Source organism: Mya arenaria, chromosome 16, assembly GCF_026914265.1.
Source record: "Mya arenaria isolate MELC-2E11 chromosome 16, ASM2691426v1".
Lineage (NCBI taxonomy): Eukaryota > Metazoa > Mollusca > Bivalvia > Myida > Myidae > Mya > Mya arenaria.
In genome coordinates this window covers 45103120-45209889 of record NC_069137.1, presented here as the reverse complement: position 1 = coordinate 45209889, position 106770 = coordinate 45103120, and the positions used below count along the sequence as shown (strand labels likewise).

At 36.3% G+C, this 106770-nt stretch overlaps 3 protein-coding genes and 5 long non-coding RNA genes across 10 annotated transcripts; 6 read left to right on the top strand and 2 right to left on the bottom strand.

Annotated features, from left to right (window-relative positions):
- Window positions 1–809: 809 nt before the first annotated feature.
- Window positions 810–5263, top strand: LOC128221703 (uncharacterized). The gene is made up of 8 exons (XM_052930303.1): window positions 810–876; window positions 993–1107; window positions 2560–2711; window positions 3113–3220; window positions 3619–3730; window positions 4063–4211; window positions 4466–4580; window positions 5038–5263. Exons 1-8 carry the CDS (start codon window positions 858–860, stop codon window positions 5261–5263), a joined length of 996 nt encoding a protein of 331 aa, XP_052786263.1. The 5' UTR covers window positions 810–857.
- Window positions 5264–8549: 3286 nt separating this feature from the next.
- On the top strand, window positions 8550–13024 carry LOC128221296 (uncharacterized). The gene is made up of 3 exons (XR_008258949.1): window positions 8550–8571; window positions 9176–9277; window positions 12996–13024. It is a non-coding gene; the product is annotated as an uncharacterized LOC128221296 (long non-coding RNA).
- Window positions 13025–13026: 2 nt separating this feature from the next.
- Window positions 13027–13966, top strand: LOC128221293 (uncharacterized). The gene is made up of 3 exons (XR_008258946.1): window positions 13027–13121; window positions 13346–13456; window positions 13853–13966. It is a non-coding gene; the product is annotated as an uncharacterized LOC128221293 (long non-coding RNA).
- Window positions 13967–24250: 10284 nt separating this feature from the next.
- LOC128221702 (collagen alpha-1(XII) chain-like) lies at window positions 24251–58913 on the top strand. Its single transcript, XM_052930302.1, is given in 17 exon segments — window positions 24251–24398; window positions 25735–25969; window positions 28401–28587; window positions 31813–31954; window positions 52155–52314; window positions 52316–52377; window positions 53109–53340; window positions 53741–53859; window positions 54058–54270; window positions 54838–55151; window positions 55153–55189; window positions 55936–56193; window positions 56407–56629; window positions 57029–57113; window positions 57592–57735; window positions 58114–58261; window positions 58774–58913. Coding segments are annotated over 17 exon segments (2847 nt in total).
- On the top strand, window positions 32748–34618 carry LOC128221292 (uncharacterized). The gene is made up of 3 exons (XR_008258945.1): window positions 32748–32863; window positions 33284–33477; window positions 34559–34618. It is a non-coding gene; the product is annotated as an uncharacterized LOC128221292 (long non-coding RNA).
- On the top strand, window positions 36796–41276 carry LOC128221295 (uncharacterized). The gene is made up of 3 exons (XR_008258948.1): window positions 36796–36817; window positions 37422–37523; window positions 41248–41276. It is a non-coding gene; the product is annotated as an uncharacterized LOC128221295 (long non-coding RNA).
- A 3920-nt stretch (window positions 58914–62833) lies between the features above and the next one.
- LOC128221286 (uncharacterized) lies at window positions 62834–72890 on the bottom strand. Of its 2 annotated transcripts, XR_008258938.1 has the most exons (7): window positions 72113–72890; window positions 71236–71772; window positions 70351–70494; window positions 68105–68215; window positions 67010–67087; window positions 65906–66008; window positions 62834–65107 (listed from the first exon to the last, which is right to left on the bottom strand). It is a non-coding gene; the product is annotated as an uncharacterized LOC128221286 (long non-coding RNA). The 2 variants fall into 2 exon arrangements; XR_008258937.1 differs by having other exon boundaries at window positions 62837–65107; window positions 71236–72889.
- Window positions 72891–81382: 8492 nt separating this feature from the next.
- LOC128221271 (angiopoietin-1-like) lies at window positions 81383–103881 on the bottom strand. 2 transcript variants are annotated; one of them, XM_052929823.1, is made up of 9 exons: window positions 103786–103874; window positions 99480–99580; window positions 96073–96199; window positions 89496–90228; window positions 88436–88606; window positions 87763–87890; window positions 85845–85941; window positions 83362–83526; window positions 81383–82008 (listed from the first exon to the last, which is right to left on the bottom strand). In XM_052929823.1, the coding sequence occupies exons 3-9, from the start codon at window positions 96196–96198 to the stop codon at window positions 81758–81760; spliced, it is 1671 nt and encodes a 556-aa protein (XP_052785783.1). In that variant the 5' UTR covers window position 96199; window positions 99480–99580; window positions 103786–103874; the 3' UTR covers window positions 81383–81757. The 2 variants fall into 2 exon arrangements, with proteins under 2 accessions (XP_052785783.1, XP_052785784.1); XM_052929824.1 differs by lacking the exon at window positions 99480–99580 and having other exon boundaries at window positions 103786–103881.
- Between the last annotated feature and the right edge of the window lie 2889 nt (window positions 103882–106770).

Below are 106770 nucleotides of genomic sequence, written 5' to 3'. Positions count from 1 at the left end.
GAATAAAAGTTATAAAAATATCATTAGTAACAGTTCCCAAATCATTATTGATAAGCCTGGGATTTTTTATAAAAAATAGGGGGAGGGGCGTATTCAAAGGGTTGTGTCAAAGCAGCGCACCCTGCCCCTGTGAAAACGCCGGCATATCTATATGGTTATTTATACATTTCACCATTTTCAAGTGAGAAGTAATTTCAATTGCAACTTTCATGCCAAAAATGACATGGAATTAAATATTACCATTCAAACGTTTATTGTACTTACGGTTGACGTCTCGCTGTATTTTCTGTACAGACGTGTGCATATACAACGGCGTGGCCTACTACCAAGGCCAGCGATGGGACGACGGATGTGAACTGGAATGTGTATGCGATAACGCCGCCTATGGATTCTACAGATGTCAGAAAAAGTAAGATTATTTGACCATTGCTAGGGTATGCAACTGAGGACAAATTTACGAAGCATGCTTACTTGTTGTATGAAAATATTTTATTTACCTTTAGTTAAATGCTGTTTGCACTCCTACGCACAGGGTACAGACGGTCGAAAAATCGCTCAAAAACCTCTCTATATGCTTATTAAATATTGTTCTCCTTAAACCAATTTTCGGACCACTTTGCGCATGATTGTTGCAGAACTGAAGGTTAAACACCACTCTTGCTGTTCATCTCAGGTGCGCGGATGTCGTCAATCTTCCCCTGGGATGCTCGCTGGTGAAGAACACCGGCGACTGTTGCTCCACGATCCAGTGCACGGGTAACACCGGCACGTTCACGAGCTCCCAGACCATCACCGGAACCATCGGTGGCAACCCGGCCCCGCAGCCAGGAGGCACGGCAACCGGAAACCCAGGAAGCATGATAACTGGAGCGCTCAGTAAGAATTTTCATTGGATTTTGTTGCATTTAAATTATGTTTCATACATATACCAATGACTAGCAGTGAATATTTAACACCAAACAGGTGAAATAATCATCTATACTTTTTATCAGGCGGTTGTCTGTACAAGGGAGCGTTGTACCAGGTTGGTCGTCGCTGGGACGACGGATGCTCTTACACGTGTGTGTGCGCGGATGGATCTACCGGGCAGTATAAATGTTCACCCAAGTAGGTAAATCCGTTTTAGATAATCATATTGATATATTATGCTATACACATTTTAGAATGGGGGTTGCTTGTACATGTATCGTGAGTTTGAAAAGACAATAGTAAAGAATAAAACAAGGTACCCGAAGTGATGTTAAATCACAATTGCTTGATTGATATGAATGATAGCTAGTTGAATACGGTAGTGGCCTATTACGCATTATATTTTTTTCGATAAAAATGGCCGAGGGGTTCCGAATGATATTTTCACTCAAACCGGGGTTAATGGTTACACACTACTATTTCCCTATACATTTCAGTGTTAACGGGCAAAACTTCAGATCGGATAAAAATGCTATGTGTAGGGTTTCACGTATATGACAACCATGCATTTTCTTAAAATTCAGTTCAAAGTCAAATTATTTAAACAATACAAAAAGGTTTGTGACATTTCTCCTAAGAAAATTCGCTTACTTTGAAGTAAGGCACCGCTAATTTTCGAAGGCGGGATTTTTTCCATGTTCTTTTCCAGCCAAAAATATATTCTCTAAGATATTCATGATTTTTTTCTTTATCTGATTGCAGATAAAGGAATGAATTCAAAGTATAACATTTATTAATTCTGTGCATTAAATACTCACGATTTTACAAAACCTCAGTGTGAAGTTACATTCACAATCTATATATTATATAGACGTATACATATATGCACGCTTCGGTCGCGGACAACATCCGGGGACTTGGGATTTATTTATAACGTTCCGCTACGTCAAGTTGATTTAACCATATTTCATTGTATAAATTATACCGTTATGCACAAGTCAATTGTAACCATGGCCTCCCCAGGTCCGGGGGTATACCGGGGATAGCTGGGGACATGGGCCGTGTTTTTACCTTCCAGATGGCCCCGCAGAGTGACGGGTTAATGCGGTGGTTTTGTCTTCGCGTCAAATATAGCGGGGAATGGGCCTTACCTAGGGTCCCTGGAGTTCGGGGGCATTCGGTGGGGGATTTTACCAATAGTTCGTTCCCGCAGGGCAGATATTTTACCCTGGCCGTGTTTTTACTTTCCAGGTGGCCCCGCAGGGCCGGGTGACCGCAGTGGTTTTGTCATAGCGCCAAATTAAGCGGAGATTGGGCCTTACCTAGGGTCCCTGGAGTTCGGGGGCATTCGGTGGGGGATTTTACCAATAGTTCGTTCCCGCAGGGCAGATATTTTACCCGGGCTTGGCTGAACCGGAAGTCAAAGTCCCCGCTATTCCCCGGAGCTGGGAGGGGGGGGGGCGTGGTTACAATTGACTGGTGTATTACTCGTTCATATCACACATGGGTCAGGACACAAGTAATTACAACATAAGCAAAAGGTTACGTCATATTCGGTTACCTACAACTCGAAATATAAATTCAAATTCACTGAGATCTTTGGTGACAGGTGTGATACTAGTATACTATGATCGCCGGTATTTTCCGCAGGTGCCCTACATTCGGCACACTTCCCACGGGATGCTCGCTTCGGTCTAACCCGAATGACCCGTGCTGTCAGCAGCCCGTCTGTCCCGTCGGAACTGTCACCTCCAATGGTCAGCCCGTGGTCATCGTGCCTACCTATGGCAATGCATTCACAGGTAGGACTGGGGCGGCATTCACAGGTAGGACTGGGGCGGCATTCACAGGTAGGACTGGGGCGGCATTCACAGGTAGGACTGGGGCGGCATTCACAGGTAGGACTGGGGCGGCATTCACAGGTAGGACTGGGGCGGTATTCATAAAACTCCTTAAGTCATTTCCTAACTTTATCAAATTTCTTAATTTTTTCATTGTCAAATGAACAGAAATGTATAAGTGTTTTTAACATAAAAGTATGTTTTTGCAAAACCGTCAATAGGAAAAATGTATTTTGGAAATCCTTTACTTTTTATTTCATATGAAAACAGATAATAAAATAGGAACTTATATCTGAACTTAAAATTTTCAAGTTTTATTGTGTGAAAAATAATAATACACTGCCGTAATGTTAGATATGGAGGATATGGTCAGCCGGTGATGCCCCAAGCCGGCACCCAGACTTCCGGTATGAACACTACCCCCTCCCCAGGTAGCGGCGGCACAGGCACCGTCATTACCGGAAGTGGTCGTAAGTATCTAATGACACATAAACCCGAGGACATGAAGTCATTTTGGCTGATTTCTGCCATTTCGGGCGATTTTATGGTCTTATATGAACCATACTTCGGCATTGGTATGCATACATACGGTGACCATTCGTCATTGGGCGTATGCTCGCCTTTCGTTGCGAAAATGCGAAAACATGAAATGGCATAAATCAGTCACCATAGAAGTCGTTCCATCTGAAAAAAGTGGCATGGGATAAGATCTGAAGATCTCTGAAGATTAATGAATGCATCAGCAGCTAGTTAACCCGTCTCTGTTTTGTTTTGAAGATTTTAATAAATCTTATTTTTGCCATGATTACTTCATTTAAGACACATACGCTCTAAAAACGAGTTCTACCAATTTTCTTTAAATATCCAGGCGGATGTGTGTACAAGAGTAACAAGTGGCGCCTTGCCACCTGGGACGATGGCTGTCAGTATCGATGTGAGTGTCTTGACCCTACCGCCGGACAGTACAGGTGTACCGAAAGGTGAGAAACACATAGGCTATTCTGCAATTTTATTTCTTCCATTTACAAGAACTGTAAATTGATGAGTTGCATTTATGTTGACATTAAAACTATATTAACTTTAAGGCGGCATTTGCGCAGTTTTTCCCCACATTAAATAACAATGGAGGTAGCGTTTTTAACCTTGGTAAAGTCGTCGTCCTGGGTAGCGGCTACATTTGTGACGTACACACATTGAAGATTGGCCATAATTTTGTAAACATGACATTGTTTTGAAATGGAAATTTTATATTTTATGTAGTATAATGTGTTTAGAATGAGACTTTCATAAACTAGTTTGTACTCCTGCGCAGGTGCCCGGCGTACGTGAACCTGCCTCCCCAGTGCAGCCTACAGACGGATCCACACGACCACTGCTGCAAGACAGTCCACTGTGACTACAATATGGTCGTCACCACGCCCGCCCCCATCTTCGCCGTCACCACACCGCCCACTGGAGATGGTAACATTCTGCATTTTAGACATGTTACTTTTATTTTATGTTTCCATCTTGCAACGATCTGGAAAAGGCTGCATTTTTTTCCGACGGATTTTCTTTTATTTATCATAATGAACCTGAAGTAGTATACATTGTGATGCTTGCCTCCATTGCTGCCTTGTACTTCAATGTATTGAACGTGTGACTAGGTCTGAAAGTATGATTTTATTACATTATTATCATGCTTTAATATTACGTTGTTTAAATAACTGTTTCAGCCCTGTGTCACTACAAGGGCCTGTATTACCGACAGGGCGAGTCCTGGTATGACGGATGTGGACTCCAGTGCCGCTGTGAGGACGCCCTGAACCACTACTACCAGTGCACGGACAGGTAAACATGGACACCCAACCATGATGGCAATGATTGTTTAACCATCGTAAAATATCTATTAAGTAGTAAACGGGATGATATTCGGAAAAACATGTAGACATCGTTTGAACTTCAGTCGAACCCCGTTTAGGTCGAACTCGCTTAGCTCGAATTCCTCGTTGGCTCGAACTGGATGTAAAGGACCGATTTCATTAAACTGAATGTAAGCAATACCGCTTGGCTCGAATTTCGTGGTATTTTTGCCGGTTCCTGTGAGTTCGAGCCAACCGGGATCTATTGTAGTCGTATATTACGATGGACACGACCATGACCTTACAAGTAACTTTATTTGTTTTCATTTGGATTCCCTTATTCTTTTTCCCTGCCCTATTCGTTGTAACCCTATTATGGAGTTTTTAGTCTTTAGATTGATTTGTGTCCAAAAATCAGATTCACTTCTAAATATAACCCTCTACAGGTGCCCCAAGTACACCAACGTGCCTTCCACGTGCACATTCGTCGCCGACCCCAAGGACCCACAGTGTTGCCGGGTACCACAGTGTCAGAACGCCGGCGGAAATGTAGGAACAACGGGATTTGTTGGCGCCTTCACCGGATATGGCCACCCAACCAGCATCACATCTGGGATGATCAGCCATACCAGTTACAACAGTAAGAACGGAGTTCTTTTTATCGCTGTGTAAGGTGATCAACCAATCATTAATTCAAACACAGATGTGGTATAGTTTTAAGTTACAAAATGTTAAATTTGAATATTGTAAATGTTTTAACCGAGTGCTGTTTTATATAGATAGTGTGCTATTTAAGAAATAAATTAACACAATTGCTTTATAATCATAGTGATATTATATTTCATTACTTCTCTTATATATTTATGTATCATAATCGTAGCATCATTCTGGTGTTACTCAAAAATGAAGTTCATGCAAAAAATGATATGATGGTTTTCAATATACCTTAACACCTGCCTCAGTTAACACCTTAAGGGTGGGGGGAGCTAAAAACGTCCATCGTCCGGGTTTTTTATGGCAAAAATGAATAAAATATGCCCAAATGCACCATTTCGGACTCGTAATTGTTGAGCTATTTTTGGGTGAGAACTCCCCATGCCAACACGTTATACCTAACCAATTTCGGTTCTGAGGGAAGGGCGCAGGTCAAAAGGTTACGCCCCTAAGTTACACCCCCTCTAACGTCATATATGGATGCGCCCCTGCTTAAGCACCAACACATATTTGCATCCTATTTATGAAGCCAAACTCTCTGTGACTTCGGCCAGTGTATGTGTATATAGGCATGGCTAATGAATAATAAGTTTCATAAGCCCCCTTTCAAACTTTCAAATTGAATAACGAAAAGTGCCGACAAAAAACAGCTCCTCTTTAAAATATGTTTATTTAAGCAATCGTAACAACTCGGCCATCTCCGGCAAGCTTCGAGCCAATTCCTAAATCGATACTGGCCGAGGTGTTCCGATTGTCATTTAAGCGGTTAAAAAATAATATCGGCATTCGAATGTTGACTGTTCACACATTCCATGTTATTATGGATTGTGTTTATCTTGTTACATAACACTAGACACATATCAATATCGCAGTAGTATGGCATAAAGGACCTCGATCTGGTCTGCAATTCCCAGTTCACGGCATCGAATACTGCTGCCTTTAATTACATTTTGAGTTCAAGGGGATCTAAATTGCTCAGTCCTGTATATATGTTTTTTATCCTTCAGGCAAATGTCTGTACAAGGGTCAGGTGTACGCCCAGGGCGCCACGTGGCAGGACGGCTGCGCCTACGACTGTGAATGTGTGGACGCCAGCAAGGGAATGTACAGGTGTAATGAGAGGTGAGTGACGTCATTTCCAGTGTAAGGGGATCCATTTCCTCACGCAGTGAGATAGTAAGTGCAATACCTCACGCAGGAAAGATTTTGACATATGTAGTTATAAAATGAAAATACTGAAAGAACGCTTCATGAAAATATGAAATTAGAACAACTCCATTGTTTATAACGAAAGCTTTTAATCGCTATTGCCTTTGGAACTATGAAATTACTTGGAACTATTTCATGTACGCCGTTCGACTCAATACGTTTCCTTTTACGCAGATGCGCAAGAATCGCGTCCGTACCAACTGGCTGTTCTTTCGGCCAGGACCCGCGCGACGCGTGTTGCCAGGTACTGAAGTGTGACGCGGCCCAGACGTTCGGCACGTGCCAGGACAAGGTCAACTGCCAATCGTACGGCAATTACGTATGTGGACAGCAGTATGAAGTATGGGCGAGGGAGAACTGCGGAAAATTCTGTGGCTACTGCGGTGGCGGTACGGGCTGCCTTGTTTGTTTTTTAAATTGGTTATTCATGAGGCTATAGATAGATTTGCGGCTGCTAATTTCCGAATTTTAAACACGTTGTCGCGTATGGTGTATTAATGGAGGTTTTGTATTTCTTCTATACTATTCAACTTTATTGTTGGATGTAATAGTGGTTTCCAAGCGCTAGATTGTGACCGTCAACTTTCTTTTGTTTATTTTTACGTATAGGTACCAACCCGTACTTGGCGACGGCGCCACCTAGCGGCGCATGCGTGGACGCGATCCCGAACTGTGCCCAATACGATGTCAGTGTGTGCACGGACGCCCAGTACCGTCCATGGGCCGTCGCCAATTGCCCAAAACACTGCAACATGTGTGGAGGTATGTGGAAACAATTTAAGCAATGGAATGCATACTTGTTTTTTGCTAGCGCCAAGAAAATATGATTAATGCATAAAATGAAAAATATATCAATGTTCATTCAATTCCACGTCAATTTTTGACACCTTTTTCTAGTCACAGGCAAACGGTCTATGTTTACCTGGGGTCGTATTCAATAAGCATCTTAGTGAATATTTTCAACTTAGTTAGATTTTCGTAATTTTTCAGGCCATTTTTTTAAATATCCGCTACTTTTGATCAGATCTATTCATGTGCATATATTGTTCAGAACGTTTTCTTGCTTATTTTCATGGTTTTGGTGTACAAAGATTGTTCTTTTTCTTATAATTCAAATAAGAAAATAGCAAGTTTTCTCTAAGTTGAAAAGTGTTTCTAAGATGCTTATTGAAATCCACCCCCTTGCAAGCATTTTAAGTCAAGAATACTAGTACAAGTACGAACAAGTTATATATAGGTTTTCCCATAAGACAATGATATGTTTTATTTTGTTAAGATATGTATTCCCATTATTTACTATTAAACATTTATTCGAGTTTGACATATTTTAGATAAATAAGTTGTATTCATCGTTCATTGTATTTTTCACCTTTTAACACCAGTAAGTTTAAATTGATTGTCAGTGAAGTGTATTATTGAAAACATAATTAAGATTCCCAAGAGTTAAGTCAGAAAGTTTAACTGCTAGATAAAATTACTACGCGATCTACTTGCAGCGGACATTAACGTACCACTTTTTGAGTATGTAAACCGCCCAAATACATCCGAGGTTGTTTTCGATAAAAATGGCCGAGGAGTTCCGAATGATACAGAGAGTATATTCAGGATAAGGTTTTAGTCAGATTTGTAGGTTAAAGTAAACTTTTTTTTTTTAATTTTAAAAGTTAAAACTAATGATATGAATAATCAATTCCGATGACAGGGACAGGGTGCGTTGTTTTGACACAAACCTATGACCACGCACCCCACTGTTCTGAATTAATCCCAAGCTTATTGATAATGATGGGAGATCTGTTACATTTTTTTTTTAATTTTATTCTATAATCTTTGATTTGTAATTGATCATTAGTAACAATTCTCCCAGCATTACCTATAAGCCTTGGATTGTTTCAAAACAATGGGGGCATGGTCATAGGGGGTTGTCAAAACATCGCACCTTGCCCCTATGATTCCGAATTGAAAACAGTTGTAAACCAAAGTAATGCATAATCGTTTTGAAAGTTAATAACGAGGATGAACATTGATGTCCATAGGAGCAGGGACGGGGATAATCACTGGTAAGCATGTTCATAGTTTGCAAGGCTTTTATTATTGATATGTGCGTTTGCTTATCTTAGGTTTAGATCGGGCTTTGCCTTAAATCTTTCATTCGGAACTCCTCGGCCATTTTTTCAAAAACAACCTCGGATGTATGCCGGTACATCTGCTGAAGTAGTCCGTATTTTTTTTAATAAAAGCATTAATTAAATGTAGTGTTTAAGAGTTGTATTCATTGCTCTCAGTTTAAATTGATTGCCAGTGAAGTGTATTATTGCAAACATAATTACGATTCCCAAGAGTTAAGCCATAAATTTTAACTACTAAATAAGATTACTACGCGATCTATTTGCAGCGGACTTAAACGTACCACTTTTTAAGTATGTAAACCGTCCATATACATCCGAGGTTGTTTTTGAAAAAAATGGCCGAGGAGTTCCGAATGTAAATCTTTAAGCCGAGGACGACCAGCTTGCTTATGGATAAAGGCCGGGATTGATGATTTATTCAGAATTATCTGTATGTATGTTTGACTATATACCAAAACGCTGTCGTTCCACATATTTTGTTGTTAAAAAGGATATAATGAATATATAGACTATACTTATTTGATTTTTGGAACAGGCACTGGTACTGGTACGGGAACTGGCACTGGTACTGGTACGGGAACTAGCACTGGTACAGGTACGGGAACTGGTACCGGTACAGGAACTGGCACTATCACAGGTAATGATACAAGGGATTTGGAGCGTACCAAATGGTTGTTGGGACATTTTACACGATAGTTCCTTGGAATTATCAATAAAACATTGTCGAATTCCGCGCTCTGCTATTTCTATGACTCTGCAGAGTATTGTATCCAATGGAGTTGTATTAGATTATAAGGGAAACTTGTTTTGCTTCCCACCAAGGGCAATTTTGTAGAACATGATTTTATGAAAGTGTATCATCATATAAACATTTTAAGACATGTTTACGCCTTGGCCGTTGGGGCGTCTGGAAACTAAAGCACCATGTTAAAAAATCGTTACTAAATAATTATCAGCTTTTGAACATAATGTTTACTTGTAAAAAAATATAAAAGAAAAAGTATAGAAAACTGTTTTAATTTAATTATACATGACGTAATAAAACATCATAATTTTTTTTCAGCGAATTTTTTTCATGTCTGAAAAAACTGTTATTTACGTTACTTCCAAACTTGCAATTTTTTATGATGAACAAAAAACTACAAAATAATCTGCATCGATTTTTCGGAGAAGACTAATTCAACATTAAGACATAAACTCAAGTATGGTTTCACTGTAATAAATTTACGTGTAATACGTCACATCATAAGAAAAGAAAACTACCTGTTTATACATATTTTACAAATAAGGCCTGCAGTGAGCATTTGATGTCACTTTGCAATGCTATCTATACAATGCTCCTTGTTCATGGCATAAAAGCAAAGTGCACAAATAATAAAGAAAACCAATCACATATTGTGATAAATGTGCATGTAGAATACATTACTTTGTAAAAAAAAAAAACTTTACAAACAACTTTAATGTTAACAGGACAAAATTTATTGACTTAACACTTTTCTTATCATGTTATATTATATTATGCAAGTTTTAGTTGCAAAAAATGAGCGACTCTAAAATTTAAAGACATACGACAAAAAACACCAATTTTCATATTAAATACGTTACTTCAAATTTCTTTCACATCACTTGACATGCTGACTAGATAACACAACACTCCTAAATGTTTTATGTTAATGGAATAGAAATATCACAATTACATATTAAACGGATATAACATTGCATCTGTAAATTGTAGTAATAAATATGGACGCTGTATTGAGTATGAATAAAATATATCTCTTTTATATGCCATTTTACAATTTCTGTTGAACAAATACATATATTTTATGTAATTGTGTTTTTACATTTAATAGTTTGCTATTCTATTTGATCTAACCCGTTTTTTACATAATTTTTAACATTCAACACTTTTGTTTTAGTAACAAAATCATGGTTACGTAAGTTATACTAGTGGTTTAAATTAGGAATAAAACAGTGTATAACTACAGTGTTTAATTTGTAAAAAGTATTAGTGCTTTATCAGGATGAATCGTTGTTGTGCAAAATACAATTGTAAGCTACGTAGATAACACACGCATTATCTGTGCAATCATAAGGAAGTTTAAGGAAATTTTGATGAAATTGTGTAATACGTATTTTGAATATGACATACCTTTTTATCAAGCGAAATGACATAACTTTATTTGTTTAAGCACTCTGTGTAACCTATCATTTTTGTAAAAACGTTGTTTTTATATTACATTTAAAAAGTCACGAAATATACACCAATTCGTGCAGTCTGAATTATTTAAAAACCCTTCATAGAACTTAAGATGGATCATTTACCAACTTATTTTATCTCATTGAAAACCATCATTATACATGGAAGAAAAAGTGGTGATAAAATTATAAAAAAAACGTAGGGTAACGTAGTTTAAATGTCCGTTGCTCACTTATGCCCCCTCCCTCAGAGCGTAAACATATCTCATTTTGTGGCGTTTTGCTTAAGCTTTGGGAAAATTATATCCTTCATAATTGCCCCCGGGGCTGGGGAGCAGGGTCAACTGGCAGCTTAAGGTCTATCTATTATGGATGGATCGGGTACCGAGGATGCAGAGGACTAGAAATTGTAAAGTGAAGGGACACATGTAAAGGAAATTAAAGATGCAGCAGACAAAGTATGAATGTATAAAAATGCATTTAATAAGAACATGCTTGGTGAAAATCCTTTACTTCATACTATTATTTAGAAGGTTTCAGCGCAAAACAGAAATTGTACTGTGCTTTTATTGATTATGAAAATGCTTTTGACACTGTTATACACGATGCTTTGCGGATTAAATTAGTTCCGTCTGGTACAAGTAGTTAAATGATAACCATGCTTATGTCCCTATATGCAAATGTTGAGGCGTGTGTTAAACATATGTTATATTCAGAACTGTTCGATATATTTATTGGAGTGAAACAAGGGGAACCTCTTTCTCCTCTTTTATTTATTTTGTTTATTAATGACATTCGGGAGTATTTAGATTTTGAAAATCTAACCCAGAACGATATAATTAAGCTGTTTCTATACACGTTACTAATTGCTGACGACATTGCTCTGTTCACAACTGACCCTAATAGTCTTCAAGCACAACTGCAATACATAGATATTTATGCAAGTTGGGTCTTGAAAATTAATCTAAAAAACTAAAATATGTATTTTTGAAAAATGAAAAACATTGAATCGCTTTGTTTGGTCCATTGATAATAATGTTGTCGAAACAATGGATATCTTCTGTTATTTGGGTATTAAATTCAATTACAATGGAACTTTTTGTAAATGCAGTTAAAGCGCTGAAAGATCAAGCTTTGAAAGCATATAATCACATTGTATCATTTTTTGGTAGAGTTAAACACGACGTTTAGACTAAACTCTTATTGTTCGACTCTATGATTGCTCCTATTCTTATGTATGGTTGTGAGGTTTGGGGTATATATGACATGAAATAGGTGGATAAACTCCACCTTAAATATTGTAAAAACATTCTTGGAGTTCGCTCTCAAACTTCTAATGCTGCTCTACTAAGAGAGCAAGGACGATTCAGAGCACTTAAAGTTTGGTGCAATATCAAATCTTCCCCAACCTCGTTTATAATATATATTGTGAAAAGTTAATGATGTTAGTTCTGTTTACTGCAATGCTAAGGATAACTGGTCTAAATATATAAAGAATGTGTTAGACACCCTCGGTTTTAGTTATGTTTGGTCTTCTGATCATATATCAAATTGTTGTTTTATATCGTTAAGACAACGCCGCCACGATCAATATGTAAAACACTGGACTGACACCATTCATTCACTACCGAAGTTAAATTATTATAAACAACTCAAGTTAAATTTTGAATTTGAAAAGAATCTCGATTTCATAGAAATATAGAATTGCATTAACGGGGTTGCGACTATGTTCTCACATTCTTGAAATTGAAGTTGGAAGGTACAATCTGAATTTTATTTTTTGCTTGCTTGTCCTTTTTTATGACTTACGTCTACAATTCAATGTTTTCAATTTGTGGAATACCTTGAATAAATTTAGGGTTTTAATATCCTCAAAAGCACAAACAATATAAGACATGTATCTTAATACATTTACAATGCTTTTCAACGACGTTCTGCCAGTATTGACGCAGTTGCTTCATAGTTAGATATTACAATCAAGTAAATTGTTATTGTGTATATACTATGTACGTGTGAAATGTTTTTTGTTAGTTTATTTTGTATTTGTCACCTTTTCAATTTGTGTACATTTCATCCTATGTGTATGTTTATGGCCAAAGGCTTATGTATTGCCGATATTGCAAATTAACTTGGAACTGTAATCTTACTCTTCTTAGGAACTGGGTCTGGTAGCTGTATGGACAAGCTATCCAACTGCGCTGCCTACACTCAAGATGCGTGCACGGGATTGTACGAGCAATGGGCACGTGACAACTGCGCACACTACTGTAACCTCTGTCCAGGTAATTGGTACCTGTTTGTTCATACACTTGCTTTAAGACCTCGTGAGAACCATCTTCCAAACACCCACTGTTACTGTAGACAATTAGTCATTGTCCGTCGCCCGTCGTTGGCGTCGTCGTTAATAAATTAAGAGGTGTTTTAAGTTAAGAAAATGTGTTATATTCTGTTCTCTGCATATGATGTAAAGTAATTGACAAAACATTTGTTGTAACCGCTGTTTCAGCGACGGGTTCTGGTGGTGTAATAACCGGATCCGGTACCGCGGCACCGGGCACTGGGACAGGGACGGGAACGGGAACCGGCACCGGCACTGGCTCTGGATATGTGGAATACAGTGAGTATTTTAAACTCCTCCTTTATTTTAATAGACTTCTTATATCAATAAGGCTGAAACTTCCTGACATTTTATACATTCTAACGCTGTGATTCTAAAACATAAACTATATCTAAAGTATTACAAAAGCAGTCTAAATTTCTGACTGTTCATTGAGAGTAATTGTTAAAGCGACAATATCGTCACCATTGCAGTTATTCGCCCGAGGTCATTCAATGATATTCTTAGACAAAATCAATCTCTTTAAAATCATATCGTGATGTTCGCTTTATTTCACTACGCAGTATGCGATCAGAGAACATGACTTTGGAGGCCATTGCCGCCGTAAAACGATTACTTGGGATCTGATTTTAATGACATTTGGACAGAGTCAGCAGTGTTTTGTTGTATTTTCAGGTGGCGGTTGCGTATATAAGGGTCGGTATTACGGAGCTGGTGACCATTGGTATGACGGCTGTGACTACAACTGTACATGTGAAAACGGACAGACGGGCTTCTACAGGTGTGGAGATAGGTAAGAGAAAACCAAGGGATAGGTTCTTTTTAATTTGTCCCATTCGGGAGCGGCTTGTCTTAAATAGGAGATGTATATGGTAAGTATATGATACATGTATATATAACTAGCACAGGCTGAAGAGTCGTTAGGGAGAGGTCTGTCTTGAAAAGGGAATGTATTACCTGTACAGGCTGAGCCATCGGGAGAGGCCTGTCTTGAATAGGGAATGTATTACCTGTACAGGCTGAGCCATCGGGAGAGGCCTGTCTTGAATAGGGAATGTATTATCTGTACAGGCTGAGCCATCGGGAGAGGTCTGTCTTGAATAGGGAATGTATTACCTGTACAGGCTGAGCCATCGGGAGAGGCCTGTTTTGAATAGGGAATGTATTACCTGTACAGGCTGAGCCATCGGGAGAGGCCTGTCTTGAATAGGGAATCTATTACATGTACAGGCTGAGCCATCGGGAGAGGCCTGTCTTGAATAGGGAATGTATTACCTGTACAGGCTGGCCATCGGGAGGGGTTTGTCTTGTATAGGGAATGTATTACCTGAAAGGTTTGTCTTAAATAGTGAATGTAATACCTTACAGGCTGAGCAATCGGGAGAGGGTTGTCTTGAATAGGGAATGTAATACCTGTACAGGCTGAGCCATCGTGAGAGGTCTGTCTTGAATCGGGAATGCACTACTAGTACAGACTGAGCCATGGGGAGGTGCTTGTTTTGAATAGGGAATGAATTACTTGTACAGGCTGAGCCATCGGGAGAGGCTTGTTTAGAATGGAGAATGTATGACTGGTACAGTCTGGGCCATCGGGAGAGGCTTGCCTTGAAAAAAGAATGTGTTTTAACTAATTCAGGCTAGTATGTATAAATAGTTCAGGCTGAGCCATCGGGAGGGGCTTGTCTTGAATATAGAATGTATTATTTGTGCAGACTGAGCCATCGGGAGAGGCTTGTATTCAATAGGGAATGTATAACTAGTACAGGCTGGGTCATCGGGAGGGGCTTGTCTTGAATAGGGATTCCTAAAACAAGTTCCTGTTTGGTGTGGTTCAGGCTAGGTTGCTCCAATAGAATCAGATTACAATATTGGCATAATAAATGGTAGTTGGTGAAATTCAATTGCGTTAGTAACCGTGAGGGCTTGGTAGTTATTACTAAGGAGATTTTAAAGCAAGTTTTGTTCATGCTTCTTAAATATGTTTATATGTTAATGCAATTTGGCAGACGGACAAAACATGTTTCGTCTTGTATGTACAATTAAGCCAATGACTTTTTAAACCCCAATATTGACATGCTTTATCACAATCAGGTGTCCCACGTATAATTTGGCGGCGGGCTGCGTATTGAGGACGGTTGCTGAATAGTGTTGCGGTGTACCGGACTGCACGGGAGCCACGGGCACAGGGACAGGCACCATGACCGGTACGTGTTGCAACATTACCGGAATTTGGATACGTACTATTACTTTTGTACTATGAGCACCATATATAGGAAAATATCTACATTCGCACTCGATTTTTTGAACGATAAATTTTGCGTTCTTTTTGCATGATCCGTTCGACCTTTCGTGACCTCTTACTGACCTGGGGCATGCATATGTAAAACACGAATTAAAAACACTCTCGAAAGTATTCTTTCCTTTATTGTAATTAAATCGCGGAAAAATAAAATGATAAATTTGTGAAAAGGGGAAATGTAAATATAAGCATCGATCCTTATTATTTTTTCCTTTATGCAGTTTGAACGATTTTGCACGGAAAAGAAGAATCACTCCGTAATACCTTTTAAAGCTGTGTAGTTTAACGTCATAACATTATCTTTCGCATTTACTTTATATTTAAATCTTGCATTTTATTGATAGTGTTTATTGCACGTATGTAGAACATTACGGTTTGTGGCGGATCCGGGGTCTAGTTGTAACACACTTGACTGTCAATCCAGAGGTCGTAGGTTCGATTCCCCGCCGCACCACTAAGAATATTTCTAATCGTCTTCCGCCAGGGACGTTCAATGGAGGTCATACACTGGTGCACGTTAAAGAACCAGGGCTACATTCTGTCAGTGCACTTTGCTCCAAAAACCTAATATGACTAACAATCTTATCGGAGCACTCGCCGAATGGGCCTTGCCCAAGTGTGAGAATAAATAAGCTTACACACCACCTGTGTAGTTTGTATTTTGAGTTGGCCTGTGGTCTTACAGGTCAGACGACCGGCTGTTACTACAAGAACAACGTGTATACGCAGAGCCAGACGTGGAGGGACGGGTGCGACTATAAATGTGAATGTACCGACGCCTCGATGGGACGATACAGACGCACTGCTCTGTAAGTTGGTCACCTGCTGGTTTCAAAGGCAATGGCAATGCAGCACTTTTATAGAACCCAAGTCTTAATACAAATTATATGAGAATTTAAGTAATTCCGCCATTAAAATTTAAGAAATGAAGACCGCCCCAATTTCATGAAACTTCTTAAGCTTAACATGATTAAAATGGCTTATATCAATATGCCAATATACATTCTTAGATATAAGGGACTTAAGAAGTTTCGAAACATTAGGGCCTGGGGCCGCATTGATCAAGCAAATTTGTGAATATTTCGAAGTTAGTGAACATTTCGTAGTATTTGACAACGATTATTTAAAACACACTCTACTTTACATGAAATTTATTCATATACATTATATTGTTTAAACCATTTTCTTGCTTATTTTCATATTTTCATGTACAAATATTGTCTGTTTTCTTTCAATTCAACAAAAAGGCTATTTTTCACTAATTTAAAAATTGTCACTAAGATGCATTATGCATACGATCCCCTCGGGCTGTATTTACAAAGCATATTAGTGAGTAATTGTAAGAAAATCAATATAATATTAGAAGATTATTTCAAGAAAGGGTATATTTTTATGAACTTTATGCATATGCATCTATTCGTGTCCATATTTTGTATACAAACATTGTTAGTTTCTTTTCCTTAAAATGCAAGTTGAAAAAAGGACAACTTTCCATTTAGTTCAAAATTTAACATTACGACCATTGTTCCGCCATATCCGACACTATTTACACAAGAATGACAACTCGAATTAACTACTTATCCATGCCATTATGTTCTCCTATGAATGTCGCACCGCAAAATCCATGAACAATTGTGTCGTCGTTCTTGCCCACCAGTATCATTATTTGCGGCATACATGGATTAAAACTGATCTTAATCGCGTGAACTTTCCAAATGCAAAAATGATTGACCAAATTTAATATTTATTTCTTCACCATTAACGTGTAACAAGAACCTATACTGATATGCTTAAATACACATGTAGATCAGGCTGGTATTCAATGTTGGATCTAAGAACGATGTAGCTAATCGGATTAATGATTATTAATAACTAACCAATAGAGTGAATTATGTCAAATATGAATGACTGTAAGATTGATTTGATATGCATAATGAATACAACCCCTGTGTCATTTTGACAAGTGCTAGAAACTTTACTTTCACGGTAGATCATATCTTTGAATATTATCCCAAGTTTCCTGGACTCCTATTATTTATTTTATGTCTCTTTACACGTGCTTGGGTGTATTGTAAGCCATGGATATGTCTGCTCTTCAAGTCTTATATCATTAACGTCCTTCAGTTTGCTAAATGAACATTTTTCTCTTAACAGATGTGTGGTGTGGAACCTTCCCCCGACCTGCCACTTGGACGCTCCAGCCCCCGGAAAGTGCTGCCAGACTCCCAACTGCCCTTCAGATGTCGTCCTAAGTTACCCACCAGGCTATACGGTGGAATAAGAAACGCTTCACGACGTTTTCAAGACGTTCGGTCACTTTTATAAAGTTTTTTTTGTACAAAAGTTATGAGTTTTAATTGTCTGAGATTTTTCTTGAAATATTTGTTCATTGTGTTTTGTAAATAAATTACAAGATGTTGAAATGTTCCTGTTCTGTTTGTTTGTTTATTCTTTTAATAATGTTACTTTGCGTTGGGTGTTGGTTCGATTAAAGCGACACTCTTGTTAAAAATCAAAACATATACATGTATAACAAACATGAGTGATCAACCTTTATCTACTTACTTAATAATTCTTCTATGGAAAATATAACTTACTGATAACAAGATTGTAACCGTGTACTTAAAAGCTAACAAAGGCAAAAATAATGAGTGATCAAAGATTTACCATGAGGTAGAATACCGTGTTTTCTGCATCTTTCTTTCAAATTAAACTCAATATCCTTCATAAGAACCATTGTTGTTTTTTTACATGTATTCATCATTTTTGGTATACTTAAACAATTGTATTAGCTATGGTAAATCTTATTTGGGTGTAAGAGTGCTTCTTTAACGAGACTGAACAACTCCAGTTGCGATATAATGCTACCAAATGCATAGATTTCATCGATATCTTTTTTACTTCACATACATCTATAAAATAGGCTTCTAAGCGCAAACTCTGTAAGTTATTTGTATACTGATAATTATTTTTTAGGGAACAACACAGTAGTTATTTACAAATGTTAGGCTCCCAAATAGACAAAACGCTATGAGATGACGCATAGTTAAGTTTATACTTAAGAGGTGTTTAAACGGTTTGCAACATTATATTTTAAACTCAGTTTCACAACAACAACAATGTCTCCGTACATGAGAGACGGGGTCCTGGGTGGGGTTTGGGCGGGTGGTGGGGGAGCAAAAGAAACAGGCGAATAAGCGAAAACACAAAGGATTTCTATGTTGTACACTGTCAGTAAATGTCGGTCATGTTAGGTCAAAGGTTTGTACGCATTTTTTAAAATAAGATTAAAGGGACTAGACACCAGATGATACAATTGCAAGAAGAAAAGAAAATAGTCGAACACTTACATAACATTGACATCGTTTATACATCGTATTGAATCTAACTTACTGATCTATCACATCGCAAACGAAACTTGCATCTTTCGCAGATTTTGCGCATTTTTAAACTTCGAAAGTTACCGGGGTTGTCTCTTACTTAAAATCAAGTTATTTTGAAAATAGCGTCAGCTTATTTATCTGTACTCCTCACGTGACTTTCAAATACTTAATATTCACACTTCATGGCTTTCCGGAAGAAACGGACAAATGGTGAATATTATTAGTCTAAGAACTGAAAGGGACTATATACGACAATGCACCCATTGTGATTTATTAATAGACAATTAAGTTGTGCATCGAATTTGCTTCTGTAGTGCTCATGATGCGAAACGGCATTTGATGTGGAGATATGTTCTCACCAACTCTGACACTCCATTGAATTATGCTAGTTTCATTTCTTTAAGGCCAGTCATACAGAGCAATAAACTGATTGAATGTGCTGTTCATTGCCTCATAAGAAACACATCTGTATATCTTGTGAACCTCATTTGCAGCTTGTTCACATAGTTTTCTGAGAAATTTTATAAACCCAAACATGCTGGCACATCATAACTGATATATCGTTATGACTATTTATATGTATTATTTATCTGTAGAAAGGATGTGATATTCATTAAGCAAATTTATCTAGATATTTCGTTTTCGTATCTAGGAAATGCATGCAATACGGATATTGTCTTAAAGTGTGTGTATATAATATTGGTCTCTAAATTGTGCTTTATATTTACTTATACAGTTAAGTAAATATTGATAAAGCAATATGAAAAAGACACAGGTCTGGTAATACCATTTTCGTGGAATTTCAATTTATGTACTCGAAAATGAATTATATAAGTGTGAATGCTGTTTAAATATTTCTTTAATTGCATAATGTCATGTTGTAAACTTGTATGTTGTACATTTATAAACTGTAGTTTTGCTCTTCATAGCATTATGGAGGAAATAAAAGTATATATAAAAGTATATATAGGAAAACTGCTGCGAAACAACGTAGACACAGATTTGTCATCAACATCAGTGATGCAATTGATCAAAGGAAACCCTTGAAAGAGCCTTTAACTCTGCTGGAAATGACAGCGAGTTGTGATGCGCGTATTGACAGTTTTGTGTGTGTAGCCATCACATGACTTGCAAGCTGTCGGAAAAAAAATCATTCCGCGCTTTTTTAAACTGAGAAACCATTTTGCGCTTTTTAACGGGGAAACTCAGCTGAGACAGCGACATGACAATGGCGGTTATTCTTTAAATCATGTAAAAAATGCATTATCGGTTTCATGCTAGCTCGCAGCTTGTCTGGAGGAAATACTGTATATGCCCATTGTGGGACCATCTGGTGTCTGGTCCCTTTAAAGCAGTTATGAAACGTTTTGGGTTAGGAAAAAGGTCAATGAGATAATGAAATTGTACCTGCTGTCGTTCCATAAGTTCAAGTTTTATCAGTTGTGTGTGTTTATTGGTTTGCTTCACATTTAAAAATGCATTATCGGTTTTGTTCTTCATAACGAATGAATATTTAAATATATGTAGGATAAAAATTCATGGAGTGCTAGACAATGTTCCATTTCGTAATCCATACATAAATATTTGCATAGCTAATCTTTTCAGCGATAGAAGTCACACTGACAAATAAATTGATACATTTGTTTGATAAGCTCAAAAGACATTAAATGTCCTCTGTTACTGTCATGACTCATGTAGGAAGAGGTATGAACTTTTTGGACAAACTTCACTTGCGGATCCAGGGATGGGGGCACCCGGCGCCCCCCCCCCCAAAAAAAAAAAAAAAAATAAAAAAAAAAAAAAAAAAAATAAAAAATAAAAAATAAATAAAAAATAAAAGTAAAATAAAATCGTTTACTTTATATGTTAATATCGGAGAAAATAATAATAAAATACGCTCGAAATGCACTATTTTGGACCAGAAATTGTTAAAAATTTCTGAGAGAGGGCCGAAAGTCAAAAGGTCCAAATCTAAGCCCCTCTTACGTCAATTTTGGAACCACCCCTGAACTTTTAAAGCATATAGGCCGCGATGTAAGCGTACATTTGGTGCATTTAAGGTTAACAGCTAGTACTTTTCGTCGATGTAAAATTCGTAAAAAATATCGATTAAGGTAATGTGCTATTCAGAGATCCAGCTGAAACTTTGATGTTCATGTTCAACAGTTTTAAAGACAGACTTTTTACATAATGGTTTGGGGTGATAAACTCCAAAAAAGGTTTTCAATTCATTTTACATTCATGCCATGCACATATCGAACAAAATAACTATTGAGAAACATAATTATTTTGCTCTTAGAACAGAACAGTAAACACAAATTTATTTCAGCAGAAACAAGGTTGTTATAGCCAGTGACCATTTAAGTTATTTATCATTTGAATGACGGTTTGCACTGAAATTCTTGCCAGAAGACATAAATAAATATACATGTATAAGCAGTACTATTCAGAAATAAATTATTTTGAGAGATACTAACTAGTATTATCTAATGATTCAGGGCCGGCCATATATCGAATTATTATTAACAAGACGTATTTGATTTGCTTAGTACTAACAAATAAACAATTCAATACACAAAGTGATAATATTCTTTCTCCCACGAGGAAGCCGGTAACGAGGCTTGACGAAGACATGGAATATATTCTCTTGCATATCTTAAAACTGTTTCTTTAAAATTTCACATAGAAAACGCATGTTGGTGTCAAGCAGTTCCGCTTTTGGCGATTATTGTTCGTATTTTCTCTTAAAAGGTGAATAGTATAAATATAAACGTAATCGCGATTCATTGAAATGGTAAACAGCTATCGCACGTGCCCTCAGGTCGATTGTTCTCAATCGGAAATACATTATACATACAGTCGAACCCCGTTGGCTCGGCAGGAATGTTTACAGTCAGTAAATAGAAATCGGTCCCTTACATCCACATCGAGCCAACGATAAATTCGAGCCAAGCGAGTTCGAGCCAACGGGTTCGACTGTACTTATATTTTTCCAAAACCTTTATTTAAATACTGTTTACATGAACATTAAAGTTTCTATAAAAATACAGCTAGAATTCTTATTGGCACTTTTTCTTAAATGGCATAAATATCGCCTGTTTTTCAAAGAAACGACTGGAAGCATTGTCGTAGGCTTGGTGTTTTTGTCGGCGTCGTTGTTATAACGGTACCAATTTAACCTTTGTCATAGCTCAAAAGCCTTTCCAGATATTCAAATGGAATTTGGTACATATGTTGCCAAAGGCAATTAGCACATCTATGTTTAATAGGTCAGCAACGCTGTCTTTAATAGTTAATGATATTACTCCGAAAAATAACAAAACAGACGGGCGTTGGTGTTCGCACAACGGCGCTCTTGTTTCGTTTAAGAAACATTAAACAGTATTTTATTCATCTATATTGGTGCGTTTTGCACTTAACTAGTGCGTTTTGTTTTGGCGAACTTCACCAGTTCCACTTTTTACCCCCGTGCGAAAGGGACATTTAGTTAAACCGAAGTACACCATATGCTTCGCTCTTTTAGATAAGTGTTTGTTTCAAGAGTTGATAATAGTTTTAAAATTATACATGCAGTCACTCCTTTTTAGGATGACAATGACGATCTTCAAGTCGTTTTGTAATGAAAAATTATACTTAAATGTTGATTATGCTATTATATACTAGGTACGACAGAGATGTTAACAATTCAGGGCAAAAGTTCCTTAAAAGAACAAATTAATACATCCTATACTTAATCATTACCTTTTGTATTTCATCTTATACGGATACTCGAATGGACACCTGGCTGCATTAAAATTTCCTAAGTTGAAAGGGAATGTTGATCACTTTTTGAAACATCTTGAATGTTGCGAATGTCGTCAATGTCTTGAATGTTGCTAATGTCGTCAATATCTTGAATGTTGCAAATGTCGACAATGTCTTGAACGTCGTCAATGTCTCGAATGTTGCGAATGTCGTCAGTATCTTGAATGTTGCGAATATCTAGAATGTTGCGAATGTATTGAATGTCGTCAATATCTTGAATGTTGCGAATGTCTTGAATGTCGACAATATCTTGAATGTCGTCAATAACTTGAATGTTGCGAATGTCGTCAATATCTTGAATGTTGTTGCGAATCTTGTAAATATCTTGAATGTTGCGCATGTTTTTGTGAATGTCGTCAATATCTTTAATGTTGCGAATGTTGTTGTGAAAGTCGACAATATCTTGAATGTTGTGAATGTCGTCAATATCTTAAACGTTGCGAATGTCGTCTTGTCTTTAATGTAACAAATGTCATCAATATCTTGAATGGGAATGTCGTCAATATCTTGAATGTCGTAAATATCTTGAATGTTAATGCGAATGTCGTCAATATCTTGAATGTTGCGAATGTCTTCAATATCTTGAATGTTGCGAATGTCGTCAATATCTTGAATGTTGTTGCGAATGTCGTCAATATCTTTAATGTTGCGAATGTTGTCAATATCTTGAATGTTGCGAATGTCGTCAATATCTTGAATGTTGTTGCGAATGTCGTCATTATCTTGAATGTTGCGAATCTCGTCAATATCTTGAATGTTGCGAATGTCGTCAATATCTTGAATGTTGCGAATGTCTTCAATATCTTGAATGTTGCGAATGTCGTCAATATCTTGAATGTTGTTGCGAATGTCGTCAATATATTAAATGTTGCGAATGTCGTCAATATCTTGAATGTTGCTAATGTCATAAATATCTTGAATGTTACGAATGTCGACAATGTCTTGAATATTGCGAATCTCGCGAAGGTGCTCTGAGCATACAAACTCGAATGTCGCAAATGTCGTTTATACCTATATTTGGATGTTGAATGCCGAAAGTCGTATGTTCATCCAGTTTCACACAGCAAGGAAATTAACCAAGTTTTTTTTTAAAAAAGCCTAGCTTTGACATAACATAAGTTGCGCACCGGGCGATGCAAACCTATGCATATTATATATAGCGACGGAAGCGTTTTAATCTAAATTCTATTTTTATAACCAAATCACTGTCTGTACCACCCACGTCAAGCCAATGTTGTGGTAAATAAAAAAATAGATCTAGATTTTTTTTTTTGTATTTTCAATGTTTAGATGGTACCATCTCCCAGGACCTGTTTGTATACACATAATAACATCCAGGTCACATGACCAATGTCAACTTTAGGTGAAAAGGAAAGAAAATGAAACTTGTTTAAACCGTTTAACCCGAGTTAGAGACGATAATTTATCTCTTTAATAGTTTCATACAAATACAAAGTACAGTTTAAAACAATAAATTGCAAACAAAATTCTTCCCCCCAGCGGATGTTCCTATTCATACTTGCAGATTAACCCATTGGCGAGTGACCCAAATCGCGCCATATCTAAGTACAAGCGCTATCTGAGCCCATGGCTCGCTTTGGGGCATCTATAAAAAGCGCATTCCTACGAAACTCGGGCATTTATCCTCCGACAATGCTCAGGAATTTTCTGGTAGCCCTCGTGGGTCTAACGGCAGCCCGAGGGGTCCAGGCAGCGGCCACGACCCCGGCACCAAGTAAGTACCACCCCTGGGGTTCTTATTGTATTTTTGCGATTGTTTATTAATATTTTGCGTTCATAACTAGATGCTTATAAATGTTTGTCTAACTTAATTGTACCCGTGTCTGTTATAAAAAAAATAAGGCAAATAGTAATATCGAGGAGAAACAAGCAAACCACAATACTCTTATTTTTTGCAATAGTTCAATTTTATACGCGCTATCAGAAGAATACTACAATGTCTGATGAGGTTATTGTTGCATAATTGTACTTGTATATATTTTGTTTGTGGTTAAAGTGATTGTTTACTTTCACGCGCATGTGGTCACATAAGGCAAGCAATATCATCGGGTGATAGTAAACAATAACACGATATTCATTATTTATTTATTTATACGCTCTTAAATTGAAGAAATCTTAGTGTTTCTATAAAAGTTATTATCAATGAAAAATGCAACACTATACTTGTTATTCAAATGTAATTGCTATATTCTCCTTTCTATCAATATGTATATGGACATGTCGGTCTCCTAGAACTATACACATGGAGGCAATTAAATGGGAAAAAATACGTTTTATTTGAAAGATTCTGTTTATTTCTTACAGTCTTTATCTGCTTTTATGAATCAGTTGTTATATAACTTGGGTGTTTCCATTTGTGTGTGGGGCATTTTTTCAAGTTTTCTGTTCATTAATTTAACGTTCATCGATTCTGACGAATGCACCAAAAAATAGTTTCATAGAGTGAAAGGTAATGTACCGTTACAGAATGACAGAAGGATGCAATCTTAACAAATGTAGAGCAAGCGTCATTGCGATTGTAAAACGGTCCGTTAACTCTTCCCAATATCTTATTTGTACCACATGTAACCATAACAGAAGAAACACACGAGTGCCACAACAACATCCTAAAGAAAACGATTACTAGATTTTTTAGAATCTAACGAAATTATTACTTATTTAAAGATGCACTCTTACTCCCAAATATGATTCACCAAAATTAATACAATTCTTTTAATTTACCAAAAAGGCTGTACATATGTCGAAAACAATGGCTCTTATGAAAAATACCGAGTTTAATTTGAAAGAAAGGTGCAGAAAACACGATATTTCTATCTTCTGAAACGATAGTAGATCACAGTATATCTTTTAGCATTCACCAATCATTTAATATTTCTGGGTTTTTAGCTACTAATTACACGGTTATAATCTTGTTATCAGTAAATAATATTTTCCATAAATGCATAATTTTGTAAGTAGTTAAAGTTTTATCACTCAAAACTTATCTTTGTTATACATGTGTATGTCTTGATTTTGAATAAGATTGTCACTTTAACAATTCTGTTTCACAGACTGCGGATCGAACCCGGCAGATATTGTGTTCCTCCTCGACTCTTCCGGTTCCATCGGGAGCACGAACTTCCAGAAACAGCTCGATTTTGTCTCACGCTTCGCGCAGACTTTCGACATCGGACCGCGCAATGTCGAAATCGGCATCGTCACGTTCGCGACCACCCCGCACAACGAGTTCAATCTCAACACATACTCAACCAAACATGATCTGGTTGCAGCCATCCACAAAGTTGGGTAAGAAGCGTGAGTTCTTTCTTTGTAACCCGACCTGCTAATACTCCAAAACTGTTACGTCTATGAGCTTTAACGAATGAAAGGCCGTATTTGGTCGAAACAAGCTCTTGAGTCACAAAAACAACACAAATTGTTTCATTTTCTTTGAATTCAAGACTAGTGTCTTATTATTTATTTGGGGGCATTGCTTGCACTGATGCAGTTACATAGACTTTTATTTTTTTTCTCCCACCGCTCATAAGTAGATCCAAATATATGGCCATGCTGGAAATCCTTTTCTCCCACCCCTGATAAGTAGATAAATGAATGGCCATGCTGGAAATCCTTTTCTTACCCATTAGCAAAAATAAAAAAGTAGCCGTATGCAAAAATTAAATTAAAGACATTTTTGCTATATTTTATTTTAATGCGGTGGGAGAAAAAGCATCTACCATGGCCGTTCGGGTAAGATAAGTTCATCCCAACCCTCGCGCAAGGTGTTTTGCGGAAATTCGGTAAACCTGGATTGCGCAAAACACCCTACACTCGGGTTGGGTTACACCTAACAGCTCGGCCATGGAAGATACGTATAATATCGTACAATTTTAAAGACCTCACCATTGGCTGCATTAGTATCAGATTGAACATGTATAGTTGTTGTTTTTTAAGGGGTGCAATGATTTAGGGGCCGCATTTCAGTATATTTCAAGCAAAACTCTGCATTTCATTTTTTGAATTACGAAAATTGTCAATTGTCAAAGGTCGCATAAACTATCAAACGATACTTAAAAATGCAAAAGATTACCAACAAATTATCTTTCGAACGCACCTTATCATAAAATTAAGATGCATAAGCCTTTTATTTATGTTTTTATCAACATATGTGACACGTATCACATGGGCGGTACTCGCAGTGACCTTGTCCTCAAGTGAATGCAATTATAAACATATATGACAGGCACCACAGGGGCGGTACTAGCACTGACCTTGACCTCAAGTAAATGTAATGATCAACATATATGACAGGTAACACACGGGCGGTACTAGCACTGACCTTGCCCTCAAGTAAATACAATTATCAACATATATGACAGGTATCACAGGGGCGGTACTAGCACTGACCTTCCCCTCAAGTAAATACAATTATCAACATATATGACAGGTATCACAGGGGCGGTACTAGCACTGACCTTGCCCTCAAGTAAATACAATTATCAACATATATGACAGGTATCACAGGTGCGGTACTAGCACTGACCTTCCCCTCAAGTGAATGCAATTATAAACATATATGACAGGCACCACAGGGGCGGTACTAGCACTGACCTTATCCTGAAGTAAATGTAATGTTAACATATATGACAGGTAACACACGAGCGGTACTAGCACTGACCTTGTCCTCAAGTAAATACAATTATAAACATATATGACAGGCACCACAGGGGCGGTACTAGCACTGACCTTGTCCTCAAGTAAATACAATTATAAACATATATGACAGGTATCACAGGGGCGGTACTAGCACTGACCTTGTCCTCAAGTAAATACAATTATAAACATATATGACAGGCACCACAGGGGCGGTACTAGCACTGACCTTGCCCTCAAGTAAATGCAATAATCAACATATATGACAGGTATCACACGGACGGTACTAGCACTGACCTTGCCCTCAAGTAAATGCAATAATCAACATATATGACAGGTATCACACGGACGGTACTAGCACTGACCTTGCCCTCAAGTAAATGCAATAATCAACATATATGACAGGTATCACACGGACGGTACTATCACTGACACTGCCCTCAAGTAAATGCAATAATCAACATATATGACAGGTATCACACGGACGGTACTAGCACTGACCTTGCCCTCAAGTAAATGCAATAATCAACATATATGACAGGTATCACACGGACGGTACTAGCACTGACCTTGCCCTTAAGTAAATGCAATAATCAACATATATGACAGGTATCACACGGACGGTACTAGCACTGACCTTCCCCTCAAGTGAATGCAATTATCAACATATTTGACACGTATCACACGGGCGGTACTATCACTGACACTGCCCTAAAGTAAATGCAATAATCAACATATATGACAGGTATCACACGGGCGGTACTAGGACTGACCTTGCCCTCAAGTAAATGCAATTATCAACATACATGACAGGTATCACACGGACGGTACTAGCACTGACCTTGCCTTCAAGTAAATGCAATAGTCAACATATGTGACACGTACCACAGGGGCGGTACTAGCACTGACCTTCCCTTCAAGTAAATGCAATAATCACATATATGACAGGTATCACACGGGCGGTACTAGCACTGACCTTCCCCTCAAGTAAATGCAATAATCAACATATATGGCAGGTATCACACGGGCGGTACTAGCACTGACCTTGATCTCAAGTACATGCAATTATCAACATATTTGACAGGTATCACACGGGCGGTACTCGCACTGACCTTGCCCTCAAGTACGTGGAGGCGAACAGTTTCACCCAAGCCGCCGGCGACAGAGCAGGAGTCGCAAACATCCTCATTGTAATGACAGACGGCAAGTCGAACGTGCCGGCAGAAACCGTCAAAGAGTCTGCTCATATACACAGCAATCTTAATGCTAAGGTAGGAAGACCTTTAAAGGCATTTCTTGTTGTTTTGTGTATTTTGCTTTAACAACAATAAGGTCTTGGCTACTGTAATGTCCCCGGTAGTTTCCGACATTGCTTTGAATCTGAACTAATGTGTAATTCACACATTATATTTACCTTCGTTTAAGTTTTGGTCAGTTTCAATTATAGTTTTTATTCAAAAACTAGGCCCATATGGGCATCAGTTTCACAAACAAAATACTCAATGCATAAACATAGCATTGCATGATTAACATACAAGCGAACACATGTATGCACACATACATTGTATTTGTTAATTAAGGAAACATCCGATGCATTATGAAATTATATTTTACCGTACTATAATGGAAAAGTCAATTGGGTCAAACTGGGCTAAATGGCCCCGACGGGTCCCACAGCTTCAAATACGAGTGCATGACTGGGTGGCTTACATGGTTTACCTTTCTAGATGAAATTCAGCCATTTGTTAGTGAAAAGAGATTATTGTTTGCCAGACATCAAGGTTATATGTTAACGTTATATGTCACTGTGTGTATACCACGTGATAAATTACGTCATAAATGCTACGTCGGAAGGCAATATTTTGATTTGAAAAAATTACTTTAAACAAAGATAACTTCACTATTCACCATTTTAAATGAAACATAGCGCAGTCTACGCCGATTACAGAGCCCTGCCTTTGGTCTTTTACCAGAGTTTGATTGAGAGTTTAGTTTCATTAAACACTTCGGCAAACCTTTTCACAATACGGCCGTCTGACGTAGCACTGTCAAAACATGATTTTGGAAACAGGTTTGTCGAAGTGTTTGATGAAACTAATGACTTTACCAAATTTCGGTCATAAAACAAATGCAGGGCTCTTTAAGAGGCATAGACTGCCCTTTGTTTCATTTAAAATATAATTTAAGTCTTCATTTTAAGCAAAATGTTGCCTTCCGACATAGCATATATGACGTAATTTATCACGTGGTTTACACACACTGTATGTGCATGCACTCGTATTTGAAGTTGTGTAAGTCTGGGCCATTTAGCAGCAGTTACATGCTTATACATTATATAGTTACGATGGAATTTAAAAGTGAACTTACTATTGAGTATAAATAACCGTTAAGTGTTCTGACAAAATTGTAACTCATCTAGGTGACCTTACTTTTAACCTTGTATGAATTGAAGACCGAGTTGTTTAGACAAGATAATGTTACTAAGGAAAGTTTCACTAACATCCTGAATAAAACTTCCGACACTTTACGGATTACTGATATCAAAAGTTTAGATTATAAACATTTTAAAAGATTAATAAATGAGTATCAAAGACTTTTAACCACTTGAATATCATTTGAGACCTGTTTTATCACACAAGATCCTCTTGGTGTTCCTGTTTATAGATTCATGAACGTGCTTGTTGAACACGTACGGTATCTTTTGGAACGCGGCCATATTTTGTTACAAAATATTTCTTTCTCTTTTAAAACCGTTCGTTTGACTTGTATGAATAATGACGGAAATGATAATAAAGAAGAAGGAGGAGAAGAAGAAGAAGAAGAAGAAGAAGAAGAAGAAGAAGAAGAAGAAGAAGAAGAAGAAGAAGAAGAAGAAGAAGAAGAAGAGGAAGAACAAGAAGAACAAGAACAAGAACTAGAACAAGAATGATACTAAAACTTATTCTCATACTAATAATAACAATAAAAAATATATTAAAAAAAATTAAAAAATAAATAAAAAAATATAATAATAATAATAATAATAATAATAATAATAATAATAATAATAATAATAATTATAATAATAATAATAATAATAATGATGATGATGATGATGATGATGATGATGATGATAATGATTATATGGAGCACAGAAATGGTTTTGTTTAACATCAAATATTTTATTGTTCACCATTCAAAGAACATTGATTTAAGATATTTCATAAATATTATAATTTTAACCCTTATGTCGAGATATGCATTTTTCAAACGATTGCTTCCATAGAGACCTGCATATGTGAAAAGATGATAAATGATAATTCAAGATTTTTTTGTAACCCTGTGTTTCGCATGCTCTTAATCTGTCTTTAAAATGATATTTATTGTAAATGTACGTGAAGTTAGTGGCCTAGCGGCGTGAAGTTAGCGGCCTAGCGGCGTGAAGTTGGCGGCCTAATTATTTTTTCTATTTCCAAGTAATTGTTAATGCGTTTTTATTTAAAACAATGATAAATCAAGGTTTTTTATTCATACAGTTACATAGCGGCCTTAAATTGTTAATGCTTTGAATTAGCTGACTGCTTTATCGACGTTTTGGGAAAAAACTGTTGATAATCGCTTCAATGTGTTAATTTGTGCATAAAAACAGTTAAAATGTCATTGTTTTAGAAGAAAATTCATGTATATATTCTTTGAAATAGGATTCAATTTAGGCCGCTAGGCCGCTAATTTCACGCCGCTATGCCGCTAGGTCGCTGAAGTGCTAGATCGACTTTTTTGAAAAAAAGTTGAAAAACGCTTCAGAGTGATAATTTGTGCATAAAACAGTTAATTTAAAATTGTTTTAGAATAAAGGTAAAGATAAATATTCTGAATAGATAACAATTTAAGGCCGCTATGTAACTATATGAATAAAAAACCTTGATTTATCATTGTTTAAAAAAAACGCATTAACAATTGCTTGGAAATAATTAGGCCGCCAGGCCGCTAGACCGCTAGGCCGCTAACTTCACGCAGCTAGGCCGCTAGGCCGCCAGACCGCTAACTTCACGCCGCTAGGCCGCCAGGCCGCTAACTTCACGCCGCTAGGCCGCTAACTTCACGCCGCTAGGCCGCTAATTTCACGCCGCTAGGCCGCTAGGCCGCTAATTTCACGTACATGTGGTGTAAACATATTTTATTTCATGAAAAGGGTACAAAAGGCAACGTATATTTTACACAAAATTTAAGAATTTGATCTGAAGGTAAAAAGCTTATAAAGATCTTCTTCGGCTACTTCAATAACTCAAACTGCAAGTACTCGCCGATCGGGATAGGTATTAATTGCACATGTCCGTCTAGACATTTATGAATGAAAAAAACAACGTATGGTTTATCAAATATCAGATTACAAAATTAAATGTATATATGTTATACAGTCATATACATAACATATTGAAACGGATAAAAACGAAGGCAGAGCGTATATAATGTTTATTTCCGAAAAATATCTTACCAAAGTTGATTATTTGTTTTAGATTTTCGCGATCGGTATCGGGTCCGGCGTGGACAAGGCGGAGTTGCAGACGATCGCCACGAACAGCCAGCACGTGTTCAATGTGAGCAGCTTCGACGCCCTCAACACCCTACAGGCCGAGCTGAAAAAGACAGCGTGCAGAAGTAATATTTTATTCAAATTAATACGTGAACACAGAATGCTTATCAATGTTAGATTTATGTTTCATATATCAATATAAGAACCAACTTTTTATATGGATGTTCGGGAAGCTTAAAGCTGCACTATCACAGATTGAACGTTTTGACAACTTTTTTAAATTTTTATCTTGGGACGAGCCAATTTATGCGAAAATGCATGGAAACAAGTGACATAAAACTGCTGACAAAAAATCAGATCGAAGATATTCACATTTGAGTTAAAAAATGATGTTTTATGAACTTTTCTAAAAACCTTTAGTAACGCTTTTAGCCATAAAACATCAATTTTTGAACAGATATATGAAAACCTGCGATCTTAGCTTTTGCCAGCTGTCTTTTATCACTGGTTTTCTCATTCCAAAAAAAGTTGTGAAAACGGTAAATCTGTGAGAGTGCAGCTTTAAGATGTTGATCCAATAAAATAAGTAAAATCTGTACTCCTTACCATACCACCCCGTCTTTGAGGCGGTTTGATTTATCACCTCTGTAACAGTAACATTTTACTTTTACAAAATTATTTCTGTGAAACATCAACATGGCTCTGAATTAGACCAGCTTGCTTATGGAAAAGGCTGCATTTTTTTCCGACGGATTTTCTTTTATTTATTATAATGAACCTGAAGTAGTATACATTGTGATGCTTGCCTCCATTGCTGCCTTGTACTTCAATGTATTGAACGTGTGACTAGGTCTGAAAGTATGATTTTATTACATTATTATCATGCTTTAATATTACGTTGTTTAAATAACTGTTTCAGCCCTGTGTCACTACAAGGGCCTGTATTACCGACAGGGCGAGTCCTGGTATGACGGATGTGGACTCCAGTGCCGCTGTGAGGACGCCCTGAACCACTACTACCAGTGCACGGACAGGTAAACATGGACACCCAACCATGATGGCAATGATTGTTTAACCATCGTAAAATATCTATTAAGTAGTAAACGGGATGATATTCGGAAAAACATGTAGACATCGTTTGAACTTTAGTCGAACCCCGTTTGGTCGAACTCGCTTAGCTCGAATTCCTCGTTGGCTCGAACTGGATGTAAAGGACCGATTTCATTAAACTGAAGGTAAGCAATACCGTGCGTTCGAGCCAACGGGGATCTATTGTAGTCGTATATTACAATGGACACGACCATGACCTTACAAGTAACTTTATTTGTTTTCATTTGGATTCTCTTATTCTTTTTTCCTTGCCCTATTCGTTGTAACCCTATTATGGAGTTTTTAGTCTTTAGATTGATTTGTGTCCAAAAATCAGATTCACTTCTAAATATAACCCTCTACAGGTGCCCCAAGTACACCAACGTGCCTTCCACGTGCACATTCGTCGCCGACCCCAAGGACCCACAGTGTTGCCGGGTACCACAGTGTCAGAACGCCGGCGGAAATGTAGGAACAACGGGATTTGTTGGCGCCTTCACCGGATATGGCCACCCAACCAGCATCATATCTGGGCAGATCAGCCATACCAGTTACAACAGTAAGAACGGAGTTCTTTTTATCGCTGTGTAAGGTGATCAACCAATCATTAATTCAAACACAGATGTGGTATAGTTTTAAGTTACAAAATGTTAAATTTGAATATTGTTAATGTTTTAACCGAGTGCTGTTTTAAATAGATATTGTGCTATTTAAGAAATAAATTAACACAATTGCTTTATAATCATAGTGATATTATATTTCATTACTTCTCTTATATATTTATATATCATAATCGTAGCATCATTCTGGTGTTACTCAAAAATGAAGTTCATGCAAAAAATGATATGATGGTTTTCAATATACCTTAACACCTGCCTCAGTTAACACCTTAAGGGTGGGGGGAGCTAAAAACGTCCATCGTCCGGGTTTTTTATGGCAAAAATGAATAAAATATGCCCAAATGCACCATTTCGGACTCGTAATTGTTGAGCTATTTTTGGGTGAGAACTCCCCATGCCAACACGTTATACCTAACCAATTTCGGTTCTGAGGGAAGGGCGCAGGTCAAAAGGTTACGCCCCTAAGTTACACCCCCTCTAACGTCATATATGGATGCGCCCCTGCTTAAGCACCAACACATATTTGCATCCTATTTATGAAGCCAAACTCTCTGTGACTTCGGCCAGTGTATGTGTATATAGGCATGGATAATGAATAATAAGTTTCATAAGCCCCCTTTCAAACTTTCAAATTGAATAACGAAAAGTGCCGACAAAAAACAGCTCCTCTTTAAAATATGTTTATTTAAGCAATCGTAACAACTCGGCCATCTCCGGCAAGCTTCGAGCCAATTCCTAAATCGATACTGGCCGAGGTGTTCCGATTGTCATTTAAGCGGTTAAAAAATAATATCGGCATTCGAATGTTGACTGTTCACACATTCCATGTTATTATGGATTGTGTTTATCTTGTTACATAACACTAGACACATATCAATATCGCAGTAGTATGGCATAAAGGACCTCGATCTGGTCTGCAATTCCCAGTTCACGGCATCGAATACTGCTGCCTTTAATTACATTTTGAGTTCAAGGGGATATAAATTGCTCAGTCCTGTATATATGTTTTTTATCCTTCAGGCAAATGTCTGTACAAGGGTCAGGTGTACGCCCAGGGCGCCACGTGGCAGGACGGCTGCGCCTACGACTGTGAATGTGTGGACGCCAGCAAGGGAATGTACAGGTGTAATGAGAGGTGAGTGACGTCATTTCCAGTGTAAGGGGATCCATTTCCTCACGCAGTGAGATAGTAAGTGCAATACCTCACGCAGGAAAGATTTTGACATATGTAGTTATAAAATGAAAATACTGAAAGAACGCTTCATGAAAATATGAAATTAGAACAACTCCATTGTTTATAACGAAAGCTTTTAATCGCTATTGCCTTTGGAACTATGAAATTACTTGGAACTATTTCATGTACGCCGTTCGACTCAATACGTTTCCTTTTACGCAGATGCGCAAGAATCGCGTCCGTACCAACTGGCTGTTCTTTCGGCCAGGACCCGCGCGACGCGTGTTGCCAGGTACTGAAGTGTGAAGCGGCCCAGACGTTCGGCACGTGCCAGGACAAGGTCAACTGCCAATCGTACGGCAATTACGTATGTGGACAGCAGTATGAAGTATGGGCGAGGGAGAACTGCGGAAAATTCTGTGGCTACTGCGGTGGCGGTACGGGCTGCCTTGTTTGTTTTTTAAATTGGTTATTCATAAGGCTATAGATAGATTTGCGGCTGCTAATTTCCGAATTTTAAACACGTTGTCGCGTATGGTGTATTAATGGAGGTTTTGTATTTCTTCTATACTATTCAACTTTATTGTTGGATGTAATAGTGGTTTCCAAGCGCTAGATTGTGACCGTCAACTTTCTTTTGTTTATTTTTACGTATAGGTACCAACCCGTACTTGGCGACGGCGCCACCTAGCGGCGCATGCGTGGACGCGATCCCGAACTGTGCCCAATACGATGTCAGTGTGTGCACGGACGCCCAGTACCGTCCATGGGCCGTCGCCAATTGCCCAAAACACTGCAACATGTGTGGAGGTATGTGGAAACAATTTAAGCAATGGAATGCATACTTGTTTTTTGCTAGCGCCAAGAAAATATGATTAATGCATAAAATGAAAAATATATCAATGTTCATTCAATTCCACGTCAATTTTTGACACCTTTTTCTAGTCACAGGCAAACGGTCTATGTTTACCTGGGGTCGTATTCAATAAGCATCTTAGTGAATATTTTCAACTTAGTTAGATTTTCGTAATTTTTCAGGCCATTTTTTTTAAATATCCGCTACTTTTGATCAGATCTATTCATGTGCATATATTGTTCAGACCGTTTTCTTGCTTATTTTCATGGTTTTGGTGTACAAAGATTGTTCTTTTTCTTATAATTCAAATAAGAAAATAGCAAGTTTTCTCTAAGTTGAAAAGTGTTTCTAAGATGCTTATTGAAATCCACCCCCTTGCAAGCATTTTAAGTCAAGAATACTAGTACAAGTACGAACAAGTTATATATAGGTTTTCCCATAAGACAATGATATGTTTTATTTTGTTAAGATATGTATTCCCATTATTTACTATTAAACATTTATTCGAGTTTGACATATTTTAGATAAATAAGTTGTATTCATCGTTCATTGTATTTTTCACCTTTTAACACCAGTAAGTTTAAATTGATTGTCAGTGAAGTGTATTATTGAAAACATAATTAAGATTCCCAAGAGTTAAGTCAGAAAGTTTAACTGCTAGATAAAATTACTACGCGATCTACTTGCAGCGGACATTAACGTACCACTTTTTGAGTATGTAAACCGCCCAAATACATCCGAGGTTGTTTTCGATAAAAATGGCCGAGGAGTTCCGAATGATACAGAGAGTATATTCAGGATAAGGTTTTAGTCAGATTTGTAGGTTAAAGTAAACTTTTTTTTTTTAATTTTAAAAGTTAAAACTAATGATATGAATAATCAATTCCGATGACAGGGACAGGGTGCGTTGTTTTGACACAAACCTATGACCACGCACCCCACTGTTCTGAATTAATCCCAAGCTTATTGATAATGATGGGAGATCTGTTACATTTTTTTTAAATTTTATTCTATAATCTTTGATTTGTAATTGATCATTAGTAACAATTCTCCCAGCATTACCTATAAGCCTTGGATTGTTTCAAAACAATGGGGGCATGGTCATAGGGGGTTGTCAAAACATCGCACCTTGCCCCTATGATTCCGATTTGAAAACAGTTGTAAACCAAAGTAATGCATAATCGTTTTGAAAGTTAATAACGAGGATGAACATTGATGTCCATAGGAGCAGGGACGGGGATAATCACTGGTAAGCATGTTCATAGTTTGCAAGGCTTTTATTATTGATATGTGCGTTTGCTTATCTTAGGTTTAGATCGGGCTTTGCCTTAAATCTTTCATTCGGAACTCCTCGGCCATTTTTTCAAAAACAACCTCGGATGTATGCCGGTACATCTGCTGAAGTAGTCCGTATTTTTTTTAATAAAAGCATTAATTAAATGTAGTGTTTAAGAGTTGTATTCATTGCTCTCAGTTTAAATTGATTGCCAGTGAAGTGTATTATTGCAAACATAATTACGATTCCCAAGAGTTAAGCCATAAATTTTAACTACTAAATAAGATTACTACGCGATCTATTTGCAGCGGACTTAAACGTACCACTTTTTAAGTATGTAAACCGTCCATATACATCCGAGGTTGTTTTTGAAAAAAATGGCCGAGGAGTTCCGAATGTAAATCTTTAAGCCGAGGACGACCAGCTTGCTTATGGATAAAGGCCGGGATTGATGATTTATTCAGAATTATCTGTATGTATGTTTGACTATATACCAAAACGCTGTCGTTCCACATATTTTGTTGTTAAAAAGGATATAATGAATATATAGACTATACTTATTTGATTTTTGGAACAGGCACTGGTACTGGTACGGGAACTGGCACTGGTACTGGTACGGGAACTAGCACTGGTACAGGTACGGGAACTGGTACCGGTACAGGAACTGGCACTATCACAGGTAATGATACAAGGGATTTGGAGCGTACCAAATGGTTGTTGGGACATTTTACACGATAGTTCCTTGGAATTATCAATAAAACATTGTCGAATTCCGCGCTCTGCTATTTCTATGACTCTGCAGAGTATTGTATCCAATGGAGTTGTATTACATTATAAGGGAAACTTGTTTTGCTTCCCACCAAGGGCAATTTTGTAGAACATGATTTTATGAAAGTGTATCATCATATAAACATTTTAAGACATGTTTACGCCTTGGCCGTTGGGGCGTCTGGAAACTAAAGCACCATGTTAAAAAATCGTTACTAAATAATTATCAGCTTTTGAACATAATGTTTACTTGTAAAAAAATATAAAAGAAAAAGTATAGAAAACTGTTTTAATTTAATTATACATGACGTAATAAAACATCATAATTTTTTTCAGCGAATTTTTTTCATGTCTGAAAAAACTGTTATTTACGTTACTTCCAAACTTGCAATTTTTTATGATGAACAAAAAACTACAAAATAATCTGCATCGATTTTTCGGAGAAGACTAATTCAACATTAAGACATAAACTCAAGTATGGTTTCACTGTAATAAATTTACGTGTAATACGTCACATCATAAGAAAAGAAAACTACCTGTTTATACATATTTTACAAATAAGGCCTGCAGTGAGCATTTGATGTCACTTTGCAATGCTATCTATACAATGCTCCTTGTTCATGGCATAAAAGCAAAGTGCACAAATAATAAAGAAAACCAATCACATATTGTGATAAATGTGCATGTAGAATACATTACTTTGTAAAAAAAACAACTTTACAAACAACTTTAATGTTAACAGGACAAAATTTATTGACTTAACACTTTTCTTATCATGTTTTATTATATTATGCAAGTTTTAGTTGCAAAAAATGAGCGACTCTAAAATTTAAAGACATACGACAAAAAACACCAATTTTCATATTAAATACGTTACTTCAAATTTCTTTCACATCACTTGACATGCTGACTAGATAACACAACACTCCTAAATGTTTTATGTTAATGGAATAGAAATATCACAATTACATATTAAACGGATATAACATTGCATCTGTAAATTGTAGTAATAAATATGGACGCTGTATTGAGTATGAATAAAATATATCTCTTTTATATGCCATTTTACAATTTCTGTTGAACAAATACATATATCTTATGTAATTGTGTTTTTACATTTAATAGTTTGCTATTCTATTTGATCTAACCCGTTTTTTACATAATTTTTAACATTCAACACTTTTGTTTTAGTAACAAAATCATGGTTACGTAAGTTATACTAGTGGTTTAAATTAGGAATAAAACAGTGTATAACTACAGTGTTTAATTTGTAAAAAGTATTAGTGCTTTATCAGGATGAATCGTTGTTGTGCAAAATACAATTATAAGCTACGTAGATAACACACGCATTATCTGTGCAATCATAAGGAAGTTTAAGGAAATTTTGATGAAATTGTGTAATACGTATTTTGAATATGACATACCTTTTTATCAAGCGAAATGACATAACTTTATTTGTTTAAGCACTCTGTGTAACCTATCATTTTTGTAAAAACGTTGTTTTTATATTACATTTAAAAAGTCACGAAATATACACCAATTCGTGCAGTCTGAATTATTTAAAAACCCTTCATAGAACTTAAGATGGATCATTTACCAACTTATTTTATCTCATTGAAAACCATCATTATACATGGAAGAAAAAGTGGTGATAAAATTATAAAAAAAACCTAGGGTAACGTAGTTTAAATGTCCGTTGCTCACTTATGCCCCCTCCCTCAGAGCGTAAACATATCTCATTTTGTGGCGTTTTGCTTAAGCTTTGGGAAAATTATATCCTTCATAATTGCCCCCGGGGCTGGGGAGCAGGGTCAACTGGCAGCTTAAGGTCTATCTATTATGGATGGATCGGGTACCGAGGATGCAGAGGACTAGAAATTGTAAAGTGAAGGGACATATGTAAAGGAAATTAAAGATGCAGCAGACAAAGTATGAATGTATAAAAATGCATTTAATAAGAACATGCTTGGTGAAAATCCTTTACTTCATACTATTATTTAGAAGGTTTCAGCGCAAAACAGAAATTGTACTGTGCTTTTATTGATTATGAAAATGCTTTTGACACTGTTATACACGATGCTTTGCGGATTAAATTAGTTCCGTCTGGTACAAGTAGTTAAATGATAACCATGCTTATGTCCCTATATGCAAATGTTGAGGCGTGTGTTAAACATATGTTATATTCAGAACTGTTCGATATATTTATTGGAGTGAAACAAGGGGAACCTCTTTCTCCTCTTTTATTTATTTTGTTTATTAATGACATTCGGGAGTATTTAGATTTTGAAAATCTAACCCAGAACGATATAATTAAGCTGTTTCTATACACGTTACTAATTGCTGACGACATTGCTCTGTTCACAACTGACCCTAATAGTCTTCAAGCACAACTTGATGCAATACATAGATATTTATGCAAGTTGGGTCTTGAAAATTAATCTAAAAAACTAAAATATGTATTTTTGAAAAATGAAAAACATTGAATCGCTTTGTTTGGTCCATTGATAATAATGTTGTCGAAACAATGGATATCTTCTGTTATTTGGGTATTAAATTCAATTACAATGGAACTTTTTGTAAATGCAGTTAAAGCGCTGAAAGATCAAGCTTTGAAAGCATATAATCACATTGTATCATTTTTTGGTAGAGTTAAACACGACGTTTAGACTAAACTCTTATTGTTCGACTCTATGATTGCTCCTATTCTTATGTATGGTTGTGAGGTTTGGGGTATATATGACATGAAATAGGTGGATAAACTCCACCTTAAATATTGTAAAAACATTCTTGGAGTTCGCTCTCAAACTTCTAATGCTGCTCTACTAAGAGAGCAAGGACGATTCAGAGCACTTAAAGTTTGGTGCAATATCAAATCTTCCCCAACCTCGCTTATAAATAATATATATTGTGAAAAGTTAATGATGTTAGTTTTGTTTACTGCAATGCTAAGGATAACTGGTCTAAATATATGAAGAATGTGTTAGACACCCTCGGTTTTAGTTATGTTTGGTCTTCTGATCATATATCAAATTGTTGTTTTATATCGTTAAGACAACGCCGCCACGATCAATATGTAAAACACTGGACTGACACCATTCATTCACTACCGAAGTTAAATTATTATAAACAACTCAAGTTAAATTTTGAATTTGAAAAGAATCTCGATTTCATAGAAATATAGAATTGCATTAACGGGGTTGCGACTATGTTCTCACATTCTTGAAATTGAAGTTGGAAGGTACAATCTGAATTTTATTTTTTGCTTGCTTGTCCTTTTTTATGACTTACGTCTACAATTCAATGTTTTCAATTTGTGGAATACCTTGAATAAATTTAGGGGTTTTCTATCCTCAAAAGCACAAACAATATAAGACATGTATCTTAATACATTTACAATGCTTTTCAACGACGTTCTGCCAGTATTGACGCAGTTGCTTCATAGTTAGATATTACAATCAAGTAAATTGTTATTGTGTATATACTATGTACGTGTGAAATGTTTTTTGTTAGTTTATTTTGTATTTGTCACCTTTTCAATTTGTGTACATTTCATCCTATGTGTATGTTTATGGCCAAAGGCTTATGTATTGCCGATATTGCAAATTAACTTGGAACTGTAATCTTACTCTTCTTAGGAACTGGGTCTGGTAGCTGTATGGACAAGCTATCCAACTGCGCTGCCTACACTCAAGATGCGTGCACGGGATTGTACGAGCAATGGGCACGTGACAACTGCGCACACTACTGTAACCTCTGTCCAGGTAATTGGTACCTGTTTGTACATACACTTGCTTTAAGACCTCGTGAGAACCATCTTCCAAACACCCACTGTTACTGTAGACAATTAGTCATTGTCCGTCGCCCGTCGTTGGCGTCGTCATTAAGAACTTAAGAGGTGTTTTAAGTTAAGAAAATGTGTTATATTCTGTTCTCTGCATATGATGTAAAGTAATTGACAAAACATTTGTTGTAACCGCTGTTTCAGCGACGGGTTCTGATGGTGTAATAACCGGATCCGGTACCGCGGCACCGGGCACTGGGACTGGAACGGGAACCGGCACCGGCACTGGCTCGGGATATGTGGGATACAGTGAGTATTTTAAACTCCTCCTTTATTTAAATAGACTTCTTATATCAATAAGTCTGAAACTTCCTGACATTTTATACATTCTAACGTTATGATTCTAAAACATAAACTATATCTAAAGTATTACAAAAGCAGTCAAAATTTCTGACTGTTCATTGAGAGTAATTGTTAAAGCGACAATATATTCACCATTGCAGTTATTCGCCTGAGGTCATTCAATGATATTCTTAGACAAAATCAATCTCTTTAAAATCATATCGTGATGTTCGCTTTATTTCACTACGCAGTATGCGATCAGAGAACATGGTTTTGGAGGCCATTGCCGCCGTAAAACGATTACTTGGGATCTGATTTTAATGACATTTGGACAGAGTCAGCAGTCTTTTGTTGTATTTTCAGGTGGCGGTTGCGTATATAAGGGTCGGTATTACGGAGCTGGTGACCATTGGTATGACGGCTGTGACTACAACTGTACATGTGAAAACGGACAGACGGGCTTCTACAGGTGTGGAGATAGGTAAGAGAAAACCAAGGGATAGGTTCTTTTTAATTTGTCCCATTCGGGAGCGGCTTGTCTTAAATAGGAGATGTATATGGTAAGTATATGATACATGTATATATAACTAGCACAGGCTGAAGAGTCGTTAGGGAGAGGTCTGTCTTGAAAAGGGAATGTATTACCTGTACAGGCTGAGCCATCGGGAGAGGCCTGTCTTGAATAGGGAATGTATTACCTGTACAGGCTGAGCCATCGGGAGAGGCCTGTCTTGAATAGGGAATGTATTACCTGTACAGGCTGAGCCATCGGGAGAGGTCTGTCTTGAATAGGGAATGTATTACCTGTACAGGCTGAGCCATCGGGAGAGGCCTGTCTTGAATAGGGAATGTATTACCTGTACAGGCTGAGCCATCGGGAGAGGCCTGTCTTGAATACGGAATCTATTACATGTACAGGCTGAGCCATCGGGAGAGGCCTGTCTTGAATAGGGAATGTATTACCTGTACAGGCTTGCCATCGGGAGGGGTTTGTCTTGTATAGGGAATGTATTACCTGAAAGGTTTGTCTTAAATAGTGAATGTAATACCTTACAGGCTGAGCAATCGGGAGAGGGTTGTCTTGAATAGGGAATGTAATACCTGTACAGGCTGAGCCATCGTGAGAGGTCTGTCTTGAATCGGGAATGCACTACTAGTACAGACTGAGCCATGGGGAGGTGCTTGTTTTGAATAGGGAATGAATTACTTGTACAGGCTGAGCCATCAGGAGAGGCTTGTTTAGAACGGAGAATGTATGACTGGTACAGTCTGGGCCATCGGGAGAGGCTTGCCTTGAAAAAGGAATGTGTTTTAACTAATTCAGGCTAGTATGTATAAATAGTTCAGGCTGAGCCATCGGGAGGGGCTTGTCTTGAATATAGAATGTATTATTTGTGCAGACTGAGCCATCGGGAGAGGCTTGTATTCAATAGGGAATGTATAACTAGTACAGGCTGGGTCATCGGGAGGGGCTTGTCTTGAATAGGGATTCCTAAAACAAGTTCCTGTTTGATGTGGTTCAGGCTAGGTTGCTCCAATAGAATCAGATTACAATATTGGCATAATAAATGGTAGTTGGTGAAATTCAATTGCGTTAGTAATCGTGAGGGCTTGGTAGTTATTACTAAGGAGATTTTAAAGCAAGTTTTGTTCATGCTTCTTAAATATGTTTATATGTTAATGCAATTTGGCAGACGGACAAAACATGTTTCGTCTTGTATGTACAATTAAGCCAATGACTTTTTAAACCCCAATATTGACATGCTTTATCACAATCAGGTGTCCCACGTATAATTTGGCGGCGGGCTGCGTATTGAGGACGGTTGCTGAACAGTGTTGCGGTGTACCGGACTGCACGGGAGCCACGGGCACAGGGACAGGCACCATGACCGGTACGTGTTGCAACATTACCGGAATTTGGATACGTACTATTACTTTTGTACTATGAGCACCATATATAGGAAAATATCTACATTCGCAGTCGATTTTTTGAACGATAAATTTTGCGCTCTTTTTGCAAGATCCGTTCGACCCTTCGTGACCTCTTACTGACCTGGGGCATGCATATGTAAAACACGAATTAAAAACACTCTCGAAAGTATTCTTTCCTTTATTGTAATTAAATCGCGGAAAAATAAAATGATAAATTTGTGAAAAGGGGAAATGTAAATATAAGCATCGATCCTTATTATTTTTTCCTTTATGCAGTTTGAACGATTTTGCACGGAAAAGAAGAATCACTCCGTAATACCTTTAAAAGCTGTGTAGTTTAATGTCATAACATTATCTTTCGCATTTACTTTATATTTAAATCTTGCATTTTATTGATAGTGTTTATTGCACGTATGTAGAACATTACGGTTTGTGGCGGATCCGGGGTCTAGTTGTAACACACTTGACTGTCAATCCAGAGGTCGTAGGTTCGATTCCCCGCCGCACCACTAAGAATATTTCTAATCGTCTTCCGCCAGGGACGTTCAATGGAGGTCATACACTGGTGCACGTTAAAGAACCAGGGCTACATTCTGTCAGTGCACTTTGCTCCAAAAACCTAATATGACTAACAATCTTATCGGAGCACTCGCCGAATGGGCCTTGCCCAAGTGTGAGAATAAATAAGCTTACACACCACCTGTGTAGTTTGTATTTTGAGTTTGCCTGTGGTCTTATAGGTCAGACGACCGGCTGTTACTACAAGAACAACGTGTATACGCAGAGCCAGACGTGGAGGGACGGGTGCGACTATAAATGTGAATGTACCGACGCCTCGATGGGACGATACAGATGCACTGCTCTGTAAGTTGGTCACCTGCTGGTTTCAAAGGCAATGGCAATGCAGCACTTTTATAGAACCCAAGTCTTAATACAAATTATATGAGAATTTAAGTAATTCCGCCATTAAAATTAAAGAAATGAAGACCGCCCCAATTTCATGAAACTTCTTAAGCTTAACAGGATTAAAATGGCTTATATCAATATGCCAATATATATTCTTAGATATAAGGGACTTAAGAAGTTTCGAAACATTAGGGCCTGGGGCCGCATTGATCAAGCAAATTTGTGAATATTTCGAAGTTAGTGAACATTTCGTAGTATTTGACAACGATTATTTAAAACACACTCTACTTTACATGAAATTTATTCATATACATTATATTGTTTAAACCATTTTCTTGCTTATTTTCATATTTTCATGTACAAATATTGTCTGTTTTCTTTCAATTCAACAAAAAGGCTATTTTTCACTAATTTAAAAATTGTCACTAAGATGCATTATGCATACGATCCCCTCGGGCTGTATTTACAAAGCATATTAGTGAGTAATTGTAAGAAAATCAATATAATATTAGAAGATTATTTCAAGAAAGGGTATATTTTTATGAACTTTATGCATATGCATCTATTCGTGTCCATATTTTGTATACAAACATTGTTAGTTTCTTTTCCTTAAAATGCAAGTTGAAAAAAGGACAACTTTCCATTTAGTTCAAAATTTAACATAACGACCATTGTTCCGCCATATCCGACACTATTTACACAAGAATGACAACTCGAATTAACTACTTATCCATGCCATTATGTTCTCCTATGAATGTCGCACCGCAAAATCCATGAACAATTGTGTCGTCGTTCTTGCCCACCAGTATCATTATTTGTGGCATACATGGATTAAATCTGATCTTAATCGCGTGAACTTTCCAAATGCAAAAATGATTGACCAAATTTAATATTTATTTCTTCACCATTAACGTGTAACAAGAACCTATACTGATATGCTTAAATACACATGTAGATCAGGCTGGTATTCAATGTTGGATCTAAGAACGATGTAGCTAATCGGATTAATGATTATTAATAACAAACCAATAGAGTGAATTATGTCAAATATGAATGACTGTAAGATTGATTTGATATGCATAATGAATACAACCCCTGTGTCATTTTGACAAGTGCTAGAAACTTTACTTTCACGGTAGATCATATCTTTGAATATTATCCCAAGTTTCCTGGACTCCTATTATTTATTTTATGTCTCTTTACACGTGCTTGGTAGTATTGTAAGCCATGGATATGTCTGTTCTTCAAGTCTTATATCATTAACGTCCTTCAGTTTGCTAAATGAACATTTTTCTCTTAACAGATGTGTGGTGTGGAACCTTCCCCCGACCTGCCACTGGGACGCTCCAGCCCCCGGAAAGTGCTGCCAGACTCCCAACTGCCCTTCAGATGTCGTCCTAAGTTACCCACCAGGCTATACGGTGGAATAAGAAACGCTTCACGACGTTTTCAAGACGTTCGGTCACTTTTATAAAGTTTTTTTTGTACAAAAGTTATGAGTTTTAATTGTCTGAGATTTTTCTTGAAATATTTGTTCATTGTGTTTTGTAAATAAATTACAAGATGTTGAAATGTTCCTGTTCTGTTTGTTTGTTTATTCTTTTAATAATGTTACTTTGCGTTGGGTGTTGGTTCGATTAAAGCGACACTCTTGTTAAAAATCAATACATATACATGTATAACAAACATGAGTGATAAACCTTTATCTACTTACTTAATAATTCTTCTATGGAAAATATAACTTACTGATAACAAGATTGTAACCGTGTACTTAAAAGCTAACAAAGGCAAAATAATGAGTGATCAAAGATTTACCATGAAATTCTATCATCTCATAAGGTAGAATACCGTGTTTTCTGCATCTTTCTTTCAAATTAAACTCAATATCCTTCATAAGAACCATTGTTGTTTTTTACATGTATTCATCATTTTTGGTATACTTAAACAATTGTATTAACTATGGTAAATCTTATTTGGGTGTAAGAGTGCTTCTTTAACGAGACTGAACAACTCCAGTTGCGATATAATGCTACCAAATGCATAGATTTCATCGATATCTTTTTTACTTCACATACATCTATAAAATAGGCTTCTAAGCGCAAACTCTGTAAGTTATTTGTATACTGATAATTATTTTTTAGGGAACAACACAGTAGTTATTTACAAATGTTAGGCTCCCAAATAGACAAAACGCTATGAGATGACGCATAGTTAAGTTTATACTTAAGAGGTGTTTAAACGGTTTGCAACATTATATTTTAAACTCAGTTTCACAACAACAACAATGTCTCCGTACATGAGAGACGGGGTCCTGGGTGGGGTTCGGGCGGGTGGTGGGGGAGCAAAAGAAACAGGCGAATAAGCGAAAACACAACGGATTCCTATGTTGTACACTGTCAGTAAATGTCGGTCATGTTAGGTCAAAGGTTTGTACGCATTTTTTTAAAATAAGATTAAAGGGACTAGACACCAGATGATACAATTGCAAGAAGAAAAGAAAATAGTCGAACACTTACATAACATTGACATCGTTTATACATCGTATTGAATCTAACTTACTGATCTATCACATCGCAAACGACACTTGCATCTTTCGCAGATTTTGCGCATTTTTTAACTTCGAAAGTATGCTTATTAATGACAGGCTTTGATAAATTACCGCTTCAAATGGCCCCATTCAGGAAAGGATACTAACACATTCATAAGTTAACAAAATGTTACCATATTTTTAAATATAATTCTTTCAAGAAATATATTGTATATATGTAGCATACGTTTATAGACCTAAATATAAAGATAATGCGACTTATCTTTATCTAAAAGTAAACATATTGGATACTCAACAACACTGCTAAACGAAAAGCCCTCTTTTCCCCTGTAAGTAATCACCGTTTTTCCTCCTGCACCTCTTATACCATCCAAAATGCTACCCCTGTGTACCCTCCGTTAATACGGATGTTCGGTAGCAGTCAATCGTTTAGTCATCATTCGATTGTTCATCGTAAGATGCGAATCGGGGATCCCAAATTTCTATCTATAAGGTATTGAAGGTAAATTTCGGCAATATCTGTCTCTAAAAAATATAAAGCTATTGTTTTTGTTAAACAGGTACTATGTTACGACTGTTTCTTATATAGGGCCAATTTAAATTCGAAACTGTGCTAGAAACACCCTACCTTTCAAATCTGAAGCTAAGCTTTAAAGCTGTACTCTCACAGATTGAACGTTTTGACACCTTTTTTGTCTTGGAACGAGAATTTTTTTTGCGTAAATATCTGCAAACTAATGGTAAAAGACTGCTGACTAAAGATCCGTCCCAAAATTGATGTTTTATGCATTTTTCTTAGTAACGGTTTAAGCCATAAAACATTATATTTGGAATGGAAATATGAAGATCTGCGATCTGATTTTTTGTCAGCATCTTTAATCACTGGTAAGCAGATATTTACGCAATATTTTCCAATTCCAAGACAATTTTTTTTTTTTTAAAAATGGAAAAACGGTAAATCTGTGAGAGGGCAGCTTTAAACCTGATGTCTGCAACCCGGTGTTAATCAATCTCCAACGCAGTGTTCTCAATAATTTACATTTCATTTACCAAAATAACGTTTTTTTCTATTGACACGGGATTTTCATGTTGTGTACTCAAACACCTTAGCGATGTATATTCATGTGTTCGTTCATTATGCTCAGACCAGAGTTTCCCCAGATCAATGGCCTATGTGAGGTTGAAGTGATTCCAAATTCCTACCACTCTGGCAATATTCATGTTAATTGAACATAAACTCGTGAATGCCTCGAACATGAGCCATCACAGCATATTGAGGTATAAGGCAATGCTCACATGTTAATGTGCTCAAACCAGACTTTTCCGAATACAATGGTATATTTGAGGTTGAAGAGATTCCAAATGCCGACCACTCTTGCATAGTGGCAATAGCCATGATAATTTTAAGCAAACGTGTCAATGCCTAGAACATGAGCCATGAAAGAGTATTATTATTATCTATACTTCACATTATAGGCCCTGAACCTAGTTATCATTACACTTTCTGTTAAGGACCTCTTAGTCGAATAATCGGGTCAGTTCGTCCCAAAAATGGCTTTTGCAGCAGCAAAGTTCAATTTTCGAGCTCTATTTTCGGCTATTCAGTACAGCAGCTCCAGCGAAATAAAATTGATCATAAAGTAAGCCTCGTGGCCTAGTTCATCCCTACACTTATCGTTATGTCCCCGAGGTAAAATTTTTGGGTCAGTTTGTCCCTATCCCGCATTGCCTGCCTAAAATCCTAGGGTATTCACATGTGCCATCACCTAGGGCCAGGTCTCGGCTACACAGTGACATAGGCCCCTATGGTCCCCTTGCTCGTTTCTGCGAGAACGAGCCTTACATGTATGGTAGGGGTCAGTAGGGCTTATATTGCCCATATACGCACAATGTTGGGCTAAGGACGGGGCCAGACTAAAATCCTCGTAGTATTAACAGTTTCCCCGAATGTATCACACCGCCAGGTAACCCTTGGATACAGTGCCATTGGTCCCCTTGCTCGTTTTTAAGGCATCCGCACCATAACAGTGTCTGAATATGGGCCAAATTGGCATGGGGGATCGAGTTCATGTCCCTTTCCCGCATAGCCTGCCTAAAATCCTAGGGTATTCACATGTGCCATCACCTAGGGCCAGGTCTCGGCTACACAGTGACATAGGCCCCTATGGTCCCCTTGCTCGTTTCTGCGAGAACGAGCCTTACATGTTTCTTCGAGAATATTGCATGTCCTCTTATTGTATAGATTTTGATGGTGATACGGTGCTAGCACCGCATCACCGCGGTGATATGGGGATACGGTGCTACGGTGCTAACTTCACGCACATGTTTAAATGATATAAATAAGGAGAGAAGTCTTAAATGTAGGGTTGTTTTCCTGATTCTGTAATGGTGTGCGTGTGTGTGTGGTGGGGCGGCTGGGGCGAGGCGGGCCTTAGCTTCACTCCTTTTTTGTTTTATGTACAAAATTATGACAGATATACAAGTTACCTTTATCACGAAATTACGTCAATATAAAAATAGTGCGGACCTTAGCCTTATCTGAATCACAGTGGCTTGATGACAAAGGCTCATTTAAGTCACAATAAATGATTTCAACTAGCCAAAATGATATTTTATACATATTTGAACATGTATATCACCAAAATAATACATTGCCATAAACATAGAATGAGATTTGACAAAATTAAAAATTCTCTATACTGTAATATTTTTGAATTTGAAGGAGAAAAAAAATAAGCTCAAAAGCACCATATCGTCCCCCCTCCCCCTCCCATCGTATTAAACTATTTCAAGTTCTGTTCTGAGAGAGGGGCGAATGTCAAAAGGTTGTGCCACTAAGTAACGCCTCCTCTAACGTAAATTTATGGACCCGCCCCTGTTTCATACATGACTTGAGTGTTTTGGTTACTCATGTGAACTATTTTATTCCACCTTTCAGCTACATATCTGGCGGAACCCGCACTGACCGCGCCCTCAAGTATGTGGAGGCGAACAGTTTCACCCACGCCGCCGGCGACAGAGCGGGAGTCGCCAACATCCTCATTGTTATGACAGACGGCAAGTCGAACGTGCCGGTGGAAACCGTCAAAGAGGCTGCAAGCATTCATAGTCACTTGAACGCTAAGGTATGCACATGGATACAATCTTGTAATTCATCAGTCAGTTGTGACCACGGCCCCCAAAGGTCCGGGGGTATACCGGGGTTAGCGGGGGCGTGTTTTTACCTTCCAGGTGGCTCCGCAGAGCCGATCGAAGGCGGTAATTTTGGTTTTGCGCCGAATATAGCGGGGAATCGGCCTAACCTAGGATGTCCCCGAGGTGCGGGGGCATTTGGCGGGCCGCAGCAGTTTGTTCCCGCAGGGCGGGGATTTTACCCGGGATTGACTGGACCGAAAGTCAAAGTCCCCGTTGTTCCCCGGACTTGGTGGTGGTGGTGGTGGGGGGGGGGGTTACAATTGGCTGGTGCATAAAGAACTTTACATTTTGGGTCTTTACTTTGCAGCTCCAAGTTATAAAAACATTCACATTTAACTCGACATTGTTAAAGACATCAAAATATAAATAAGTATTCTAAAAACTTATGCTTTAACTGTTAGATCGCGGATTTCAGATTTTCGCGATCGGTATTGGATCCGGCGTGGACAAAGCAGAGTTGCAGACGATCGCCACGGACAGCCATCACGTGTTCGAAGTGAGCAGTTTCGATGCCCTCAACACCCTACAGGCCGAGCTGAAGAGAACAGCGTGCAGAAGTACGTATCGTCTACCTTAAGCTAACCTCAACACACACTCTTCACGGAACTTGGTCGGAATGTGTGTATTAATGGAATCTAGGTCAAGTACGAGTATGAACTGTGTTGGGTAAATAGTAGGTCACTAGGTGAAATAATACAAACAATAACCCGGTTTGCACTCTACAGTATGTACTTAAGTGTCAAACCGATCTTACTTAACACTTGACCAGAAGATTAAGAGTGGTTTATTGGTTATGTCCGATCACATACTCAATCGCTGCACATTGAACACCACGTTAACCTTTTAGATGCCACATTTCTATTCAGTTAAACATTGAAGGACTATATAAAGTTAAAGGTTAGATGACTTTACAAAGTTCAAGGTTAGTGGACCATACAAAGTTCAAGGTTAGCTGACTATACAAAGTTCAAGGTCAGCGGACCATACAAAGTTCAAGGTTAGCGGACCATACAAAGTTCAAGGTTAGCTGACTATACAAAGTTCAAGGTTAGCGGACCATACAAAGTTCAAGGTTAGCTGACTATACAAAATTCAAGGTTAGCGGACCATACAAAGTTCAAGGTTAGCTGACTATACAAAATTCAAGGTTAGTGGACCATACAAAGTTCAAGGTTAGCTGACTATACAAAGTTCAAGGTTAGCTGACTATACAAAGTTCAAGGTAACCCCTTGGTTCAATGAAGGCTTACTACATGGTCCTAATGTTTGCGAGTTGGTTCCGCGGTTTTAGTGTATGCGCTGCAATGGATAAACAAACCAATATACATATACCTGGGATACAAAACAGTTAACAAACGTGAGCGCTTGTTAACCAGTGCAGATGTCATGCTGAGTAAACAGTAGGTCACAATGTCGTGTTTAGAACAATCTTGTTAACGTTTTAAATGCCATATTTTCTGCTTCAGTCTTGTTCATATTAATGAGAAATAACATTGATGGTGTGTTTGTATATACAGTTGAGCGATATAGAGACTCAATGACCTTTGAAAGTACAGTAGTCGTGCAAGCTAACGCGGCACTGTGCTCCTACCGTTTTTATAATATATCGTTTACGTATATTATAAACAATTCGGAACTCCCCGGAACCGGCGAAAATACCTCAAGCCTCAGAAAGTTTGAGCCAACCGGGAATGCTTACGTTCAGTATTAAGAAATCGGTCCTTAACATTCAGTTTGAGCCAACGGGAACGGTTAGACTGTACTTAATAAGGTAGTAAAATTATATATTAAAATTGCCCGTTAATCATAGTGTTCTAGTATTGATAAAAATATTTCAGTTGACGGAGCTTGGACAACGTGGGGATCATACTCCCCGTGCACAAAGTCCTGCGGAAGCGGCACTCAGTTCCGTGAGCGCTCCTGCACCAACCCGCGCCCGGCTAACGGCGGAGCAGACTGTACCGGAAACGCCAGAGAGAATCACGCGTGTAACACAGCCGCCTACGGCACCTCCACCGACAACCACGGTTCAGACGCTCCCTCCAGCCACAATGGCTACTGGTACGCATCTGTTCAAAGTTCTCTGCATACGTGTAGGCATGCATCCTGATACTCGCTGCTTAACCTTTATTAACGGCCTTACGAGTTGCATATTCGTTGAAAATAAAGGCACGTGCTTCCCTTGATCGACAGGGATATTCAAATATCGATTCTAACTGATGTTATGAAGACGAAGTTCCAAAAACTCAATGATCATTATAAACGGTAGACACTCTCATGCATTGCTCATTTTTAGACTATCTGCGCATGCGCGCAGGTAGTCTTAAGACCGCAAATTCCAAAGAACTACTTCTATTCCTGTCGTTTTAACCCATTTTTTTTTGTCTCAATGAGCTCTATGTTTAGCAGAATGACGACAAAATCATAAAAATAGATTAGTTGTATTGCGTTCCGAGTATGAGTTCTTGCGTGTTCGGCTATTTCCGCGCTGTATTTCTGTATCCCGGCGTTTTATTTTTAGCAGGACATAACTATTTTTATATGGTTGTTGGCAAAGTTCCTTAAACATCAAGGCAATAAAAGTTTTAACCATAAACAATTCATGTATACGAAAAAGTGCATTGTACATCTTACAGTTGTCGGCGAATATCCTTTAACACGATGGCAATAAGACCATAAACAATACACGTATACGAACTCGTTTGTGCATCTTAAGTTGTTGACAAAGTTCCTCAAAAACGATGGTTAGTATACCATAAACAATAGACAATCTCACACATTGTTCATTTTAGGTTGTGTTGAGCCCGCGGACATTGTGTTCATCTTGGACGCTTCCGGAAGCGTCGGGGCTTCGAACTTCCAGAAAATGCTGGGCTTTGTCAACACCCTGGTAGACGGGTTCCCGATCGGGCCCACGCAGACTCATATCGGACTGCTGACCTTTGACACGAAGGTCTACAACCAGTTCCATCTGAACAAGTACAACGACAAGACCGCCATCAAGAACGCAGTTACAAGCACTCAGTATGTTTTACTCATACATTTGTATTAAACGTTAAAATGACGTCACACTTTAATATGCAACCAAAAAAAAAATGATGATGATGATGATGATGATAATGATGATGATGATGATGATGGTGATGATGATGATGATGGTGGTGTGATGATGATGATGATGATGATGATGATGATGATGATGATGATGATGATGATGGTGGTGATGATGATGATGATGATGATGATGATGATGATGATGATGATGATGATGATGATGATGATGATGATGGTGGTGGTGGTGGTGGTGGTGGTGGTGATGATGATGATGATGATGATGATGATGATGATGATGATGATGATGATGATGATGATGGTGATGATCCTTCAGATATCGCCTGAATAGTATTCATCATTAATTCACCAGGTACACATCTGGCACAACGCACACGGCTGAGGCGATCAAGTACGCCCGGGAGACGTCCTTCTCCACCGCCAACGGCATGAGGGCAAATGTCGCCAAGGTCGCTATCATCGTCACTGACGGTTCGTGACATCTGCTTACACTGATATATGGCTTAAAACTTGTGGGTTTCGATTGAGTTTAAAAGGAGTATTTCTTCATTTACTTAAAACGAGCGTTTGTCCATAATGTAAAAATAGAGAAGGTATTTGTCTACCAATCGATATATGTTGCTGCGTTAACATATCCAGCACTTTTATACTGATGATCTTCATACGCAGGCAAATCCAACAACGCCGCTGCCACGGCTTCAGAGGCAGCCAGCCTGCGCGCACATGGTATCACCGTGTTTGCGGTAGGTGTTGGGGCTGGCGCCCAACAGAGCGAGCTGAATTCAATGGCAACGGACCCGGACAGCTCCCACGTGTTCCAAGTGGACAATTTCAACAACCTCGCCAACATCAAGGCCTCGCTGTCACACCAGGCGTGTGAAGGTTTGTAGCGTTCAACGATCCTAATTGGCTTATTCCGTGTTATCTTAAAGATGCACTCTCACTCCCAAATAAGATTTACTACCAGTAATAATATTGTGTTTTAATATTCCAAAAAGGATGAATAAATGTCAAAAACAGTGGTTTCCTATGAAGGATATCGAGTTTAATTTGAAAGATATGAGCATAAAAGACGCTCTCTCTACCTTATGAGACTATAGTAGACCACAGTAAATCTTTTAGCATTCACCAATCATTTAATATTTGTGTGCTTTCTGATATTAAATTCACGGTTACAAGCTTGTTTTCAGTAGTTAATATTTCCCATAAATGCATTATTTAGTAAGAAGTCTAATGTTTATCAATCAAAATTTATTTTTGTTATACATGTGTATAAATTGATTTTGAATAAGAATGTCACTTTAATTATAACCATTGCATCACCTTTTAATTGATGATACTTAAGCTATGAAGTATTAACCTTTTTGGATGACAGTTAACGTCAACGTCACAGTAGGTACGCTCACATATACATCTCATGTTTTTATTAATATAGATTTTTTTAAATAGTCAAAGTGGTAACGTTGCCGCCGACGACGCCTGCTCCGAAGGCGGACTGCCAAGCCCAGGCGGACATTATGTTCCTGCTGGACTCTTCCGGTTCCGTGGGCTCCCCCAACTTCCAGACAATGAAGGGCTTTGTCCACGACATGATGAACAGCTTCAACATCGGGCCTAACGCCGTCCAGGTGGGCGTGGACACGTTCCAGACGAGCGTCAAGGCAGAGTTCTACATGAACACGTACCAAGACCGCCCGAGCGTCCAACAGGCCATCAACAACATCGCTTATCACTCCGGCTTGACCAACACTGGCGAGGCTCTCCGAATTCATGCACACTGACAGTTTCTCCGCCGCGCACGGTATGCCAGTTGAACGTTTTTATGCCAGTTAATTGTATTGTCCTGTCCTCTCAGACAACATCATAAAAAGTTTGGTTTTTCACACAATGACAGTTTGTGTATTTCAAATATAATCACTGCGTCATATCAGCATGCAAATTCGATAATACTGCGTGCATTAATATCTATTTGCAGTCTGTTAAAAAAATAAAATCATAAACACTGAGATTAAGAAAAATAATGGAAACTCTATAATCGCTGAAGCCTAATATACAAGTAACCAAGATCCTTTTTAAAGCTGCACTCTCACAGATTGAACGTTTAGACATTTTTTTTTTGTTTTAGAACGAACCATTTTTTGTGAAAGTCCATGGAAACCGGTAATATAAGACTGCTGCCAAAAATTAGATCGCAGATTTTTTATATTTCAGTTTAAAAATTGATGTTTTATGCATTTTTCACAAAACATATATTTTCGAACGGAAATATGATAATCTACGATCTGATTTTTTTGTCAGCAATCTTATATCATTGGTTTGCAGATATTTACGCAAAAAATGCTCTTTCCAAGACAAAAAATAAAAAAAAGTTGTAAAAATGGTAAATCTGTGAGAGTGCAGCTTTAAAAGCACATCGATCAATACAATACATGCACTAAACGAGAAACTCATTATTAAACTATCGGCATTAGTCAATGTGTAGGTAACCGACTTAAAAATCATCTTAAAACGATAATAAATTACAATATAACATGTTCCCACACCAAGGTGACAGAGCCAATGTACCCAACATCGCCATCGTGGTCACTGACGGACAGTCAAACAACCCGACCCTCACGGCTGCGGAAGCGAAGGCGGCCAGGGACGCCGGCATAACCATCCTTGCCATCGGTGTCGGCCACGGTGTGGTGCGGTCGGAACTCAACGAGATCGCTTCTGACCCAGACAGTACCCACGTTTTTACTGCCGACTCGTTTTCTGCCCTGAGCTCCTTGAATGCCCTCCTGTCTACAAAAGCGTGTGAAGGTGACGATCTAAACATAAGTCTAAACACATAAACACACTGTATAATGAGTCTTCGGTTAACAAGTGTTTGCCATGTTCACTACCTTTCTATCTCTTGGTGATTGAAGAATAGTTTGTATAATGGTTGTGTATTTTTGAATGGTATTGAATTCCAAGGTTTTCTCTAGCCGTTTTTCTTATATTTTCATATAAATTTTCTTTTGTTCAATACAGTATCGAAACCTCATGCACAGCCGCATACCGCCCCTAACTGTGCGGCCAAGGCCGACGTCGCTTTCATTCTCGATTCTTCCGGAAGTATTGGTGCCACCAACTACCAAAAAATGCTCCAGTTCGTTCGTGACGTCACATCTAAGTTTGACGTCGGTCCAGACAAGGTGCGCATTGCAACGGAGAGTTTCAGCGACAGAACATTCCCACAATTTAATCTGAACAGGTAAATATTGAGATTTGAAACATATTTGCCCGTATGTTCCTTGTTCAGATGTTTACATTCACCTCGACAGTCCGAAAAAAATATGTCCGAAAAGAATATCCGAATTATATGCACTCGTCTTCGTAAATATGGGTAAGTTTTGATAACCGCGATTTAATTGCACGAATAAAATGAATTCCTTGCACGGACTGAATTGATAGAGAACACATTATAACGTGAACACTTTGTCTGGTATTTTGTGCCAATAAAACCTTGAGTCTGTCTAGCTGGTACTCTCGTATTCAAAAAAAAAATGTGTTAGGGGCGTTTACTACAGCCCGGGTAAGAACTAACGACACTTATATTTAGTGGCATCTATGTTTTATGAACACAAATTACCAGGTAATTCCATTTGTCCAGGTATACGACCCAGCAGCAGGTGGACCAGGCCATCGCCAACATCCCGTACAAGCAGGGAACCACCAACACGGGACAGGCTCTCCATGTACGCCTATATTAGTATTAACACGTCCATGTTCAGCGTTTAAAGTCATATATTTACCTTCGCCTAATATTTTGTATAGAAAATACAGGGTCATATTGTATATCCCGCTAGCGATAATGACGCTATTGTTTATTTCAGCAATTCGTTCTGATTGGACTCTGATTGACACGAAAGAAGTTATATAATTAACATGACTTGCTGCCTTCTTTTTTCACAATATACCATCACGCACGGTTATCGTAAAAGTATTAATTTTTATGTCATTTAAAAGTTACTATGGGACATCGGCCTTAATATAAACAATCACATAAAATGGCGTTGGCATAACGGTGTTGACGAGATAGGGACAAAGCTCTGTAATTTGAAGACCATTCCGGTAATTATGGTGATAATTATATCATTGCTGTTGCTGTTGCTGTAGTTGTAGTAGTAGAGGTTGTTGTTGTTATTTCACACCCGTTCGCCTTTTGTGTAACAGGACGCCTACACCACGATATTCAACCAGAACAACGGTGACCGTCCTGGCATACCCAACATCGCCATCGTAGTTACAGACGGACGGTCGACAAACCGACCTAACACTCTGGCTGAGGCACAGAAACTTCGCAACTCTGGCGTTCAGGTACAGCAGTTTTGTGGAAACAGTATTCTTCGTGTAACCTAAATGTTTTGTTTATTGAAGATACTCAGCTTTGATGCGTTTTGATTTATTCTATATCGCGAGTAGGTACGATTTTTATACCCCACCTGTAGGCAGTTATTTACGGGGTAATTCTGAAGACGGATTACATAAGATTTCACTATACTCCATTCCATATGTATTGTCAACTATCCTCTCATATTATTTGATTAATCGATCCCTGTATCTCGAAGAACATGTAATATGATAGACGGGCACCAAAGCACGTGCATCGTCCTTTTAACATTGATGTAGGTGAACTTCGTTGATGTTGTAAAAAGTGTATTGGGAACCTGAAACATCTTAGTTTCTATGATACAGGTGTTTGCTGTCGGTGTAGGTGGCGGTGTGGATACGTCGGAGCTAAACGCAATCGCGAGCGACCCGGACAGTTCCCATGTGCTTACCGTGCAGGATTTCAGCCAGCTTGCCTCGATCACCGCCTCCCTCAACAGCCAGGCATGCGCCGGTAGGTTTTGGGTGCCAGTTTGTTAAAATCATTAGAATATAACCTACATTTTCAGCCAATGGAATTTAAGATAGGCAATCATTTAGTTTTAGGCTTAATCATTAAGAATTTCAACTTTCGCGGGTGTTTAAAGGTCCGCCTACTGCCGCTCATCCGATACACTCTCCCTGCGTCATATTTTGCGTTTAAAATGTATCAGCCAACGAGGTTGTATTCTAAGTCACATAGATAGCCTGAATTAAAATCTAATTGATTAAGAAGGGCTCGTTCGCGACGCTCGTTCCGCCTATTCTTAATCACAAGGATTTTAATTCGTGTCATTTAACTATTACTTATGAAGAAGAATTAACCGTGTTGATATCTTTTACAAATCCAAAGATTATATAAATGGTATTAAAGTATTCGAATGACAAAAATAGAAGAAAAATAACAACTGTTTAAACTCGACACTAAAGGCGGATGGGTGACTGACTCAATACTATCAAATCATTAGCGATCCCCCAACTGGCCAGACAGTGATGACAACGATTCCTCCGCACGCATGCCAGGACAACTTGCCAAACTGCAAAGCGTATGCATTACCCGGGGTGTGCACGAGCTACGCCGAGTGGTCGCACAGCAACTGCGCTGCAAGCTGTGGCTTCTGTCGTAAGTAATAAATGACTATATCATGTTAATATGTACATTTAGAGTTATTGTGTTTAATTTAGACCTTTTGCGTACACTTTAAAGCTGCACTCTCACAGATTGACCATTTTAGCAAACTTTTTATTTTATTTTTTGTCTTGTAATTTTATGCGTAAATATCTGCAAACCAATGATATAAGATAGCTGACAAAAATCAGTTCGAAAATTAATATATTATGGCTTAACGGTTAAAGAAAAATGCATAAAACATCATTTTTTTGAAATTAAATATAAAAATCTGCGATCTGATTTTGTATCAGCAGTCTTATATAACTGGTGTCAATGGATTTTCGCAAAAATTGGCTCGTTCCAAGACAAACATAAAATAGAATTAATGTCAAAACGTTTAATCTGTGAGAGTGCAGCTTTAAAGCTCAATGCCGATGTCCAAGACTACACAAATGAAGTGCACCGCCATCGAGCGTGTTGTATTTAATACATTCTTGTATATATACTATCTAATATCATGTAGGGAACATCACTAAGACTAGATTCACTTTTATTTTTGATAAAATAAACACGCGTATTTACACTGTATTATAAGTAATACCAAAATTTGAAAACATAAGACGTCTTATGAAAGTGACATTTTTATTCAAAATCAATACAATCACATGTATAACAAACATCAATTTTGACTGATAAACCTTTAATTACTTACTAAATTATACATTTATGGAAAATGTTAACTACTTATAGTAAGATTCTAACCGTGTATTTAATAGCAGAAACCGCAAAAAAATATTAAATGATTGGTGAATGCTAAAAGATTTACTGTGATCTACTATAGTCTCATAAGGTTGAAATACCGTGTTTTATTAATTAAGCCCGGTATCCTTAATAAGAACCATTATATATATATATATATATAGTTATATATATATATATATATATATATATATATATATATATATATATATATATATATATATATATATCTACTTAGGGCATTAAGGAGACCGTATGTATTTTACGGCATTAAGGAGACAATTTGTATATTTTTTGTTTTATACTTTATTTTGCTTTTTTGTTGATAATTTAGTATTGAAATGATCATTTATTATGTGTACAAGATTTAGGCTTCTTAAATTAATTAACAAAAAATATACGTAATTTGCGGTCTCCTTAATAATTTGTAAGTATGTTGCAGGTTTTAAGGGGACAGGTATATATGTCGAAGGGTTTATGGAGACCAGTGTATATATTATATTATTTTTGAGGCATTAAGGGGACCATCCATATTTTATGGCATTAGGGGGACAAATTATATATATCTTACTTTTGACAGTGAAGGCTCCCGTAACCTTAAGAGACAACTTTGTAATAGTATTTTTATATAATTGTGTGTAATAAATCCACAAACAATGACCGGTCGAAACGGGAGGACTGCAAATTTCATAGGATATTCATCGGAAATCTTTTACAGACCATCTCATTCATTAAATGAAATTCAGCTTCAGTCACTTGGTATGTGTACCGTTTGATAAACAAAAAATATAATGGCCAGGGGCGGATCCAGGAATTGTCGTTAGAAGGGGGCGTTACTAAGGGGCGTTTGCAGGAGGATTGAGGGTTACTCAATCAAGAAATTTTTAACAATTTGTAGTCGGAAATGATGCATTATGTGCGTATTTATTTTCTTCTCATATATTGACACAAAAAGTAAACTTGGACGATTTTAAAGACAATTGCGCCCCCTTCTCAATCCGCTAGTGAATGGTGACTTAATATTTGATATATTATGGTTAAATAGAACTTTCAGTTGAATTATATAGAAACTGTAAATGCTAAATACAAGTTCTGTGCTTGTAAAAACAATAAAAGTTTCGTGTGTCTGTTAACGCTTGAACAGTTAGCTCATGATAAAAGAACATTGTTCATTGGGTCCATTGTGACCCATGGAAGTTTTATTTATTAAATTCCAACTTCCCCTTAAATTTTACTTGCCTAAAACTTTAACCGAAGTCAATCAGGGGCCATAACTTGTATTATGGTGTTATGTAACCTCATTGGCTGATGGTCCTGAACAATTGTGTGAAGTGTTTTAAGTCAATTAGATGAAGGGTATAGAACGCCTTAACCAATAGGCTACGGAGACGGTTTTAATGCATGTACTCAATTGCAGATTCAGGGGGGGGGGGGGGGGTCGGTCCCAGCGCGCGCGCCGTCCCCCACCCCTTTGAATCGTCCGTTTATAATACGTTCTCAGTCAATATCGGGAAAAAATACAATATTAAGATAAAAATGCACTATTTCGGACTATAAATTAGGGGAGTCTAACCCCCACCCCGGTTCAACATTTTAAGCCATTCAATTTCTGTTCTGAGGGAGGGGCGGATGTGGAAAGATTAAGCCCATGAGTTTCACGTACCCCTTCTTAAGTCAATTCCTGGATCTGCCACTGATATCTGTAATCAGATTTGTTGTTTCATAATGTTATAGTTCCTTTAAACAGTTTAAACCTTTTATGGCATCAAAATAAACAGACGCATGTTCAGTAAAAACATTCTCTGTATACAACGTTCTCGTACTCCAGAGCGATGATGCTATGCATTATATTTATCACCATCTGACTGACTGAGTAACTGCCAAAACTTTTCCGTTTAAAAAGACTCTCTCATGTTTTGGCACCAAGCATATTTTTCCTCGTAATGCATCTGAAAACACTTACATGTATATTTATTTTACTCCTTGGTACTGAAATTGCAGAAATAATAGTAACCAGGTTGATTTTCTTTTATACTTCAATTGCATTTTACAGTAAAGTATTAAAAATTAATCTTGTTCAAGTTGGGAGCAAGCACATGGGGGTGCAGATAACACATAGAATAAAAAACGGAACGCTTATCCACTCGCCCACAGGGACTCATACTAAGGTGTTGAATATTTTAACCTTAATGGAAGTTATTGATTTATCACGTGATTATGTCAATCAACTGATTGTGCAACAGCCTTTTGTTGAATCGGGTTAGTAACGCATTTCAAAATTTTGGACTTCAAAGACTATATTTTAGCACATATCAACATTTATTGAAGGGTTTCAGCCATCAATAGCTTGGCTTTAACACTTCGTTTGATTCGCCATACTTTATTTCGTAATAACAATCTATAAAATCCAAGTAAAAGATGCATTTTCAAAACATTCGCTTATATTCACTCAAAAACTCATGTTCGAAAGATATAAAAAAAAAGTATGTCATAATCATATCCTCTTTAGCGGCTGAGTTTCTTAATATATAAATCTCTTATAAATTTGCCAAATAAAATTCAACATGGGTAAACAATTATAACAAATAACGTATTTTATGTATTGCAACATATTTATAAAAAGATAAAGTCAATTGAATCAAATGAACATTTTCAATGTACTTTCTTTCTCGCGGAAAGTGGACATTTCATCTTACTCCAACAAGTGTGGGGTATGGTTGATTCTCTTCGTGACTGAAATCAACTTTTTAAACACTTGGTGCATTTCAAATCTAGTCCATATAAACAGCCCCTTCAGATTCTTTGACGATTGCATTTCCATGGGAGATCACTGCGTATGATAAACATACAAGTGTTGTTTAGCCACACTGTGGTTTCAATTATGTCAGGGGCGTAGCTACCCCTCTATTCATGTGAATTCATAAATGTGCTGGGGGGTTCAGGGGCGTGCCCCCTCAGAAAATTTTGAAAACCATGGTGCAATCTAGTGCATTCTGGACGTTCCGATGTGCATTATTTAGTACTGGAAAATAACCTATTTTAGATTCATGTAGTCAAGTTCGCATACTGCAACTTTGGTTGATTTTTTTGTCAGAATCATGTGGATTCAGTGGCGTATTCACGTATAGGCGGCTACACGCCTGTATGATGTGCATATGAATGTATAATTTGGTTTAAATGATGCATCCTTAATGTAACACCTCCTTGCTGCTACACCAATAGAAACTTCATGGGATGTTAATAGTAAAAGAACTAGCACTGACGTTCCCATTTTTGTCTGAGTCATTTAAATAATAGATAACAAATTACAAGATAAACAAATTTGTTTTGACTTCTTTAATGAATTATATAAAAACATTGTACAAAGATATCATGACACTTTAAAACAATAAGTATGGTTGTCAATTAAACAGTATGCTAGCTTTAAAGATTTAGGCAAACCATTGGAATTTTACAGCGGTCTTAAAAGGTGTATTTAAAGCTGCAATCTCGCCGATTGATCGTTTTGACTACCGGTACTCTTTTATTGATCGTCTATTAATGGAGTATTTTTTGCAGAAATGTCTAGACCCAATTTTAAGTGATATAAGACTGCTGAAAAAAGATTAGATTGCAGTTCATCATATTTATGTTTAAAAAAATGATGTTTTATGACTAAAAGCATTACGAACAATGACTAAAAGCATTACGAACAATTTAATGTAAATGAACTTTTCGGCAGTTTTACCAAACATTTTTGATTGGTTCTATCGTGAATTATCTAATATGACTGAATTAAAGGAATGATAACCAAATCAGCCGATTTTGAGACAATTTTGTGTCTAAACTGACAATCTGTAAGAGTGCAGCTTTAAGTGTTGATCTAAAGCTTCATATACACATTGTTATATTGTCAATAACTGTTTAAAAGGTCTCATGTACTAAATAAGATAATAATTTTCATAATATCTAAAATTGATTAAAATAAATAAAGTACCATTATACCTATTTCTTAATAGTGCCGTTTCTCATCTGACAATACCATTCAAAGCCATCATTTCAACTATGAATTTATTTTTAACTTTCAACTTTTCTATAGCATATGCAACAAAATATACCAAAAATACAAGCCATGAACAATATGATTGTTCAACTTGCATTATCTTTGACCTTTTGATATGACCATTTTCCAGTTTTGTCTATTTGTAAGTTGTGCCCTGAAGAATAAAGTATGACTGTATGAATCAAAAACAAGCAATAAAAACACTAAAAATATACCCCAATCCCTGTAATTTCTAATACAGTAGTAAAATCAAGCAATTAAACATTTAGAGCTGCACTCTCACAGATATACCGTTTCCACAACTTTTTTTGTCTTGGAATGAGCAAGTTTTTGCGTAATTATCTGCAAACCAATGATAAAAGATTGCTGACAAAAGATCAGATCGCAGATTTCATATTTCCGTTCGAAAATTAATGTTACTAACGGTTTAAGAAAAGTGCATGAAAAACATCAATGTTTTAACTTAAATAGAAAAATCTGGGATTTAATTTTTCGCAAAAATTGGATGGTTCCAATCCAAGACATAAAATGAAAAAGGTTGTCAAAACATCTAAAGTGTGAGAGTGCAGCTTTAACGTTTGAAAGTAACTCTGTTTGCCTCGTGCCCCTAAACAGGGTTTAATTATATTATATGCCCAGTGGGCTTGTCCCTGTATATTTGATTGTATGATTGCAGTAATGGATACTGGTCTAATTATCTTCTGACAATTTTTCACCAATTTTAAAGAATGAGAAAACACATATTAAGCTCATATAACGCTGTACAATTTAATCTCATTCATTAGGTTGAGAAAAATTCCCTAAAAATATTAATTGTGGAGACATATCTTATTTAAATACATACAGGAAATGGCGACATCATTTACCCTTTAGTATGAAAAAGGCAGTTTCCTGATATTTGAATAGCGGTTTTTTATTTAAGCATCTCAATTCATAGTATGTATCAAGTTTCAAAGGAAACCAAATCATTGTAACGATTGTTTTCAAAATAGATTCACACTCTTGATAAACTTCTTTTCCTAGTTTCAACTTTTGAGACTTTTTGATGAGCCTGCACCTTCCCCCCTCTTGTGCAGTGGCTTCAAGCAATAAAGCTACCAGCTCAAGTTGCACAGCTGGTGAACAAGACTGCTGATAGTCGGCAAACTGCACACTTTATGCCATGATAAATCACGTCCATCGACTTCCAGAATGAAGAAATGACGCAGCACAGAATTGATTTCAATTGGACCTCTCTGTACTTTCATCACCTTGTTGTAGTCAAAGACTATGTCTTAGTGTGCAGTGCGGGATCTTGAGAAGCTTTCTGCTCGTCTGATGAAGTAAGTTTGGCAGAGTGTGACACTCCTATCTACTCATATGGCTAGACACCTGTGATCTATGTCTTCTTGTGTGTGCCCAATCATCACCTGAAGAGAATTTAGAGGAAGTTAGTGCTTGCTAACAAGTCAATGTGACAAAACAAGGTCTTTCATTTATGCCACCAAGAACTAGTATTCCAAGTTTCATAACTCGTATGTTAACTCAAAGCAATTGAGCAGAAACTGTTTGGTAATTAATTTTAAGTCACTGCTTCCACTTATACTGCAAGTAATATTGAACGTGAACCGACTGACCCAAATGCAATTCTAAATAATTTTTATGTGCAGAAACCTTAATCCTATTGACACAAAAGTAATCCAATTGTATGTCTTCACAAAACATTCTACAACAATATTTGTTCTAACTTATTGTTTGGACACTTACTGAACACTTTTGGTCTGACTTTATAATGCAGCTGGTGAAAATATTAAAAGTCCCTTAATAATGGGCTTACAAAAACATGAAAAAAATGTATTTGTTTAAAAATTACAAAGGGCCATAACTCTTACAATATTTAAGTTTGTATTGAGCAGAATAAAAGGCTTTGCCTAAAATACAACCTTAAAACTATATTTACAAGTAAAACAAAAAAATCTACAAATATGTTTTTAGTATCTGGTTTTTGAGAGTGAATGATCAGAAGAAAACATCACACATTCACAATCATATTAAATAATTTAGTTTTTTTTAAATTATATTATATTTCAAAAACACTGCAAAAGACAAGACACTTACGTTTCAATTTCTTGATTTAATACAGTGATGATTATCAATTCTTATGAAGGGAGATGGGTCTTACACTCTAACCAGTGCAACTTGCATGTTCTTAGTTGCTCAGTTATTACCTTTCTTAAAATTCTCCTCTTGATCTGAGCCACGCCAAAATGATGGCAGAAGCATTTGTTTTTCAATCAGAATGTATAGCACCTCTGTGTTTCTGTTTGTCTCCTGAAATAGTAAAAGTTTATTAATAATAATAACAATAATAATAATCAGTGACTTTTATTGAAATTATTTTCACCGATTGTGCCTTGCACATTGGGGAACAAAGTTGACTTCTGAGGAGAATATTTTTCAGTATAGACATATAGCAAAAAATAGCTCCGCACCCTGGAGCAATGTTTTTTTATGAATCAATATCCAGTGAAGAAAATTCATACAGGGTATTGCAACATATTTTGCTTCAAATGAAGACTTTTAACAAAAATAACTTAACTAGCTCTTCATCATATTAAATAAATATTAACACAGTCTATGCCGCACACGGAGCCCCGCATTTGATCTTTTACCAAAGTTTGATTGAGAGTTTAGTTTCACATCGACAAGTCTTTACTGGTCTATTAAAGCTGCACTCTCACAGATTGAACATTTTGAAAAAGGTTATATTTTTTATCTTGGAATGAAACAATGTATGCGAAAATGATGACAAAAAAATGTCTTTAAATTCCCGTCAAACATGTCCGAACCAAATTCAAACTATGGATAATCACTGTCATTCACGATGAAATTCAGCACTTCTTGCCCAGTATATATACCCTTACTTTAAGCAGAAGGCAAATTTAAACACACACATTTGTCCGAAATTTAATCAAACTTTAAATGGTAGTAGGATTGTCATTTGTTCACATAATTTTCAAGAATCAGGAAGTGGGGAACATTATAAAGCCATTTAACGATACAAACAAGACGATTTTCTATTGAATGTACAATAGTAGTACCGGGGTATTATGCAAATAGTTATTATCTCAAGAAAAGGACATCAAGACCAGTTCATTTACCAGTAGCATCAGACAGTCAATAATGGTTCTGAGTTTAAAGAGCATAATTTCCATTTTATTGTTAGTTTAATCATTATATATTTAACACCAGTTGTGAAGAAGGAGTTATCATTATATAAGATTATATTATCTGGCAGTGGTTGAAAATGTAAAGTGAGACCAGTTTTTTACCTGTTATTGAACAAACTGTTATGTTGGCAGGACTGTCCTCCTCAGCAATGAAAAGAACAGCAATGACTGGCTGGCACTCTGTAAAATGGCGATTAAAACATTTTGTCCTATTAAAACTGTCCCTTTCTAAACAATCCATCAGCAATATATATAAATGAGCTGCGCCATGTGGAAATGTATCTTGGGAAGTTTCCATTCCATGTAATGATGTCATAAAGATGAGCAGAAGACATTACTTACTATGCAGTAAAAGTTCTTACTTTAACAGTAAAGATATCTTTCTCTGAGAAAATTTATCAAAGTGAGCTCTTTTATGTCATGTTTCTAAGTCTTGTACACATCTATGTTACATATATAAATAATAAACAGGAATAAAATGAGGAGTTGTGTACACACTTATTCCTCCTTATGTACTGTGTAACTCAAGAAAAACAATCCATAATTCTAGTAAATCTCTAGAATTCCCTTACTTTTCTCGCTGTACAAAAATGAATGAGGAGTTGCAAACAAGCAGGGCCATAAAACTTTTGCTATTTAAACTGTACCGCAACAGCAATTTAAAGACAGTGATACTCATTGATGGAATAGGCACTTAGACAGCTACATTTTCTGAGAAATGGAGATCAGACTAAATTCTCCAGAGATAATTTATAGATTTATTTGAAATAAAAAACATGTTACAGTGTTTGTGTTAAACTTGTTACTTATCCCTGATTTAACACAATCATTACCTTCAAAATGGTGATAAAATAAAAACAAATATACCATATTAAACACTGTTTACTATCACATCTGTACCCCCCCCCCTTCTTACATACTTAAGCGGCTGTTACCAAAGTAAAGAATGAAAGGTCCACAAGGCCAATTATAAACCATGAACCATGAGAATCCTGTTTACTAATTTGATTTTAAATCACCCAAAAGGCTTTCTACACATAATGGTTCCTTAATTTAAATCTAGTCTCCAAAGGTGTCACAGTTGTGATTTCATTGAAAGACTTGAGATACGTTATTTAAAAAAATGACGAAAGGAAAGCTTAAACGCAGAAGCCTGGCCGGGTATATGAGCCTGGAAATAAATACGCAAAAGCTCACCATGCTGCTAAGGAGTCTTATATAATTCCCGGCCCCAGTTCAGCTGGAGATGTTGATTCCACACGGCTGGAAAACCGGCCCGGTGCACCCAAGCTTCACCATTGGCAGTATCTGCAAGAGGAGGGTGTAAATCTGGGAAAACGCATTTATAATCAATTTGCGAAAGTTCTTATCCGTCATAAGTAGTGAACATGTATGTGGCTTATAGAACATCTGAAATTAAGTTTAATGAAGGAGACAAAGTTCGGTCTGGGATCTTAACCTGGATTTTGATGCTGAAATTGTAAGGGCCGAAATCAGAACATCCACTCCCACTCACACTCCAACCACATTCCCGTAAGGGACACTCAAATGATCACTTGAGTGGAATATGGGGAGTGACACTCAAGTGATCTGTTCGTATTCACACGCCTCGCTAACACTCCACTTCATCAAGTGAGCAATACAGTATATAATTATACACGTATGTTTACATGATCATATCGGATTATCTGTTTGACTATGGTGATGTTTACATTATACATTGTAAACATATGTTTATTTGAGATTTGAGTACCTTATTGTTAGTTATAGCAACAAACAAATGATAATAAGTGTTATTCTGAAACTGAAATTTACATTTAACAATTGGTTAATAAAAATAAACGTTTTGGGTTGTAAATAACTGTTGCAAAATACGTTTAAATGCATGTTTTTTGTTGTTGTCGTTGTTGTTGCTGTTTTAAATATGTAGCCGTTTTCCATTGTATCACGTAATTTAAATATGTATTCATATATAATCTTGCTTTTGTATTCTACATAAAGCGGTCTTGGGCGTTTGAAAATAATATATGGAAGTTGAAAAAATGGAAGTTGAAAAAATAGCAGATGGATAGAATTAGCGAATGAATCTACTTCTTATGGGGAAATAACACCTCGGAGTGAAAAACAACTCAAGAAATGTAGGGGAAAATGGATGAAAATGACGATAATAATAATAATAATAATAATAATAATAATAATAATAATGATGATGTTGATGATGATTTGGTGGTGTTGGTGGTGCTGCTGCTGGTGGTGGTGCTGCTGATGATGTCAGATGATAATGAAAATGATAATAATAATAATAATAATAATAATAGTAATAATAATCCAGCTGAATGTAGGCTGGAAAATACATATCAATTCCCTTACCACGCTATGAAATGGCCTAGCGGCGTCAAGTTAGCAGCCTGGCGGCCTAGCCGCCTCATGTGACTAGCGGCCTAAAATTGTTTCCTATTCCAAAGCACTTTATATGCGTTCTTTTCTAAAACAATGATAAATTAAATGTCCTTTTCATAAATCAACATCCTTTAGCCAATATCAGCATTTCCCCCTTTTCCTGGGCTTCTGGATTGAGTTTTGGGGATTTTTAGGCCGCCAGGCCACCAGGCCGCCAAGTTCACGCTGCAAGACCGCTCAAGCGTGATGTATTTTGCATAGGAAAACAATTATTTTAGCATTGATTTAGACGAAAACTCATATAAAAATGCTCTGAAGTAGAAAACAATTTAAGGCCGCTAATGTACGACTAAAAACATTGATTTATCATATTTCCCATTTAAACCATTGAACCTTGAAATAGATAACAAATTTAGGCCGCTAGTCCGCCAATCTCACGCCACTAGGCCGCTAACTTCATGCCGCTAGGATGCTAACTTCACGTACCTTTAGCTGCCTGTCTTTGCAGCCATTGAGGAATTGCAAACATCAACATTGCTGGGGGATCAAGATCATTGCGAAACAAAACAAATATATGATAGGCGCATCCTTTTGAATTTGTTTTGTTTATAGATGGCCACGTTATTGAATGAACATGTACTTCAATGGATTATCCCATTCTCTTAAATATTGTCTGGGAACGAGCATGTCCCTTATTTGTTCCAAATATTTGATATATTTCATCTTTTCTACTTGCCATGTACTTTTTTCACATACACTCATTCAATTCCTATTCACAACCAATCCTCAAGGGCAGTTCAAGTGGCCTAGCCGAGCACTCACAAATGTCCCACTCACGCAAAACACTTGAGTCTCACTCACACCTGTGAATACAGATATACCTTTCACTCGAAAATATCTCGACCGTTATGTGATTACAGAGGATTAACTCATTGAGTGTGAGTGAGAGTGATTGTTAAGAATTCGGCCCTATGTTTTGTTCAAATGAAGTATAAACTTACAGTGAGTACAGAGATATCTTGAAGTCCAGATTTATCGCTTACCTGATGTTCGTAGGGCTACAATTGAGAGCTTTTCTGTAAATTGCAGGAACTGTCCCCATGAGCCTATTGTCTGTTAGGGGAATGGTGGCTTAGGTGATTGGTGGTACCACTCTGCATTTCTTATCCACACAAAACACAGTGTATCTGAAAATGACAGAGAATGGCCATGCACTTATGAAAGCTATGCTAGAAATACGCCGTTATGAGTGTATCAGATGACATTTCCACACAGAAATTGTGAGGCCTCCAATACAGCAGTACTGACATCATTGACGAAAACATATATATCTGTCATGGAGCTATGCTGGTTCTGTGGCGTCAAAACCACTGCAACTGGGCAATTCACTAGAAACATCTTTTCAGAAAAAAGAAACAACCAATACTGGGTAGCCTTTGTCACCCAGTGAACACCCAGAGCATCTTGTTACTTTGAGCATCTATTTAGTTAGAAGTAGCCACATTAAGATATCAAATTAACAAAAAAGTGTATCCGTAAGCTTTGAAATACTGAACGAAGTGCAACTTTGAGGGGGGCTGCGAGCAAATATTGTCAAGGGCAGAAATCTCGCAGAAGTTTGAAAAAGATTATGCAAAGCTCTAGCTTGATGATTTTGGCCCAATTTCAAATTGTTACTCAGTAACACGGCGGCGTAAATTTAATCTAACATCAATATAGTTACACAGGAAAATAAGAAATAGCTTTAAACTCTCTAACATTCATGGCAGAGTGTCTGAGTATCCAGTATGCCAACCAGGACGGAGAATATGTGAAACATGCACATACACACCTTTACAGCCCAACATTTGGTTATGGTTTCACAGTTATTCATTTACACAAACTCACAATCAATCAATCGATCAATCAATCAATCAATGCACACCCACCTGGAAAGGTACGACATCCTTTGGAAGAGATGAATCTTGCAGTCTGGTAGAGATGTGGTGTTCACTAATTCATGTGGCAAATTATTCCAAGTTGAAACTATACGATTGCTGAAAGAATTTTGACGTAATGACAAATCATTTCTAATTTAGCATGATATATATATATCTAATAACTATTGAGTAACATAAATTATTGGCTTGTTACTAGTGAGAATTTGAGTAATGTCTTCCAATTGGTGTCTTGGTTGCTGTGCCATATACATCCAGGTTCGAACAATACACTTAACGAGGTGCTAAGTGTACTATTTATCACCTTGTTAAATGGTGGTTACCATATGAGCAATTGATTTCTTGACGGTTACGAATTGACTGACAAAATGGTTACGAAATAACCAAGATTCAGCAGTTACGAAATGGTAAGGTTACGAAATGACCAGATCCCCGTCAAATGCCCCTGGGGACATCCTAGGTTAGGCCCATTCCCTGTTTTCAGCGCAAAAACAATAACCACGCATTCACTCAGCACTGCCGGTCCACCTGGAACGTAAAAACATGGCCCATTTCCCCTGCTATCCCTGGTATAAACAAGACCTGCCTGGGGGCCATGGTTACAATTGACTGGTGCATAACTGTGGCAGAATAAGGGAAATATTTTATTGTTGCATTTATTATCAAATATGAGAATTTAAGACACATGCAAAAAGCCACAATACGAATTGGTGATAGTGTTCGTTCTGTTCTGCTATTTAAAGGTGGTGAGAATGACTAATGACATGACATTGACGAACAAAATGTAAGGCATTTGTATCATTTCGTCTTTTATTTATTAAAATCTGAGATGTTAAGGGAGCAAATCCCTTTTTAGATTGGAACATACCAAATAATAATAAGCGACGATGTAGTGGTAAACCAAGTTTGTTAGAAATCAATCGAGTTTCTCCAAAATACAAGCAAAAATTACACCGGATGTTGATACTAGTGATTTAGTTTCGGATGAACAAAATCCGGATAAATCATTTGCTTTTCATCCAAAGGGTGGACGATTTATACTACTGTACAAAAGTCATAAAAATAAACGAAAAAACGTTGAATATGTATTTTAAACACTTACCAAGTTACCATTCTCTTTCCGTAAGAGATGAACGCCATACTGCATAATTGCACGGAGATGGTACCACGGAGATACCCGAAAATTTCCGTTATATTCCGGAAAGTTAAATTTCTGTATACTTGAAAATTTGGATGTTGATGGTACACGAAATATCGAATTTCCTTATTTCTGTATTTTATGGAATGAAACTTCGGGATATTATACAATAGGCTTTAAATAAAGTAAAACAAATAAAAAATGCTTAGTATATAGCTATTTTTGACCAAAATTATGATTTTTTCCCTGGTCGCCTTAATAGCTATTTTTATGGATACACAAATATACACACACAAAAGTTTAAGAATATTTTTTTTAATATTAAAAGATAATAAGATTTAAAACAATGAAATGATCTCGTAAATAAACATTCAAGCTTATCAACTTACTGTCAATGGACATTTTTATTGACATTTGATACATCAAATCTGGACTGAAAATATTAAGGAGACCAATTTTTGTCGCCTTAATCCAGCGGTCCCCATAATGCCTAGATTAATATATATATGGTCACCTTAATATCTGTAGTAGATATATATATATATATATATATATATATATATATATATATATATAGTTTCTTTCACAAAACAGTAGAAAAAGAAAATGTATTAAAAATGTATCATATTACCTGTTCAACCAAAGTTGTGGCGACATGTGGAGCTCGAACCAATGACCCCCCCAAAAAAATCTCGATGCTCTAGTTACTGAGCCATCTTGTCGACTTGTTTATCATATCCCAAACTCGGGTCACAAAGGAACATGATATACTTAATTATTTGCCAATTTTACAACGATGGATATTAAGGATATTAGCTGAGTGTGTTCCGTTTTCGCTTAAATTAGAAATTATCTTAAAATATAGAAGAAAGTGTTGCATGAAAAACGATTATATTTTGTTCTTTCTAGTATTTTGAAATATTCTAATCATACGTATTGATTGTAAAGGTAAAAAAGCGTATCCGGCTGTGATTCATATTTTGTTCTTATGACGTAATGTATGTTTTCTGATGATACTAGTCTCGAATATCGATATAAAGCGATCCGTTAGTTTACACATGCTTGGGAGCAGTTCAACAACGTTTTCCTCCATTCGGAACTCCTCGGCCATTTTTTCAAAAACAACCTCGGATGTATGCCGGTACATCTGTTGAAGTAGTCCGTATTTTTTTGAATAAAAGCATTAATTAAATGTAGTGTTTAAGAGTTGTATTTATTGCTCTAAGTTTAAATTGATTGCCAGTGAAGTGTATTATTGCAAACATAATTACGATTCCCAAGAGTTAAGTCATAAATTTTAACTACTAAATAAGATTACTACGCGATCTATTTGCAGCGGACTTAAACGTACCACTTTTTAAGTATGTAAACCGTCCATATACATCCGAGGTTGTTTTTGAAAAAAATGGCCGAGGAGCTCCGAATGCGTTTTCCTCCATAACTCAGAGGAAGCTCTCATGACACCTGTTTTAGCATAAGTTGGCAACAACACTTTTACGACTATATTAAACCACAACTTGTACTTTTTGTTTAGAATCGGGTCTTATTACAAAGATATTTATTGACGCTTTGTTTAAAATCACAAATAAAGTTGAAATGTAGCTGTGAAAGTAACTTGACATGATTGACAACATGTTTTCATGTTTGGAAATTCCTCAAATTGGTATCGCTGAAACAATGGAAGATAACAAATTGAAGACACCATCTAAACATTTTTAACTAATTAAGTAGAGACAATGTTTTATTAAAATTAAGATTTTTGTCTTACGCCCAGGATAAAGCTTTATCTAAATTTGATTTATTCCACAGTCTTAAAATTCTAACGGCTCCATTGCGTAGGATCAAACGAAGTTTTATTTGTAATTAAATACTAACAACCTCCTACCATTACTAACATATTATTAGTAAACAAGTGAAATAACAATTACTTGAAGTAGTCTATATTACAAAAATGTATTATTGTGGACAGGTTCACAACGATACAGTTTCAAATGTTTATAAAGAGAACTGTTACAGTTAAAGAAATATGACAAAAATATTTAAATTTGAACTCAATTGACTCTCAGAAAAGATAGCTCAGATCATTTTTTTTTTCAAACTGTGTGAATGAATAGTGTACAAACATCAAGCTTAAAAATGTTTGATCTACACTACAAATGATTACCTATAACATATCAATGCCTGTTTCACTGTTTGGGCAATCAGTTTTGTTAAGTTTGGTAGGTACTTTATTATTTGATGTCTCATTTTGGCTCTTTTTTTCAGAATGTATGACACTTAGTCAGATACCTTAAGGACGACTGTTGTCATGTGTAAACTAGTATAAGTGTTTACCAGCTTTACTATTAAGCTTTAGCTGTTATTTATTTATAATTTGTTGATAAACATCCGTTGCCTTATTTTACTCATTTTCCTTTCGAGAGTAAAATAATATCTTATTTCGGACAAGAAAAACAAAATCATACGAGTACAATGTACATTTTTATATTGATCTCAATCATTAAAAAGGCACTTTTGAAGTGCATTGTACCTGCTGCTATGCTTTTACCACTTTTGCTTTCGAAGGTAAAAACATTTCAAACTCAGATTTATTAAACATATGCAATATATATTACTGCTATTCTAAATATCTAAACATTTTTGTTAAAACTTTAACTTGATAACTGCATGCACTTGACTACTACTGTTTTTGAATGTTGTAAGGGCCTATGAGGATGGCCCCTATTACTGGGCAAATAAAAGAGGTCCTCGAGACCTCAAAAAGAAAAAGTTTGGTAGGAGACATAAAATAAGTATTTCAATTGTAAAAAAATAATAAATGACATGGTTGATGATAAATTCAGCTCATCTATGCAAATACGTCAACAACATTCTGTACGACTTTCATATCTACTTTTTTGATGATTGCCGAAATAAACACTTGCATTTGATCTCATCATTGATTGTAACCAAATGTTTTATTCCTAAGCGGCTATCACTTTGTTGTTTATTAAAAAGCTATTGAGGTATAGCACAATATTGGTCAAAACGCTTCTGCATTAGTACACTTACTCAGAGTTTAACAGCATCAGTTGATTTACAATATATACGTATTATTTTAACAATCTTGTTGTTTATTCTGCCTGTTATAACACATTAAACTTCAACGTGACAATGGTAGATCAAGTTTGAACTCACATGCTATTATATACAGTACCAATTCAATATTTTAAACAAAACCATTATTACATTCCAGATTGACCTAGATGCAACAAAAACGCCTGGATTTACCAGGGCCAAAATTTGGTTACAAGGTTTCTATGTCTTCAGGAGTATTTATATTTCGGCATTATGTTGCACATAGTTCTTTCAATTCCCGTAAATGTTGTTTCGCAAATATTTGCCCATGTGTGCGTCCGGGAGGGCCTGTCTTTCAAGATTTTGACTATCTGTCAAGGGTAAGCGATCTTGGCTTAACATGGGCCTAATAAGGTCTACGGCTTTCATCGTCATCGCCTTACCTACATGTTGACTATTAATATCACCTAGTATTTTCCACATGACATTGCCGGGCCTCAAGGCTATAAATTCACATTGATTCGTCAAACTTGGTACTTGGAAAATGGGGTTTGAAGAAAATGAAAGTTTCTCTGGTTCATTCATATAATAGTTCCGATTAGGCTACCAAAGTTTATATCGATGAAAAATCATGTTTACAAATGAATGTGACATTTGACACAGTTTTCGAAGTGGGAAAAAAACGATTCTGAAGAATGAGGTACACTGCCCTCTTTATGGAAAAGGGCCATTTTCAAAGGACGACAGATGGTACTCACGAGTAGACTAACGGTACTCATAATGGTGATAGACTGTACACACAATGGTGATCGGCGGTACTCACAATGTTGATAGATAGTACTCACAACGGAGATAGGCGGTACTCACAATGGTGATCGGCGGTACTCACAATGGTGGTAGGCGGTACTCACAACGGAGATAGGCGGTACTCACAATGGTGATCGGCGGTTCTCACAATGGTGATAAGCGGTACTCACAAAGGTGATCGGCGGTACTCAAAATGGTGATAGACGGTGTTCACAATGATGATAGGCGGTGTCACAACGGTGATAGGCGGTACTCACAATGGTGATAGGCGGTGTTCACAACGATGATAGGCGGTACACACATTAGCTATAGGCGGTGTTCACAATGGTGATAGGCGGTAATCACAATGGTGGTAGGCGGTACTCACCATGGTGATAGGTGGTTCTAACAATGGTGATAGGCGGTACTCACAATGGTAATAGCCGGTACTCACAATGGTGATAGGCGGTACTCACAATGGTGATAGACTGTACTAACAATGGCGATAGACTGTATTCACAACGGTGATAGACTGTACTCACAATGGTGATAGACTGTACTCACAATGACGATAGGCGGTACTCACAATTGTGATAGACTGTACTCACAATGGTGATCGGCGGTACTCACAATGGTGATAGACGGTACTCACAATGGTGATAGACTGTACTCACAATGATGATAGACTGTACTCACAATGGCGATAGACGGTACTCACAATGGTGATAGACGGTACTCACAATGGTGATAGACGGTACTCACAATGGTGATAGACGGTACTTACAATGGTGATTGACGGTACTCATAATGGTGGTAAGCGGTATTCACAATGGTGATAAGCGGTACTCACAATGGTGACAGACGGTACTCACAATGGTGATAGGCGGTAAACACAACGGTGATAGGCGGTACTCACAATGGTGATAGGCGGTACTGACAATGGTGATAGGCGGTACTCACAAAGGTGATCGGCGGTACACACAACGGTGATAGGCGGTACACACAACGGTGATAGGCGGTACACACAACGGTGATAGGCGGTACACACAACGGTGATAGGCGGTACACACAACGGTGATAGGCGGTACACACAACGGTGATAGGCGGTACTCACAATGGTGGTAGGCGGTACCCACAATGGTTATCGGCGGTGTTCACAATGGTGATAGACGGTACTAATAATGGTGACAGGCGGTAAACACAACCCGATAGGTGGTACTCACAACGGTGATCGGCGGTATTCACAATGGTGATAGATATTACTCACAATGGTGATAGGCGGTACACACAACGGTGATAGGCGGTACTCACAACGGTGATAGGTGGTACTGACAATGGTGATAGGCGGTACTGACAATGGTGATAGGCGGTACACACAATGGTGATAGGCGGTACTCAAAATGATGATAGGCGGTACTCACAATGGTGATAGGCGGTACACACAACGGTGATAGGCGGTACTCACAACGGTGATAGGTGGTACTCACAATGGTGATAGGCGGTACACACAACGGTGATAGGCGGTACTTACAATGGTGATAGGCGTTTCTCACAATGGTGATAGGCGTTACTCACAATGGCGTAAGACGGTACTCACAATGGTGATAGGCGGTACACACAATGGTAGTAGACAGTACTCACCATGGTGATAGGCGGTACTCACAATGGTGACAGACGGTACTCACAATGGTGGTAGGCGGTACTCACAATAGCGATAGACTGTACTCACAATGGTGATGGGCGGTACACACAACGGCGATAGACTGTACTCACAACGGTGATCGGCGGTGTTCACAATGGTGATCGGCGGTATTCACAAAGGTGATACACGGTACTCACAACGGTGATAGGCGGTACACACAATGGCGGTAGGCGGTACTCGCAACGGTGATAGACGGTACTCATAATGGTGAAAGACGGTATTGACAATGGTGATAGACGATATTCATAATGGTCCTAGACAGTACACACAATGGTGATAGACGGTACTCACAATGGTGATAGGCGGTACTCACAATGGCGATAGACGGTACTCACAATGGTGATAGGCGGTACTCACAATGGTCCTAGACAATACACACAATAGTGATAGACGGTACTTATAATGGAATTAGACGGTACTCACAATTGTGATAGACAGTACTAACAATGGTGATAGACGTTACTCAAAATTGTGAAAGACAGTACTAACAATGGTGATAGACGGTACTCATAATGGCTAAAGACGGAACTCACAATTGTGATAGACAGTACTCAAAATGGTTATAGACGGTATTCACAATGGTGATAGCCGGTACTCACAATGGTGATAGACGGTACTCACAAAGGTGATATGCGGTACTCACTATTGTGATAGACAGTTCTCAAAACGGTGATAGACGGTACTCACAATGGTGGTAGGCGGTACTCACAATGGTGATAGGCGGTACTCACAATGGTGATAGACGGTACTCACAATGGTGATAGGCTGTATACACAATGGTGATAGGCGGTACTCACAATGGTGATAGGCGGTACTCACAATGGTGATAGACGGTACTCACAATGGTGATAGGCGGTACTCAAAATGGTGATAGACGGTACTCACAATGGTGATAGGCGGTACTCACATGGGTGATAGACGGTACTCACAAAGGTGATATGCGGTACTCACTATTGTGATAGACAGTTCTCAAAACGGTGATAGACGGTTCCCACAATGGTGGTGGGCTGTACTCACAATGGTGATAAGCGGTACTCACAATGGTGATAGACGGTACTCACAATGGTGATAGGCTGTATACACAATGGTGATAGGCGGTACTCACAATGGTGATAGACGGTACTCACAATGGTGATAGGCGGTACTCACAATGGTGATAGACGGTACTCACAATAGCGATATGCGGTACTCACAATGGTGATAGGCGGTACTCACAATGGTGATAGACGGTACTCACAATGGTGATAGGCGGTACTCACAATGGTGAAAGACGGTACTCAAAATGTTGATAAGCGGTTCTCACAATGGTGATAGGCGGTGTTTGCAATGGTGATAGGCGGTGATTACAATGGTCATAAACGGTACTCATATTGATGATAGGTGGTATTGACAATGGTGATAGACGGTACTCACAATGGTGATAGACGGGACTCACAATGATGATAGGTGGTACTCACGATGGTGATAGGCGGTGTTCACAATGATGATAGACGGTACTCACAATGGTGATAGACGCTATTCACAATGGCGATAGGCCGTACTCACAATGGTGATAGAGGGTGTTCGCAATGATGATAGACGGTACTGTTAGTGGTGATAGGCAGTACTCACAGTGGTGATACACGGTACTCACAATGGTGAAAGGCGGTACACACAGTGATGATAGGCGGTACACACAACGGTAAAATGCGGTGTTCACAATGATGATAGGCGGTGTTCACAATGACGATAGGCGGTACTCACAATGATGATAGGTGGTACTCACAATGGTGATAGGCGGTGTTCACAATGATGATAGACGGTACTCACAATGGTGATAGGCGGTACTTACAATGGTGATAGGCGGTACTCACAGTGGTAATGGGCAGTACTCACAATGGTGATGGACAGTACTCACAATGGTAATAGACGGTACTCACAATGGTGATAGACGGTACACACAATGGTGATGGACAGTACTCACAATGGTAATAGGCGGTACTTACAATGGTGATAGACGGTACTCACAGTGGTAATGGGCAGTACTCACAATGGTGATGGACAGTACTCACAATGGTAATAGACGGTACTCACAATGGTGATAGACGGTACACACAATGGTGATAGGCAGTACTCCACGGTGCACATGGTGGCCAAAGGAGTATTCACGAACGTGAAAGGCGGCACTCTTAATGATAATAGGCAATACTTAGCCCGGCTAGCGGTAATATTACAAGAGTAAAATAGGCAGTACAAAGCACGGAAAATATTCTAGAATCTATGTGATTCCATCGAGAGGGCTATAAAAACTAAAACGCTCGTGATGTTTTTTGGTTGTCTGTATATCCACCATTTTAATGCAATATGCATTTATTTGTTCATGTATATGCAATGGCAACGAAAGTATGCGAATGCATTGTGGTAATAAATTGTTAATGTTGAATTGTAAAACGCAAAGACAAACAAATGAGAATTCGGGGTACAATTTTAATAGCAATGAACGGCTTTAGTTTAATAAGCAATTTCATAAAATCGCACCAAACAGTTTTTTATGGAAGGAAAACAATGTACCGTTTTGTTGAAATGAAATGGTAGGAACCTATAACATGACAGGAGAAAAACGTGAATAATTGCAATCAAATTAAGAATAAGAAACATGATTGATATTTTTTCTTGCATACCTAAAATTATGAATTTGTGGAAAAAATGACGTAGAAAACGCACTTTTGTACATTTCACAAAAAAGCGCGTGTGACGTTGTGTACTGACGTCAGAAAGCGCAGTAGTTTTAAATCATTATCTACGGATATTAGTTCCTTTACAAATCGCGCTTTTACGATTATTTTCAGTTTGAATTAAAAGTATTGTATACTTATATTTTTGATTCCGCTTTAGAGAAACTGCAAAATATACTTTTCATAAACCATACAATAAAAGAAATCAGAAATGGCGCGTTGTTGCGCGTGACTCATCTTACATGGGGGTGTAAGATGAGTTTTTCCAGCACCGGTACCATGACCGGAAACACACGTCCGGTGTGCAAGCATTTTTCTATCCGGAACGGACACACATGATAGATATTTTTTCTAGCATACCTTACATTACATTTTTTTGTGAGGAAAATACATAAGAAAGCGCATTTTTGTACATTTCACCAAAAAGCGCGTGTGATGATGTTTACTGACGTCATGACGCGCAGTAATTTGTATTCACTGCATACGTATATAAGTTCCTTCTCTATCACGTCTTTTATGGGTTATTTTGGGGGGATGCCAGATGGAGTTTTCCAGCACGGCTGAATTTACCGGAAATGCCTATCCGGTGTACTAGAAATAGTAATGCATTGTACTGCCTGATATGTGTTTGTCTCAATCACATTATTCACGATATTCAAATTAAAGACTTGTTGTAATAATTTATAGAAACAGCCTGTATGACGTGAGCTCTCAGTCATCTCTGGTTAACAGAAAATAACATATCTGAACAGAGTTTATTCGACTGAAACCATTAGGGTTTCTCAGCATAAAGATATACACAATAGATAAATTACAAGAACTAACAATTTAAAAAAATGATAAAACGGTTTTGATAGCTACTTTACTAAATATATAAGAGAGTTCATTCAAATGAGCATTTGTTTTACAATGGAACAACCCATGATTTTTATCATAAATTTATGTTCACAATATTGTTGAGAACAGCGTTTTTGCTTTAGTTGCATTACATCTGTATCAATTATATCATTGGGATGAATAAAATCAAGTTTATAATGTTGCATACTTTAGCTACTGATAATTAACAAACACACAAACGATGAAATGCTTTAATAGTCTATTCAAATATTAACTGCTCTATCGAAACATCATGGTAGACGTCTTCAGTCCTTCAGAACCGCCTTGTTTAAATGAATTGTAATAAAAATTATTACTGGTGTACGGTCCATTGAGGATATTGACCATGCAACCATTGTACCACCAGCCACCTCCAACGTATTGGGCACAGTTGTAAGGCCAGTTGTCCACATCCCTGTCGTACGTTGAAAAGGGCTGGTGGTTGATATCCCAACTAGTACCCGTGTCGGACAGAATACAGGTATCGGACACTGTGAATATACCATTTATCCATCTATTATAAGTATCATTTGAACTCTATAAAAGGGTTTGCTTGTCAATCATATTAAGGTATAAACAAGTCAACCTATTGCTAACAGACTTGTTTTTTTTTTAATTTCTTGAATGTAGATGAGATAATATATTCGTTTTTGGAACACAAGGTACAGTGTCTAGAGATATTAATTAATTAGAATCATATATGCGATATTTTGGCGCTTTTTAACTGGAGAGTTTGTGCTGGCTTTGCTATTTAAGGGCAAGACACCAAATGGTCCCCAAATCGGAAAAAAACACAAGCTTATATCTGTCAATACGAGCTAATATGAAGCCGATAATACATCATTTTATATTAATAGATCACCTTGTTGTCGCTGTCTCAGCTGAGTTTAGCCGTATAATAAAAGCGCATAATGGTTTCCCAATACATGTAGCCCGGAATTAACATAACTGGGTTTTCCCATGCCGGTACAAATAAAAGGTGAATTTCGAGCTATTGAAATTCATTTAACAGTCCAATGACTCTATTGTTTTTCAGAAGTATATTACGGTTTAATTTTGTAGGTACCGGAGGATTAGGTAGGGAAAACCAGAAAAGCTTTAATTCCGGGCTACAACTATTTAAAGTGCGTATATTTAGCATGTGAAAGTCACGTAATAAGTACAGATACATACACCTAATTTATTTTCTAAAATTAACTGGGATTTACGCGGAAGTCAGAACCAGAACATTTCGAATTGGAAAAATACGCAAAAACTGCGAAAAATGCCTGTTTCTTCAGCGATGTAATACATCAGTTAGTAAGATTTAATGCGTTGTATACAATGATTTAATTGAATGTAAGTTTTTGAAAAAAATATTTTTTCCTTGCACTTATATCATCTGGTTTCTAGTCCTTAGTTTTATTACATCCCCCACATATAAAGATTGTTTATATTGGCACAAATTATACGTGTTTTTCTTTTAATAATTAAAGTCGAATGCGTTAAACATTATCATTCATTATAATTAAAACATTTCCCTTGTGCACCCATCTACAAGTTTTACCTTTAAAAGGCATGTCATGATAATTATCGAATCCCGACGTATTTTATTAAAATAATATAGCAACTTCTAGCATCGACTAAGACTTAAATATACTGGGCACTAATATATTTTGACAAAATAAATATTGTGGTGAATTATTCCGTTTTAAATACATTAAATTGTTCTAATATACTTGATATAAAAGGATAATTTAGTATAATTATGTCTCTTTGGAAACTATTAAAGGGTAATGATCTTAGTTAGACGTATTGTATTTAAACAGTGTATCAATTTCTCCCAAATTCCTCGAATAACATACTTCCTCTTGAGTTGATCCTCCTATCAACGTTAAAGTTGTACTGGTCAGGTGGAGAAATATAGAAACCCGCGTACTCGTCAAATCCAGTAGTTCCATCTGGTAAACTCATGTCCACTCGTAACGTCATGTTACCACGGCTTGTCATTGAATGGAGAACATCCAGACCTGTGAAAAAGATAAATTTAATTCAACTATAATCTTATGCGATGTGTACACTCGTGTTCGAGCGTTATAGGTAAAGGGTACGAACAATACTATATATAGTAACACAAATAGCAGGTTGTGAAGGCCACTATGTGACTTAGTTGCTTTTCATCCTAATAATTAATTGATTAAAATCTCTTTATATCGATGGACACGGCGTATTGCCATTAAAGTTCAACAACTCGTGAAACTTTTGTGATAGAGTAAAAACTATATGTGCACATGTCATTATATAGAAGAAACATGGGCGTCGAACAGAGAAAAAAAGTGTGTTCATTTTCATAAGATATAGAAGAAACGATTGCATCTTACAGTAAAGACTTTGTGTACAAATGTCATTAGATATATAAGAAACGTGTGTGTCTAACGGTGTAAACTATGAGTACAAATGTCATTAGATATAGAAGAAACGTGTGCGTCTAACGTGGTAAACTATGAGTACAAATGTCATAAGATAAAGAAGGAACCTGGGCGTCTAACGGTGAAGACTATGTGTACAAATGTCATTAGATATAGAAGAAACGTGTGCGTCTAACAGGGAAAACTATGAGTACAAATGTCATTAGATATAGAAGAAACGTGTGCGTCTAACAGGGAAAACTATGTGTACAAATGCCATAAGATATAGAAATATTTATGCGAAAAGCTACAGAAGACACGTGTGCGTCTTACGATGACGACTATGTGTGCATATTTCATTTGATTTAGAAGACACGTGTGCGTCTTACAGTGAACACTATGTGAACATATTTAATTAGATATAAAAGACACGTGTGCGTCTTACGATGACGACTATGTGTGCATATTTCATTTGATTTAGAAGACACGTGTGCGTCTTACAGTGAACACTTTGTGAACATATTTTATTGGATATAAAAGACACGTGTGCGTCTTACAGTGAACACTATGTGAACATATTGTATTGGATATAAAAGACACGTGTGCGTCTTACAGTGAACACTTTGTGAACATATTTTATTGGATATAAAAGACACGTGTGCGTCGTACAGTGAAAACTATGTGAACATATTTCGTTTTTAATATACAAAAATCGTGTGCTTCTAACAGTGAAAACTACATGTACATATTTCATTTAATATAGAAAAATCGTGTGCTTCTAACAGTGAAAACTACGTGTTCATAATTCATTTAATATTGAAAAATCGTGTGCTTCTAACAGTGAAAACTACGTGTACATAATTCATTTAAAATAGAAAAATCGAATGGGTCTAACAGTGAAAACTATGTGTACATATTTCATTTATATAAAATAATCGTGTGCTTCTAACAGTGTAAACTACGTGTACATAATTCATTTAATATAGAAAAAACGAATGAGTCTAACAGTGAAAACTATGTGTACATATTTCATTTAATACAGAAAAACCGAGGGCGTCTAACAGTGAAAACTACGTGTACATATTTCATTTAATATAGAAACATCGAATGCGTCTAACTGTGAAAACTATATGTACATATTTCATTTGATATAGAAAAATCGAATGCGTCTAACAGTGGAAACTTTGTGTACATATTTTTCATTTGATAAAGAAGTAACGTGTCCGTCAATAATGAAGACTATATGTACATATTTCATAAGATATAGAAGAAACCTGGGCGTCTTACCATGAAATCTATGTGTGCATATTCCATTGAATATCGAAGAAACGTGTGCGTCTTACGGTAAAGACTTTGTGATCATATTTCATTAGATATAGAAGAAACTTGTCCGTCTAACAGCGAATATTATGTGTACATATTTTACTGGATATAGAAGAAACTTGTCCGTCTAACAGCGAATATTATGTGTACATATTTTACTGGATATAGAAGAAACGTGGGCGTCTAATAGTGAACTCTATGTGTACCCATTTTATAAGATATAGGAGTAATTGCCCAAATAAAATGATTGCCCTCGGGCTAAAGCTATTATTCCTTCTACTGAGGCAATTATCAACCAAAAGCCATGGTCAACCATGAATTATTCTATAAATAAACCATTTTTCGAACAGAGTATACATTAGTTATAGGCATTTGAACTCATGGTTTTAGTTTATTCGCAAATTAACACTTAATATCATTTAGTGTTATTTACGTGGCGCATACAACTGAAAACCCTTACGTCAAAATTAATGTTTGTGAACGGGCATTTTTAAATTTCTGTTTACTTTCTGAGATGTCTTGTTTGATATATATATGTCTAGTATATTATAACGAAGAGTATCATTCAATTATCGTTTGTTCATACGATGAAAGGTTTCGTTATCGTAAGAACGCACCTGTCCAGAATTCACCATCCAATGAACCAAATCCCCTCTCGTAATCCGCAAAGCTCCTGTTGAAGGCAACAGAACCATCATAGCGTCTTTGAAACACCTACATATGGAAAGCAATGTTAATAACTAATTTGATTACAAACCATTTGTATATCCGAATACCTGGATAATGCACTGAGCTTGACTAAAAGCAATACTTTTTAAAAAAAAAGCCGCGATAAAAAAAGTTGGCATAAACGTCATTTTTCGGTTAAATGACATTGAAAATACTAAATAAACCTTAAAGAAAACCGATGTGTATTAATTGAAAATATAATCATTTTTTGTGAAGTTTATATTTATCCCCATGTTGTAGATTATATTATGCAGTCACATGATTTACTCTAAAATTGTGCAGAATATATCCAAAAACATTATATCTCAAATACTTATAAACGTTGCCAATAATTTCTAATGTATAAAGGTCAAATACACGTGCTGTAACTTCGCTCTGTCAAATACTTTTAATAACATGTTTCCTTTCTAACTAAACATTATAAGACTACGGAATATTAAGCTTAAAGAAACTCGACATGTTTTCATTTAAATGTTCCATAGCTCTATATAATATAGTTATTATTGTAAAGGACAATGCCACCTATTCATGTCTAGTGTCATACTGTCGTTACATTATACACACTCATAAATATGCTAAAATATACGAAACAGTTTTCATCATATATATTTATATTAAAGTCGAACACAATGCATACTTTCTGAGGTAAAAAGGCCCAACACATTGAAACACTCTGATTCTTACTTTTAATGTGTCGAATATTTCATATAGCATTTTTTCGAACTAATTATTGACTACATACCTTAAAACACATTATTCATTAGTATGTATGTTCCAAATAATTTCATATGTAAGGTGTCTTATATGCGTCGAATGCCTTGAACAGCATAAACATTTACTGTATATATCTGGGAACAGTTTATGCATAAGTCGTAATTCTTATTGGTCGACTGCTTTAAGCAACAGTTTTATTCGCTGTGTATGGGTAGACTTCTTTAAATAGCATTGATCTTTACTATTTTTGAACATACACCTGCATTATTCTTTACCATAAATGGGTCATGCATTTCGAACAACAATACTTTTACTATTAATGGGACAACATCATAAACATATTTGATAGATAAGAGTTTTGATCTCTATAGAATGTCTTTATTTTGCACAAAATATGATTGAAAAGATTATTGCGTTATTTCTTTTAAGATAAAAGAGATATTGCAAAACACGACATGAGTACGTTAGTGTAGTTACACGTGGATGTAAAATGTGCCGTTGAATTTTAAACTCGTTCTCCTATATTACTTTCAACTTTTGCTCGTAGGTTTGATGATACAAACATTTATCACTTTCCTCGTGTAATTTAATAAGTCATTTAGAACTTGTACGAAATAAATATATGTTGATGACGTAGAGCGCAAAAAGTAGCCCACTCATACTCTTATCAATAATCATAATGTCACAATGCCTTTCTTATAAACATCTTTCGGTTAAGAAACGTTAATTCGTATCTTACTTCCAATGCCAAGGTATTCACTGACCAGGCCCCAATTTCTCGAAACTTCTTAAGCTTAACAGGCTTAAGTCGCTTATTTCAGTTAGCCTAAAAACATACTAAAAATGGATTTTGAAAAATAAAAAATCTTTTATTGTCATTTAGAATATTCCTTCATAATTTCTACAAACTCTTAAGAAGTAAATAATACACATTTTATAGAACAACAAAAATAGTGAAATAAGCTTAATCCTGTTATAAAAGACTTAAGAAGTTTCGAGAAATTGGGGCCTGGCTCATAAACATATCGTTTTATAAGAAACTAGAATTTAATGAGATTAGTGTAACATTAATTTAAACACAATCATACTTACAGTCCACCCACCACCTTCGGTATCCATATCGCAGTTAACCTCCACTTCCTTGTGCGTGTTCCAGGGCGTGATTATGTACATACCTGACCCACGTGACATGCCTAGTTTTAACACATCGCTGCAGTCATCTGGTTAGTATAATAATGTCACAATTAAGAAAGAAAGTTTGATTATTGGCATATGTATAATTGTGAAAGAACTTGCATTCGCATTAAGTTAAACATCAACATATTACGTCTACATATATATAATCACTGATATTGAAATCGTTGAGGTTAAAACTGTAATAAAAATGCTTTGAAATAACAAAATATTATTATATTGAAAGTATAAAACTGCTGCAATAACTATAAATAGTAAAACTACGTAGACATTCGGCTGACAACAGGCATGTCTCGAGTTGGTATATTATTTTGATAAATACGTTCAGAAAAACTTCTAGTTCTGTGATTTACTTCATTCATTTGAACATAATGTTCTCTTAAAACTTTGTCTCCTTTTAACATTATTAGCTGCATGTTAAACCTAATACTCGTACGATATATTAAACACTTCAGTTTAGCTTCTTCTTCTTTATTCTCGCAAAAATTGAAAAGCTAAAGGTATAACATACACAAACAATATTTACTTGTGAGAGACTATTCATCTTTAAAAGTGAACACCACGTACTCACATGGACATATCTCGTGAATGACGCATTCCTCTGTATCCGTATCACTTCCAATGCAAATGCCATCAGTAAAAGGCGGAGTTACATCACATGACCTGTGTCTACTTCTGCTGCCCTTGTCACATGACCGAGAACAATCGGACCATGCAGACCAGTCACTCCACGAAATGTGAACTAGATAGAAAAAACAAAAAACAATATTTTAAGGCGGTGTAGCAACGCTAGTGCTGGAACTAAATCTGCTGCACGTGTCACGTGAATTAGAACAGAAATACCATGACGACCATTATTGTCGTGAACTGTAACATAGATAGAGGTATAGAGAATTAGTTAACGGCAGTAGAGCAGCCAAGGTTCTGTAACTCATTCTATTACGCCCGGTCCCTTGACTGCGATCAGTCGGACCATACAAAACCATACTTATATATTATGAACTAGACGGAGAAATATTGAACAACAGTGGAGCAAAGCAGGTTCTTTGAATATTTCTTCTGCCCCTGTCAAAACGATAATCCAGACTAGTCACTCCATTAAGTCGGATCTCGATAGGGAAATAGATCAATAAAATGCATCGTCAATTTCATAAATGATCATTCATTGATTCGTATGTTGTAAATGGGAGACATGGATTAGAATGTTCAGTAATGATGTGTTAACACTGCTACAATTGTATACAAACGTCTGCTGTTGTCTCTTTGACGCGAGCCATTTTAGAAATGTAGAATTACCAACATGACCCAATCCTTAATAACCATGCTTACAAAGGTTGTCGAAGCAATGTTTGTCCTAAATAGTATCTATTCATGGCAGATTAAATAACGTTATGTCATATTGACTTTACTCCACTGTTGAAGTGACCATACAACACAGTACATTGATCGGTACACCGCTTATCAAACACATCTATTAACCTTTTAATGAACCTTTTTTATAACCTAATCGACATATGTTTGAGTAACTAATACAGGTAGTCAATTGTAGAAGATATAATTGCTTTAAACAAGTAAGCAAGAATACGGTTGTATAATATATGATATACTCACGTTAGGTGCGAGCTACTTACGCGCCTTGATGGTGACCATAATACGGTCTTCTATTGTAGATCTCTGCTCCTCAATGATGCCAACAACTTCATTTGCTCTGCCTATTAGTTCTTCAACCTTCTTTTCCATCTCAATTGTTTCGTTTTGGACATTTGCCTGTGCAGCATAAAGGTCTTGAAGGATATTTGTTTTAAAACGTTCAAGAGTATCAGTTTCATTTGCGACATGTTTTCCCACTTGAGAATTAATAGCAAGCAAAGTTTTATTGTTTTCTTGTTTTTCATTTTCAAATTGAATGGCCATATCAGTCCTAACGTCGGAGCTTAAGTTGCTCAAATATATAAAACTATCAGAGCGCAATTTCCGCCCACTTTCAGCTACTGTATTGTTGACCTTTTGCAAAGTAGCTGATATATTTTCAGCGCTCTGTAGCACGTGGGCATTGACCATGCTAACTAATGAGCTTACAGTCGAGGATGCATTCGAAACAAAGGCCGACAATGTGTCTTTGAAAACGCTATTGACATTAGTAAGTTCTTTTTTATGCTTTTTAAACGAATGTTTATACATTGTAAGCGTTTTTGTGATGTCGCTAATTTCAGATTTTGAATATGTATTTCCTACAGTATGCCCGGTTTTTGATTCGACACTGTCCGTCTCCCGAGTATCGCTATAGGATGTGTTAACAAGTGATTCAAGCATTGAAACTCTATCAGTTAATGTACTAAAATCTCCTTCAATTGTGTCCAATCTCTGAAACAAGAACAAATCCTCCTTTAAAAAAGGGCTGTAACTGCATGATAACATTTGTTAACTCATTAGAAATAAAATCTAAGTTGCAAATGGAGAAAAGTCATTTCTAACAAGATTTTTTTTATCTTAGATATGTTACAAACTTATACGACCTATTTTAAGATTGTTATCACTTATCAAGTTGTCAATACATAAAGAAGTATTGAGAAGCTAGCGTCGCCGGTATATTTCACTTGACATATCAATAAAACTAAAACTACATATTGACCACAAAAGGAGTTCATAATGCTACTATGTACCCTACGCCATTACCAATGAGTATTATACTGTCATCGGTCAATATTACTTGACAGGTCAGTAAAACTACATATTGCCCTCAAACATATATAAATGAACGATATGTTTTGTTCACAATTCAGAACCACTTATATGCTAGCGTCCTAGGTCAATATCACTTGACATGCAAGCAAAAGTAAATATTTACCACAGCTAAAGTATATAATTGCACAATCTTTACAAATCGCATTACGTAGTATCAAGAAACTCGCGTTCTCGGTCAGTATCGCTGAATAGGTCAGCAAAATTACATATTGCCTTCAGGAGAAGTATATAATTGTACAGAAAACCAAAATATTGACCTCAGCATAAGTATATAATTGTACAGCAAAACTACATATTGCCCTCAACAGAAGTATATAATTGTAAAGAAAACCAAAATATTGACCTCAACAGAAGTATAAAATTGTACATCAAAACTATATATTGACTCCAACCGAAGTATAAAATTGTACATCAAAACTATATATTGCCCTCAACAATAGTATATAATTGTACAGAAAACCAAAATATTGACCTCAACAGAAGTATAAAATTGTAAAGCAAAACTATATATTGCCCTCAACAGAAGTATAAAATTGTACATCAAAACTACATATTGACTCCAACCGAAGTATATATTTGTACAGCAAAACTACAAATTGACCTCAACAGAAGTATATAATTGTACAGCAGAACTATATATTGACCTCAACAGAAGTATATAATTGTACAGCAAAACTACATATTGACCTCAAGAGAAGTATATAATTGTACAGCAGAACTACATATTGCCCTCAACAGAAGTGTATAATTGTACAGCAAAACTACATATCGTCCTCAAGAGAAGTATATAATTGTACAGCAAAACTACATATTGACATCAAGAGAAGTATATAATTGTACAGCAAAACTACATATTCACCTCAACAGAAGTATATAATTGTACAGCAGAACTACATATTGCCCTCAACAGAAGTGTATAATTGTACAGCAAAACTACATATCGTCCTCAAGAGAAGTATATAATTGTACAGCAAAACTACATATTGCCCTCAAGAGAAGTATATAATTGTACAGCAAAACTACATATTGCCCTCAAGAGAAGTATATAATTGTACAGCAGAACTACATATTGCCCTCAAGAGAAGTATATAATTGTACAGCAAAACTACATATTGACATCAAGAGAAGTATATTATTGTACAGCAGAACTACATATTGCCTCAAGAGAAGTATATAATTGTACAGCAGAACTACATATTTCCCTCAAGAGAAGTATATAATTGTACAGCAAAACTAAATATAGCCCTCAACAGAAGTGTATAATTGTACAGTAAAAACTACATATTGCCCTCAAAAGTAGTATATAATTGTACAGCAAAACTACATATTGCCCTCAAGAGAAGTATATAATTGTACAGCAAAACTACATATTGCCCTCAAGAGAAGTATATAATTGTACAGCAGAACTACATATTGCCCTCAAGAGAAGTATATAATTGTACAGCAGAACTACATATTGCCCTCAAGAGAAGTATATAATTGTACAGCAAAACTACATATTGCCCTCAAGAGAAGTATATAATTGTACATCAAAACTACATATTGCCCTCAAGAGAAGTGTATAATTGTACAGCAAAACTACATATTGACCTCAAGACAAGTATATAATTGTACAGCAAAACTACATATTGACATCAAGAGAAGTATATAATTGTACAGCAAAACTACATATTGCCCTCAAGAGAAGTATATCATTGCACAGCAAAACTACATATTGCCCTCAAGAGAAGTATATCATTGCACAGCAAAACTACATATTGCCCTCAAAACAAGTATATAATTGTACAACAAAACTACATATTGACCTCAAGACAAGAATATAATTTTACAACAAAACTACATATTGACATCAAGAGAAGTATATAATTGTACAGCAAAACTACATATTGCCCTCAAGAGAAGTATATAATTGTACAGCAAAACTATATATTGCCCTCAAGACAAGTATATAATTGTACAGCAAAACTACATATTGCCCTCAAGAGAAGTATATAATTGCACAGCAAAACTACATATTGACCTCAAGACAAGTATATAATTGTACAGCAGAACTACATATTGACATCAAGAGAAGTATATAATTGTACAGCAAAACTACATATTGCCCTCAACAGAAGTGTATAATTATAAAGAAAACCAAATTTTGACCTCAACAGAAGTATAAAATTGTACATCAAAACTATATATTGCCCTCAACAATAGTATATAATTGTACAGAAAACCAAAATATTGACCTCAACAGAAGTATAAAATTGTAAAGCAAAACTATATATTGCCCTCAACAGAAGTATAAAATTGTACATCAAAACTACATATTGACTCCAACCGAAGTATATATTTGTACAGCAAAACTACAAATTGACCTCAACAGAAGTATATAATTGTACAGCAGAACTACATATTGCCCTCAACAGAACTGTATAATTGTACAGCAAAACTACACATCGTCCTCAAGAGAAGTATATAATTGTACAGCAAAACTACATATTGCCCTCAAGAGAAGTATATAATTGTACAGCAAAACTACATATTGCCCTCAAGAGAAGTATATAATTATACAGCAGAACTACATATTTCCCTCAAGAGAAGTATATTATTGTACAGCAGAACTACATTTTGCCTCAAGAGAAGTATATAACTGTACAGCAGAACTACATATTTCCCTCAAGAGAAGTATATAATTGTACAGCAAAACTAAATATAGCCCTCAACAGAAGTGTATAATTGTACAGCAAAACTACATATTGCCCTCAACAGTAGTATATAATTGTACAGCAAAACTACATATTGCCCTCAAGAGAAGTATATAATTGTACAGCAAAACTACATATTGCCCTCAAGAGAAGTATATAATTGTACAGCAGAACTACATATTGCCTTCAAGAGAAGTATATAATTGTACAGCAGAACTACATATTGCCCTCAAGAGAAGTATATAATTGTACAGCAAAACTACATATTGCCCTCAAGAGAAGAATATAATTGTACATCAAAACTACATATTGCCCTCAACAGAAGTGTATAATTGTACAGCAAAACTACATATTGACCTCAAGACAAGTATATAATTGTACAGCAAAACTACATATTGACATCAAGAGAAGTATATAATTGTACAGCAAAACTACATATTGCCCTCAAGAGAAGTATATCATTGCACAGCAAAACTACATATTGCCCTCAAGACAAGTATATAATTGTACAGCAAAACTACATATTGACCTCAAGACAAGTATATAATTGTACAGCAAAACTACATATTGACCTCAAGACAAGTATATAATTGTACAGCAAAACTACATATTGACCTCAAGACAAGTATATAATTGTACAACAAAACTACATATTGACATCAAGAGAAGTATATAATTGTACAGCAAAAATACATATTGCCCTCAAGAGAAGTATATAATTGTACAGCAAAACTACATATTGCCCTCAAGACAAGTATATAATTGTACAGCAAAACTACATATTGCCCTCAAGAGAAGTATATAATTGCACAGCAAAACTACATATTGACCTCAAGACAAGTATATAATTGTACAGCAGAATTACATATTGACATCAAGAGAAGTATATAATTGTACAGCAAAACTACATATTGACCTCAAGACAAGTATATAATTGTACAGCAAAACTACATATTGCCCTCAAGAGAAGTATATAATTGTACATCAAAACTACATATTGACCTCAAGACAAGTATATAATTGTACAGCAAAACTACATATTGACCTCAAGACAAGTATATAATTGTACAGCAAATGTACATATTGACATCAAGAGAAGTATATAATTGTACAGCAAAACTACATATTGCCCTCAAGAGAAGTGTATAATTGTACAGCAAAACTACATATTGACCTCAAGACAAGTATATAATTGTACAGCAAAACTACATATTGACATCAAGAGAAGTATATAATTGTACAGCAAAACTATATATTGCCCTCAACAGAAGTATAAAATTGTACATCAAAACTACATATTGACTCCAACCGAAGTATATATTTGTACAGCAAAACTACAAATTGACCTCAACAGAAGTATATAATTGTACAGCAGAACTACATATAGCCCTCAACAGAAGTGTATAATTGTACAGCAAAACTACATATTGACATCAAGAGAAGTATATAATTGTACAGCAAAACTACATATTGCCCTCAAGAGAAGTATATAATTGTACAGCAGAACTACATATTGCCCTCAAGAGAAGTATATAATTGTACAGCAGAACTACATATTGCCCTCAAGAGAAGTATATAATTGTACAGCAGAACTACATATTGCCCTCAAGAGAAGTATATAATTGTACAGCAGAACTACATATTGCCCTCAAGAGAAGTGTATAATTGTACAGCAAAACTACATATTGACCTCAAGACAAGTATATAATTGTACAGCAAAACTACATATTGACATCAATAGAAGTATATAATTGTACAGCAAAACTACATATTGCCCTCAAGAGAAGTATATAATTGTACAGCAAAACTACATATTGCCCTCAAAAGAAGTATATAATTGTACATCAAAACTACATATTGCCCTCAAGAGAAGTATATAATTGTACAGCAAAACTACATATTGACCTCAAGACAAGTATATAATTGTACATCAAAACTACATATTGCCCTCATGAGAAGTATATAATTGTACAGCAAAACTACATATTGCCCTCATGAGAAGTATATAATTGTACAGCAAAACTACATATTGACCTCAAGACAAGTAAATAATTGTACAGCAAAACTACATATTGACATCAAGAGAAGTATATAATTGTACAGCAAATCTACATATTGACCTCAAGACAAGTATATAATTGTACAGCAAAACTACATATTGACATCAAGAGAAGTATATAATTGTACAGCAAAACTACATATTGCCCTCAAGAGAAGTGTATAATTGTACAGCAAAACTACATATTGACCTCAAGACAAGTATATAATTGTACAGCAAAACTACATATTGACATCAAGAGAAGTATATAATTGTACAGCAAAACTACATATTGCCCTCAAGAGAAGTATATAATTGTACAGCAAAACTACATATTGACCTCAAGACAAGTATATAATTGTACAGCAAAACTACATATTGCCCTCAAGAGAAGTGTATAATTGTACAGCAAAACTACATATTGCCCTCAAGAGAAGTATATAATTGTACAGCAAAACTACATATTGACCTCAAGACGCAGAACAACATATAGCCCTCAACAAAAGTATATAAGTGTACAGCAAAACCACATATTGCGCTCATCATAATTATTTAATTGTACAGCAAAACTACATATTGACCACAAACCAAAAATATATAATTTTACAATCTCTACCAATCGCCATTAAGTATGATCAAGTAGTTCACTTTCTCGCTCAATACCGTTGATCAGGTCAGTCAAACTTCACATTGACGTTAACGGAGGTATATAATTGTTTAATGTACACCTACCGCCATTACGTAGGACTGAACAGCTTTCATCCCGTTCATTTGTAACTCCAATTTTCTCAACCTGTCCGCCTCACAGGTCGTCAACATTACCAGCGCAACGATGACGAACGGACGTAAGAACATCATACTGTAAAAATACATTGACAAGATTAATATTTTTAGAATAAGAAACGAATAGTCTTTACATGTGAATGATTAAAACATATGAAACTTTTATAGTCTGAACAATACGACAGTATTATACGACTGTATCATACGTTCATAGTATATATTTTTCGTTTGTTTAGCCAACGTAAAATTGACCTGTTTAAGTATAAACTTCATCACAACATGGAATCTTGGCCACAAATCGTGGTTTTGTTTATAATGTGCCAGCAGGTTCCGAAAACATGATATGTTAAATCTGTTGTTTTTCATAGTATTTAAATTGTACTTTAAAAATATATTTGTAGTTACTATTATTTCCCGCGTTGTTTGGCGTAATTTGATAAACTGCTTTCGATTACGGAATAACATACTAGATGAGAAAAAATTCTGCAAAATAAAGTATTTACTGTAAAAAACAAAAAAGATTAACGTTTGGTGTAAATATAAGTAATGAATTGCGTGTAATTGTAATTATCGGGGATAAAAAATGCAATTGGGCTGGTCGAAGTGCGCGTGGAGGCCTTAGAACACCACACGCTTTAACAATCTAAATTGCGTTCATATCCCGATAGTGAAATCAATCCTGCAACTCATTCCTTCAATATATATCATAGCTATTAATTTTCCCTGATGATATGATAACGAATATGTTATAATTCCATGTATTTTTTTATGCTTGTCATGCATATAAGGAGTGTACGAAAATAAAAGGATTGCAATCAGAAATTACAAAAAAACAACATATGACTGCATTAAAGTAATCAAAAAAGGGTGTTCCTTGTTTTACTATAATGTACGAATTTTATAAATGATTAAAAATATTTGTATCATGTTTAATTAGAAAAGGCGGGCAACTCTCTTATATCCTTTGTATGATCATTAAATCGAAAACGATGAAGATGTTAGAAGTTGCATAAGAATATAATAATTGTTTAATCTCGATTTTATCTTTCTTACACAAATTAAACAACTGAAATCAATCCTGCAATTCATATACATGTAATGGTGCTCCAATGTCAAAAGCATTATTATGTCATATTTGAATGCATCGTCTTATACCCTTTGTTGATTTTAACCTTTGTACAATTAAGTACCGTGGCAGTGGGATATTTCGCTTTGAATATCTTGTTATCATGGGTAATTGTTGAATCAGTTTTTTTGATACCGACTAGGATAACGTCGTATGTTCTTTTTCATATTTAGTTATATTACGAAACAAAAACCCTTTATATCGTGAGTGTTAATTTATTTATTTAAAGAGTATGTATTTGTTATCAAACAATTTCTTTCGAAGAAGAGTTTTCTCCAATACTTTACTAATATTCATAAAAATGAGTTTTTGCAACATAGTGTAAACATAAAAATATGACCTGGGAACTTTAGTTTAGTTTACGCTTTTCATGCCAAACTTATATTATGATTTGTTTCACGTCCTGGAGAGTCTCATAGCTTTGTGTTTTGTATCTAATTTATTCTAAACTGTGTGCACGTGTGGATAAACGTCTACGAAAATTCCCGCGAAGGTTTCCGGATAAAAGTTTCTGTTAAGCGTCACCGATTGGTATTTATGTGCCTTTTTGTGAATGAAAATATATGTCAAAGGACTGTTTTTGCATCATTATTCTTTATAACCTTGCAGGTGCAGCACCTTTCGGCTTATTCAATTCCGAGTGAATATGTTTGCAATCGATCACAAATAACGTCAGCTTTTAATAAACGTATTGTTTGAATTACAAACCACAAACATTATTGCTAGCTTTTTTTCAATTTAAGCCCATCGCATTTAGTTCTGTGTGAGTGTCCTTTATTTCTGCAAGATTTGGCGCGAGCATTGACAACACGTTACCATGTCAAGGAGTGTTTTTTATCTGACCTAGATTCAAACGTCTTCAAGTTCAGTATTGCGGTATGTTTGTCCTTATTTGTGGACGTCATAATGACTGAATTATCATACATGACCGATGACCGTTTATTGTTGGTTAGTATTAACACCTTAATCGCGTGCTCTCAATAGCAAATTGCGCAAACGTTTGTCTCGTTCGGCCCTCGTTTCGCCGTTACAATAAATTATCAACGTCAATGAAGACTTGGAATGCCTCTTCCATATTCCTATTTTAATCATCTTGTGATATCCGAAGTCCCATTCTTCTATATATGTAACTCCCGTTAATTTTCGCAAATGTCGTGCTTTACATTTTTGACATACGGACGGATCATCAATTTAGAGATTGGTAGAATGTAGGCCTTCAAACAGACCAAATCCATGAACAAACTTTGAAATTATTCATAACCGTGACATTTTCAATGGGCATGCTACTTTCAATATAGTACGTCAATTGACTATATTCAGGTTACGTGCGGTGCCAAGATTAATCAGTAAGCGGGAATGCTACAACATAAACTTCTACGTTATCTGCACTCTCTGCCTTGAAATTCCCATTGGTTACCTGTGTATGATAATAGTCTGGATTCAGGTGCTTGTTATTCTAAATTTACCGCTTATTATTGAACTGGCTTTGATAAAATGATATTCACCTGACTGCTCGTGTAAATCTTAACTCAATGTTAATCGGTTCCGAATAAGAGATTTATAACTGCTTGGTCGGTAGAATATTTTTTTTTAAATGCACACATGCATGCTTATCTTCGTCCAAAGTGTTCTCGACGTTCTGAACATGATACACTAGTGACATGAAAAACTACTCGTTATTCTTTGTAACACAAACATTTAGATTACTTTATCCAACCGAGCTGAAAAGCAATAAGACGAGCGGGCTGTTTATACGCATGCAAAATTAAAAAGTTGTATAGTTTAAGACGATTTCTAGCACGTGCTAATAAACAGCAACAAAAACCCCTATTTACACGGTTTTTTACTTTTACGCCCAAGTGCTAAAACAAATCATGTAAATTGCACCGAACGCTAATGTTCTTTTATTCTTCGGCAAAATTAATTATCTGAGAATAGTTGATGTACAAATAAGCTTGTCTTAGAATTGAGTCAATAATGCTTAATATAACTTCATGGTGACCCTGTATAATTTTGGTATCATATTTTAAGGAATTTTTTTCTGCGAATTAATGTTATTTGAAAACAAAAGCGCTCTTAACAAATAAAGGAAACACACACCTACTGTGCATTTATCCCACTCTGTGCTATAACATACCTACTAATATAATATTGTTTTGAAAATAACTCTGAATAACTGAAACTTACGCTTGTTTGATAAACAAGTATATTTAATAATAAACAAACCTACCTTTGCCAAATGGAAATGATTACTACGCCTTAACTTTATCCAATTCAACGTAAACACTTATTCACAATGTTCCAGCTAGCAGGCTCCCGCGTGTCTGATACCTGGGATATATCAGCACTGTTATATAGGTAGCTATTTCGAGCCTAAGCTCACATATGTTTATTATTTTTAAATGCCCTATTTCTTGCACACTGCAGCAGTTTGCAGAATGTTTATTAGCCGAAACACAACTAGCATAATATCTAACAGACACATTTCACGCATGTCGAGTACAACAGATATAAAGCAATGTCGAAATTGGAGATTAAATTAAGTATTTTTAAAATGTTTTGATCGAACAGTTATTTTTTACTCACTGAATTAAGAGCATAAATAGCAAACATTAATTCATCAATATTAGTTTGTGAAAAACAAATGATAAACACTATATTTATTTTCTGGATGGTTACCCCTCCTCTAGTTATGTACAAAACAGTAACTTGTGATAAAAGAAGGCACAAGAGCAAATTATGAAATATCATGCACCATGTAATCCATCTATGATATCGACACTGTAAATTAAAATATAGCATGAATTTATTTCACTGAAGATAATATTTACAAGTCAAAATCATAAACGTTAATAAGGGAACGGAGGGTTTATTGTGGTATTCTATTGAATTGCAATTGAGAACGTGCGAGGGAGACATATAAGCTTATCCCTATTTTGTCCGTGCAAGATCAACGTCCTCTGCATGTGTAGTCATGCCGTCAGAAATATGGGTGTCATAAGAATCTCCGAGTAAGTACTTTAGTTCCTCTAGTGTCATTTTAGATAGTGTACAATAATTATGCATTGTTGTGCTTGAAATTGTATTTCAAACAGACAGTTACAGTACGTCACTAGCTAGAATCATACCGCATAACATGTACGTTCCGTTTATTTGCCGGTATCGTAGCGTAAACAATCAGCTCAAGCTCATCTGCTGTAGAAGTAAAAATATCGCCATACGTACCTTGAATTTATTTCCCACACTACAACGTGTACCTTTGCCAAATAATAATAATGCTATTTGAAACTAAAATCATCGTCTTGTTTTTTCTCCTGGATTCCTGTTAGCGCCATGCAATACATAATTATTTATTTATATTTATTTATAGTTAATTATTATTATTATTATTATTATTATTATTATTATTATTATTATTATTATTATTATTATAGTTATCATGATGTCAAATTTATGTCAATCCAATTTTAAAGTTGCTCTCCTCATGTTCACCTGATCTATTATTAAGTTATTTCCCAATATCCACTCATTGTTCTACAGAACATCATTTGATGTATACCATGATAAATATATGTATAACATAAATCATGTTTGACTTTCGCATCTTGTTATGTTTTATGTTCATAAACTTCATTGCTCAATTTTATAATAAGTATCGTTTGTAGAACAAAGACTTAACTTGCATAATGTCTGTAAATATTATAAATAGTTTTTATTTAATGTCACTCCATAATTTTTGTTCTCCATAACATTAATCCAAGATTTAAATCAATATTGTTTTTAAAATATGGGTTTAAAAGCGGTAAAAACATTACTTTGTGGTCATAGGAGTTGAGATGGGAAATGGTTCGCCTATGTTATACTAGTAGTTGTCATTGATTACAAACATGTCTTATAATGGTGATCAGAATTACATGACGTCATTTAAATAGCAAAAATAACAATGTTATTAAATGGAGCTTTAATCAATCATTTTTTATAAAAAGAGTAAAAATAGTTTTCAAAGACACATATATAGCTGAAATCCATCTACTTTTCAATACGTTGCTGTAATGTTATTGACTGTTCGGCGAGGAAGAATTGTATGTGCAACTTTGATAATCAGGGGCTGGTCGCATGGTTACGATGACATGTGATTATTAAATCATTTCCCAATCTCAACTCCTATGACAACATAACAACACAATATTATTCGTAATAGTGAATTTTCCTTACTCTTTAAAACCCACCGTCTCGTAGAAAAGGTACGCAATTAATATAGAGCACGGGACAAATACGAAGCCTAGAAACCTAACCTATTACTCAAATGCAAAACTATACATCTTAAAAGACGTTACCTTCTAATTAAAGGCATAATTTTGTAGCCTAGAAGAATTACCTGTTGATTAAAGACACACATATTAAGTGTAAGCGACGTTACATCTTAATTAAAGCATACTATGAATCCAAATGGATGGAAGCTGTTCGTTACAGGCACATATATAACGCCTAAGAGTCGTTACCGGTTGTTTAGGTACACAAATATAAATGAAACACACGTAAAGAGTAGGATGCTTGTTGATTACAAACACAAATATATAGCTGAGGAGACAATACCAGTTGATTAAAGACACTAATGTGAAATATAAGATACATTATCTGTTGATTAACTTTTTATACATTGTACGTAATGTTTATTTTTTATATATAAATAAACGGGTTGTCATTAACTAGTAATATCAACAATACATAAGATATGTGTGTTATGCATACTGGTATCTTCCAAACATTAAAATGTGATTGCTGTTTAAGGACAACAATATAGGATATTAATTTTTAATGAAAGACGCTTTTTCGGATTAGGAATTGAGGTAACAACCTCTATGGTATTTCCCAGTCATTCCAATTAGTCAACCATACGTTATACAATATTTTGGACTTTGTTGCTGAACATATCTGTCAGTTTTATAAAGCATTTGCAACAAACCTTTGACAGTTTATGTTTAATGTTGCCGTAGCTATTAAGATGTACAAACATACCTCCTCTTAAATGAGAACTTGCCATAGATTGCTTAGATTTATTATTGCAGTCAAGTACCTGTTGAAAACATGTTGCCAAATTAATGCTTTAAACAATGTTCTGACACGCAAAATATTTTCAAATTGAATATAGTACATCAATTGACTTTATAAAGGTTACGTGCAGTGCTATGATTAATCAGTGCACGGGAATGCTAAAACATAAACTTCTACGTTATCTGCCGTCTCTGCCTTGAAATTCCCATTGGTTACCTGTGTATGATAATAGTCTGGATTCAGGTGCTTGTTATTCTAATTTTACCGCTTAGTATTGAACTTGCGTTGATGAAATATTATTCCCCTGACTGCCCGTCTAAATCTTAACTCCATTTCCCTCGGTTCCCAGTAAGACATTTACAACTGATTGGTCGGAAAAACAAATTCTTAAAATGCACAAATGCAAATCAAGTTTATCTTCGTCCGAAGTGTTCGCGACGTTTTGAACATGATACACTCGTAGCATTAAAACATACTAATTACTATTACTGTAACACAACACGCGTTATTCGTTTAGAATACTTTATATACCTGTGCTGATAAGCAATAAAGCGAGCGGGCTGTTAAAACGCATGCGCAATAAACAAGTGTCGTAGTAAATGATAACGTTTAGCATATGGCTCAAGACCACAGTTATCTGCCCCCCCCCCCCGTTGACCAAAATCCGGATGTAAATACAGAAAAAAGAGTGCTTGTGTTCAAGTATCAATATGTTATTAATATTGAATGAAAAAGAAGCAAAAAATGTTCTATTTGCAGAGAACTTGACTGAATATGACACTCCATTGCAGAAATTGATAGTTTTTAGTGTAAATATTTGAAAAATCATAGCTTGTGTAAGTCTGAAAATTAGTTGTTTGTAGCCGATTGACTCCTTGGCGGAAGGGTTATGTATTTGAACTCAATTTTGACAGTCAGGTCAATGGTCAACATGGTGTTTTCTTGTGATTATATTTTGTTTCTTGAATTGTTCTAGAGATGCCATGTCCTTGTTTTTCAACTGGGATGTGTATAAAGTCAAAAGCCAGGTTAGTGTCTATATGAAACATATAGCAAAAATAACTGTGGTCTCACACCATAAGCTTATAAACAGCAACAGGCTTAAGCCAAACTACCACAAAAAATTGTTGCAATTGCACCAATAGCTAATGTTAATTTATGATTCCTCAAAATTGTGTTATCTGAATATATTCGATATGCAAACGTACTTGTCTTGGCATTGAGTCATTTATGCTTTATATGAATAATGAATGATCACATTATTTTTGGTATCATATTAAAACGTATTGCTTTCTGCGAATTAATGTAATTTGAAAGCAAAAGCGCTCTAGAAAAATAAGAAAATACACTCTAACTATTCATGTATACAACTCTCCGTTATAATATACATAAGCTCATAATATTGTTTTGAAAACCACTGGGAATAACTTAAAATTCACGTTTGTTTTATAAAAAATATATTTACTATTATACAAACATACCTTGTCCAGATTGAAATGACTACTACGCCTTAACTTTATCCAGTTCAACGTTACCACTGTTTCTCAATGTTACAGCAGGCAGGCATCCGCGTGTCTGGTTTCTGGGAGGAACCAGCACTGTTATATAGGTAGCTATTTCGAGCTTCCGCTCGTGCAGGTTTATTTTTAAATGCCCTATTTCTTGCGCACTGCTGCAGTTTGCAGAATGTTTATCAAAAGAAAAAAACAAGTAGCAGCACATCTTATAGACACATTCCCCGGATGTCGAGTAAAACATTTATTAAGTAATGTCTAAATTGAAGATTAAAATAAGTGTTTTTGAAATGTTTTGACCGAGCAGTATTATTTTTACTCACTGAATTAAAAGCATAAAAAGCAAACATTAATTCATCAGTATCTGTTTCGAAATTAAAGGCAAAATTGTTGAAAGAATTGTTAAACACTTTGTTTAATTTTTGGATGGTTACCCCTCCCCAAGTAATACACAACACCGTTCTTTGTAATAAAAGGAGGCACGAGATAATTTTATGAACAATTTAAACCACGTAATCCATCTGTGATATCGACACTGTAAATTAAAATATAGTATAAGTCTATTCCACTAAAGATAATATTTACAAGTCAACAAAATTAAAGTTATTAAGAAAACGGAGAGTTTATTTTGGGAATATAGTGTATTGCATTTAAAAAACGGACGAGGGCTACATATAAGATAATCCCTATTTCGTCCGTGCATTATCAACGTCCCCTGCATGCGTAGTCTATCCGGCCATCAGCGATATGGGTGTCATGAGAGTCAGTACTTTAGTTCTTCAAGTGTCATTTTGGATAGTGTACAATAGAATTGCATTGTTGTCTTTGAATTGGCATTACGAGCAGACAGTTCTTCGCTAACTAGAAACATACCGCATTACCTGTACGTTCCGTTTATTTGCCGGTATCGAAGACTAAACAATCAGCTCATCTGCTGTAGAAGAAAACATGCACGTACCCTGAATAAATTCCTCATACTACAACGTGTACCTTTGCCAGATAATTATCATGTTTTTCTAATGGATTCCTGTTAGTGCCATGCGATACATAACTGCATGCCGAATTATTATCATTATTAATATCATTACCATCATCATAATTATTATTATCGTTAACATTATCTATATTATTATTATTATTATTATTATTAGTAGTAGTAGTAGTAGTAGTAGTAGCAGTAGTAGTAGTAGTAGTAGTAGTAGTAGTAGTAGTAGTAGTAGTAGTAGCAGCAGCAGCAGTAGTAGTAGTAGTAGTAGTAGTAGTAGTAGTAGTAGTAGTAGTAGTAGTAGTAGTAGTAGTATGTCTCATTTAAGCCAATCAAATTTTAATGTTAATCTCCGCATGTTTACCGAATCTCAACATTTTTTTTTTAAATTTAATTAATGATGTTCTTTCTCAAGACCCAATGATTGTTCTACATAGGTGTATGAATAAATCCATGTTTAATTTTCGCATTTTGTTATGTTTATGTTCATAAACATTATTTATCAATTTTGTAACAAGTGTCGTTTGTAGAACACAGACTTTAATTGCATAATTTCTGTAAATATTAAAAATAGTTTTATTTAAAGTCCCCCTATAAATATTATTCTCCAGAATCCAACTTTTAAATAAATATTGTTTTTAAAATATTGATTTAAAAGGGGTAAACACATAACTTTGAGGTCGTAGGAGTTGAGTTAGGAAATGGCTTGCATTGGTTATACTTGTCGTTGTCATTGATTTAAAGCATATCTTGTAATGATTATCAAAATCACATGACGTCGTTCAAACAGCAAAAACAACAACGTTATAAATGGAGATTTAATAAAGTATTTAGCAATACTTTTTAAACACAAATATATATCCGAAAGCCATCTATTTTTCCAAAGGTAGTTGTAATGCTCTCGTCTGTTCGGCAAGGAAGATTTGGGGAAATGTATTGTGCAACTGTGCTAGTCGCACGTTTACGAGGCCACTTGATAATTAAATCATTTCCCCATCTCAACTCCTATGACAACATAACAACACAAAATGATTCATAATAGTGAATGTTCTTTACTCTGTAAAACCCGCCGTCTCGTAGAAAAGGTACGCAATCAATATAGAGCATACGGGACGGAAGCCTAGGAAACGTAACTTATTACTCAGATGCAAAACTATAAAGCTTAAAAGACGTTACCTTCTAATTAAAGGCATACATATGAAGCCTGGAAAATATTACCTTGATTTGAGACACACATATTAAGTGTAAGCGACGTTATATCTTAATTAAAGCATAATGTGACTCCTAATCGATGTAAGTTGTTAGTTGAAGACACAGGTATGAAACCTAAGAGTCGTTACTGATTGATTAAGTACATAGATATAAAAGAAACGTACGTGAAGATTAGGATACGTTGCTTGTTGATTAAAGACACAAATATATAGCTTAAGAAACAATACCAGTTGATCAAAGACACTAATGTGAAATTATCTGTTGATTAAGGCACAATTATAATGCCAAATAAATGTTACCTACTGAAATAAGACACACAAATGAAGCCTAAGAGACGTTACATGTTGAATAAAGTTACAAATACGAAACCTTAGCAACGCTACCTGATTTGAAATCATTTTTTTTAAATATGACAACGAACGTGCTTTCCGATGTGATCGCAATAAAGCTATTCCTAGTTTCTATCACACGGATACGTGTCTGATATGATATACATGAAAGGAGGTTGAAACCGACAACAATGCATTTTATAACGATTTGGTTCATAATATTACTGTATAATGTTTAAGCAGTTATTCATATTGACTATTAACCCAATCGTTAAACAATTGTTGTTACAACACATTTTATACATTGTAATTATTGTTTATTTTTTATATATAAATAAACGGGTTGTCATTAACTAGTAATATCAACAAGACACAATATATGTGTGTTATGCATACGCATACTGTTAAACTGGTATCTTCCAAAGC

Bases quoted from the DNA above. Each gene is read 5' to 3' on its own strand.
- LOC128221271 (XM_052929824.1), bottom strand. From the start codon at position 96,198: ATGATGTTCTTACGTCCGTTCGTCATCGTTGCGCTGGTAATGTTGACG. The intron at 83,527-85,844 runs GTGCGTTCTTAC...TCTTTTTCACAG, and splicing joins GGATGGTGAATTCTGGACAG to GTCTGGATGTTCTCCATTCA. The intron at 82,009-83,361 runs GTATGTTATTCG...GTATATTCACAG, and splicing joins GAGGATCAACTCAAGAGGAA to TGTCCGATACCTGTATTCTG.
- LOC128221703 (XM_052930303.1), top strand. The intron at 1,108-2,559 runs GTAGGTAAATCC...TATTTTCCGCAG, and splicing joins CAGTATAAATGTTCACCCAA to GTGCCCTACATTCGGCACAC. The intron at 2,712-3,112 runs GTAGGACTGGGG...TTAGATATGGAG, and splicing joins CTATGGCAATGCATTCACAG to GATATGGTCAGCCGGTGATG.